The 121,896-nt window shown below is 37.4% G+C and overlaps 10 protein-coding genes and 1 pseudogene across 14 annotated transcripts; 4 read left to right on the top strand and 7 right to left on the bottom strand.

The window, feature by feature from the left end:
• Positions 1 to 204: 204 nt before the first annotated feature.
• LOC119998570 lies at positions 205 to 1,583 on the bottom strand. The gene is made up of 3 exons (XM_038845918.1): positions 902 to 1,583; positions 502 to 784; positions 205 to 436 (listed from the first exon to the last, which is right to left on the bottom strand). The coding sequence occupies exons 1-3, from the start codon at positions 1,581 to 1,583 to the stop codon at positions 205 to 207; spliced, it is 1,197 nt and encodes a 398-aa protein (XP_038701846.1).
• A 710-nt stretch (positions 1,584 to 2,293) lies between these two features.
• LOC119998569 lies at positions 2,294 to 3,207 on the bottom strand. The gene is made up of 2 exons (XM_038845917.1): positions 2,769 to 3,207; positions 2,294 to 2,610 (listed from the first exon to the last, which is right to left on the bottom strand). The coding sequence occupies exons 1-2, from the start codon at positions 3,205 to 3,207 to the stop codon at positions 2,294 to 2,296; spliced, it is 756 nt and encodes a 251-aa protein (XP_038701845.1).
• A 6,444-nt stretch (positions 3,208 to 9,651) lies between these two features.
• Positions 9,652 to 10,765, top strand: LOC119998110. The gene is made up of 2 exons (XM_038845337.1): positions 9,652 to 10,141; positions 10,226 to 10,765. Exons 1-2 carry the CDS (start codon positions 10,124 to 10,126, stop codon positions 10,529 to 10,531), a joined length of 324 nt encoding a protein of 107 aa, XP_038701265.1. The 5' UTR covers positions 9,652 to 10,123; the 3' UTR covers positions 10,532 to 10,765.
• A 134-nt stretch (positions 10,766 to 10,899) lies between these two features.
• LOC119998568 lies at positions 10,900 to 11,778 on the bottom strand. The gene is made up of 2 exons (XM_038845916.1): positions 11,571 to 11,778; positions 10,900 to 11,528 (listed from the first exon to the last, which is right to left on the bottom strand). The coding sequence occupies exons 1-2, from the start codon at positions 11,776 to 11,778 to the stop codon at positions 10,900 to 10,902; spliced, it is 837 nt and encodes a 278-aa protein (XP_038701844.1).
• A 932-nt stretch (positions 11,779 to 12,710) lies between these two features.
• LOC119999058 lies at positions 12,711 to 16,333 on the top strand. Of its 4 annotated transcripts, none has more exons than XM_038846561.1 (6): positions 12,711 to 12,851; positions 13,251 to 13,442; positions 14,140 to 15,396; positions 15,477 to 15,545; positions 15,628 to 15,826; positions 15,971 to 16,333. In XM_038846561.1, the coding sequence occupies exons 2-6, from the start codon at positions 13,440 to 13,442 to the stop codon at positions 16,039 to 16,041; spliced, it is 1,599 nt and encodes a 532-aa protein (XP_038702489.1). In that variant the 5' UTR covers positions 12,711 to 12,851; positions 13,251 to 13,439; the 3' UTR covers positions 16,042 to 16,333. The 4 variants fall into 4 exon arrangements, with proteins under 4 accessions (XP_038702489.1, XP_038702492.1, XP_038702490.1 ...); XM_038846564.1 differs by having other exon boundaries at positions 12,795 to 12,942; positions 14,149 to 15,396; XM_038846562.1 differs by having other exon boundaries at positions 12,795 to 12,942; positions 15,480 to 15,545.
• Positions 16,334 to 17,712: 1,379 nt separating this feature from the next.
• On the bottom strand, positions 17,713 to 22,404 carry LOC119998197 (ras-related protein RABE1c-like). Its single transcript, XM_038845455.1, has 9 exons — positions 22,248 to 22,404; positions 22,079 to 22,162; positions 20,066 to 20,138; positions 19,881 to 19,981; positions 18,872 to 18,937; positions 18,602 to 18,699; positions 18,459 to 18,521; positions 18,281 to 18,373; positions 17,713 to 18,106 (listed from the first exon to the last, which is right to left on the bottom strand). Exons 2-9 carry the CDS (start codon positions 22,143 to 22,145, stop codon positions 18,023 to 18,025), a joined length of 645 nt encoding a protein of 214 aa, XP_038701383.1. The 5' UTR covers positions 22,146 to 22,162; positions 22,248 to 22,404; the 3' UTR covers positions 17,713 to 18,022.
• Positions 22,405 to 39,405: 17,001 nt separating this feature from the next.
• On the top strand, positions 39,406 to 42,330 carry LOC119998937. The gene is made up of 3 exons (XM_038846415.1): positions 39,406 to 39,990; positions 40,448 to 40,832; positions 41,776 to 42,330. Exons 2-3 carry the CDS (start codon positions 40,452 to 40,454, stop codon positions 42,172 to 42,174), a joined length of 780 nt encoding a protein of 259 aa, XP_038702343.1. The 5' UTR covers positions 39,406 to 39,990; positions 40,448 to 40,451; the 3' UTR covers positions 42,175 to 42,330.
• Positions 42,331 to 43,895: 1,565 nt separating this feature from the next.
• On the bottom strand, positions 43,896 to 51,167 carry LOC119998510 (transcription factor TGAL1-like). Of its 2 annotated transcripts, none has more exons than XM_038845864.1 (12): positions 50,996 to 51,167; positions 50,586 to 50,713; positions 49,974 to 50,044; positions 49,460 to 49,536; positions 49,161 to 49,354; positions 48,840 to 48,914; positions 48,697 to 48,756; positions 47,742 to 47,819; positions 47,579 to 47,630; positions 45,942 to 46,213; positions 44,681 to 44,929; positions 43,896 to 44,302 (listed from the first exon to the last, which is right to left on the bottom strand). In XM_038845864.1, exons 5-12 carry the CDS (start codon positions 49,224 to 49,226, stop codon positions 44,156 to 44,158), a joined length of 999 nt encoding a protein of 332 aa, XP_038701792.1. In that variant the 5' UTR covers positions 49,227 to 49,354; positions 49,460 to 49,536; positions 49,974 to 50,044; positions 50,586 to 50,713; positions 50,996 to 51,167; the 3' UTR covers positions 43,896 to 44,155. The 2 variants fall into 2 exon arrangements, with proteins under 2 accessions (XP_038701792.1, XP_038701791.1); XM_038845863.1 differs by having other exon boundaries at positions 49,974 to 50,033.
• A 911-nt stretch (positions 51,168 to 52,078) lies between these two features.
• LOC119998509 (pentatricopeptide repeat-containing protein At3g53700, chloroplastic) lies at positions 52,079 to 55,124 on the top strand. The gene is made up of 2 exons (XM_038845862.1): positions 52,079 to 54,779; positions 54,923 to 55,124. Exon 1 carries the CDS (start codon positions 52,242 to 52,244, stop codon positions 54,510 to 54,512), a length of 2,271 nt encoding a protein of 756 aa, XP_038701790.1. The 5' UTR covers positions 52,079 to 52,241; the 3' UTR covers positions 54,513 to 54,779; positions 54,923 to 55,124.
• Positions 55,125 to 60,052: 4,928 nt separating this feature from the next.
• On the bottom strand, positions 60,053 to 64,766 carry LOC119998567 (annotated as a pseudogene).
• Positions 64,767 to 95,220: 30,454 nt separating this feature from the next.
• On the bottom strand, positions 95,221 to 99,236 carry LOC119998728 (ADP-ribosylation factor GTPase-activating protein AGD7-like). Its single transcript, XM_038846110.1, has 4 exons — positions 98,186 to 99,236; positions 98,006 to 98,083; positions 95,909 to 96,421; positions 95,221 to 95,698 (listed from the first exon to the last, which is right to left on the bottom strand). The coding sequence occupies exons 1-3, from the start codon at positions 98,978 to 98,980 to the stop codon at positions 95,921 to 95,923; spliced, it is 1,374 nt and encodes a 457-aa protein (XP_038702038.1). The 5' UTR covers positions 98,981 to 99,236; the 3' UTR covers positions 95,221 to 95,698; positions 95,909 to 95,920.
• Between the last annotated feature and the right edge of the window lie 22,660 nt (positions 99,237 to 121,896).

The following is a 121,896-nucleotide window of genomic DNA, read 5'->3' as shown; positions in this document are numbered from 1 at the left end:
GTGGCCCGTTATCTGTCACAATTTCTTTGGGCACTCTAAATCTACAAATAATGTTCTTCCAGACAAACTTCTTCATATCAAGATCTTTAATCAATGAATAAGACTCAGCCACTATCCATTTGGTGAAGTAATCTGTCATTGCTAGAAAGTATTGTTGCTGACTTGATGCCTTAGGCAAGGGCCCAACTATATCCATTCCCCATTTCATGAAGGGTCAAGGCGCCATAATAGGAGTGAGTCTTTCTGGAGGTATATGAGGAATCTGAGCAAATCTTTGGCATTTGTCACATCGCCTACATAATCAATCGCGTCTGACCTCATTGTTAGCCAATAGTACCCAGTCGTCAATGCACGATGAGTCAAACTTCTTCCTCTAGAATGGTTACCGCATTCCCCTTCATGCAACTCTGCAAGTACATACTGGGCTGCGTTGAATCTACACACCGTAGTAAAGGACCTGAATAAGACCTTTTGTATAACTGCCCATCACATACTGTGTACCGTGCAGCTTTGGTGAGCAAGCGTCTTGATTCGTTCTTCTCTGTCGGCAAAATACCATCAACCAAGTACTGGATAAATGGAGTCATCCGTGTCTGGTCCACGCTAACCGGGAAGACTTCATTGTTATTCTGATCTTCTGAACCCTTCTGACTTTTGATCGATGGCCACTTCAAATGTACTAGTGGAATCGTCTGTCCTTGGGTTGTTTGGATTGATGACCCAAGGTTGGCTAGTGCGTCTGCATATGAATTCTCCGCACGTGGAATTTGAGTTATAGAAAACTCTATGAATGCCAGTTGCAATTCCTTCACTAACTCCAAAATGGGTGAAAACCTATTTAGGGATATCTTTTTTCAATTTGGAGTGCTCCAAGGGGTACCCTATTTTGGGGTTGGGTGACTTGCATACTCCAAATAGCAAGTCATCGTGGGATCTTTGGCTTGGTAAGATCCTAAAAACTGATTCACTATCAGCTGTGAATCCGAGTGAACCTTCAAACTTGTTACTCTAAGTTCCTTAGCCAACATCATACCAATGATCAGAGCTTCATACTCTGCTTCATTATTGGTTGCATAGAAACCACATCTAACTGCCCGTTGAATCACACTCCCTTCTGGGGAAATCAACACAATCCCCATACCACGGCCTCTGACATTACTAGAGTCATCTACATATAGGGTCCAAACCTTTGGTGCTTGACCTACCATGCAAAGTAGTTCTTTGTCTGCCTCTGGCTGTATTGATGGAGCAAAGTCAGCTATGAAATCTACTGTTCTGGGCTGATACGTGATGTCATACTCACTAAGCTCCACCCCCCACTTGATTATTCTTCCAAAAAACTCAGGTCTATGCAGAATACTTCTTAAGGGAAAGTTGGTCACTACTACGATCGAATGACATTGAAAATATGGCCTCAACTTCCTGGCTACAATCACGAAAGCTAAAGCCAGCTTCTCCAGCAAACTATACTTGGTCTCTGAATCCAGTAAACTCTTACTCACGTAGTACACTGGCAACTGCTTCTTATCTTCTTCCTTGATTAAAACTGCACTGACTGCTACCCTAGAGACAGCCAAGTACATGTACAATTGCTCCCCGATTTTAGGTTTAGACAATAATGGAGGGGACGTAAGGTAGGCTTTCAACTGGTTCAAAGCATCCTCGCACTCAGGCGTCCATTCGTAGTTAATAGATTTCCTCAAAGTAGAGAAAAAATGACAACATTTATCGGATGATCTGGAGATAAAACGACTGAGCGCCGCTACTCTTCCATTAAGTCTCTGAATATCCTTGACACAAGTCGGGGAAAGGATGTTCAAACCGAATCTGATCTGGGTTGGCCTCAATTCCTGGCTTCGTGACCATGTACCCTAGAAACTTCCCAGATGCCACTCCAAAGGAACACTTGGTGGGATTCAACTTCATATTATACTTGATCAGCAAATCAAATGCTTGTTTGAGATGTTCGAGGTGTTGGTCAGCAGCCAATGATTTTACCAACATGACATCGATGTATACCTCCATAGTGTCCCCCAGATATTTCGAGATAATTTTGTTCACCAATCGCTGGTACGTGGCTTCGGTATTCTTCAATCCGAAGGGCATCACCTTATAGCAATAAATTCCCCTTTCAGTTATGAAGGCCGTCTTCTTCTGATTCTCCGGATGCATCAAAATCTGATTGTATCCAGAAAAAGCATCCATAAAACTTAGCAACTCATGATCAGTTGTCATGTCAATATGTGGTAGTGGGAATGAATCTTTCGAGCAAGTTTTGTTCAAATCTATGAAGTCAATACAGACTCTCCACTTGCCATTTTTTTTTCCTCACGACGATGATGTTAGCTAGCCAGTCATGGTACTGTACCTCCACTACAGACCCATTGTCTAACAGCTTCTGAACTTCTTCATTAATCACTAGGTTTTGTTCAGGAGCGAATTTCCTTCTCTTCTGCTTAACAGAAGGATATTCAGGATTAACTTTGAGCTGATGCATCACGACCTCAGGATCTATCCCAGTCATATCTGTATGGCTCCACAGCTCCACGTAAAACAATCGTGATGCTGCTATAAGAATTGGATCAATCTTTCTCGTAGATAAACAGGCAGCTGCGCTCCAATCAAGGCTTTATGATCTGGAAAGTCAAGATGGATATGTACCTCGTCAAGCTTCTCCATTCTTGGCTCATCTAGCTGCAGACCAGGTGCCTGATTCTGTAGCTGCTATGAGGACTCATTCTTGCTCCTCATGGTGGTTTTGTAGCAACTCTTAGAAGAGTGTTGATCCCCCAAGATTTCCCTAACGCCACCATTGGTGGGGTAGCGTAGGACTTGGTGATAAGTGGAGGGTACGACCCTTATGGCATGCAACCAAGGGCGTCCCAGAATGGCATTATAAGCAGAAGGTGAATCCACAATGGAGAACCTGGTCTGCTTGTTCAATCCTAGGGCAGAAATGGGCAACACAACTTCACCCAATGAATGGTTCACCTTGCCATTAAACCCAATGAGTGTCGTCGACTTCCGCAGTATCAAGGTCTCATCCAGACCCATCCCTTTATATGTAGCCAAAAATAATACATTGGCTGAACTTCCGTTGTCAATCAAAATTCGCTTTAGATTAATGTTTGTAACCTGAAACGTACTCACCAAAGCATCATGGTGCGGATGTAGAAGTTGGGTAGCTTCGTCATCAGTAAAGACCATCACTTGGTTAGTGAAAGTCCCTACAGATCATGCCATTTTAGCGGCTGGGTTCGCCGCTTCTTTCCCATGCTTCTTAGCTGAGGTATGGGAAAGCCCACTAATCTCTGAACCTCCAGAGATTACACAGTAAGTTTGCGTGGCTAATGGTAGCGGTGGTTACGCCTCTGGGTCATCAACTTTCCTCTTTTCCCAGATAGCTCTACCTCGTTCGGATAGTAACTCTCAAATGACCTTTTTTCAGCAGGTAATCCACCTCGTACTTGAGGCCTCTACAGTCAGGAGTGGTGTGCCCAATATCTTGATGAAAATCGCACCACTTCTTAGGGTCCTTCCACCCTTCGGTTTCTTTCTTTGATGGTCACTTTACTTCATTGTCCATCTTTTTCAAAACTTGCACAACCTCGACTTGGTGTATCCGAAGGGGATAATCCGGACAGTTTTTTGCATAATCGGATGCTCTAGACTTGCAGGAGCGCCAATTATTGCTAGGCTCGCCAATGGTGGATTGCTCCTTCTTAGGACGTTTATCTTCGCTTTTCTCTTCTCTAGGGGGATGGGATGGTTTTCTCCTTGCATCCTCCTCCCATTGAACAAACACAGTGGCTTTAACAAGAGCTTTTTCGTAGCTCCTTATGTCACACTTTGTGAGTCCTTCACAAAACTCCCCATCAGGGAGAAGACAACTCCGGGGTGCTTGTATAGCAGTCCCCAGATTGCAGTAAGGTATAGATACCTTCTCCGTATTGAACCTAGCCAAGAAATCATGGAGGGATTCTCCCACTCGCTGTGGCAGTCGATATAAGTCATCAGAACATTTATGGATCTTGCGGCTGCTTGAGAACTGTATCATAAAAGTCTCGATTAGCTTCTAGAAAGAAGCGATGCTACCGTTGGATAAGTTAATATACCAACACAGGGCAGAACTAGTAAGAGTTTCTTTGAATCCTTTGCACATGCACGTCTCATGCATCCCATAAGGTATAGCGATCGCACTCATCTTCAATTTGTAATGGGCCACATGATCCTCGGGATCATCATTCCCATTGTACAACTTCATACTCGGCACACTGAACCTGTGCGGCAAATCCGTTTGGTATATACTGTCGACAAACGGTATCCCCATATAGCAATTAGCATTGATTTTTGCCCAGGCGGGAGGTGCTTTTGTTAACTTATCTATATCTCCCCTCAACTCGATAATCTACTTGGCTATAGCTGCCTGAGCAACAGAAGCTATAGTGGGTCCTGTGAAAGGTGTAGCAGGAAAACGTGGTGGTTGTGGAGGCCTACTTCTAGGAGAATTTGTCAGATCTACGGGAGCATCCCTATTGACGTTTTACTGAATCTCTTCTATCGTGGGATCTTTACCTCTTGAGGTAGAAGCATCATATCCGCTAAGGGTGGTTCCAGGAACGAACTGGGCATTTAGAGGGTAAGGCAAAGGGTTTCTAGGTGGTGTTTGTTCAAGGTGGGGGAAAGGTGGAATTTGGATTGAAACAGGATCACGACCTTGGGAAGTGTTTTGATTTCTGAGTTGTAACATCTCTTCGCGGAGCGCTGCATTATCGTTAGCCATTGATTCTAATCACGCATCCATCTGCTCTTTATTTCTACAGATGTCTTCTCTCATAGCTTGCATGAATTTCATCAGTTGCTTGTTAGTGGCTTCAATGGTATCAGCCATAATTGGAAGTTGTTGTGAAATCTTCTTGATTAAATGCTTGCAAAAGTCCCCCTATCTGGCGTGCCAAATTGTAGGGCAAATTGATACAGTCATTGAAAGGTCAACTTTTATCTCTGTGGGGTCCGTCTGTAACTTTGAATCCTGCAAACGTTACAACAAGAACAACCGCAAAAGCTCCTTAACCGGTTTGGGTGGTGCCGGTCGTGGAGGCTCCGACGATTAAATTAGTGTTTATCGGAGATGGAAGACCAGCTATGATTCTGGTGTTTTGTCTGAGTGTATTTTGTGAAGGGTTGGTAAAAACTGTTTTTTGTATTCTCTAGGTTGGAAATTGCTCGATCCCCCGCATATGGATGGAGGGGGGTACTTATAGAAGAATGAAGATCAACCTCGGGAATTGTGTGTTTATTCCACTTGTCTCATTGGACCAACTTGTATATAGGAGATGTATGAAAAATCTATTATCTCGGTTGTGTCAGGGTTGATAGATAGGTAAAATGATAAAGTAACAATATGAAATGAACAAGACAAATGTCGATGAGGATATGGGTTGAATTGTAGGCGATAATTAATGAATAGATATGTATATGAAAGAAAGTCATACATAGGGATATGAGCTTGTCACATCCATAAATGTCGACCGTAAACTAGATTGACAGAAACTGCTTTACAGGAAAAGTAGTCCATGAAGTGGCGCTCGTAAGTGCCAGCGCCCTTACTATATTGGCGCCTCTACACGGCCGCCAATACAGTAAAGATGTCTTGAAACCTAGTTCATGTTTGTTAGGGAAAGGTTACTATGAACATAGTAAAGTAAATAGACTATAAGATAGTAGCAGCAAGTGTCAGACGATATGTCAGATATAGTGTCAGATGACTGTTACATTACTTAGCAGTGATGTAAAGGTTATATATGAGCCTCAAGGTGGGCTTTAGGTCGGGCCTAACTGTAGTGGTTAGGTTTGTGAATCCAGATGGTCCAACTAGATTTGTCGTTACATGACCATGTGAGGCCACACCATTTTTGGCACCTACAGTGATCAATTTAGTATGAAATTGTCAAATACTTTGCTTCATTTAGTCATAAGAATGGTAGGGTAATACATGCAAATTATTAGTAGAGGTTTTATAAAGTTAATGAACGTTTCACTTGATATGTACCAAGAAAGGACATGGTGTCCATGATATGGGGAAAAGTTATATTCACAAATATATATTTGTAGCAAAATTCTTTGCAATATGACACTCATGCAATGACAAGTATTGAGAAACACTTTTCAGTAGCATTTGATATAGCTTAATCTTGATCGATGAATTCGGTCTTAGGAGCTTTGTTTCCCATAACTTCAAAAAAAGATTCAAACAACCAAATAAATGAAGACGTGGTCTCATTTAACAAAAATGCACATCCAAAAAATACATTTTACAATATCTACGATTCACTTGTATGTCGCAGCCACCGTCAATAGCGGAAGACACAGAGTGTTCTCACTATCGTGTTCTCCTCTTTACTATTTACAAATGAATTTAAAAAAATTGAGAAAAAAAATAAACAAAAATAAATTGTAGAAAATAAAGTGTTGAGCAGGAAACAAAAAATGGTTTATCTGGCATTTTGCTGAATGAGATTATTTCCTATATGTGTCGTGCCATCAGTAGAGTATGCGCGTCACATAAGATGATGACGTGATGCTTAACTCTTATTTAATATTTTCTCCCATTGTAGCGGCCTCTCAACATTTTCACCATATAGTGAGATAGATAAAAGATAAATTGTAGTCATAACTAAATCTTCATTGTGGATCAATTTCAATTTAAGAAAAGCTGCAAGCACACAATTATTTTCAAGCATAGAATAGTAAATCCTCAACATAAGATAAATTAAAAAAGAGTAAAATAAGACCAAAAATAAACAGGAGAGAATCAATTAAAATAAAAACCTAAAATCAATTGACAAGGCTCACTTTGGAAGACAAACAACAACACAAAAACTAAAACATGAGGTTGAAAAAGACACAATCGTAATCAATACTCGAAGGAATCGCATCAACATCTGTGAAATCAAATCGCAACAACCAATACCTTAGACAAATTTCCTTGGCCGGCGCTGAGGTGCAGTGACTTGGGCAGTGAGTTGGGGCAAGCTAGTTGAACCAGAGAGAATGGGACGTTGATTAAGATAGAGTACTACAAAGTTGAGAAGGAGACGAAGATGGAGTGGAGAGGAGAAGTTTACAAAGACGGAGTGAAAATTTTAATATATTTCTATTTTAAGTACTAACTTTTTTTACAAGGGAAGTAACGCAAAATGGTATGAATTATACTAATTCACTCTATTAAGAACAAAATATCACATCGTTTAGGTACAACCGATGGGTTTATAACTTTATATGGGCAAAGCCCACCCTTACATGTCAATTAGGTCTTTTCATGAGCTTAAGTGATTTGGGCCAAGGCTCAGTTGCTGGGCTCATGAGGAACAAACCCGTGAGGATAACCCGATGTATTCATGGGAACCAAAATCCCAAAGTGGATAATATAGTTGACATGTATTGAGGTGTGAATTTCTAATATGGTATCAGAGCAATTCGGCCTTATTGGACGTAGCCTTTATTGCATTTGTTGCTTCCGGCATAACCTAACCCACAAGTGTGAGGGAGTGTTAAGAACAAATATACCACATTGGTTGGGTATGTCCTAATCGATGAGTTTTTATAGGCAAAGCCCCCCTTACATGTCAATTAGGTCGTTTCATTGTGGCCACGTGCTGGGCTCGGAAGGTTCTGAGTTCAATTTCCATTGAAAAAAATACCATTGTAGTCACACACTAAGATTTGACACAACTTATCATGTCGTTAAGTATAAAATTTCTATAAATATGAGGTTGGCGACATGAGTTTAGATCTATAATCTAATATGATATTCTTCTTGATTAAAAAAAATTGAAGAAAAAAAAAAGATAGCTCAACTTAAAGGGAAAATTCATTCCAAGCCGGAACCACTTGTGAAACTTTTGGACACTTAGATCCAGTCCAAAAAACTTTATCCCTCTAAGGTATCACTAGTATGCCAATTACTTTCTTACCATTGTCTTCTTCCTCCCATAAAAACTACACTTCTCTTCTCTTTCTCCCTCCTCTCTCTTTATTATTGCCCGTTGGTATCCAACCTAAACTGAAGCTCACATCAACACGTACATACTATGACCTTCCACCACCACCAACGATCATCCATTTGGCCAGAAAATGATTGGAAAGCAGCGACCACCGCAAGACAAAAGCCTCAGATCCGGCCTATATCGACGACGGTTGGCTACATCACCACTACCGTTGGACTCCACTCATTGAGAAGCATAATGCCCAGCCAAATACGACCCAAAACAACCACCGGATATGACTGCTTAAGAATAGTAACATTGGTCAGCCAATGTTACTGTTTCAAAATAGTAACATTTGTCGGCTAATGTTATTATTTGGAAAAAACCTTTAAATTTGGCCGATTTCGATGGCGCTTCACCATACCACCATCACCGTTGGACTCCCCTCAATGAAGCACACAACGTCCAACCATATATGGTCCAAAACGACCACCGGATATGTCCATTTTTAAACAGTAACATTGGTTGGCAAATGTTGCTGTTTTAAAATGGTAACATTGGTTTGCTAATGTAACTGTTTTGAAAAAACTTCAAATCCGGCCTATTTCGACGGCGGTTCACCACACCACCACAATCGTTGGAATCCCTTCATAGAAACGCACAATGCTCAGTCATATTTGAACCAAAACGACCACAAAAAAAAAGATATGAGAGATAAAGAGAAAGATGTAGTAATAAGAGAGAGAGATGCAGTAGGGGGAGAGAAAGATGTAATAGGGGGAGAGAGAGAGAGATGCAGTGATGAGAGAGATGCAGTAGATAGAGGAGATGTAGTGAGATGAGAGAGATGTAGCATAGACAGAAAGTAACACGAGAGATAAATCATATTCGATCTAAATCTCTTTGAAAAAAGAACAAAAAAAAATGAATTAGATAAAATTTAAATGATTTAAATAATTATAAAAATAAAAATGAATTTATGTGTGATAACGTTTTTTGGAGTGAACATAAATATCTAAGAGCACTCCCAATGGCTTCCCCAATCTCCTCTCTATCCCCATATATAGATAATATGCCAAAAAAACCACTTCCCAATGGCTTCCCTATCTTCAATTGAATATCTAAACCATTATATAAATTATTTTTCACTCTTCAAAGAAGAAGCAAAAGACCGGTCCCTAAACATTTTTTTACTCTCAAAATATTGTCTCTTTCCTGCCACATAAGCCGAGCACTAGCAGGGGTCAATTTTCGTCTCTCGTGTTCCTTTCTCTCGCACTCTTCTCTCTCGTGTTCGTGATCTTTCCCCAATTCACTCTCTCTCCTCGATTCGCTCTCTCTCGTGCTCAGCCGTGCTCAATCGTGATTCATGTTTGGTCCCTGCCTCTGTCACGGTTCTCGTGCTCAATCATCCTTAATCCCTCAATCGTGCCTCGCGTTCACTCCCTGCAAACCCTAAGTCGTGTAAGTGTTTTTCTGTATCTGCTATGAGTTTTCTCTTTTTGATGCATGTATTGATCCTGCAGGTTAATCTGCTATGGTTTCTATTCACTCACTGCAACTCAATCGTTATAAGATACCGAGCAATGAAATCCAAATGATATTCTTGACTAATATCAACAATATTAAGATACTTTATTACCTATATGGATCCTGTGAGGTCAATGTTTTATAATGATACTGATTTTTATTAATTTAGGGCTGGTCATTTTTAGTGTTGGTATTGGTTTTGATTTTCTGGCTCTCAATTCTTTGATACAAAAATGTTCTTCATATCTTAAAGGCCTTATTCTATTGATTTCTATTGATTTTAGAATGAGCATGCCTGTTATGGATTCCCCCATGGTTGATGTGAATAATAACAAGGTGAAGCCAAAGAAAACTGAGAATATACGGTTCAAGAAGACCTTATTCTAATTGCGGCTTGGGAGCACACTAGTGAAGATGCAATTACCGGGACGGATCAAGCAAAGGAGCAATATTGGATTCGTGTTTGGCGTGAGTATTATGAGAATGCAAAGTCATATCCTCCTCGTAGTGATAAGTCAATCGTGAATCGCTTTAGTGTTATTCGGACCAAGTGTTTGAAATTTTCTAGTATTGTTCAAAATATTGAGAACGCACATCCTAGTGGCATGGGAGAGAAAGACAAGGTGTTTCCTCTTACCCTGTGATATTGTTTGTTGCATTTTGATAATTCAATTCGACTAATTCATATTTTTACAATTTCATTACAGCTAAATGAAGCTTTGAAAACATGGGCTCTAGAAGAGAAAGAAAAAAGTTTCAAACTACTTCATTGCTACAACGTCTTGAAGAACTCACACAAATGGATGACCGAAGTTGTTCTACCTACAAGTAGAAGAAACATTCCAGCATCAACGGAATGTTATACAATCGGGGATGATGATATACCATCGGGGCATGTGGAGCCGAATAGGCCTATTGGGAGGAAAACGGAGAAAGAGCAAAGGCGGAAGAAAAAGATGAAAGTTGAAGATAGTGAAGAGTCAACAGCTTCCGTCAATTTCCGTCATTCATGAGAAATGCTTCAAAAAAGGCATGACCAAAGGATGGAAGTTGTAGTTGAAGATACAAAGAAGATGGATGAGCTAATGGAGATGAAGAGGGAGAAAATCAAGCTTGATCAAGAATGGGGAGAGGAAAAGCTCTTGACGGTTGATACAACCAACTTGAGTGAAATGCAACACAAGTTCGTGGAAATGAAGCAAAAGAAGATATTCGAAAGATATTTTTCGAAATGAGAATGTGTAACAACATTTTTCTAGACATTAATTTAAGTTGAATCGTGAACTTATATTATCATTGAAATGAGGATTGTTATTGAACTTGAATTAAATTTTCTTTTACTTTTACTCGACATTTCCACGCACTTCCTACAAGTGTTCCACTAGATCCTCTTGAAGACGACGATGAATGCTCTTTTTTGCTTCTGACGCCCTTTGATGAATTGATCAAAATCATAATGATATTCAGCATCGTTACGATCAAGCTCGCTGATATCTACTTCTTCAAGCAGGTAATACTTACCATTCTCAATTGACTTGAACATGTCACGCTCATCTTCCACGATCATGTTATGTAATATCACACATACTTTCATGATATTCTTCAACGTCGCTATTTTGAAATACCGACACCCTTGACGAATGATGTGGAAACGTGCTTGGAGAACACCAAATGTATGTTCAACATCCTTCCTGGCACTTTCTTGAGCTTGAGCAAAATTTTTAGCTTTCATGGTTTGAGGCATCGGAATTGTTTTCACAATTGTTGACCACTGTGGATAGATACCATCTCCAAGATAATAACGCATATCATAATGATGATTGTTTATAACAAAGTTCACTGGTGGAGCACGACCATTGATGATGTCTGTGAACAAAGGGGAACACTCAAGAACGTTTATGTCATTGAGCGATCCTGGAAGTCCAAAGAATGAATGCCATATCCATAGATCGCGAGATGCTACAGCCTCCAAGATTAAAGTTGCTTCTTTATGATGGCCAGAGTAATGACCTTTTCACACACTTGGACAATTCTTTCATGTCCAGTGCATACAATCTAAGCTACCAAGCATTCCAGGGAATCCACGATCCTCATGTAGCTGAAGCAACCTGGCAATATCAGTAGAATTAGGTTGCCTCAGGTAGCGTTCGCCGAAAACGATGATCACTGCTTCAACAAACTTTTTCATCGCCTCATTTGCGGTACTTTCAGCTATCCTTAGATTTTTATCAATCATATCAGCGGATACTCCATAGGCCATCATTCTAAGAGCTGCAGTAACTTTCTACAATGAAGATAACCCACCCTTATTCGCAGCATCTCGAGATTGAACGAAATAGTTGTCATAAGAAACAACACCTTCATGAATGCGATTGAACAAATCACGGCTCATACGATATCGCCTTCGGAAATTTTTTTCATTGTATGTCGGGTTGGCAGAGAAGTAGTCACGCACTAACTTCTCGTGGCCTTCTTTCCTGTTGTGGTCGATAAAGACACGGCCAGGAGTAGAACCTCCTCTTTTCTTCAACTTGCAATTTGAACTTTCAGCTTCAACATGCACCTCGTCCTCTTCTGTAGACTCAAGGAGCAAATTTTTGTGTCTTCTTCGGAGAAAGTTAAACATGGTGATAAAAGAAGAATATGAAAGAGAGCACAAGAGTATTTGAGTGGATATTGGAAATTAAATTATGCAACATCCTTTTTTATAGAGTTTGTAATTCGAATTTCAAACACTAGCCGTTGTAATTCGAATTTCAAAAAAGTGTCCGTTACATCTCGAATTTCAAAAATTAGCAGTTGTGATTCAAATTTCAAAATATTTTATTTTTATTTTTTAAAAAAATATCTTGGTTAAAAACTCTTGGAAAAACTAACGTTGTGATTCAAATAATGTTTAGAAAAAAATTATAATTTTGAAATTTACAAGTTCTGATAATATAGAGACTTAATATAAGGAATCTGCTGGGTGCACAATATTGAAATTGATTCTCTATACTGTAAAATGATACTGTAACACTGACAGGATAGGGATAAGGATAGAGAAACTGTTGCGAGTGCTCTTAGTTTTGAAAATGATATTAATATATCATTTTACACAACTTAAATCCTGAGACAAACCATAAAAAGTGGCGCCAACAAATAAATATACAAGATCTTGCGAAACGATTACACGTGTATGGGCCCAGATACGGTCGGTTAGTAGTGAGCGTGAGGGTCGCCATCTTACCAGTTACCATTACCCAAACCCAATAAAACCTCAACTCAAAACTACTTTCCGCTCTTTAGATCTCCCAGCGATCTCCTGACCGTACCATCTCCGGCATATTACTGGTGAGTCGGCGCCCGATATTCTCTGTCTTGGATCGTGTGGTCTTTATATATCTAATCTATTCGGTTTACACGGTGGTCTCCGGATCAAAAGGTTAGGGTTTCGGTGTTCTCATACGTTCCTAATACTAGCTTATTTCGTTTTCGTTCTGAGGAAGAGAAAACAAAGGAAAATACAATACCAGAAAATGTTGTGCAATTATTTGTTTGGAATAATGTTTGTTTCAGTGAATAGGGTTGGTTGCATGGATCTCGGCTGCCTGGATTATTGATTAAAAAACGGTCTTGAAGATTTGAGATATAATCACCCCTTCGATTTCGAGTAGACCAAATAGTTGTCAAGTTAGAATGAGGTGATTCTTTCAGTCATTTCTGCTGCTGATCTTTATTTTTTTGTGGCAGATTGATGTTGTACATTAAGTGGCGAGCTTAACATCTGTAGGGGCTTGTGGGTTTTACTTGTGGTCATCGTCAGTAACAGTTTCCTTGGACTGAATTTTGAAGAGGGCATATCTTAACAGTCCTATTGGTCAATGTAACAACGTGCAATTACTGAATCAGAGAAGGATCACTGCCAAAACAAGGATAAAAATGGTATTTGTCTATTCAGCTAGCTTTATTTTAGAATGAGTTTCAGGGTATGCATTTTTGCTATTGGCCTTGCGAAGAAATCATTTTGATTGCTTACTGGCTCCTGCTGATTCTTGTGTGCTTTAATGTCAAAATATGAGAGCTTACATGTTGTTGGGAAAACACTGTCCTTTTCTTGATGCTTTAATGACTCTCATAAAATCTAGCATGTATCATGTGCTCTGTAAAGAATTTGACTTGGAGGTTATTTATGAAAAGAAGTTGGGATATAATTTCCAAACTTGCTTTTATAATTTGTTGCTCTATGAAAACCTCAAAAAGGTGTCCAAATTTTGATTTAATCCATTGCTGTCTGATATTTTGTCCACTTTGGAAAATCTGGCAAGCTTAAACTGGTGCCAAACTAAGATAGGTCGTGAATACCTTTTTTGGATTGAACACTTTCCATTGGCTCTAACTAATCAAATTATGAGTTTATTTGTTGAGTTTATGTTAATATGCATTGAAACTGTGAGGTGATACTCTTGTCCGAATTTTATGAGCTCTAAGAGAAATAAGAAGGGAAGCCTTGGAAGACTGAAAGAGAAGGAGAAATTAAATTAACGCAGTGAAAGCTATCTTGATGATCACTTGCTTATTTTTTAATGTTTCTCAACTATGGTGCGGTATCTTTAGAAGTAATTATATCTGATACTGATAGTCTTTCCAGAATCAAAGTTTTTTGATGGCGAAGGGTACCGAGTGTCCAAATGATGGTGAGATGAACTATGATAATTCTTCTAGAATCGACCCAAAGCATTCTCATCTATGGTCCATGGATGGTCCTGAGGCAGAGTTTTTCCCCAATAAGAAACAGGCGGTCGAAGTTCCAAACAACAATTTTTTCACGGGGTTGTTAAATTCTGACGCTTCTCCATGGGGCCATGTTCCCGGTTTTCACACATTCTCTGGGCAATTGACTGAGAGGTTTTTTGATTCAGAGACACCTAGTACTGACAATTTTGAGGATAGAAACATTCCACCTGTTAGCACAGGAAAAATCAGCATGGAGGGAAAGACAATCAATGATCTATTTGTTGGTGATTCTTCATTTGGTTTATCTATTTCACAAAAGGTGGATGATCCTAGATCTGGTTTTAATCATGGTGGGATTAGAAAAGTGAAAGTCAGTCAGGTTAAGGACTCTGAGAATGTAATGCCTGTGGCAATGGGACATGCCTATTGTCGGTTAGATAGTGACACAATATCGGGCACTGATGCTTATGACAAGGGAGATGAAAGCTCTATATCAATGGGTCTTGCTTATGACAAAGGGAATGACAATATGATGCCTACAGGTGACTCCTGTGATAGGGGAAATAACTTTTTCGTAAAGCTCTTTAACAAGGGGAATGAAAACATATCGATAGGGCCCATGTACAAAGAAAATGACAGTAACATTGGTAAGATAGCCATTGGTCAAGCATTCAGCAGGGACGACAGCAATATCATGTCAATAAGACAAACCTATTGCCAGGCAGATGATGACAGTATATCAACGAGGCACATCCACAATAAGGTTGATACGGGTTCCTTATCAATGGACCACACATATAACAAAGGTGATAGCAATAATTTAGTTATCGGTCACACTTATAGTGAGGGAGAGGGCACGATAATATCCTTTGGTGGCTACGATGATAATACAGATAACACTTATGAACTGTTGGTGGGTCAGCCTTCCATTCAGAGATCAGAAACGGTGAATGAGAACGAATCAACTAAATCAAATGCAGAAGCAATGGCATCCGCTGCCCATGTAACTGCTTCTGGGGCGGAAACTTTTTCCAAGAAGAAAGAGGACCTTAAAGCATCTAAGAAGGTACCACCAAACAATTTCCCTTCAAATGTCAGAAGTTTGCTATCCACTGGTATGCTAGACGGGGTTCCTGTAAAGTATATTGTATGGTCACGAGAGGTACATATTATTACTCTTACATTCATCTTTCAGATTAACTTTTTGTTTGTTGACATGTCTGGTTCTTCATATAATGTTAGAAGGAGCTCCGTGGTGTTATAAAAGGTTCCGGTTATTTATGCGGATGTCAGTCTTGTAATTTCTCAAAGGTGAGTTTGTGCATCATAACAGTACATTTAATGCACATTCCATTGATTCCATTCCCAATGGACTGATAAACTCTTCATACAGGTTATCAACGCTTATGAGTTTGAGCGGCATGCTGGTTGCAAAACAAAACACCCAAATAATCACATATACTTCGAAAATGGGAAGACTGTTTATGGGGTTGTACAAGAACTTAGGAGTACACCTCAGGATATGTTGTTTGAAGTTATTCAAACAATAACTGGTTCACCTATCAATCAGAAGTCTTTCCGCCTTTGGAAAGGTGAGGCAAACTAACTAGCTTAATCTTGTTGCCAGAGGCACACTTCCTTTGCTTTTGATTTAAGGAATGGAATATTATTTTTTGTCTTATTATTTTGAAACACTACATTATCTTCTCAAATGTATTTGTATTGCTCCTTTTCAGAGTCCTTTTTAGCTGCTACTCGTGAACTTCAGCGCATATATGGAAAGGATGAAGGGAAGCAATTTTCATAAAAGCATCCCTGTTAAAGTATGGTAGCATAGCATAATCTATATTTTGTGTACAGAAGTTATCTTTTTTGCGAAATCTTTTTTGTACTCATTAATGGTGATGTTAAATGTTTTTCGAAACTGAAGAAAATTGCTTCTTACAACACGTTTTTTTGTATTTTTGCTTTGCCCCTACCATCATCACATGTTCGTCTTAGCTAATCAATGTCTCTGATTTAAACTTCAAGGTTAGTTTTATTCTCAATATTATCTGACCTAGATTAACTTTAGAATTGATCTAAGTATGTTTTCCTGATTTGCGATGTATTTTCTCATTAATACTAGCATTTTCAATGTATGTGCCCAAAATTTAATATGGTGGTGGGATATTTTGTAGTCAATTGGGGGCTTTATAATGGTTCCTTTTTCCATCTCCATTTCCTTGGTGGCCGGTTTACAGGGCCATGATTATCATGCTCCTTTGATTTCTCTCCCTCTGCAAATTAATCTTGCTTGCATGAGACTAATCTAAACGCAAGCTTGCAGAGGATAAGTCTTAGTCGTCATGTCCTTTTTTTTTCTTTCAATGTCACATGGCAGACATCATTACTATCCCTATTCTTTTCAGTTCATTGTTGGCCATTTATTCTCTCATATACATCCTCCATGAAAAGGAGGGCAGAGGTCCTTGTTATTACTAGATATTAGAGGGCATAAAATGTTACTATAGAATGGGCACTTGCTTGTAGGAAGATTGGAAGATCATGTAAAGAATCATTAGGATGGGAGATTAAAAAAACCCAACATATATTGATTCTGTAGTGTTGATTGAAATCTGGCAGATCATTTGATAAAACCCAACGCCACCTTATGGTGATGACATCTTGATTAGAGTTATCCACAGTTGCTTTCTGGATCAATTGTTTCTTTAGTAGGTGCTGGTTGCTCATCACTTGTTTGGGAGGGGGATTTGTAGTCTTTGCTCTTGCCCCGTACAACAAGATACAGGCCTGCAACACTGACAATGGCTCCAATTACCCTGAGTACTGAATTAGTTGGTATCTGTACTACAAGGAGTGGAAATGTGTGATAGGTGGGGTGGTGGTGAGCGCTTACCTTCCTAGATACATTTGCTCAGCAAAAATGCAGGAGCTCACGACAGCAGCAATCACCATGAAGAGAGAACTAAAAGCTGTTACAAAAACAGGGCTTCTCCCTCTATTCAATAACTCCAGGTTTTTTTAGGTTAGGGTTCCGATAAGTAGATCAAACAAAATTTGTGTGTTTAGATTCGGACCCAATTTATCCTATTTTAAACTGGATAAAATTTTTGTATTTGGAGTATATGGCCTTATTATTTAATATAGAAAACGATTACCTTTTCTTCGGATAGAAATGATTACTCAAATGTTCGGATTGGCACGAGACTATTCTTCTTCCAATTTCTTTCGTTGTGTTATGCACTGACGCCCACATATAACATTCACAGCAGTCGTCTTTAGAACAGTTACAACAAGAAAATTCCCGACTCAGAAAACAAACAAGCTGTAGAAACTCCGGAATAGACTTTTCATTCCCACTCCATTTTCGCAAGATCTCATTCCTTCCTAGAAACACTATTTGTACATATAATGGATGTAACAATGATCAAACAGGAATTCAGCCAACACAAGAAACGATGCTCTGCTTCACTGATGGAGCAAAGTATATGAACAAAGTTCGCACACAAGGAAAATGGAGCTTAAAACATAAGCATTGTTAAGGAAAGAAATCAAAGAGTTACAAAGTTTGTCCTGAAAACAGCAAATAAAATAACAGGAAACACCCTGATACTTAATAGCTTTCTCTTAAGATATCGAGATTCTACCATTCACACCCAAATGTCCTGTAGCGTAAATAGTGATAGGAATGTCAATGCAAGGCACCAAACATACAGTAACAAAATTAGTCTTTACCACTACAAAAAGTTAATGAACCTTTCTGCCCCAACTTCAACCTGTTTTATCTAAGAACCACAGCAAGCTGACTTTTGAGCAGCTTGAGAAGCCCCTCCTGCCTGGTCTGGCTGGTTAATTTTGATTGTTTGAGGCTGCAGAAACAATAGAAGTGCTGCTTAGAACATCGTATGTCAAATAAGGATGCTAACTCAGCAATATTTATCTATGAATCCTGACCTTAATTCATGGCAAATCTAGTTTTAGCGAATGAATTGTGTCTTGCCAAAAAGGCAGATGTGAGAAGGGAGGCTCGCAACAAGTCTTACCTCAGCTTTCGAGTCAGTATCTGCAAGTCTCTGTTTGATATCCCGGGCTATTGAAAAGAAAACCTCCTCCACGTTTAGATTTGTCTTTGCACTCTGTGATACAAAGTATATTCCACATATAGAAAGATACTTTCATTTGGAAGAAGTAATATCAACATCAGCAAAAGCTTATACTTACAGTCTCAAAGAACTTAATGCCGTATTCATCAGCAAGAGCTTGGCCCCTTGAGGTAGGAACTGCCTGAAAAGTATCTCAGCCAACTTTATCTTGTGTTAGCTTAACCGCACAGAGACAGAGACAGAGACAGAGAGAGAACTAACCCTTTTGCTTTCGTCCATGTCAGCCTTGTTACCAACCAGTATCTTGTTGACATTGTTGGAAGCATGTTGTTCAATGTTACGAATCCAATTTCTGATGTCTATACATGGAGAATCATGTAATTAAATTTCCAGGATTGATAATAATAGAAAGAAGTCAAAATTTTTCCAAAACTCAGCGCAGGTAGGAGGAAAACATAGATCCAATCAAGAACGATGATCAAAATAACTGTGATCTCGAACACAAGCAATAGCAATGAAAGAAGTAATTACTATTGAAGGATGACTCATCGGTGACATCATACACGAGCAAAATACCCATGGCTCCACGATAGTAAGCTGCAGAAAATAAAAATAGTTGCAAAATAAAAATAGTTATGCAACTGTTGAAGAAAAATAAAATGGAGAAACAAGACTAAAGAAGCAGTGATGAGTAATAAATCAGCTAGAGAAAATGATTTCTTATTTTACTCATTTTTACCAGCCCACATAATTAAAAGGATTACGCCTTGTGGGTTACCTGGGAAAAACTAAAACCAAAGGAATAAAGAAAACCACATGGGAAGTTCATTAAAGCAGAAGATGCTATGGGCAACAGTAAGCTGGACAAGCATTCTACTAAGCTCATTCACCAGGTCTTAATAGCATACTAATACGAGCCTCAAAGAAAAAAAAAAAGATAGTCATATCTTATCAAAAATTCTGGCAATCTTATCTTATACTCCGTCGAAGAATATTAAAATCATATTAATTACTTCCAAGGTAAACTTTCCATAAAAAAATTGAACAATTCTTTTAATGTTGAGAGGGGGAGGGGGAGGGGTGGGGTAAGAAATTTTGGGAAATTTCAAAGTCATGGACTATTAACCGATCATTTACTGATGAATTACTTGCTTGAAGCTTTCGAACAAGACAAAAGATAGAAGAAGTAGAAAGTGTTTTTTTTCCCCTAATCAATGGCAGAAGGAGAAAGAAGATGGTTTGAATAGGAGCAAACTCCCAAAATACTAACAGAAGAATGATGACTTTTGGTCTAGGTGTATAGTAAATGCTAACCAGGGACTACTTTTTAACGTATTAGAATTAAGAAAGAGATCAAAACGTTTTCAAATAATGAACATTCAAATGTGGCCTTTGACAAGAATAGGCTCCACAGAGACATTGCACTAAACAGCATTACCTTACTTTCACTACCTCACTTTGCTTTCAAACAACATAGATGCTTAATGAATTCATTGAAGGACTCTTTAACTTCACATAACAAGATAGGACCAAAACTAACCAGTGGTAATCGTTCGGAACCGCTCTTGACCAGCAGTATCCCAAATTTGCAACTTGATGCGTTTTCCATCAAGCTCAATGGTTCTTATCTTAAAATCAATGCTGCCAACATTAAGTTCACCCCCGGTGAGATCAGAAAAGGTTCGCATAAAAAAACAGATCAAATGTTGTCCAAAATAGACCTACCCAATGGTTGTGATAAAACTAGTAGTAAAGGAACCATCTGAGAAGCGTAGAAGAAGGCAACTCTTACCGACACCTGCCCACTCACATACAACCAAAATATAATTAAATAAAAAAGATTCTCCAAATCCACACAAAAAAAAAAGAGAGTAAATCCACATCCATGCAATGCAAAAAAGACCATTTGAATACAATTCAGTCATCTAAGATAAATTAGCTTGTACAACACACTATGATTAGATAAAGATGTGGCAGGTCTAGATAAGACGAGGGTCTTGAATATCTCTGTTGTCTTTTTCTTTCAAATGCATAGGAAATTTTATTAAGGGGCACCATGAGAGTGCAACCAGAACGCAAAATACAAAGTATAATGAATACAGAGAAAGAAAGAAAAAAGAACAGAAAGAGCACTAGGTTCAAATCTCAGAATTTCTAAAAAAGTTTATGCAATCCCTTCACAACCAAAACCTGGTCATATAGAGCCAATCATCGATAAATTTATCTATATCAATATGATAAAGAAACATACACATCAACAAATGATTTTCCATCAAAATGGGCTTTTGTCTTTGAGCCTGCTCTTTTTTTGGAAGAACTATATCAATATGATAAAGAAACATACAAATCAACATATAATTTTCCATCAAAATGGGTTTTCGTCTTTGAGCCTGCTCTTTATTTGAAAGAATCATTCAACCTCTCCTTGTCCACCATAGTGATCAAGTAATAAAGAATTATATGGATGTGAAATGATTGATTGTTAGTGTAACATTAAACACAATTGAGTGGAGAAAAAGACTGCACATATCAAGTAGCGAGCCACTCATATTTGGTGGCAAGGCTTAGTTGCTAATAGAGGCAACCAACATGTCATGGTCACGAGTTACCATTTCTATTATAATGGATCCTATGATGTGCAACATGCAATATGTAGACTCAAGCAATGCACAAGCAATGAAACTATTTACGTCATATTTCAACAAAAAAAAAATCAAGCCTTAGTATTGCAAATACCCTACTATAGTTGTTAAGGAATCTTATAAAGATGGCCAACTTAATGTTATTTTTAGAATGGGTAATATCTTAACATAAGAGTTTTTTGTGGGACAATATACAAGCGTAGATCAAATAATTTGTTTGAAACGGCAGCCACAAGATAGGCATTCTAGTTCACAAAATCACAGCATTTATTTGTAGTGGGATAATGGCTGGCACTGGCAGGCAGCCTGCATCTTATTAGCTAGCTCAAATGATTTATTCATGCACAGTTTATTGGTATAAATTTGTTATCAATAGGAACTGAATTTAGAATTAGCCTAGTCATTAATGAGTAAAAGGATCCAAAGTCCATGGAATAGCAGGAAGCCAGGAATCAACCACAATCAATCAACGACAATCATTTGTTTCTCTCTTTGTACTTTTCCTTTTAGGCTTGTCCTCTCTGGGTGCCCCTAATAAAATTTTGTTTCCATTCCAAAAAAAGGCGTAAAATTAACACTCGGCAAAATCATATAACACTAGAACTTTTACCCATTTATGAAGATAAAACACCATGCAGCCAGACTATATAAAAAGAAAACGACCTATTTATCCTTTAAACATCAACAATAACCTGGAGCAGTTAAAACTATAGTGCAATGTGATAACATTAGTGTCGCAATCTCAATTCATTCTTCAATATGCATACCAATATTAAAAATATTGAGGTCACAGTAAACATAAATAACAGGATCCACAAATATAGAAAACAAATGCACATCATGTACAAAAACTTGAGAAATCAAATAATGCGGTTATTGCTGGAAATGCACGTCTCAAATCCAGAAAATGTAGATCACACAACCATTAGCTAATTAGAAATGCGTCTATACAGAATCGGCATGCACATCATCAATGATATCAATTACATTATTCAAGGAGCAGAATCAACAATCAGGCAAAAATAATAGGATCACGTTCTTCCTTGAGAGATCATGATACAATACACGTACAGATTGCACCGACGTAAAATCATACCGCTATCACCAATCAGGAGAAGCTTTATGAGGTAATCGTAATCAGCTCGAGCTCTTGGAGCAGCCATTGAAGAGCGAGTAAACCCTAGAGAAAAGCCTCCCTCAGTAAACGAACAAATGAAGAGAAAACGACGAAGATAGTCGAATCAAATTGGTAAAAATTGAAATACCAGATCGGGGAAGAGGACAGCGAGATCTATGGAAGGAGACGAGAGAAATCGTCTCTACTCACTCGTCGGCAGTTGAATAATTAACAGAGAGAGAGGGACAGCGAAATAGATCCAGCAAATAACAAAAAGGTTATGAGCTCAATTTAGAACCGTTGGATTATATATGTATAGAAGGTCTGTGCCGATCGGACGCTCAGTATTTAACTCACTTTGAAGAAGTATAAAGAGGAGGGCAGTCCTGTTTTTGTTAAAAACTAGGGAAATTTTATTGATTAATTACATTTTTCAGCACCAAAAAATATGTTGTTACACTTTAATCCTCCAAATAAATTTTACTCGTCATCCAATATTTTAAAATGAAAAAAATCGATAACTCGCACAGATTTTGAATAGTTTTGATCAAGATTCTTGCTGATGTGGCATTTAGTCAATAAATTTTGGTCAGACTGTGCTTATAGTCTTATATGGCAATTTCACATGTGACATATAAATTTCATTTTTCTCAAAAAAAAAATTATTTATTTCTTCTATTAATTCGATTGATTTGTTTTGGTATGAAACCCCTGGATCTAGAAATCCAGGTTACTCTTCTAGCTATAACGAAGCAGGAACATAATTGGAAATGAGTTTATGAAATTCTTAATTTGAAAGTCAAATTAAGAGAAACAAACTAGTCAATATTTGTGTTTCTTGGATTCAGACAAAGGTAAGGAGGCAATTTCCTCATTTCGATTTGTGATTGGATTTTTTATTCGTGGTGGTGGTAGTAGGAGCAGTAGTGGTGAGGGCGGGGGCGGCGTTGTATGTGCGGCACGGAATGGGGTGAGGGCCATGGCTATACTGAACGGATTCAAGGAAAAGCGTGGGACCCCATCTCGAAGGTGCGACAGGTGGTTTTGTGTCAAGCGAGCATCGGAAGCTTGTTAGATCCGCCTCTGAGAGTGTATCTGTTACTCCATTGTAGATGTCAGTGTCTCCAAAATCTCCAAGATCTTCCTGGCACGTGATCGTTCGGTGACAACGGATGGGAGGGAGAGCCGTCGGAATTCAAAGACGGTGATAATGCTGTGGCGGTACTGCTTAATTGGAGAACGCTGACCACCGGAGGTGGGAGAAATGGCTGCCACTTCAGTTTTTTATTATTTCCACATAAGCATTTTTATTAAAATTTGCTGATTTATTGCCACATCAGTTAAAATTCTGACCAAAACTGGGTAAAATTTGCTCCAATCACTCATTTGTCTCATTTTGAAACATTGGATGACCTTTTAACAAAATTTCTGATTTTTCTCATTTAGAAACATTGGATGACGACCTTGTAACAAAATTTCTTTGGCTGACTAAAATGTAACAATCCCTATCTTTTGGTGTTGTAAAGTATAATTAACCAAAAATTTTATCTATTACCTTTAAACCATTTTTTGAATATGATAATTTACACCAAAAAGTTGTAAGTCTATACACAAAATTATAGTGAAAAGATGATTATACTCCTTGACTATAAAATATTAGAATTTTTATTCTTAAGTTTACATACACATCGTCTATCTAAGCCCCAATTCAACCCCACATTCTCTTACCATATGCACATTGTTAGTGCCACACCTGTAGACTCATTAGAGGTCTTGACCTAGACAACACTCTTTTCCTCTGCAGATGACCTCTTCACATTCATCCTCATCTTTAGTCTTCTCTATTGTCTCATATTTAGTACTGGGTTTTTTCACCTTCCCCTGCAACAAGCATGTGTCATCAAACCTCAATATGTATGCCAGGCTTCATCCCTCATAAAGCCTCTCACCCAACGAGTCAATAACATAGTAAGCATCAATATCAACTTTCAACACAAAGAAATGATCATTCTAGATCACAATATAAATCTTTAGTTCATCGTAATCGTTGTTCGTGTTGCTTATCTTATTCCAAATCTCATCAAAAGACATAGCTTCCTTCAATGACTCAAATTTCTCAGGACTGAAAAACCCAGTGAAGGATTCAGTCTTTTTAGTTTTAATTGGTTAATATGTAAAAATTATTTATTTTAAATTTTTAGTTTAAGGGTTAATATGTTATAGTATACAAGGATATTTATGTAAACTACAAAAAATTAGAAAGTTGTGTAAAGATAATAGATTAGTGGTGTATAAATAAAATTTTCCTAAAAAATATGCATGTTATGTATAAGCCGAGACAATAACAAATATTGCCAATTCCAGTCCAGCTGATTAATTGAGCTTCCCCCAACCACTAAGTATAGGAGAAGTATGTGTATGAATGAACTATGTAATCACTAATTTTAGTTAAGAGATTGACTTTTCTTAAAGAAAGAAGTTTATGTGTGTGAGGGCATATTTTCACAATCAATGATTTGTAATTAGGGTCACTGTCTCATTGACAATCATGCAAAATTCACAAAAGGGCATTAAAGATTTCTTGATCGGAAGGATTCTGGCCAAATAAGACAGTCATGTCAATCATGTATCTTTCTCCATTATTTGATATAATATTTGGTAATTGATGTTAACATATATAGATAATTCAAGTTACTAACCATCAACAACACGTTTTCTTGGAGCACTATTGGGATGAGTGACCTTCTAGGAAGGTAAAGCCGTGCGGGTCCAATGTATCCACAGGAACCGGACAACCCAAAACGGATAATATTGTTGATGTGTATATGGGCTGAAAATTCTATTATGGTATCGAAGCCAGCTCCTCCTGTTTGGATCACCTATTCAACCTTTCGGATGTTCTTATGGACGGACCACCCACATGTGAGGGAAACTTGTAGGGCCTTTCGAATGTCCAATGGATGGACCACCCACAAGTAATCATAACCCGTACATTCCACTTGTTGGGTCTGGTATAAGTTAGCCCACAAGTAAGAGGAGTGTTAATATAAATAGATAATTTCAGTTATTAACCATCAACAATGCGTTTTCTTGGAGGAAAACATCCCGTATTAACTCCGTAGTTAAGCGTGCTTCTATGATAGCACTATTAGGATGAGTGACCTCTTGGGAAGGTAAAACCGTGCAGGCCCGATGTATCTATAGGAATCGGACAACCCAAAGTAGATAATTTGGTTGATGTGTATATGGACTGAAAATTTTAATAATGGATCCTCCTTTTTCCTTTGTTTTGGTATGAGAAGTCCCCTTTTATAATGGGGAGGTCCGATCTTTTCATTAGAAATATGGATCTTAACATTGAGTGATTTTGGAAGATTTATTTTGGGTGTGTCAGAAGTAATCCTTGGGATTTGGCATTTTTCAAAGAGTGGTGCAATCTTTCAAATTTACTGCCATAAACAGGTGTGTCTCCTATGGAATGACTGATATAACGTAATCTGCAAGGAATATGACCAAGGATTAGTATGATGACAGATTGCATTAGATGCAAATGAGGTCGAGTCGAGATAGACATGACTAGGGGGTTACAGTCAAGAAGATATGAATCTCACATCAAAGATGTTGATGGAATGCCATCAACGTAGTTTATCAATGTCGAGGACATGGGGTTTTAGTTGGTCAGTACTGGGGAAAATAACGTCGAAGCGGGAGGGTAATAAGATAATTATGAAAGATATTATCAGAGGTCATAACATAAAGAACAATTAATTCATATTAATACGATCATACATGTCGCTAATTAGTATGTTTTGCTAAGTCAGTTGGATGATAATTTTCTATCATTACAGTTTATCCCCTACTCTCCGAGTTGAGTATAAATCGAGTTGGAGAGTAGTTGTTGATTTCCTTTTGCTACTCGACTACACCTTCTCCTAATTGGAGGTCTTTTGTTCCGTATGACCAAGTTCAATTTTGATGACGACAGTGCATTTACGCGTTTAATATGGTTTTGGTGTCGATAGCGCTTTACACGAAGAATCTAGTTTTGATGTCGGTAGTGTTTTGCACATGTTAACGGATTTTGGTACCAGTAGTGTTTTGCACTTATTAGTTGGTTTTGGTGTCAATGGTATGTTGCACATCTTAGCCGATATTGGTACCAGTAGTGAATCACACTTTTTAGCCGATTTTGGTACTAGTAGCATATTTGCACATTGTAGTCGTATGTATAACATTTGTAAGACGCTTTGATTTGGCGTGAGGAGTCGTGGTTATCATTCATGTCGTCTAAAATTGGTGATATTCTTCGAATTTTGATGAGCTGTTGGATCATTCTTAAATTAATTGCAACCTAAAAAAGATTTTTACCTGTCGACGATTTTTTGGCCTTTTACGAATTGGGCAGTTGAATTCTGGATGTTACCAATCAAATCGTCGGGTCACTTTAAGAATGTTTGAAGATATTATTTTCATTAAACAACAATAACAGGGATTACAAAATATATGCACAAGCCAACTAAGGTTAGACTAAACTAAAGCTAGACATGATAGGACACCAGCTTGAGTTGATAGAACCAGTATGCTACATAGCTAGCTACCGTTGAGGTAACAGCCACAATTCAAAGTAAAATGATAGGTTTGAAATAGTGTACTTATAATGTTATGCGTAATGTACTTAAGTGGGCCGAGTTTTGTTTCTTCTCATTACCCTTCTACAAGAGTGCTGGAGTTATTGTTAAACCAATCTTGTTTCATAGAAGAGATATACGAGTTTTCAAGAGAGTTGTCATAAGTTGATCATCTATGTGGATTTTTTTTTACGTTAATAATGCCTTGATTAACTAAACTTCAAACAAAATATAGATCAATAGCAATGTGTTTCATTTGAGAGTGCCATGCAAGATTAACACTAAGATTGGCAACACCTTGGTTGTCATAGTAGAGAATGGGAGTGTTTTAACACCCAGAAAGTATAAGAGGTCACCAAGTTTCTTGATGGAGTGTATTAGAGAGAGTGCTTGTGGACCCTATGAAGTACAAAATGAGATTGTCTACATAAATTAAAATGTATATTAGTTGATATCACACTTTGAGAATAAATCAAGATGGATCAACACACAAGGTTTGAAATCCCAAACTTAAGAGACATACACTGAGTGCATTGTACGAAGCCCTGAGGGTTTGTTAATTCCATAGATAGATTTATGTAATTGACAAACATAAGAGGGATGGTGTGGATCTTCGAAACCCTTAGGTTGTTGCATGTAGACTGTCTCAGTGAGGGTACCCTTAGGTTGTTACATCAAATGCAGATGAGGTCAATATCGAGGTTGAGATAGACATGTCTAAGGATTACAGTCGAGAAGATATGAATTTGACATCATATGTTGATGGAATGTTGTAAACATATGTGATCGATGATGATGACATGGGGTTTTATTTGGTCAGTATTGAAGAAATTCACGTCGAAGCAATAGGGTGATAAAGTAATTTTGAAGGATATAATCAGAGGTCATGACGCAGAGAACAACTAATTTAGAGTGATACGATCATACATGTCACTGATTCGTATGTTTTGTTGAGTTTGTTGGATGATAATTTTTGGTCATTACAGTTTCTCCCCCACTCTCTAAGTTAAGTGTAACTCAAGTTGGAGAGTAATTGTTGATTTTTTTTCACTACTAGATTATTTCTTCTCCTAATTAGAGGTGTTCTGTATAACTGAATTCGATTTTGATGCTAACAGTGCATTTGCGCGTAACCCAGTTTTGGTGTCGACAATGCTTTACTTGAGGAACCCAGTAGTGTTTTGCACGTGTTAACTAATTTTGGTACCGATAGTTTCATGTTGAATTTGATTTTGGTACCAGTAGTATTTTGCACATATTAGCCATTTTTGGTGTCAGTAGTGTATTACACGTCTGAATTGTTGGTACCGGTAGTGAATCACACGTTTTAGTCGATTTTGATACCAGTAGCACATTTGCACATTATAGTCATGCAACTTTCAGAAATTGCCTGTACAACAATAGTTTCCATTTGAAGAAGCTCACTCGTGTGGATAATCGCATTCCTCCGATGCCATATTTGATGGGCCACATTAGCAAATACCCCTAAATCTTTTAGTGATAGCTTTGAAATGCACATTGCCCATAATTCAGATAAACTTTCTATGTTTGCAAGGAATTTCTAAATGGCCTTGATACTAGCATTCCATACCATTAAGCTAACCAGACATCACCATATTGTGTGCATAAAATCCTCCACCTCACACAGGCACAATGGGCATTGTCGGAAATATACCTTCGTTTATATAAATTAGCGTGCATTGATAGAATATTCTCCAATGCCTTCTAAATGAACATCTTGGTGCAACGATTCATTTTAGAACTCCATAAATGCTTCCAAATAAAGGCATCGCTTTCAGTTCTTGAACAAGATAGACGATCGGAAGCACACCATTGAAAGGGAAAATGATACCCACTCTGCACAGTGTAACTTCCCTTTGTATTGCCCTTCCAATAAAGAGTGTCTTGAATATGGCATCGCTGTACAGGTTGTCCTAGAATCTCATTTGCTTCCTCTTGATCAAACACAACCTCAATAAGGGGCACCTACTCTCTGGGTCAATCAATGTCGAAACATAAGAATCATGCATTAACGCCAATCTCGTTGTAGTCTCTGTATATAACATAGGCACTAGCAACTATTTATCCTGCTGAATCCTCACAATCATCTCATTCCCAACCCTCCAATGAAATCCCCCTTGTAGAAGGTCTTGCCCTTTAAGGATACTCCTCTACACAAACGATGGCTTTGACCCCAAACTTGCATGCAGAAAGCTAGTAGAGAAGAAATACTTTGCTTTTGGTACGTTACCTACCAACAAATTTTGGTCCTTTATAATACACCAACCTCGCTTCACCAATAGATCATCATTGAAGAGACTAAAGTCCCAGAAACCCAAACCCCCTTGAGCTTTGGACATATACATCTTATCCCAATTACATCAGTTCCATTCTTTTGACCCCCTAGAAGTCCATGATAATTGAATTGAAAGCTTGCAAAACGATGCTAGAAATTTAAATAATTGCATGTTATATGTGGGAATGGCTTGTAGGATGGATTTAATAAAGACTTCTTTTTCAACATTAGACAGAAAATTGCATTTTCAATTAGAGACTTTACCTGCCATTCGATCAACCACACTATGAAGTGATACAGACTATGATCGACCAATTTTCATCAGAAGACCAAGGTACTTCTCTACAGAGACAGGTTCTGTCACCCCAATCATTAGCATAATTTCCTCCCTGTCTTGTAAGCTAGTGCACTTGCTAAATAAAATCTCAATCTTACTCGTATTTATCATTTGTCCCGACACCTTCTTATAACCATCCAAAATCTGATAAATAATTTCCCACTATGATCTCAAAGCATGACAAAAAATAACACTATCATCGGTGAAAAAAAAAGAAGATGACATAAATGAAAATATCAACAATCAAAAGGGACCCATTTAATAAGGCCCTCCTCTTCAGCACATCAAATCCTGTTGCTAAAAGCCTCCGTAGCCAATACAAACAAAAGAGGAGATAGGGGATCACCTTGATGAATATCCCTTGTAGGCACCACAGATTCACTTGCCATTTCATTAATGAGAATTGAGTGCCTCATATGCAGCTAGAACATTATCAGTAATAATTCTCCCCTTCACAAAAGTTGATTGATTCCCACCAATTAAATAAGAGAGAACCACACTCAAATGGACAGAGAGGATCTTCGATATAGCTTTATACAACACATGACATAGACTAATAGACCGATAGTCAATAACATAGACTGGTACCTCAATCTTGGAGCAAGACAAATAAGAGTATGATTAAGATCCGGTGCAAAAATCTCAATGAAAAAAAATTCCTTAACAACTGCATAAACCGATTTACCCAGAATGCTCCAGTGTTGAATAAAGAATCATGATGAAAATCCATTTGGACCTGGAGACTTATCCATCAGTTTCATTGCGTACCATATCTCACCATCTTTTATTTCAACAACAAGATTATTATTCATCCCAGGAGTAACCATTCTAGGAAGGCCTTCAAAAAAACATCAATCGCCACTTCCTTTTGACTAGTGAAGAGCTTAGTAAAATAATCATGGAATGCCTCTTCAATCGTCTTTGTCTAATACAATGGTGAAAATGAGAAGAGTTAGAATCACCTTGTGTGAGCCACAACTTCTTCTAGGGCTTTCAAAAAAAGCTGATAAAACCAAACCGATCGACCAAACCGACCAAATGGTCGGTTTAGACATATTATTTTTTTAAAACCGACTGATCAAATAGTAATAGTGGCCGGTATTTTAGCTACGAAGAAGATCGACTGAAAAAAAAAACCGAACCAACCAAAAATATCAAATATTATAATTATATATAATATATATATATATACACATAGTTATTAAGTTATACACTAATAAGTAATACTACTTATACAGTTTTAAACTATAATACGATGATATAGTTATAGAGTTATAATTATATATAACAGTATAATATAGGAATAGATAATTAGATAACACTTAACTCTTTAACAGATACGGGATAGTGCCATAGTGGTATACCTTATAATATTATAATATCATAATATAATTGTTTATAATTTTTTTATAGAGTCAGTCTCGACTCTCGACTCTTGTCTCACTCTCTAAATTCTCTTTGTTAGGTTAGGGCACAAAGTCATATATCCACGATCAAAATAGTGTCGACTCCAGTAGTACCGTTCACCGACTCATCAAAATCGACGATTCTATGTCTTTGTGTCTCACTATCTCACAAGCGACGCTCAGTCAACAGTCACGACTCAGTTTCTCACTCTTCTCTCTGAGACACGAACCCGACCTTCAATTTCATAAGTTTGCTTCGATTTCATCTATTGAGTCTTCGTTTTGTGATATATGAGTAATCTATTCACTCAAATAGTTGAATTAGTTCTATTGAGTATTGAACCTTGTGTTCATTTAATTTTACGATGTTGTGGACCTGTGGTCCTTCGGATTTTGCTATTTTTGACTCTATATATGTGCTATAATACTAATGTTGTGTTATAATACTAATGTTACTATGTTAGGCTACTAAGACAAAAATCGACCATAATAACCGAAGTTATTTGGCCGATTTTCATGGAAACATAATCCAAAACAGTCGGTTGCCAGCCCTAAGGACATACCAACTGATAATTTTGACCCAGGTATTCCAACCAATAATAGCTGACCATACCGATCGATTGACAGCCCTAGTTTCTTCGCATGTTGAGAAAGATCCATATTCTCCTAGGCGAACACCGTGCCTAATTTTTCTATACCTCCCTCAAGGTTACCTGATTAGCCCCCGATTCAATCTCCATTTCATGCTCTAATTGCTTTTGCAATGAATTTTTTTGATACTCCCTCCTCATATCTCGGTTATCAATCTACCACTTAATCAGCATGGAGCTTTTCTTCTAAGCCATGTGAGTTCGATTTTGGCACGAGGAGTTGAGGACTACGAATCACCACCAGGTCACCAACATTGAGTGACGATGTTTCGAACTTCTTGTTCACTCCCCCAACTATTTAAATATTGGAACCCTTTACCCCCATACCTCCACCTCAGATTATTTAAACCTCATTCCATTAAGATACATGAATGGTCTAAATTCATGGTTAGTAAATTATACACAGTGAACACACCCGCCCACTACAGCCATTCCTTATTGCCCAACGCCTTATCCAGTCTGTCAGTGATAAAATCCCCACTCAACCACCTATTGCTCCATGTAAATTTCCTTCCACGATATCCCAGATCCAACAGCTCTACATTAGTAATTAATTTTTGAAAATCCCGCATGGAACTCCCCATCTTCATACTACCCCAACCTGCTCAGTAGAAGAAACAATGGCATTGACATCTCTGGCACATAGCCAAGGCATTGGGGAAACATGTTTTAAGCGGACTACAATCTAAACTTACATACAATATCCAATGGACACTGAAAATGCATCATTGAAACAAACTTTCAATCCTAGAAGCTGATAATAACAACATGAACAGAAGCAACTAAAAAACTAAACCAAGAATAAGGCATTAACTCAACATAATAGATGAAAGATCACAATACAATGCCTCTCCTAAGAACGAAGGAGGAACCAATATCCAGATCAAGTGACAAGGTCTACTTAGAGCTTCCTTAGCCAGTAAGGTTGCACATTGATTAGAAGAACACTTCAGATGAGACGCAATCCACATATCCATAGATTTGAAAAGATTAATGATCTCCTCTAACAAGTTACACTAGCTTTGCAAATAGCTTGAGCCCTTTTGAATAGCATGGACATTTATACTAGAATCCCCTTCCAATTCCAACTTCATATATCCCAATGATATAGAAAATTTCATAGCTTCTAATAGTGTCTCAGCCTCTACGTTTGCTGGGTGGAGATCAATGAGTTGAGAGACAGTAGAGGCCACGAGAAAATGACCACTGAAATCATAGATAATGAATCCAAAACCTATCACTCGATTCAAACCACTAATAGTTGCATCCCAGTTGAGTTTTACTATTGCCCAAGAAAGAGGTTTCCCCTTACAAGAATGAGAAATCATAGGACATGTTGCAGTATGGGAACCATAGTTTTCAAACTTGAACCGGCTCGTCGATTGAACTGTGAGACTGGTGAACCAGGAGTTCTTGCGAGCCATTGCATACAATCAGACCATTTGAACATTGGCCCGTAAAAACTCATGAGTTTCTAATTGACGACTCGTGAACTGCAGTTTGGTGAAAAACCATTAGTTGCAAAATTACGATAAAGACAACTTTTTTTTTAATTGAAGGTTTAGGGCCAAAAATGTAATTATCTTTTCAAAAGCCCTACCCACCCACTTTCGTAGTTTGCACTTCGCACAACATGACTCCACTTACAATCTCCACTCTCCGACAATGACGCTTCAATCAGCAGTCAACTCCGACTAGATGGCTTGGCTCACCTCTATAATCTATGTTCGTCCGAGGTCCGATTAGTCTTCGATTGGGTATGTAACCTCTGTTATTGATAGTCTTCGATTGGGTATATATAATTCGTTAAGTGTATAATTTTGATGGGTAGTGTTCATTAATATAGGCTTTCGATTAACTTATTAAGATTTAAGAGTACTATTCTCATGTTCTGTCACTTCTGTGTTCATGACTTCATGTTGTTGGATTTTCAAAATTGAGCTCAATAAGCTAATGAAGTAGTGGTCATCTACTAGGTATTCGATCAGATGGTAACGAAATATTGCACATTATTTAACAATGGATTTGGTTTGTAAATATATTAATATATACACATTCACCTTTAGGCTTTAACTCTTCTATAACATTATGCTATTTTCTTTTTTATCAATATAAATCTTCTGAGTACTTGGTAATCTGTAGTTCTTTAGAGTTCTTGCTGTTGGATTGAAGTATTTGGTAATCTGTAGTTCTTTAGAGTTTAGTGTTCTTTTTTTTTGTCAAATTAGAATCTGTTTTGATTTAGTGTAGAATATGCATTGTATTTAAGTTTGCATATTAGAAAATTAAATTGTCCAGCAAGGTCTGAATTAAGATGGCATTTATGCATGAAGGTTCTTCCCAAAGTGTTGGTGATAGTAGCAAAAATGTAGGGGGAAGACTATTCCAGCATGGAGGTATTATAATCAAGTGCAGAAAGCCGATTCTACTAGGAAGCCAAAGAGGAAAATAATATGTATGTATTGCCTTTAAGAGATTAAAGGTGATAGAATCAATCATTTTAAAATTCATTTAGCTAAAATTAGTGGTCGAGGAGTTGAGAGATGCAAGAAGCTTCCTGTTGAGGCTTAGAATGAAATGAAGCAAAATGTTGAATCTGACGGGAGTAAAAAAAAGGCAAGCCCAATATCGTTATGATGATCAACATGGAACTGGTCCTTCTGTTGAAAATGAAGAAGTTGATGACGTGGTGTGCGAGAGAGGGAAGAATACAGGTGGTAATAATCCTGTAAACTCTTACTTCATGTCTAAGACAACTACTGGATCTCAACCAACCATCATAAGTGTCATGCAATCTCAAGAGGCAAAAGAAAATGTGGATCTTGCCATTGCCAAGTGGATGATAGATGCTTCAATTCCATTCAATACCACTAGGTTATAAAGATCCTGGTATTCATGTTATTCGAGGTAAATTATTGACTAAAAGTGTTGAAAAGATGAAGATGTTTGTGAATAGTTTTCACAATACTTGGAGATCTACTGGATGCACAATCATGTATGATGGTTGGACAGATCAAAATAATAGAACCTTAATTAATTTTTACGCACAATGTCCTAAGAGAACAATCTTTTTGAAGTACGTTGATGCCTCAGAGGCTTCTAAGACTGGTCATATGCTATTTAAATTGTTCAAGGGAGTTGTGCTTGATGTGAGGGTGGAAAATGTGATGCAAGTGGTTATAAATAATGCCTCAAATTATGTCATGGCTAAAGGCTATTAGAAGGTGAGTTTTTGACATTATCTTGGTCTCTTTGTGCTGCACATTGCCTTAACTTGATGTTCCAGGATATTGTAAAACTTGAAGATGTGAGTAATATTGTGAAACATGCTACCGAGATTACAAAGTACATTTACAATCATTGCTTTATTTTGAACTTGATGAGTTAGCACACATGTGGTAGAGAAATTATTCATCCAACTCCAACTAGGTTTGCTACAGACTTTGTTGCATTACAAAGCATCTTGGCTTAAAAAGATGCATTGCGAGCTATGGTGACATATAGGGAGTGGACACAATCATCATATTCAAAGGATCTGAATGGAAAAAGATTTGCTAATAATGTCTTGGAATCAAGTTTTGGATCAAATGTGCTATTGTTGTACAACTGAATGAACCACTTATACGTGTGCTTCGTTTGGTCTATGGTGATGATAGACCAAATATGGGTTACTTGTATAAGAGTATCCATGTAGCAAGAGATAAGATGATCAGAAGGTTTCATAGAAAGAAGAGAAGGGCCCAACCATTATTGTCAGTTAGATTCTCGATGGGATAGTCAATTGTACAAGAATCTCCATGCCGAATCTCCATGCTACTGGTTTCTGGTTTAATCCTAGTAACCAATACAATATTGAAGAGATGATAAAGCATAGAGACACATGATCTTGTATTTTGGATGTGATTGAGAAATTCTCCTATGGAGTTGTGGCTTTGGGTAGTAAGTTGACATTTGAGATGAAGATTTTTGTAGACGCAGAAGGAGATTTTAGGAGAAAGATTGTCATAAATGACCGAGACAAAATGCTTCATGGTAAAGTTTATTAATCTATTACTATAGGTCAAAACTATGATCTGATTAATTTTGAAGATTTCACCTGTTATGGTTCGTGGATATTAGAAGAGGAACCTCCTCTATTGACCATTGAATAAGTTGAAGCATTACATTTAGAGATTGGATGCATCTTTAAGCATCCAAGGTAATTGTTCTGAACTTTCTAGATTACAACGTGAAGGTAAATTTGGATGAGACTTTTATTGATGAGGATGATGATGATGTGCCATCACAACAATGCCAATTGAATGTTGAAATGAATACCCCATTTTTCACTGAGAATGTTGGTGGAGCAACTCAAGTTAATGAACAAAATGACTAGTGCTTGGAGTTGGTTCATTTATTGTTTTTTTGAAACTTTGTGTTTGGAATTTTGGATTTGGACTTTGGAACTTTGAACTTTGAAGTTTGAATTTGAACTTTGTGTTTGGACTTTGTTTATTTGCAACTTTGTGTTTGGAGTTTGGACTTTGTGTTTGGTTCATGAATTGTTTAATGAAGTTGGGTCTGCTGTAGAATTTAGTTCAGAATTGTAGAAAATATAAAGCTGATATACAAGCATGCATTTTGGAAGTTGGAAGAGCTAACTTGATTTCAGTCTTCAAAATTGTAGAAAATGTAAATGCATGTATGGAGATTCTTGTTATCTAGTATATAGTTATATACTATATAACTATTAAACTATAAATATGTATTATTTTATTATTTATTAAAAACCCGCTATTCGACCTCCATCATAACTGTTGAACCTCAAAACCCTTGAACCTTCAGCCTTGATCGTTCGATATGCAGGTCGGGTTTAAAAATTATGATGGGAACTACCTTGTGAATTAGGGATTTGGGGACTCTAAAATTCATTGAGAATTCTAGAGTCCGCAATTGATGTCGTATGGATGATATGATGCCACGTTTTATCATCCTAAACAAGTAGATCAAAATATTAAAACATTATTTTCAACTATTTTAAAACCCAACTCATATTATTCTCAATAATTGCAATCCATTGTCGGCGATGATGGTTCAATTATAACAGCGATGACCATGGTTCAGACTTAAGATCGTCAATAGCTATATCAAAAAACGGAGGACTCCATCATCCATTTCTTCTGAAACACAGATCCGGTGATGTTCTGGGAGATTCTTACTAACCTCTCACGACACCAAGTGTCACTAACAGATCAAACTCTCCTCAACCTATAATCCTTAACAGAGAATAAAACCCAAATCTAGTATTTCAAATCCAAAAAAATGCCTATACCACGTGATATTTTTAGATCTAAAAAAAATATTTATGAGAGGAAGATTAAATAAAATGGTCGTGTTTTGCCTTTCAACCCTTTCTTAAGATTCAATTTGAGAGGTTGTATATGTTAGGGAGATTTTGAAGTCGCCGGCTCATCGGTGATATGGGCTTGAGACTTGAAAGGATGAGAGAAACAAATGAAAGTCACTTTTCGGAAAGAAATTAAATATTTTAATAAAATATTTGATGAGTTGTATAATTCTTAAATGGTTAGATGTGTTGTACGGTTGAGATGTGTTGTATAACAACAAGAGCATCCTTTTGAAGAATAATTTATTTATAGCTTTAGGATAAGAAAACGTGGCAACATGTCATCCGTATGATATCAATTGCGGACTCTGGAATTCTCAATGAATTTTAGAGCCCCCGAATCCTTGAATTAGTTGGATACGTAGTAGCTTCAAGATAGGATTGAGCCATGATTGACAATTGAATTTGATGAGAAAAATCACCATTATGAATAAGATAATTCCGCCTGAACCAGATACTCTTCAACATAGAAGCAAAGATGGCCAAATCATGAGATGCTAAATATTGAATTATGGACTGCCAAAATATAAGAAAGCTGAAATATGAAGAATTTAATTGCGTAGACAATTAATATGTGCTATAGGCGAAAATAGAGAAAAGCTACGTATTTGGTAATAGGGCTATTGCTGGTACGGTAAATTATCCATTATCGTACTGTTACCAACATATTGGTTACCGAAAATGACAGAATAATGGTATACCCTTACCAATACTTCGGTATAGTAAATTTATAGCTATATTTGGCACCGGTAACGGTAAACAAATTTCAAAATAGATAAATTTCCCGATTATTGACATATATATTAATCTTATTTTTAGTTTTAGTTTTATTTAATTATGACCATTAGATTATTGATCTCCTATAATCTAAACCACCGATTAATTAATTTTAGGGTTATAACTTATTCTTATTCTTACTCACTTCTGCCTCTCTTTCCTTTCGAGTTTCGACCACAACACAACAACACCATTCTTTCCTTTCGATTCTCAATCTTTGCGCAGCACCTCACCTCTGGTTGGCTCTAGTCTCTCCGACTCTCCCTAGTCCCTATCGACTCTCATCTCTGCCTCGCTCAGTAGCTCCACCTTCTCCGATAGGGCTCTCACAGTCTCACCTGATCTCTGTCTAGCTCCACGACGTGAGCCTCTCATCTCTGCCTAGTCTCTGTCTCTCTGATCTCTCATCTTGCCATGCCTCCATATTGTTAAATGGTAAATCAATTCATCTCTGCTTCATTTCTAATTTTGGGTTTCGGGAACAACATAGGCTTCTGAGTTCTGAGCTTCTTGTTTTTAAGAACAACATAGGCTTCTCATTTACTGTATTTCCTAAAAGTGGGACTTGTCTCCTATCTCTTGATTCTATTTTAATCAATTAATCACGCCCAATGTTGTAGGCTTGTAACAGATTCTAATATTCTATTGCAAAAAAAAAAAAAGGGTGCCTTTAGGGAAGACATGCTTGATTGCTTATTTGCATTGTTCACTTGTTTGCATAGGTATAAATACACAAGCTCCACCTTCCAAACTACCTATTTTGGTTTCATATCCACCGAATCCACAAACTAAATAGTAAACACTGAAGAATTTCTTTGTATGTGCCTATTTTGTTATAAAGTCATTTATATTATTTGAAACTTATACTTTAATCATAGCATTTAGAAAGAATCAAATGAAGCTAATGCTTGTTATTTGTTAACAAGGGTTGATGAAGAGTTGGAATTCAAACCTATCAGAAGACTCAGAATTGTCTGGATGAGGGATTTGTTGCTTAAATTGCTTAAATCTCTATTTGTATTAATGAATTGATTGTATTAATGAACTGCAAAATTGTCTGGATGACTCTTTAGTCTTTAGGCAAACTGAACTATAGTGTTAAGTAGAAGCCTAGCAGGTCCCATGTTGATCTTTCTTTTGGCAAGTTCGAAGGTGACTAAGTAGTATCACTGGAATTGCCTATTGGTATTAGTTTTGAAATATATGGAGTGGTGGACCACTAACTCACTAAGTAGTAGCATAAATGCACCATCATATATGTCTGTCATATGTGGATGTGGATTTGGTAGAATTGGTAACCATGTTTTATTGTTTTAAGAATTGATATTTTTTTCCTTTTTTTTAAAACATGTTTTATTCATTGATAAATTTATTAATTACCGTTTTATCATTATCGATCGTCGAGTGTATCGACAATCGATATACTGACACTTTCGATAATGATAACGGTAATATTTTTTTAGTTACAGAAAGGATTTGTATGAATAACAACTTTAGTTGACAATACAAAAAAAATCATATTGTTCTTATAAATTATAAATTATAGATCGGACGAATGGAAGAGTTAATGGGATCATTAGGACAATGTATACAAACAAAATTTCTATTTTAATATATATTTTTTAAAATAATTATCTAATGTTGTCCATTTAAAATGTACTTCCGTGACCAATCGATAAGACGCCACTATCGGCCCAGCCCAGATAAGCCTAATATCTAAGGCCATTAGCCATAGCAATAAAAGTACGACCCCGTGATGAAAACGTGTACGCTCACGATTATCTTTCTCTCCTTGATCCATTGACCCAGGGCATAGAATGTCGTCATATAAATATCCTCTCCCTGCTTCTCTCTCCCTCACCGTCCTGCGCGTCTTCGTTGAATAGACAACTCCGAGTCCCTTTTCTAAATCTAGGGTTTACGTATCATGGATTATCCCTAAACTCGCGATCACATCGGCACGATTCTGTATTAGTCGCGATCTCAGTACGATCTGAAATTTCTAACTCTCCCTGTTTGTGTCGGATTCCTTTTTTGCACTGTTGCCAGGAAAAAGGTTGCCAAAATTAGGGTTTTCGAGGTGATCGTGTAGGGTTTCGAAGAGCATCGACATAATGCCTTCGTTACCCATTGAATTCCTATTGCGTCCATTGGTTCCTTATTTAACGTTGTTTAATGGTGGATTATGCTCTCATCGTCTGAAACATCTCGAAAAAAGTGATCGACGTGGTAATCTTACTTAACGTTAGGTTTGATCGGCTTCTTGTATTGTTTTCCTTTATTGTTCTATTAGGGTTGTTGGTTTTTTGTTTCTTTTTGTCCTCGTCACGAGAGGAGAGGAACTACTGATAAGTTTGGTCTGGGAGTCAGATATAAAGTTACTGTTTTCTGCTGCCTTGACATCAGCGAAGGTATGGTCTTGGTTTACATCCGTTTATGATTTTGTTTATTTAACCATTATTATTTGCTAGAATTCTAGCTATGAATTGGTGGCATTGATTGTTTATGGGATTTGAATTACTTGTCTGTTTATGAAATCAGCTTACCTGTGGTCTGTTGCCAAGGAACTGAGATTCGGAATCATTAAAAAAAACTTGGCATACAAATTTTTTTTCCACGTTTTATTTTAGTATTTTTAAATTTTAATATGAAATACTGCTCCCACTTTCATGTTTTCTTTCTCTGGCATGAAAATAGTTATCTCTCGTTTGTCAAAATCATCTCTGATTTCTTTGTTGTGTGAATTATGCATGATCATGACTATATAGCCTTATAACATCTCTGTTATAATGTTTAATAATGTTTACTGGATAAATTTTCAATGAGCTTAATATTATTGTCTTTTGTTCCCCTGGATTTGGGTTACAGAAAGATGGAGAACAGCTCTCGCCGGCACAAGGAACTCTTAGATTTAGACAGCCCATGTGACAAGTCTCGTGGAAAGCAACCTTTTTGTGAAATTGTTGATGATTTGGTAAATCACTTTGAGAGCAATCTTGATGAGCTCTTGAATACCGAAGAACAGGATGCATCTATGGTGTACGACGACAGCAGTGCAGACGAGGAATATGATGACCTTAGTCCATACCGAAGTGAAGTTGGTCAGAAGGTTTTGAGCAAGAGTGCAACTTTTCCAAGTAATGGTAAGATCCTATCGTCTATCTCATCTTCAAACGAAGAAGATGATGATCCTGAAACAGCTTTACAACAGTTGTTCTCCGAAGAGCCGATACAACGTTCAATTTCACTGCCTGTAAGTTTTCTTTTGTGTTTTTCACTGGATTTGTGATGCAAATTGTTGGCTTCATTTTTTTTCTTGGTTATGTCACCATCAGCAGGAATGAATGTTGACTGTGCCCTAGAATGTGACGATATGCTAATTCTAATCTTGAGCCTAGACCTGTTGATAATCTATTACTCCTAAGTGAGATAACGCCTGTTAAATTAAACAGCCTATTGACTATTGTATTGCGCTATTGGATAGGATGCATCTCAAATACCATAATGACCCTTTTTATGTAGTATGTACTTCCATTTTCTGGGGATATGTACTTGTTTGTTTACTGGTTGAGTTTGCTGTTCCTGTTCTTTGTGTCATCTTTCATTTTTTGTCATTGTATCAATTTTCTCATCTGCCTTCTTCGATTGAGGTGTAATTTTTGAAAGCAACTACTAGATGGTGAATATACATCCATACGTTATCAACTAGATGGTAGATATTTTTCCATATGTCCGCGCTACTCCTGTATCTGACGATGGGAAATATACATAGTTGATTGCTTCTCTTATTTTGTTGTCTGATAGTCAAGGTAGGTTTCCTTCTAGCTGTAAATTAATGATAAGTCACAAGCAGAATCCTTTTTCTCTGAGACTCAATTTCATATCTGTATTAATAGTTACCCCACGTACAGTCGTTCAGACGGTTTGGAAAAGATAGGTTGGCAATGATTCTTGTAGCAGCAATTTACTTGGGAAGCAGTTATAAAGCATTTATACATATATAGTCCCACTTAATTTTGGTGATAAAGGCTTTTGGCCATTGTAGAAAATGCCAATAATTGTGGTTCCCACCGAGCCAGCAAATAATAATTTGTGAAGTGTTAAATGCAACTATGTAGAAGACATTGTTCCTATTGCAAGGATGGATTTTCCACTCTTTTCACACTTACAACTTCTCATCATATTTTCCTCTGCAGCTTGTATCTGCCATGAAAGGAAGCCGGGAGAAACAGGGGCTACCACTCAAGAAGCTCGCTGTGAATTGGGCCCCCAATGTTTATGATCCGCCTCCCACCTCTTTGTCACACTGTATCAGTAGAGGCACAAAACAACAGAAGTGTAGGAAAGGCAAGATTAATGATGAATATAACAAGAAGAAAAATGGAAAGAAAGGGCAGAAAGGTAACTTATCGCGTGGTAAAGAGAAAAAGCAAAAACTGCGCAAAGTAGCTAGAAATGACAAGTCTTATAGATCATTGGATGCTTGTCCTGATGATTCTGATGGTTTGGTTATTGGTAGCCCAGACTACTGTGGGAGCAGCTTCCTCAAGAAATCAGTCTCGAATATGCATTATTCGGTGGCTGAGGCTTTATGAGCTCAAGCCTGAGTTCAGAATAGGATCTCTGGTTTTGTGGATAAATAAGTTTTGCGTTATGTGAGAATTGGTATTATATGATATTTGGTTTAAGTAATTGAACTTTGGATGCTTGCAAAATATTTCTCTGTTTTATGGAATGATTTTTCTATGTTATTCTACAATGCTCGGGTACAATCTGGCGTAGTTTTTGGCGGTAAATACATTACCAGCAGACGATCATTTTGACTCAGAAGGCTTGCATTCATATAGCTGAATGCTCAATCTGTGACTGGTTTTGATGGTTATGTTGGGATGATAGCATGATTTAAGGGGAGGGAAGTGGCTCATTTTTTCTGAAAATGGTGAAACACCTTGAGATGGTCAAGGAGACTTGCAGGAGCATATTAATAGACACCGAATTGAAGTAATAATGTTGTACAAGTCACTGTAATTGAGTTCACAATTAGGAAGCACGGAAGTCACTGTAATTGAGTTCACAATTAGGAAGCACGGACACTGAACATGACACGACACGGACACTTCGACACGAGAATTTTAAAATTTGCATGACACGGACACGGTAAGGATGCGCATACATAAATATATTTATATTAAATAAATCATATATTAGAAATTAACATAAATAAGGCAATACTTGATTTTAATAATATACTTTTGAATCTAATTTTACTATACAGTTTATAATGTGATTTTTTTAAATTATAAAAGGTAAACAAATAAAAAATAAATAGATTTCTCTTTGTTGTGTGTACACGAGCTTACTTAGTACTTTTTTAGTTTTTATATTATAAAGAATTGTATTTTATATCATAAAAGAAATGTGGACAGAAGCACTTTCAAAGTGGGGGGACATGGGCTCCGCATCAGATCAAATCTTAGGAAAGGTGTAAGTCCCATGGTTAGGGCAAATGAAATGGTGAATTGGTATTGATCCAACAAAAATATTGTCTTTTGCTGATGTGGCTGTATTGTAAAATGTGTTTTGCTTATGTGGCTGTATTGGGATAAGTGTTTTGCTGATGTGGATGTATTGATATTTGATGTTTTGATGTAGTTTTGTTGTGGATAATATGGAGGAATGGAATGTTGTTGGGTTGGGTGGAAAGAGAAAGTGTGGGAAGAAAAAATGTATAGAAATTTGTGTTTTGCTGATGTGGCTGTATTAGAATACGTGTTTGACTTGACTTTTTGTGTAATAGAGATGGGACCAGGGCAACAAAAATATTGACCCAGTAAGTTGTTTCTCATTGCATTTGCCCTTAGTGGCAAATAGTACTGCAGCAGCTAGGTGTGTGTCAGACCCAAAAAAAAAAAACTAGGTGTCAGCTCTTGCCCCTTTTGCCCCTGCTTTCCAGCTGAGAAAAAGATAAGCTCACCCCTCCAATAAAACGTGTCAGAGCCGTGTCTCTATGATAAAAATTGGTCAAAAAACAGGACACGGTCCTGACACGTGTCGGAGCCGCGTCCGACACCGGGACGGCACCATTCCTAAAGTGTCCGTGCTTCCTAGGTTCACAAGTATGCTGCGAAAATAATAAATATTAAGTACAGTATATATGCGAGCTCTGCAGATAGCCAAAAGCTTACCAATAGAAATATATATCCCAACCGTACATTGGCAAGAAAAATTCCCACAAAAAATGCAATTTCTGGCATGTTGAATTACAGTAGTACAGTGCAAGTATAGGTGAACCACTGATAAATTTAATTTGAGATTGTTGGACACAAGGAAAATGGTTGCAATCATCATTCAAATATATAAATATTTAACATGAGACATCTGCTGACAAGGTGGCTAATACAAGAACATGTACAAGAATTTTGGTTTACAACACTCCCATATTTTGCAAATAAATTTAAGAAAAAGACTACTTCAATGACTACGCACTAAATATCACAACTGATGAATTAAAAAGCTGAATTTGGCATTTGGGATCTCCTGCATGATCTATGTTGTTAATCAAACTGCATAGCATGTTCACTCTCTTGGGCGGGCAAGCCAGAGAGAACTGAGAGCTCGCAAACGAGAAAAATAGTCATGTATAGCAAGAAGTGCACGAGCTGACTGACGGGTTGTCAATATTCTATGCAGTTGTTGTAAAGTTTGCTGCCGCAGATTGTCAGCCTGGTATTATGAAGTGGCAACAGAGTTCCCATGTTACCAATGAAATGTGGGTACGAGAAGCATAAAATGCCGCCATAGAAACAAGAAAAAGTGATTCCAAAGTAAACAGAGTTCCATGCTAAGTGGCTCAATGATACAAGCAATGAAATAATTTTTGGAATTGTAGTGCAAATCAATGCATTTTATATTGAGCAATTAAGATGAAGGAAAGGTTAAATTTCATGTCAAGCTTTGTAATCTTAACCAATTACAAGTTTTATTTCAATGCTAGCCAAAGTTGAAGCTAAGGTAGAACTTCAAAAACTAAATCACATCAACTTATTTTCCACTTAGCTTTCACGCAATCTCTAAGATTTTAGAGCATTGATAAAGTCTTACCTGGCGAATGAAGCCCTCGAGAGTCCCTAGCTTCCCCATGGCCATGGCCATTTGACCCATGTAGTTTGCCACATTTCCAGATGAGCCGGAGGAGCCAAGAGATCCACTGGACAACGTCTCAGCCAGGGACTGCTGCAGTGCCTCCATCCCTTGAGATAATGCATCTTCTGCCTGTTGGGAGGACTGCTGCAAGTTGGTGACACTCGACAACTGCTGTTCTGTCAAAGGCTCCAGCTGATTCATAAGAAGCTGCAGCGACAGGCACTTAACTGTTATTGTACAGGAGAGAAGTAAAAATATTCGACTAACGCACAGAAGCAGGTCTTTCGTTTATTTTTCCCAGGAGTTGGAGGCAGCAAATGTTGGCAGGGCTTGCAACCATTTATTACATGTGTTCTATGCATGAAAGAGATGCAAAAACAAACACCTAGCATATATCTATCAAAATGATTCCTTTACTCCCTGAATCCTGCACACCCCACCCGAAACAAATTGAAAAAGACAAAGACACGTGGGGGGGGGGGGGGGGGGCAGACAGAAGTAAAGTTTACACAAGTAAACAGGAAAGTTACACTTCATATTAGGGCAAGCCTAATGATACAAAGGAGTCATGGTGATCAGCTGTACGCCTGTACCAGATTCAACACCATTAAATTATTAAAAAATATCAATTGTTCTATGGGGATTCAAACCTCTGCCCTCGGGCCGGAGGGTGAGGAGCTTGACCACTCAAACTGCTAGTGCTCTTCAAAATGAAGCAGACTTAACATGTAATATTATGAAGGAAAAATGATAGGATACTGGGCAGTAACTGATGACAGCAACAATAAGATATAAAAATCCAGCCACAGAACATAGAAGAAAAGCTATTCATCTTTACGCACATTTACAAATTCCAAAACTATAAAAGAGAGTAAAAATTTGTGCCCATAAAGAATTTTGGTCGAAGGTTAGAGCTTATTTCAATATTGATGGAAATAGAAATAATAGTCTGAACATTGTTTTACTAAACAATCAAACAAATGCAAATAATTCAAAGATATGTGCCTTTGTGCTGACTGATACAGGATAAAAAGAGAAGTAAATTGCATTTAAACAATAATCATTTTAGAACTGGTTTTGGCACCTCTGAACAGAGAATTTCTAGCAACTGCTTGTTCTAAACAAAATGGTTAATCTAACTCAATTATATTCCCTTTTTTTGCTCCTCAAGGAGCTAACCTGAGTCAATGCCAAACACTAAATACCAAAATGATCTCACCTTGAGAAGCTCGGATGAACGAAAGCCACCAAGCCATAAGAAACATCTCTCAGCAGGCGTTTTCCACATGCCCGACAACAGATGGAAAACATCAGCTTTGGCAGCATTGTTCTTCAGCTTAAAAATTTCATCATAGTGTGCCAGTACGTTATCGACAATAATACGAAGTTCTGCATCACCCGCATGAGAATTCACTGCTGCTCTCAGTTCATTAATTTGTCGATTATGATCTTCCACCCAACGTGCATATTCTACGTCAAATGCCATGGCCCCTGAAAGAGATGAAAATGAGGCTACAAGCCCACAAGAAATATCTGCTAGTACCCTAAAAAGAGACCCGCGAAGGGGTGCAAAAGTGTATAGTGAATCGTGCATCATTGGTACATGCAATTTAACTTTTGTTCAAATATCACCGAGTATCACAACCCTATTCAGGAGTAGTTAATGAGTACCATATCATTGAAGCATGCAACATACAGGATTCTGGGGGCAAAAGGAGGGGAAGGGTGTAGAAAGATCCATGTCTTGTAAAAATCCAACATATTTTTCAGAAGGTGAGTCCTTTATTTGTAAGGGTTCCATGTAACTACTAACTAGTCTTCTAATATAATTTTCTCAATCAAATTCCAATTATTTTTTTCAGTCTAAACTAACCAGGAACCCAACATTTCCAGAGTATCATGTCAAACACCTTTAAAACAGATGCTTAGATTTCCATCAAAACATTATCTCATAACTCCTCCCTCATGTATTTAGTTCCCCTTCAGTCATTTTTCCAAAACACAATACTGAATTAAAAAGCATTATAACTTTTCTTGCTTCCAGTGCTACAACCAACCGCCAGACCAACCCAACCAACATACTCTCCCCAAACCTAGACACAAGCCGAACCTAAGTTTGGATTGACTCATTAATTGAAAAACACAGGTTGTGTTTGGTATCACTTCCAAAAATTTTGAAAACAAAAATAAAAAACAAAAACATAAAACATAAAATTGAAACTTGTTTGGTTGAACAGTTAAAATTGAAAACAAAAATTAGAAGCATAAAACTGAAAAAAAAAAGTGTGTTTATGCTTCTATTTTCATAATAATGGAATATATCCACACCACTATATTTTTCATAACTGCAGCCTTTGCGGTGTCTATTGCAACGTAATTCACCATTGAAAACATCAGCAGAAAGAAAAAAAGATAAGAAATAAAACAATAACCCAAAGTATATTTGATCATTGTCTTTATATCTCCATGCAATTTGCAATTTGAAATCTTAAAGAAAGTGCAATCTATAATAAGTGTAACTAGTTTTGTTTCCAAAACTTTTAAAAACCTTTTTTTTCTTGTTTTCAAAAATTTTGAAAACCTGTTTTTGGTTTTCATAAAAACCAAAATAGAAAATACAAACAAACAATATTTTTTGTTTTTATTTTCTATTTTTTGAAAACTAAAACAAAAAACAAGAAACAAAAGTGATACCAAACAGATCCTCAAGTTTCAGTAACCTAGGTATTGTTAGACGGGAAATTTCGAACAGCTTTGCACTTAAAAGCTTCAATCCTACAAATGCCAACAGGTAAACCACACAAAGAAAGTCGAAATTCTAACAATTTTCATGAGAAATACTTTGGGTAAAAATACCATTTCCACTCATTGAATGGGCTTGGTCTCCTGAGCTTGAAATGAAGATTCCCTGAAGAAATGACAAGGAAAAGGTAAAACGGCAAGCTATGCACAACTAAATATGACTAGCTTCTATGAATAAAAGATTCAATAAGCTAATACAATGACTTAGGAACCTAACCTGCTGCCGTGCACGTTGGAGTTCCTGCTCCAGTTGAGTCAGCTTCAAACGGCTGCTCTCAAGTTGTTGCACATATGCCTAGGAGGAGAACAAAGAAGGTGAAATAAGAGTGCAATATGAATCCATGAAAAGGTTAACAAGAAATGTCAAAACACATCAGTTTTCCTAATGACGCAAAAAGGTAAAAGCATGAGCTGGTGCACTGAAACACATGGATACAGAGATGACGAGAAAGAAAACAATACTACAACAATTCCTTCAAGTTACTACACCAAATTAACCTTCTGTGTGAAGAGAATAACAATAGCTCCAATACATCCGGTTAGAGTAACCATAAACTCCATCTTTTATACAAATGGTCGAAGTTTCTAGGTCAATTCCTTCAAGTCATTACACCCAAGGAGGTTCTTCATATTGCTTCCAAAAGAATCACCAGCATGAATGGAAATTGGACCTGTCCCGGTGGAGAACTCATACAAAAGATGTCGTTACCTTTAACCCTGAGATATGCAATGGTTACCAAATGCATGAACCAACCTATGACCCACTTAACCCATTTTTTCTCCATAGCCAATCAAAGTCCTAATACTAATCTAATACCACCATGGCCACATATCAACATGCATACAAACATATCACTCTCTCTAATTCAATCAAGCATTAAAGGTCTCACTGTAACTTGGCCACCTAAATGGCACTGCCAAACCACCCAGCTCATTATCAGTTTTTGTCGTAGTCCTTATTTTTAGATTCTGGATAACTAAATCTAAGATAACAACTGTTTTGGGGCAGAGTAGCACATTCAAGTTCCTCTATTCAAGCACAACGAGAAGATTTGTTTGCTCTGTGAATGGAAATCAATACACCAGCAGGTTATGGGGCAGGGCACAGGAATGGGTGAAAACAGGTAAAAATATGGTTTTAAACAAAATGCACAAAACAGAGAAGCAAGTACCTTCTTCCGCAATCGACTTTTCCGAGCAGCCTCGCGATTCTGAGCTAGCCTACGAAGAGTCTGCAAAGTGCAACCAAATAAATGAACATCAAACACAAGCAGATATCACTAACTTTATATGCAATTTAAATAGACAATATGACCTTCTGATCCAATTTATCCTTTGATCTGTCACTAGAATCATACGCCACAAGAGCACTAGATTGACCTCTATCAAACTGCAAACACAGAATTTTTGACTTGTTAGGATGGCCACAATAACATAAGTCATTCTTGTAATAGTATAATGAAGAAGCCTCAATTCATCTTGCAAAAAGAAGATGCTAATGAAAATGAAATGCCAAAAAAAAGGATCAAGAGTTGCATCCTTCAGTCCTTGTTAACCTTTCCCTCATAAATAATACCTCAAACAAGCAAGGTTTAAAATAAAGAAAGAAGTATTGTAAGAACATTCGAGACATCACCCTTTCATTTTTCTCGTCTGTGTCTCCATCAGTAGAGATGTCAGTTCTTGGACTTACATCAGCCATACGGACTCAACCTGGTTCTCTGAATTACCACAGGATATGAAAACCAGACTGCAACTTTTAACCTTTTCTGAAGGTACTCTCCGAGACTCCACTTGAGTAGCAGACAAGTATGTATTTAATAAAGGAGGCTGTTTAAAACCAGGAAAGAAAAAAGATACATGAATAAAATAAGTAGAAATAACTAGTACTAGTGAACAAGAAGGTTACTACTTGCACTAATCATAAATATCCACCTGGATGATATTGCCGGTATGGAGAGGATTGGAAGCTACTGCAGTGAAAATTACTTTAGCTGAACCAAATATGGTGTCTGCATAGTCATGCAGCACGTAAATTCCATCTCATATATAGAGAGACAATAGCTATTTATCTAATATTTTTTCTTATTATTCAACAGGAATGAGGGGATTAGAACCTTTGATTAGGAGCCAAGCACTGAACCCGTAATTGAATATCTATTGAGAAATCCGCCATTGTTTTTTTTTTTTTTGTAATTATACCCTTTTAGTAATCCAAGCCAGAATTTTTTGAAAAGTAATACGAAAAATTTAAGTTTACTCGTCAAGGTTACCAATTTGATGGAAACATCTCCCCAGAACAAAATTTCTCATCCTAAACGCAACACTTTACAAAATAAAAACTTGCGGGCAAGGAGACAATTGGCCAAGTCGGTTATGTGATGTGAACTGCATAGATATAAAGCTCACAATGAAGAAATACAAAAATGAGGTAGCCTCTGATGCAAACCTTCGATTCACCATTGATTGAACAAGATGCCGTATTGGCAAGGCCCACTTCATTATATTCCTGAGATATGGCTGAAGGAGATCATCTTTTATCAAGTCAACTGATTCAGTTTTCTAAAATATAAATATCATGGGCCGCATTGTCATAGTTTTTCACCAGATTTACTAAGGTGACAGATAAAATAAATGACTAACACGATACCTAAGCACGTTTATTGCAAACACTTCTGACCTAGTCGCTAAACATCCATGCAATTTACCTGCAGCTGAGTGTCATATTATACAGTATTCATTTTCTCATTGATGCTATATTAACTTTCTGTCACTGAAAGTAGTAAACCTTTTTCCTATTTTCTAAGGCCAAATTCAATATCATGAAACACTGGAAATGCATGCCCAATTCCAAAACATTGTCGCATTTGATGGTGTTGGGAATTTAACTCTGAATTAGATTATTTTCACAAAAAACAAAATCCTACTATTCAATATCCACTTTATATTCCTTCATAGAAAAACCCTTCTTATAATCTGCATTTGAAATGCATACAAGATAAAAATAACTACACTCAGCTCGTAATTCGAACTTATACAAATCAGATAGAGGAACACTTACTCGCAGCCAGCACCACAACATCATCCGCATGAATTCCAAGATATTGCTCCTGTGCCCCCAAATCTGAAACGCAAACATGGACAGTGTTCCCCTCACTCTCTCTGCAACTGGAAATCCATCTTTGATTGCTGTGAGCAATAAAGAACCGCAATTAACCAAAGACAAGCTAATTACTGAAATTAGGGCATACTATGTTCCCTCCAAAAATCTCTGAGAACCACACATCCATCCAAACCCCTCTGATCCAGTAAAAAATTCTCCTTATTCACAAATAACAGAAATGCTATCCCGATTCACATTTACAGCTTTAAATTTAATCCCCTATGATAGTTCAATATTGTTGGGCGACAGGGGATTCAACTCAAAATCTGATATAAAATGAAAAAGTACGAAGAAGAAGTAATTCTAACCTTGAATAGAGAACTGAGGAAGCAAGTGAGAGAGTGAGTAGAGATCTTCTTCCGAACTTGATCGGGTTTTGTCTTAAGCCCTTGGACTAATTTTCGAGCTGTTAAAACTGCTCGGTCTTCTGCTCGAGTCTTCGTCTCTCTGCCTCTTTTTCTCTGTTTTTTCTCGTAGCAATCAACGTTTTTCCATTTTCTTTTTCTTTTTTTCTCTTAAAATGGAAAATTGTTTTGCTCAAGGTTTGTTTGGACGTGTCATTTTATAAATAATCCACTCTCTCTTTTGTTTTATTTTCCTAATTCTCTTATTCCATGTAATTAAGATTTAGAAACGTATGCGATGTATAAAAATTTAAATTGTTTAAGTAATAAAAGCATTATAAAGAAAATCAAATGATATTAATAATATGTGATTGAGTATTTTAATGTTTACAATCTTAGAATATAATAGATTTTGAAAAAAATCTAAATCGAACATTATTTGCATCCCATTTTAATGTGTTTTAAAGGGTTAATGAGGTGTACTTAGTAAAAAATGGGGTGCAAATAATATTCATCATCTTAAATTTTAAACCCTAAATGTAAACCTTAAACTCTAAAAATTCTAAATTCTAAATTCTAAATCCTAAACTCTAAATACTAATTTCTAACTCCTAAACTCTAATATTGCATTTTCAAAAGACAAAGCATAATTTAACATGATTTTTAAGAGGGAATTGTAACTAAAATTAGAGCAAATAATTATATCCCTATCCCGATAAAAGAGAAGGAAAGATACTTTTTTATGAATTTGTTTTCCCAGTCTTGTTTTGCAAGTGTCAAACAAAATTTGTGGTATGTATCCTATTAATTTCTTTACAATTTTCCACTTCATTTTTCACAAATTGAAAGTAGGGTCACTCCATTATCATTCTACTTCAGAAAGGAGGATTTTTTTTTTTTTGTGCCCAAACACTGCCTTATAAAACATCAATATTTTCTTGGAACAATATTTATTGGATATGTTAAAATATATTTGTCATAAATTATTTATATAAGAAATGAAATTATAAATTATAGGCACATTTTAGGGTTGTAGATAAGGAAGGATATTGGATGCAATTTTCCCTTCGCTCCAGTAAAGCAGTTTTGGCTAAACAGACTGCATTTCTTGCTCTCTCCAATGCAGCACTCGCAAGAAAAGCTCGATAAGAGGTTTCTCCTCTAAATTCCATGTCTCTCTTGCTCTCTTGAATTGCCTCCACACCCACACATGGCCTTCTCTTCTTCTTCATGTCTCAAATGCCATCCTTGGTGTCATCCTCACTCTCCTCTCTCTTCTCCTCACAAACCCACTTCCATTTCCATCATCTCTTTTGCTTCCACACATCACCACCATGACCCAATAACGTCACAATCGCTCCCTGCAAATTTCTCGGCTGCTCAGCTCCTGGACAACCTCCGTCGCCAGCGCGACGAATCCTCTGCGCTTCGCTTATTCAATTGGGCTTCAAAGCAGCCAAATTTTGCACCCAGTTTATTGGTTTACGAGGAAATTCTTCGTAAACTTGGACATGTGGGTTCATTTGCTTCAATGAGAGACATCTTGCAAGAGATGAAGATTGCGGGTTGCGTGCCCAATAGAGGTACTTTCTTGATTTTTATCGAAACTTATGGGAAGTTCGATTTGTATGATGAAGTTATTGGTGTTATTGAATTGATGGAGACAGAGTTTGATCTAAAACCTGATACCCATTTTTATAATTATTTGTTAAATGTTCTTGTTGATGGGGATAAGCTGAAATTAGTTGAAGCTGCAAACTCAGATATGGTTAGCAAAGGAATTAAGCCTGATTGTTCGACGTTTAACATATTGATTAAGGCTTTGTGTAAAGCCCATCAAATTAGACCAGCAATATTGCTGATGGAAGAGATGCCAAGTTATGGTTTTTTACCTGATGAGAATACATATACCACAATCATGCAGGGGTACATAGAGGAAGGGAATTTGAAAGGTGCATTGAGAGTTAGAGAGCAAATGGTGGAAGCTGGGTGTCCCGTGACATTGGTCACGGTTAATGTCCTGGTTCATGGGTTTTGCAAAGAGGGCAGGATTGAGGAGGCGCTGAGTTTTATAGAGAAGATGACGAATGAGGGATTTTTCCCAGATAAGTTAACATTTAACACATTGGTGAATGGTTTATGCAAGGCAGAACATGTTAAGCATGCTTTGGAGGTCATGGATGTCATGCTTCAGGAGGGATTTGATCCAGATGTATATACATATAACTCTTTGATTTCTGGCTTGTGTAAATTGGGTGAAGTTGAAGAGGCCGTGGAAATTCTTAACCAAATGGTTTCGAGGGATTGTTCCCCCAATACTGTTACTTACAACACTATAATTAGCAAATTGTGTAAGGAAAACCAAGTTGAAGAGGCCACTGAGCTTGCTCGCGTTCTTACAAGCAACGGGATTCTACCAGATGCTTGTACTTTTAATTCTCTGATTCAGGGTTTGTGCTTGACCAGTAATCATGCTGCTGCAATGGAACTATTTCAGGAAATGAAGAATAAAGGGTGCAAACCTGATGAATTCACGTACAATATGTTGATTGACAGCTTCTGTATTAAAGGTAAACTAGATGAAGCTCTAAGACTGCTGAAAGAAATGGAAACCAGTGGTTGTGCGCGGAATGTTATAACCTATAATACTTTGATTAATGGTCTCTGCAAAAACAAGAAGATTGTAGAAGCAGAGGAGATTTTTGATCAGATGGAAATTCAGGGGGTTTCAAGAAATGCAGTGACCTACAACAGCCTTATTGATGGCCTCTGTAAGAGCCGGAAGGTTGAGGAGGCTGCCCAACTTATGGACCAGATGATAATGGAAGGATTAAAGCCTGATAAATTTACCTACAATTCCCTGCTTACATACTTCTGCCGTGCAGGGGATATCACAAAGGCAGCAGATATTGTACAAACCATGACCTCAAACGGTTGTGAACCTGACACAGTTACATATGGGACCCTTATCGGAGGGCTGTGTAGGGCAGGTAGAATAGATGTAGCAAGTAGGCTCCTCAGGTCCATTCAGATGAAAGGAATGGTCCTGACTCCTCACACCTATAATCCTGTAATTCAAGCGTTATTTAGACGAAAGAGAACAAAAGAAGCTATGAGGCTGTATAGAGAAATGATGGAAAAAGGTGATCCTCCAGATGCTGTCACGTATAAGATTATTTTCCGTGGTCTTTGTAATGGTGGAGGACCAATTGGGGAAGCTGTTGATTTTATGATTGAGATGACAGAGAAAGGATTTCTACCCGAATTCTCATCATTCTATATGCTCGCTGAAGGGTTGTGTGCCTTGTCTATGGAGGAAACCTTAGTTAAGCTTGTTGAAATGGTGACGAAGGCGGAAAATTTATCTGATGAAGAAGTTTCCATGATAAGGGGTTTTCTCAAAATTCGCAAATACCAAGATGCCTTGGCCACTCTTGGAGGCATCTTGGATAGGCAAAAGCAAAATAAATATTACCGATGAATTCAATGCTGCTGCAGTTAAATGGTGAAAGAGAGTTTTTTGTTGCTGCTTGTATGAAAGCTCAAACCTGAAATGGTTTCAATACTACCTTTGGTTTAATTAGGCTATGCAGCATTAACATATGGAGGTAATGCATAGGAGAGGATGATTTATTGCATAACACAATCTCTGAAGAGGATTTTTCAGCTTGCTTGTTCTATCCTGATAGTGTCCAAAATGCCATGGATCTCATAATGGAATGATGTTATCATGTATTCATGTGCCAGTGTAAGAGTTGTTTCGTAATGGCATAGCTTCGATCGTTTCAAGCATGATTTTGGTTTCTCTTGTGTCTGTTAACATCATGGATATGCTGCGAATAGCTTTCGGTATTTTGATGGGTTTATATGTAAGTTGCTTTTTTTTTGCAGGAGGTGATAGTGCCTTTTATCTTCGTCTTTTCTTTTTCAAGAACATACAGCTGAGATTCTGTCTCTTATGTCTGTTCAAGATGCAATCTCACTTTGTCAACTGGTTGAATTCTCTTAAGAATCTGTTTCCAATTTGTTTGTTGAAGGTTGTTTCATCTGATGAATGCTTCAAAATCAATGGACTTGTAGCCATTTCATCCTAGCTGACCTGTACTTTTTATTCAGCCATTGACATACTGGAAATTAGGTGTGCAGGCAACGGATTACGTCTCAGTGAAGTAAAATTGTATGTACATGCACATTTACGTTTTGTCAAAACTCTTTTCATCTCAATAGTAGAAGAAACAAAGCATAACATTAAACGAGAGAGAAAAGATCGAATAGGAGAATGGGATGCAAAACTCTTTCCTTGCATGTCTGTATCTGATCTCTCTCTTCCTCTTTTGCATCCTCTTTGGCTCAGAGACAACATTTTTCTTTTCCGTAAGAGGGATTTCATTCCTTCACCTTCCATTAGAGGTCCGATTTGATCCTGTGTTTGTGTTTTTTTGTTTTGTTTGGTGTAGCTTCAATTGTTTGGTGGTTGATATGAAATTTGGAAAGCTTCATGCATCTATTCTGTCTCTCTTTTCGTCTTTACTCCATCATTCTCTATTCTTTCCTTCTCTCAATTCGCTCTCTGTTTCTATTACTGGACCGAGGATCCTGGAGAGACGATTGAGCTCCCCATTGTTGCTAAGACTGAGCTCAGTAAATGGGATCTCAGTCATTCCAGTAATCAATATTGATCATTGATTGATGTAAGTGTAGGGACTCGCAAAATCTAATGTACATCAATCAAGCGATATGATTGTTTACTGGGATGACTGGGATCCCTCACTTCTATTTGAGGTCCAATCTACCAACAAAATAAATTACAGATTTAGGTGTTTGGTTAATTAGGACTCCAGGGAATGATTGTGAAATATGTGATTTGGGTTCTCTCTAGGTTCCTATACTTTATGTTGTCAAAATATTAGTTTTGGAAACCTTATTTGATTTATTTTTCCCTTTCCATTTTTCTTTTGATGGGTTTAGGAATAAGATCTCATATGTTGGATACTGATCATTAATTAATGGCTATGCATGACATATTGACAATTTTTGCCAATCAATTGGTATGATATTTCTTGGTTTTTTAAATTGAAAATCTTTAACCTTGCGTATGGTTAGAGTTAAGGAAAGTCATCTTCTTCTAAAAGCTGGGTGGGCCAAATGACCCAATAGTTTTGGCCCTTTGGCTCCTGTGGGCCTAGTCTAGGAGTGTTTCAGGGCTCATTTTTAAATTGGTATGGGCTTTAGTAATAAGGTGCAGTGACTGGGCCACTCGCTATTCGTTCAGTTCACCACTTCACCCATATCTTCTCATAGTGAAGCTTCACAAAAAGTTATAAATATTAAAGTATGGGCTCTATATCCACACAAAAAAAAAAGTTATGGACTCTATAAAATGGTTCTTGGGCTGGGCTGGGTTGTCCTTGCTAGGTTCATTGACGAAAGTGTATTGCACCAAATTTGAACAAGACATGACAAGAGGGCTTCAACAACTTTTTTTTTTTTTCGAACGGAGCAAGAGGGAGATTCGAACTCTGATTATCAGGGTGATATACACACCATCCTTACCACTCAACCAGTGGTTCAACAACTATTTTAGAATCATCATAGTGCATATATGCAATAAGGTTGATATCTTGTAGTTGCAAAGTTGCATTCATATTGTTTACAGAAATGAAATCGTCAACCCCCAAATCTATGAGGGCTAATCAAGCTCAGACAGGTGTGCCAAAGATATATTATGCACTTTTCAATACAACTTTCTTCTTCCTGAATCGTCTCACTTTATGGTACTTAATCCCAAGAAAAGACCTACCTGAGTGGTATGGACTTAGGCTTTCTTATAAACCCACATCACTTGGGTTATCCAAGCGATGTGGGATATCTAACATCTTGGGGCAAAACTAAGAAGACGAAAAAGAAGAATACTCTAAAAATGGCAATATCATGGAGCCTGAGACAACCCTATAAGAAATCCCTACCTACTCAAATCAACAAATATTGCATGCTTTGGTTTTACTGATTGACTATGGACACATCGGGTTTGCACGACTTTGTTTATAAAAAATCACTCAAATCAACAAATATTGTTCACTTTGGATTTATCGGTTCACTGTAGATATATCGGGCAGACACGATTTTGTTTTTATGCTCGTCTCACTTAACGATACTCAGTTACATAAAAGACTGCCATTGATTGAGAGAAGCTATGCTTTTCTTATAAATCACATCGCTCAACAATATGGGATTATAAGTCTAACACTCCCCGCACTTGTGAATTGACAAATTATGTCAAACCCAACAAGTATACTGGCTGACACTTGTCCAACAGGATCGAGACTTTGCTGCGATACAATATTAGAAATCACATCCCAATTCTCACACTCCCACACTTGTGAACTAGCGAATTATGTCAAACCCAACAAATATACAAGTAGAGGATGTTGGAAACGTGCAACGCAGCGGAAGCGTATAAGGAACTCATAGACATAAACGATAGCTAGACAAGTTTCAAAAATTTCTTATCAAATACTAATCACCATAGCACAAACTATAGATCAATTAATTGCAAGAAGATTATATACTTTGAGATCTCTCTGATTTGATCTCTAATAATCAGGAACGAAGGATGGAGTCAGCGAGTTTGATACTAAGCTCAAACCTGCAGATCTTCCACCGTATGCACCAATTCTCAAACTTGGATTGAGAGGGTGGTCTCTTTTCTCCAAGAACCTGAAGAACACAAACCAAAACTAGTGGAAACGATTAGAGAGTAGAGAGGCCAACTGGTGTCCCAAAACTTGTGTTAACAAAACACACTATGTGTGTATTTATAGGGTTTGGCCACACCTAGGGTTTTCTCCCTAGGTGGGCCGGCCCCTAAGCCTCTCCCTCTCCTAATTCCGGTCCGTTTTGGTTTTCCTGTATCTTCTAGTATTGGGCTTCTGGGCTACAATGGGGACCAACTAGGAAAAATAAAACATGGGTTTCCTATGAATTTAATTATTAGCCCAAACCCATGGACATAATTATAATTCATAAATTATAATATATTCCACTAAAATATTATAATTGCACTCCCCGTTTTATCTCAAATTAAATCTGAGTCTTTCGTTATACTTGTTCATAAATTCCTCACGTTAAGTTACAGATACCCGTCAATTACATATGCCACTGACATATAATATTTAATTGACATCTTTAAATATTTCCTTGATCTCACCGCTTAACTTATTTGAATGTGTCGGATTAATTAAAATCCACCTGTAGGGTTTTGACACAATCTCAAATCCTATAAGCATTCTCAAGAGGGTGTCATCAATCCATAATTGGACGTGAATTTTATTAACAGATTATTTTCCATCGTACAATTAATGCGGTGGCCCAACTCACTTGGTGTTTGTTGGCCTGTACAAAAAGACCTCACCCTTTAGTAAATCAAAGTCCCGTACATTAAATGCACATGTACCAATAATCTTTAATAAATTAAGAATATGAACAATTCTATAACATCTGTGTGAGTGTACAATTTTCCATATAGTCAGACTGGGAAAATTGACTCACACGTAGTCCTGATCAATACACTCCAAGTGTACTGGTATAGTAAGTTCAAGCTTTGCCGCTCTCCGTAACCAAGATAGGTATACTGAAATACTATACCACAGCCAAGCCGACGGTTTGTCCAATTCCGTCTTAGCTGTGATCGCTTACTTATATTCGATAGGAACTTATGAATTGATCTTCCGTGTGCAAGCTTAGACTCTACACACCAATTCATATACCATACAGAATAAAAGACACCGATGCCAATATGTCTTTTCTCATTTCAAATGCTAAATATATTTTATTCAAATAAGTAAATCGAGTTTGAATATTACATAAAATAATGGCCTTTAGCATACTATTCCTATCAGAGGATAGGATCGAGACTTTGCTCCGATACAATATTAGAAATCACAGCCCACTCAAATCAACAAATATTATCCACTTTAGTTCTTTGTGGGAATCACTTTAATGATTTTGTGTTTCCCATTTTGACAATGATGTTATTAGCTAGTGATATAATAAAAAAATGTTAACTATTGATGTAATACGGAAGAGGGCTTAAACTTTTTCTAGCTTTTGTAGATTAGTAATGTTTAATCAAATGTGTTTCTGATGTGTGGGGTTGCAATTGGAATATCCTTTTTTTCCAATCTGTTTGTCATTTTCGTTAAAGTCGTGTACTTTGCCTGAAAGAACTGAAGTTTAGATTAATCCCTCTAGATTTGGCAGATACTCATTGGATGTTTTATAACTTTAAGAAAGTGAAAGTGCGTAGTCATAATAGAGAAAGCCTATGTGCCTAGGCCCTAGGGTGGACCAATTTTGGGCCAAGTATTTCAATAGGGGTCGGACTTGACGAGTGTTATAAGAATCGTGCTAGACATCGATCTGGGCGAGGGACTGGTTCACTAGTCCATCTAGTGGTTATCGATCGAATTGCATATTTAATTAAAATATATATTAAATAATATTAAAAATAAATGTCATAATAATATCATATGATCTTCCATTAAAAAATCTCAGTTTACATCGCATATTTAATACAGAACAATGCACTCAATATTTATAAATCAAGTTTCATATCGTAAATTAATTATATAATAAATAATTCAAAATTCCTAAAATATTTTGAAAAATATTTTGTTTTATCAACATGGTTCAACGGTTTTATGAAAAACCATCCGGTGTGATTGATTTTTTTGGGGTCACTTGCATAATTGATATCTTAACAATACTGTGCCGACTAGGTGACCGGTTCATCCATTTTACAATCCGATCGGCCAGCATGGTCCGATTTAAATAAAACTGGTTTCAACAAACACAAAATAGTTAGCACAGGGTGTGGACTCAAGCCTAATTCTCGTCAAGACAAAGTAGTTAGGTTTGGGACTTTGGGGTCTCTATATGAATTGTAAATATCAAATCATTAAGCAAAATCATTTATTGATATCATCGTAAAACATGGTGATTAAGACAGACTATTCAAAATTTTCAAGAGGTGGGATCTATGAACAATGATTTCATACGATCCGTGGTCTCCTTGTCTTGGCTAGCATGACCATCTCCATACAAGTACATGGCCCGGGCTGTCCTTGCTAGGTTTATTGCGATGTCAATAAAAAGTTGAGAGAAACTAGATTCTACAAGCTTTTCTGCATTGATTTTCTTCCATGTTTCGTGAATCAAATGTCGTATGTGTAGCCCTGTTTCTTCTTCTGATGCGCCTGTTTCATGCATGTAACACTGGATTGATTTAGGATTATCTCCTCTCTTCATCTCATCCTGATCAGATGGAGTAACACAATTAGTTGATCATTATAACCTAATTAATTAAGCTCACCTGCACTAAACATCCCTACATTCCATACCGGGGAAGTTCCCAGATCATTTGTCAATCGTACAATCATGGATGACTAACGAAGTATATCTAGATCTTTTTGCTAAACTTTCCAAGATGTCATTGGACAAGGGACTTGTAATCAAACAAGTATGGACAAACATTGCTGGTGCTGTTATTGAAATCCATGATTCCTTTATGTACTCTTGTAGAGTCAGCATATATCCATTGTAAAACACTTAGCCTCTGATAAATAACATCTGAATAAATCTGCCAATTGAAATACATAGTCATAGGAAAGATTCTTCCATCAAAAAATAATTATATAAAATAATAGTATAAGGAGACAAGTTTGTGGTTTTTACAACTTTCTTCAAGTAAGGAACAACGTAGAATCCATTTTCCTTTAGAACATTGAAGGCTACTTCATTCATGGCATTGTACAAAGTGAAGAAAGGTATCTTCATATAATCTGGAAGTTCTTCCATTGCATTCACATCCCATCTAAAAATTCTTCAAAAACTTAAAACGGTTAGGAAATTGTGAAGTTTAGAGATTTGAATTTATAATCTAACGTTTGTGAGAGGCTCTAGTACCATGACCGACCTTTGAATAGCATCTGTAAAGAGTTGGAGCTCGTCCAAGCTACCATAGACAACGTAAACATCATCAAGTGCGGTGAGGAGTGCGTGGACCCTGGTTTCCATCCTCCTATAGTATCCAAATTGAGGCTCAAATGCCATCTCAACATACCAGAGAAAGTTCTTCATCAATCTGTGTAATGCCCTGCTCTGCGTCATATGAGGCGAGGTGTGGGGGTTACTATTCTGGATGAAATACCACATCGGCCAGGGACGAGTCTTGGGTGCAGAATATAACACGCTGCAGACCTTAAACTATTGTCCAATCTTTTCTGGTATGGGCCAGGAGAGGTTGGGAACTGCCAGGCTGGGCTTGGTATGGGCCAAGTTCAGTGGTTGGTGGGGAGATTGGGCTTTAGTGGGTCGGGCTGTTACAGTTGGTATCGAAGCCGACCTGGTGGGTATGTGGGTTTCGTCCCTCACGTCTAACCGGGGCGCGGTGCCCGTGTCTGGCGTGACCCACGGGGACGTGGGCTCCTAAGGGGGGTGGACTGTAATGCCCTGCTCTGCGTCATATGAGGCGAGGTGTGGGGGTTACTATTCTGGATGAAATACCACATCGGCCAGGGACGAGTCTTGGGTGTAGAATATAACACACTGCAGACCTTAAACTATTGTCCAATCTTTTCTGGTATGGGCCAGGAGAGGTTGGGAACTGCCAGGCTGGGCTTGGTATGAGCCAAGTTCAGTGGTTGGTGGGGAGATTGGGCTTTAGTGGGTCGGGCTGTTACAATCTGTCCCTTGCAAAGCTCAATGTTTTAGCTACCCCGGTAGACCTCCACCACCTTTACTAAGAAAAAAGGAAAGCATGATTAAGTCTACTCTTACTACTTGTTTTTGTGCATATCTATATATTTATATTTATATTTAGTAGATAATCGCACCTGAAAGCTAATCGAAGATCTTTTTGGTGTTCAACTTGAACAATATTGAAATCCAACTTAGCAAACTCAAGTATAGTTGGATTCATGCCTTGTGTACTTGTTGGGGAATTACCCCCCAGGATTCTTCCTACAAAACTATCAACAAATCAAAGAGAAATTGAACTTGAGATAACACAATCAACAACACACAAGATTTACGTGGAAAATTTCAAACCAAAGAAAACACCACAGGTGTTGTCAGAGACAACCTGAGAAAATTTCACTATATGAAATTGTTACAATCATATTCTCAGTGACCTTTCTCTACCCAAGAAAACCCAAGAAACCAAGAACCCCAGAGATTGTCCATAAACCCCGATTCAGTCTATCCCTTCTAAGATTCTACATCTTGAACTTTTTACGGTCTCACACCCTTGAACCCATATTTGAACCCCCAAGAGATACGCCGAGAGATAAACCACAAGGATTTCCCCACCCTTGCTCACTCTCTCCCTCTCAGCCACCTCTCTAAACTCAGAGAAATAAACAATAAGAATTAAGGTTAAGTAAACCTAGAAACAAGCCTACTATTTATAAGCTTGTACAAAACCTAATCCTAGTCAAACTCGAATTACTAATTCTAATCTAACTAGAGTCCAATTTTATTGATCAATTCCAAAAATCTCCACCTTGATCAAAAAAATTTCATAGCTTTCGCTATACCACTGTCTTCACAGATAGTTAACTCTCTACACCGAGAAGGCTATTCACAGACAATTAACTCTCTACACCGAGAATTCATAGCCTTCGTTATCATTGTCTTGACCAACAATCATACTCCACCATATAAAGTATACCACTTAGAACTTTATCGCTCCAAGATTTTCCTTTTTCAGCCACATGTCGAAAAACCTGTTGAATTTTATGGTGCAACCCCCATGTTTGGCTTTTCCAAGAGTTCCTCAACCCTTCGACATCCTTTCCACCACACACCCTGTATTAATGCCAAACCAATGCCCGAATGCAAACTTGTGGACTTGCTATGAGTAACCCATCCTCTTCCATGGCAACCTAGAAATCAATCAACATGCCGAAAGAATAACCAACCTCTTATGGAGAAAAGAGACTTACCATTAGCGATAATTTCAGCATCTCCATCTACTGATTTGGAGCTTTTAACCGAACCGCTCCTCCTTGAAAATTTTCGTTCTTTAGGTGATTGTCCATACCTTATGCCCTGGTGACCACTCCAGCCATCCTTCAAGAGCTTCTTCAGGTGATAACTCCACCACCAAAAAAAATCTACCCCAGTAACATCAGCATCACCTCCGACCAACTTCTCCTCTTTGAGTTTTACCATTCATGCATGAACTTCACCTCCTTGCCATACTCGGCACACCTGCACACTTTTTGGTACATCACAACATCGACGCATCTCCCAATTCCCTGTACATACATGATTTACGTGGAAAACTCCAAACAAAAGAAAAAACCACGGGTGTTGTCAGAGACAATTTGAGAAACTTTCACCATATGAAATTGTTACAATCATATTCTCAGTGACCTTTCTCTACCCAAGAAAACCCAAGAACCCTAGAGATTATCCATAAACCCCTATTTAGCCTATCCCCTCTAAGATTCTACATGTTGAACTTCTTACAATCTCACACCCTTGAACCCATATTCGAACCCCCAAGAGATACAGCGAGAGATAAACGACAAGGATTTCCCCAGCTCTTTCTCACTCTCTCCCTCTCCGCCACCTCTCTAAACCTAGAGAAATAAACAATAAAAATTATGGTTAAGTAAACCTAGAAACAAGCCTACTATTTATAAGCTTGTACAAAATCTAATCCTAATCAAACTCGAATTACTAATTCTAATCTAACTAGAGTCCAATTTTATTGATCAATTCCAACAGTTCTCTCATAAACATCAATAAACCACCTAGCTTCCAATCTTGACATCCTCCAATGCAGTGGAAGCTCCAAGGCATGACTCACTAGCTCGTACAGAACTCAATGTTGGTCTTGCCTTTTGTTTTTAACATACTCTTTCAAATGTTTTGAAGCAAAATCTCTTGCATCCTCGAAGGTAGTGTCGCCTCTAACCATCAGAAATGAAGCTTCATATAGATGTAGCATTCCTTTGAAATCATCGCGAAGACATTCCTTGAAGTTCCCTTTCTCATCTTGAAAGCTTGGAAAAACCTCTGTGGAAACAAGCAAAAACATATTTAAATGGCAAACTCACTTTTACTTTGCTAAATAAAGGATTGAATCTTTAAGGACTTCACCTTGATTTACATTATACCCGTGTTGGCGTAGTATTCTAAATTCTAGAGAAGTTGCATATAAATTCATCTATCTTTTACTCTGTTTATTGTACTTAATATTGTTGTAGATGGTGTCGATTACTCGTATAATGTCTTGTTCAAAGTGATAGGACAATCCGAGCCTCTGTATGGTATCGATTAGCTCAAGTTGTTCAACATGATCCACCACTTTATTCAGCATCATCTTCACTTCCCTATTCAGCTTGTTAGCCTCTTCAACATGTGATCCTCCCTGTATATGTACACACAAACTACTTATAATGCTTAGAGAAACAACTAACTGAACAAATAGGCCTGCCCTCTTTGGGCCTAGTCTGCTCCCTACACAAATCAAACATTTTGTACTTAGAAATAACATATACAACACTGATTGAGAAGAGAGTTATACCGTATAATCACTTTTCGGTGACTGAATGTAACAGTCATCCCAAATCGACGGTTGAAAGTTCGTGGATCACCTGATTATTGTTTCATCCTCTGCAATGGTACATTTGATTGGACAAGGAACGAAGCTTTTGCATGATGACATTAACGAAATGTGATTTCTCGGTTGGTTTAGGCCGGAGAATTTGCATATAGATAGTGAAGATGCAGATGATTAAGAGCCAATAGTGGTATAAGATTTGTATATAATGTATATGGTTTTATGAACTTCTTTTGTGCTATATGTAAGTAATTACATTCATCCATATATACACACATTCTGCTACTGTTAGTGATTTACCATTAATATATATATATATTAAAGCATGCACTCACTATCTCCTTCTGCCGTCCTCCCTATATAAAATATTTCAATGGTATATCTGCTTGAGCTTGATTAGCTCTCATAGCATGAATGCAACTTTGCAGTAATTTATGCTATTTTTGAGCCAACCAGTAAGCATAAGACGAGAGATCAAAATTATTGCAAATGTGCACACTATTCATGATTCTAAAATAGTTACCATGTGTTTGGAGTTTTCTTCATTTCTTGTTCAAAGCCAAGCCCAATTGAAAAATGAGCCCTAGAATACACCTAGACTAGGCCCAACTTTTCGTCAACACTACCAGAGGGCCAGGCCTATTGGGTCACTTGGCCCATGATCACATCTTCCGGGCTCAAACCAAACGTGTTGGTTTTCTCATTTGACCGGTAAATGACATATAGCCCATCTCTTGAAAGTTGGACATTTGCGTCAACGAAAAAAACACTTTGTCATATAAGTACCTGTTTTATTTACTTAATAATGTCATATCTCCATTTTGCCCTTCTTCTCAAATACTCCATGATTTATGCAACATTTCCATTTTGAGGAAGTTTAAGAAAATTTTGTCTGTGATTTGATTTTGTAATTGATTTCATTCTTTTGTAATAGAATCATCTCTTCGTATCATCTATCAACTCGAATTTCCTAACATCATTGATATGGAGAGATTGATTTTGTTTCCTTCTTCTTCTTCTTATCATTCTTCTTCTTCATCTTGTTAGATATGATATGTAATATGAGATCTAAGATCGTAATATGAGATATGAGATGTAATTTTAGTTCAGATATAAGATTGTACAATTATATGTTACTGTTTGAAACAATAACATCATAATGTTTCTGTTTTACAAAAATTAATATTAAACTAATATTTACCTACATTATAATGTTAATGTATTGGCATTGTGTTTTTCTAAGTTCATTTGCTACAATAAGAAATATTACAAGGGTTTTGTTTATTATGTTACTGTTTGAAACAATAACATGAACATGTCTCAATGATTTGGCAGAACTTTGCAGATTAGTTCCATATTCAACACTCATAAGACTCAAGAAGATCCTGAATGAAAATCATGTACCCAACGTTCATACCTAAATGAAAGTAAGGAAGAATGAAAACAACATATCTAAAAAATTTTAAGAATTAAATTGTGAAAAAACAGATCGAGAGAGAGAGAGAGAGAGAGAGGAGAAGAAATCACTGCATATATTTTTCAGATCCAATAGAGATGAATAAGAAAGGAGGAGGAAGAAGAAGACGAAGAAGAAAGGAGGAGATGAAAGAGATTGGAGGAAGAAGAAAGACAAGAAAGAGGTTTGTGGAAGAAAGAACGACATGGTAGAGAAGTAAATGATCATTCCAGGAGTACTTACACACTTAATTGACTAAACTTACACGCTTGGTCCATGATCACATCAGTGTATGTTGTTGGAAAGAACTAATCTCGTTAATATAAGATAAACGATCATCAACATAAGATTTCATACCTTTGTTAAACTACTTTCATGTATATCAAATACTTGGTCGTTATAATAATTCAACCTTTTGTGTATCAAATGATCATTCCACTATATAATGTACATGGTTAATATAAAAATTATAATTATTGATTAAACACACTCATACAAGAGAAAAAAAATATATTGATTGATATACACAACTAAAATTATTGTTTCTTGTCATCTTAAATATTTATGTTTTAAATTTAGATATTTACTTAATTTAATGGTTATACATACATATATATAATTATTTTCGATCACTTTTCAATAAATAGCTGGTCATAAAAAAAATCGGGATGTTGCCCCCAAACCCAGTCAACCTTTGGTCCCCACCAATATATTCCAGGCTCTACCACTAATCGAGCCCCCCTCCCCAATCCATTTTCTATTTCACCATTGTTTGAGTGATAGTGTAGTGATGAATCTTTGTGTGGTCAAACTGTGTGGACTCAGAAGGTCATAAGTTCGATTTCAATTGGGACCAATACTCTTATGTTCACACACTGCGTTTTGACCTAGCTTACAATGTCATCAAGTGAGAAACTTTTTTAATTTGTATGATATTGTTTTTGGTAAAAAAAAAGAGTTAGTATAACCTTAAGTTTTGATGCTTGTTTTAATCTTCTTATGGCCATGATACCAATACCAAATACATATATAAAAGCGGGAAAAAAAGAAAGGTAAATGTGTGTAGAAGAAGAGATACTTTGTAGGCAAATGAAATGTGTGTGTGTGTATATATATATATATACACACACATATATATAGAGAGAAATTCTCATGTAAGGTTCTAAAATGAGGTCTTAATTTTTAAGGTTCAAAATTTTTTAAAAACAATTGAAAAAAATATATTTGTATCTTGATCGGTCTTATAAACTCAACGATATATTTTTAATCAAAACAAAAATCAAATTCAATATGAAAAGTGTATGATAATTCTGGATCGTTAGATATAAAACAAAAAATACTTCATACGCTTTTCAGGTTGAATTTGATTTTTTGTTTGGAACAAAAAATATATTGTTGGATTTGTAAGACCAATCAAGATACAAATTTTTTTTTCTAAATTTTTTTAAAAAAATGTTTTGAATCATAAAAATGAATCCTAAAAGTTAGGACATCATTTCATGTCCATCTTAATGTGTCAACACAAATTAATTAAAAAAATAACCAAACTCATGTTTAGTCAAATTATAGTTTAAACTAAACTCCTATCTAATTAACTAATCGAGTTTATCATGTTAGTTTCAGTCTCTAGATATATTAGTGATACACATGATTGGCCAAATCAACTATGTAATTAACAAATCGAGTTGACCACTACTTAATTTGATTATATGTTTCCATATATAGCAACTTAAAACTAAATTTGGCTTTCATCATGGGTTTATAAGAACAGGAGAAATGTATAAATATATGTGGGTGTCTCTGCATTCTGGTCATGTAATATGCACGACAAGTGTTCAATAAAATTCCATAACTACACCAAGGCCTTAATTTCTCCTCAATGGCTCTAAACCACATACCTTGTCCGCTACCCATATCAACACTCTCCAGCCAGCTTGCAAGATAATCACATGACTACCTTCACATCAATCATCAGCAAATCTGTGTTCCTTGTACAATCAAATGTGGTGTTGTAGATCATGAAAAAACCGTAATTACACAATCTGCGAACTAACAACCTCCTGTTTGTGATCACAACTATATTCAGTCCCTCAATAGTGAATATTCGATAATTAACTACTAGAATTTGAAGTTAATTTGTCAATTAGTTATTTCTCTAATGGGGCATTTGGTTCATAATTGTGTAAGGTAAGCATGAGATGAGGAGGAGACGAGTATGGAGTGAGTATGGTCATGTTTGGTTTAAAATAAAGAGTGAGCATGAGTATGAGAATATTAATAGTACAATTTCCATATTATCTTTTTTTTTTAGAAAATAAAACAATATTTTATAATAAGTGTAACGGAGTCTTTTACACATCAAAACTCAACCAAACAAGAGAATATCTAATCCCACCCTCAATTACCCCCTCAAAACACCAACCAAGTACCCTGCAAGCGTTATAAGTAGTTGGTGTATACATACATATACAGGGAGGATCACTGACCGATACAAAAATGTGAGTGTGTGTACTTACCCCAAGTGTAGGGTAGTCGACAAGTAATAAATTCTGGGAGTCCGGAGTCGAATCCACAAGGAAGCAAAAATGTAATTTTTGGTGGATGAATGCAAACAACTAATAAGTAAAACTAAACGCAAAAAAATAATGAAAGATGCAAGAAAAGTAAAAGGAACCGAATGACTCGATAGCATAGGCAATTTGTAACCAACTAAAGCAATATTAACGAAAACACTCAAGTTAAAACATCTAGCCCCTAATCCCTCCCGGTGGATGCTCATTTCTCATGCTTAAGGTACAAATACAAACATGCACAATGATACACAATGCATTGTGCAATACTATCAACTATGCATATGCAAAGAAAATTGAGCATGAAGACTTCGATTCCTACATGGAGGTCATCGGGCCTCTTGGTCTACGATGAACGCAAAGGGCCTATTCTTATGGATTAATGTTCCCCCTTGGGGCTCAGCTTTGCTAGCACCCTAGTTTCACACTCAAAGACTAATTACCCATAACTCTACCATGCATATTTAATAAATTCCACAAAATCCCATCATTAATACATACAACTAATAGTTATGCAATAAAAACTCAATTAATTGGGGAAATCATGGATTGGGCATTAATAATTCCTAATCAAGCATATTAAATTGAATCCCTAGACTAGACAATCCAAAAACACAATAAACATGCTATTCTTATGCACCCAAATACACAACTATCACAAAATCAAAAGAGAGAGATCGAAACTAGGACTCTTTAGACGTACCTTAAGCAATCGAAACTTGTATCCACCCTTCGGAATTAGAAACTAGAGAAGAGAACTACCCACTCATCATTTTTGTGATAAACAACAAATTTATTGTCATCTAAACAAGTGTTTACACAAAATCAAAGAGAGGAATCAAAAACAACAAAGAAAACTTAGAGAGAGAAACTAAATCTACACTACTCCTATGGTGGCTTAATGAGAGAATAATGAGAACAATTAGGGTTTTTGCCCTCTTTTGTGTAGGGATGGAAATTCGTGCCCGACCTGTCCCGATCCACACGGATTTTCTCCGATCCGAGACTTGTGCAGGGCGGGGATGGGGGCAAAAATTTGCAACCCGAGCGGGGGCGGGGCGGGGGGGGGGGGGGTATGCCTCCCGCCCCGACCCAACCCGCCCGCACCCTGCCCCGCAATACATGTTTATGTACATAATATATATATATTTATATTAGATTTCTTTTATAATATAGATAAATATTTATTTATCTAAACATATATTAATTTGATATTATTATTAAAATCAAAGTAACCCCTAAACTTCTTTAATAAGTCTTAAATCTAAGTACTTAAACATTAAAACCCTATACATAATATTTGCAATACTCCTGTACTCTTAATTAGATTGATTATTGAATAAATATTGATAAAAACATAAAACCCTAAATCTTAAATTAAATATAGTCCACTCCTAATTCAATTGAAGTGATGTTGATAAAAAATAATTTAAGATCCCTAAACCCTAACTTAAATTAACTTGATTTGAACACATTGATTCTAATATAGTAATAAACTAGTAATGTCAAAATAGAGATTTGAATGCTTAGTTTTAATCCAATATAAATAATCCCTAAACCCTAAGCACTAAATAATCCATGAACCCTAAACCCCTAAACCTAAGTACTAAATAATTCATAAACCCTAACCCCTAAACCTGAGCGCTAAACCCTAAACCATATAATTAATCCAATATAAATAATCCCTAGACCTAAGTCAATTGAATTGATATTGATAAAAATATAGGACCCTAAATCTTAAGTTAAATATGACCCTATACTCCTAAATCCTAATCTCCAAAACCCTAAAGGTCCTAAACCCTAAACCCCAAATCCCTAAAGACCCTAAACCTCTAAATCCTAAAGGCCTTAAACCCTAAACCCCAAAACCCTAAAGACCCTAAACCCCTAAACCCTAAAGGCCTTGAACTCTAAACCTAAGCACTAAACCCTAAAGCCATAATATGACCATCTACTCATTAATGTTGATAAAATCTTTAAGACCCTAAGATTTTATAAAATAAAGTATAAAATTAAACAATTTAAAACTATAGATGTGTATACTATAAAATTTAAAATCAATACCATAAGTAAAACTAAAATTATTTAATGAAGTTAAAAATATAATAGGTGGTATGTAAAGATAATAATTTAATTAGTTGACAAATGTAACATGAAAATAGCTTTGGTTAGTTCATTACTTTCTCACCTAGAAGTCCTAGGTTCAAATCCTAGAATGTGCAATTTAATTTTGTAATTTTCAAAGATGTTGAATAGGGGCTGGGCGGGGCGCGAGGATCTGCGGGGTAGGGTAGGGATGGGGCGACCATGATCCGCCCCCGTCCCCACCCCGACATGCTGGGTGGGGCAGGGTGCGGGGCACCACCTGGAGGTGCGGGGAGGGGGCTGGGCGACCATGATCCGCCCTTGCCCCGCCCCACCCCGCCCCGTTGCCATCCCTACTTTTGTGCCTAAAAATACTTATCAACCCTTACAAAACTGTCCCTCATTGGTTACAATTGAGATTTACCCAAAAACTCTCTCAAAATTCTGTCTTGAAAGTACAGGTTCGCAATAAGGTGTTCGGACAGCTTCATTAGGTGTTTAGACACCTGGTCTTCATCAAGTTCTCTTTGAAGGCTCTGTTTCATTTGTCGCATACTTTTTCATACCCCAAACTTGTTTGGTTACACTTTTACCAAGCATTACTCAATCCCTCAAAGAGTCCTTGTGCTTGTCAACTTAGTTCGATTACAAGTATTCGTAATGTTGTCATATTAGACATCATTGCCTGGCGCCAGTGAATAGAAGCAACTAGTATAATCCACAATAGTTTTTCCTCGAGCCCTCATATCAATTAGATGTGAAAAACAAGTCGCTTTCCAAACTATGATCTATTAGGTCGCATCATTACATGACCATTAGATACATGTTAAAGTAGTGATCACTGTATCACTGCTTCATGACATAGTCTGAAGTCAAGTAAGGGTACATTTATAGATTTCTTTTAGAATAAGAAATCTTGGAACTCACATGATGAGGAAGCAGAGATTAGTTCACTTATCTTCCAATTGGTCACTAGCACATGTAATATGAAATGCATGCTATGACAGAGTTTCTCTTGTTCGTTCATGAACCGAGAGTGTATGTCTACTCTCAAATTACACCATACAAGTATGAGTTTAGTCGCCTACTCTCTTTGGCGCCCAAATTGAAATTTCAAATTTCGCTCGCTATTACCAAGACCAAAATAATTTCATACTTGGCTATATTCATAGGCTCATGATATATTGTGAATTTATCAAGTCGACTCTTTTTTTTAAAAAACGTATCTTAGCATCTACTAAGGCAATCTATATTTGAATCTTGACCACTCTATAGCGCACTAATCGCTTCCAGTGTCAAGGTTCAAATTTATCACTTTTTTACTCGCTTCTACTATGACAAAGGTGATTGTTCATGTGAGTGAGCCAATCTTGCCTATTGACATACTGACAATATTGTACTTACCTTTTCACAAATCCTTAAAGTGATAAATTGAATAACATTCTAAAAAAAAGATAATCATACACACGAGTCTATGAAAATAATGGACCATCATAACAAACAATCACATCCTACTTAATCTTAGGGACTTAACATGTGAAAGAAAATAGTCCCTAGATATAGTTTAGTCAATGGATCGGCCACCATCTGACTGGTAGAGATGTGTTTCAGGGCCACCTTATTCTGTGCAATCATTTATCTGACATAGTGATATTCTTTGAATGTGTTTAGACTTTCCATGGTACTTAGGATCCTTAACATATGTCAGTGCAGCCATACTGTCACACCAAATTTTGACATGTTTTGATGCAGACTTAACAACTGACAAATGTTGTAGAAACCTTTTAGCCAAACAACCTCTTGGACTACTGAGCAACATCCAATGTACTCAGCTTCCATTGTCGATAAGGCATTAGAAGTTTGCTTCTTACTACTCCATGAGATAGCTCTTCCATTAAGTATAAAAGCATATCCGGATGTGGATTTGTGCTCATCTACATCGCCTCTCTAGTCAGCATCACAATATCCAAACAACCGCAAATCCTTTCCTCGATAAACTAGCATATAGTTCATCGTTTCTTTTAAGTTCCTTAATCCTTTTGACTGCTTTTCAGTGCTAAAGCCCTGGGTTTGATTGAAATCGACTTACTAACCCAACAACATAACTGATATCTGGTATAGTACAAATACATTGCATAGATCATACTACCAATAGTACTTGCATATGGTACCCTAGACATTCTTTCCTTTTCTTCCGGAGTCTTGGGCTCCATATTTCGACTAAGGCTCACATTCTTCTCACAAGGAGTGTCAATGGGTTTGCTGTTATGCATATTGAATCGCTCTAACACCCTTTTGATGTAAGTCTCTTGGGATAAACCCAAAAACCTTGTCAAACGATCCTTAACGTTTTTCACGCCGAACATATAACTGGCTTTACCCATATCTTTCATCTCAAAGTTTGATGTCAATCAAGCTTTGGTAGTTGCTATTAACTCTTTGTCATTCCCAACCAATAAAATATCATCCACATACAAGGATAGAATGACCATACTATTCTTGGATGTCTTAACATATACACAATGATGATCTTCCATCATGGTGAATCCATCTTTTAAGATGGCTTGATGAAACTCGAGATTCCATTGCCTAGATGCTTGTTTTAGGGCATAAATGGACCTTTTGAGCTTGCATACCTTGCGCTCTTGGCCCTTGACCTCAAAAGTATAGGGTTGATCCATATAGATCTCATCATCTAGTTCTCTATTTAAAAATGTAATTTTTACATCCATTTAGACCAAGTCCAAATCCATATGTACGACAATTGTTAGGATGAGGGGAATTAAGGCAATCCTCACAATTGGTGAAAATGTCTCTTCATAGTCAATTCCTTCCTTTTGATAGTAACCCTTGGCTACTAATCTAGCATTATATCGATCTATTATCCCATCAGCCTTACTCTTGATTTTGAGAACCTATTTATTCCCAATAGCTTTTTGGTTCGGTGGAAGATTAACCAAGTCCCAAACACGGTTTTATTCTATTGACTCCATCTCCTCTTTCATTGCATCCATCCATTCCTTAGATCTAGCACTGGATAGAGCGTTTTTAATCGACTTTGGTTCATCCTCAGTATCTAGTGGAGATATCATGAATGCCTCCCCTTCAATCTCAAACCGACGACAAGGGACAGGTTCACACATAGTCCTACGAGATTGTGAGTTAACTTGATTATGCTCCTCTTGAACATCTTCGGGTACAAAGTCGCTCCCACTATCCCCAATAGGTTGAGGTATTTCTCCTTCTCAGCCTCCCGTTGAGTAGGAAATTCATTTTCTAAGAATGTGACATCTCGTGACTCAATTTCTATCACCTTACCATTATTGTCTTCACGAATGAAAACATAACCCTTGGAATTTTCACAGTACCTTATAGAGATACATTTGTTTCCTCGGGCTCCCAATTTTCCAAATTTTGAAATGAGCGTATGAATGTAGGCAACAACACCCCAAGGACACAAATGCCCCAATTTGGGCTTTTCACCAGTCCATAGTTCATAAGGTGTTGATGTGATAGACTTCGATGGCACACAGTTAGTACATAGGTCGTAGTTCACCATGTCCAAAAGGGCTCTGTTTCTCCTTTAAGCAATACTATTTTGTTGCGGTGTATAGGAAGCAATTATATGTCTAGCTATATTCTTTTCATCACACAATTCCTTGAATTGTTTTGATAGATACTCACCTCCATGATCGGTCCTTAGAGCCTTCATTCTTTTGCTTAATTAATTCTTAACCATTTCCATATATTTAGTGAAGCATTCCAATGCCTTGGATTTATGAAAGATCAAATAGACATAACCATATCGAGTCTAGTCATCTATAAAGGTGATGAACTATGAGGCACCATGTCTTGCCCTCACATTCATTGGGCCACTGATATCAGAATGAATTAATTGTAAAGGAAAATTGGCTCTTTTTGCCTTTTCAAATGGCAATCTTGTTGCTTTTCTAGATAAACAATTTTCACATCGGCATATCACATTTGGCTAATATGCCTAATAGCCCTTCTTTAGCTAGAAGATTAAGTCTATCTTGCCCAATGTGACCTAATCTAGCATGCCATAACATAATATTATTAGAAATATTAGTAGATGTAGCAACAAAAGATGCTGAATTATTATTCGCATTATTAACAGTGTCCAAAATCATTACACCACTAAGCAAAAAACCATAACCATAAAATACTTTGTCTCGAAAATACTTAACACAACCAACTTCAAATTCAAAATGAAAACCCAAATAGTAGATTTCGTCTGACTTCAGGGGCATATAAGAAATCATGGATATAGAGGGTGTGTCCTTGCAAATCCAATTTGCAAATACCGATCCCCAACACTTCAACATAAGTGTCATTTCCCATGTAAATCTTACGGCTCCCCTTCGGAATGCAATGATAATTTACAAAAGCTGATCTATCCCGAGCTATGTGGTCTGTTGGTGCTCAGTCTACAGTCCAATAATGAACAATTTCAGTCAACATCAAAATACTAATCACAAATAATTGAGAAAAGATAGAATGGTCATTAATCGCCTTCGCCTCGGGATATTCAAGAGCGAAGTAGCCCAACTTGTCACATTTAAAACAAGTCATTTCTGCCTTATCTTTCTTCATTCCACCACGCTTGCCACGTTTGTGGTTTGGGTACTTCGGACATTTGGTATCATATTTAGCTTTCTTTAGGCCCTTACCCTTATAGCCTCTTTGAGTTTATTAGACTAGGCCACATTTGCCTCAGAATTTGACTTATCACCTATAAGACGGTCCTCTTCCAACTCCACATGTCAAGAAACATCATCAAAGGTGACAATGCTTTCCTTGTTGGTAAGATTTACCCTCATATGTTCCCACAAGGGTGGCAAGGATCGAATCACAGCTTGCACTTGTTGCTTATTTGTCAACATGTGCCCAGCCACCGCCAACTTGCTAATCATGTTAGACATTAAGGTCAGATGTTGTCTTATAGTTGTACGTGGGCACTTCACAAACCTTTGAAAGTTGAGGGGGAGATGGTGCAATTTGGTGGTAGTTGTATCGCCAAACTACAGCTTCACAGCATCCTAAACTGCCTTAGTCGTCCTATACTTCTAAAAAACGTACCATTAGGTAATTTCGCATGCTACTTAGCATCAAAATACGAGAAATGCGGTCCTTGCGCTTGAAAGCTACATAACCTTCCTGATCCCGTCTATGCAGCGCGGTGGTACCTTGTCGAGGTTTTACCATTGGTTGAGTCACAGTTTCAAGATTATCTTGCTCCTTCAGCAGATATTCAATCTTATGACGTCGATGTCGTAATTCTTGTCAGTCAGCTTATCACCCTTGTTCAGGTTAGCGGCAATACTTTTTGCAGCAGCCATAACTGTTGTCAAAAGAGTCAAGTACAATATTTATTGTCACACATTATTGTTTCATATTTCAAGCCAGACGCACCATACAGTGTAACATATGGCAAGAAAAATAATATATATACTTGTATATAATCAATTTTAAATAGTATAGTTCTACCATATTACTCCAACTTAAATAGAACAATATAGGAATATTATACAATAATATCCAACATAAATAATTATGGAAACTCTAAAATGAATTAAATGCCTAAAAAGAAAATTGCTTTTCTTATAATCCTACTTGCACCCTAAAATGACAAGAATCACCACTAAAATAATAAATCCTTCTGATTATCTTGAGGTTCAGATTCCAACATTGGCTCATCCATGTTGGCCGCCTCAGGCCCATCATGCATGCGCTCGGCCGCAATGTCCTCATCCAAGGGGAGATCAATGATCTCGGGAGCCGCTCCAATCCCGTCATGCATGCCCTCGGCCGTGATGTCCTCATTTGATATTAGATCAATGTTTATGACTGATCTAACTGAGTCATCACTATTAGACTCACTGTTCATATCTATCTCTTCATCAAGTTCATCATCTGAATCAGATGGTGAAGAGGGGTTTGCACCAAAATATCCTCCCCATGCCAAAGGCTTGACATCGAGTGGCTCATCATAATCTGGTTATCCATATTCTAAAAACAAGCATAGAATTAGGCAGTAATCCAACAATTTACTTGAGCAAAAACTCACTTTCCAATTTTACAAAAAAATTCAATTTTAGTACTCTTTATGTGCCTTGCAAAAAAAATTTTCAATTTAGGAGTATCAAATCTCAACCAAATATCATCCCCTACCTTATACAGTCCTAATAAAAAAATTTTGAAACATAAGAATTTATGAAAAATGTGCAATAGCTTATACAAATCTAAAAACATACATTTAATGGCCAAATCACTACATAAAATATACACAGTGCAAAAATTGTAGAAAAATTATAAACATTAATTTATATTTTCTAACAAATATTTCACTCTAAAATCATATTTTTCTGGGTCCACAATGCTCTTACGCGTGGACCGGTCGAATGATAAAAATCAATTTTATCATTGAAAATGAATTCTCGGGGCTTATTTCTTATAATATTAGGCCGAATTCTACAAATTATGGCCCAACCCAGGTGCGAGCCTATCGCTTGTCTGAGCTGAGTTACATGCGAGTCAGCCACAGACACGTGAGACAGCCTAGATTAAATACCAAGAAAACCTGCGGCCCGATTGCTTCACGCAATCCATCCAAAGTTATGTGGGCCCAGCACCCAGACGCGGGTCAAACCCAGATCCGGTTTGGAACTGTGGGTCACCACATAGGTTAGTGCATATCTACGTGTGTGACGACGATAATACGTGCTAGGCATGCGCCGCCTTCCTTGGCCATTTTTTTGTTCCAATAACTTTATGATCCAGTGTATCTAGACATTCTGATCAAAGTCGTGGCCTTATATCGGCTAAATCACGGTTGGGAGTGGCATGTGTAGCAGTGGGGTGGTGCGCTACACCCGCCACTCTCAAGAGTGAGTTTTCCTACTCTGTACAATTTTTACGCCAAAGACAGTTTGACAAAAAAAATTTCAATCAAGTCTAGAAAACTTTGAAGCAGCACAACTTTTAAACCACACATCCAAATTAGGCAAATAATATATCAATGGAAAGATAATTAAACAAGCTCTCTATATTTACCAAAATAAAAGCCTAATTTTATTCGTGTAAAAAATTATGTTAAAAACAAGTTTCGGGACACTTGCCTAGGGTCTGCCGTTTTCAAGGCATATATCAATATGAAATTTACAGGGATAATTCTAAACATATATAATAGCTCACACATGAAATTTCATGTAAATCAGATATCGTTTGAATAAAAAGCAATAAATCATACCATAATATGCATATCTAAGGTACTTAAATGAACAAAAAGATATGCATACATACTAATTGCATTTTTAGCTAGTATTTAGCATGGGAAAACGATAACTGGCTCCTATACCAATGTAGAATTCAAAGCATATAAACGCGATGGAAATTGCATACCTCTTGTAGCGTGAATCACCAGAAACTTTTAAGTCGTGGTGTTTCAATACTAGATCAATCATCGAATTCACAGCACAAATACCCTTAAACAATAAAACATGTTAGCTCAAAGCACTCTCCTCACAAGTGTTTATGCTCTCTTTTTCAAGAATTTGAAGTCACCAATTCATATGCTAACATGCTTAAAAAGCATACATCAAAAGTCGTTCAACAGTCTTTATATAGAGACCTTTTAGGATAGATTTTATTTTGTATTCCTTTCAATATTTGGAACAGGATTGGATTATTATTTATTGATAAGCTTAATTCAATACCAACTAGGAGATTTGAGCCTTATCACTAATAACTTTTTTTCAGGTTGTATCAAACTATAAACCCATATTGGGTGCTCCAATATTGAGCCATTAATTGGGCCTAGCCCATTAATGATTCTCATATTTTCAACAAGAAAAAGAGTGTAGTTCACCAAGGATACTAGAGAGGCAAGATAGTTCAACTTTATTTGACGCAATGGCTCGATATTCAGTTCCTGTTGAAGACCAAGCAATGGTCTGCTACTTCTTTGAACACCAAGACATAGGGTTGGTTCCTAAGAATATCACATAGGCTGATATGGAAGAGTAGTTATTTCTATTGGCATCCCAATCCGCATCGAAGTAAGCATTTAGATGTAAAGTCTTGGAACGTTGCAAATGAATACCATGAGATATAGTGCTTTTTTAAGTAACGTAGCACTCTTTTTGCAGCTATCCAGTGGAGTGTAGTTGGAGCATGCATAAACTATGCTTGTTTGTTAACAGAGAAAGCTATGTCAGGTGTTGTCATGGATAGGTACTGTAGGACTCTAATGTGGCTATGGAATGTGGTGGAAGTAGTTGGAAGGAACCATTAGAAAGTTGTAGATGAGATGAGACACTTGCTGGTGTGGCAACGTCTTTCGCACCAAACATACCAAATTGATGTAATAGGTCATAGATGTAGCTTTGCTAAGATAGAAACAAACCAGTACTTTAGACAAAGCTTCAACACCCTCAGAAAATAATGCAGCTAACCATGATCTTTAATAGAGAATTTTCTTGAGATAGCATTGATGACTCGCCGAACCAGTGAGGTAGAGTTTCCTGTGATAAGAATGTCATTGACATACACAAGGAGATAAACTAACAAGGAACCAATTATTAGTATAAAGAGAGAATAATCGGACTTGGAATTCACAAAACCAAGAGTAAGATGGCCATATAATGATTAACGAAGTCGACAAACATGTTTAGGTCAATTTGGATCAACAAACCCATGTGGTTGGCTAATATAGACTTCTTTCGTAAGATGGCCAGGCAAGAAGGCATTGTGAACATCAAGTTGATGTACATACCAACAATAATTAATAGCAAGTGTGAGCACAACACGAATGGTAGTTGGTTTAATCACAGGGTTGAATGTTTCATGATAATCAACACCAGGTCATTAATGAAACCCCTTTCCTACTAGACAAGCTTTGAATCGATTGACACTTCCATCTAAATGTCTTTTGATTTTGAAAACCCACTTGTAACCAACAACATTTAACGTAGGATCTCAAGGAATGAGTTCCCAAGTGTTATTTCATATAAGGGCAGGAAGTTCAATACACATAGCTTCCTTCCATCCTGTTTCACTAAGGCCCTGAGAGACAAATGTGGATTCCATAGTGGTTGGGAGGGGATGTTTGGTTATAGTATGGGCAAAATGAGTGTTGGGTTTGTGTATATGATTCTTGGATCGGGTAAGCATGGGGTGGTTATTCACAGATGCTGGTGGGAGGGTAAGGGATGGTGTGGTATTCTGTGTTGGATTGAATGTATTCTCGTTGGAGGAGAGATCATAACTAATGTCTGATAGAGGTGTCGTAGGAGAGTTTGTTGTCGTTGGTATAGTTGCACTTGTTGGAGTTGAAATTGAACTGAATTGGGAGGAGAAATGGGAGGGACATGAATGTTAGGAGGTGGGGATAGATTGTTGGACAGGATGAGTTCATGAGATTCATCTAGAAAACTAGGAAAAAGATCGGCCTATTTGGACAAAGTGTTGTTGTTATAGTGAGAGGATGGATTGATGTTGCAAGAGAAAGGTAGTGATGTTCGACAAAGGTGACATGACCAGAGAAATAAGTTCTATTGCTGGCTTGACGAAAGCATATATATGAATAGTGAATGTTAGAGTAACTAAGGAATAGACATGGCTTAGATCGCTATTCGAGTTTGTGGTGGGTATAAGGATGAAGCCAAGGGTAGCAGACAGATCAAAAAGCTCTCAAGGTAGAGTAATTTGGGGTTGTACCAAAAAGACATTCAAAAGGAGATCGATGATCAGTAATGGGAGTGGGTAAACGGTTTATGAGGTAAGCCGCGATGGTGAAGGCTCATTGAAGTAATATGAGACCAGTTTCTAGAACATGACGATGACAATGTTCAGCTATGAAATTATGTTGGGGTGTGTATGGGGGAGAGATAAGGTGTTGGATGTTATGCTTGTCAAAACATATTTGAGGCGAAGATATTCGGTACCACCATCAGAGTACTTGGTATTGATTGTTTTTTGAAATTGATTTTCAATCATTGTTTTGAATTTTGGTAACATAGAGAACACATCATATTTGTAAGACATTGGAAATAGCCAGATAAATTTGGTCAAATGACGTAACAGGATAGATCATTAATAGAATGAATTGGAGTAGAACCCTAGACATTAGTGTACATTAATTCAAGAGGATTTTTACTGACAAGACTAGAGTGTCCAAATTGAAGTCTATGACTTTTATTACATTGACAAACAAAAAGAAATAGATGACTACCTTGAACAGACAATTTGTTTGAAGAAATGACATAATGAAGAATGCACGATGATAAGTGTCCAAGATGATCATGCCACAGTTGAATAGTGTTTTTAAGAGATGATGAGAGAGCTTGCTTTTGTACCAGCGACTTGGCATGCTTAGTTGGCCACTCATAGACATTATTCTTGCTCTGCTTTTGAGCGAGAGGTGCCCTCGTGATGAGATCCTTTACACAAAAAGAAGTTGGAGAAAATTCAATAGATGTATGATTTGTCTTGCAAATTTAAGAGACAAAGATTAAATTCTAATGCATATAAGGAACACAAAGGACATTAGATAAATTAAAGAAAGAAAGTATAGTGGAACCTTTATACAAAATATGTAATCCGGTACCATGACCAATGATAACATCGTCTAGACCTTGACTTGGGTTATCTAAGCTATGTGGGATATTAACATCATGGGGCAAAACCAAGGATGAAGAAGAAGGATACTAAGTGGCTCAAAATGGTAACATCATAGAGCCTGAGACAACCCTATCAGAAATTCTAACCCACTTAAATCAGCAAATATTGCATGCTTTGGGTTTATTAGTTCATTGTGGATATATCAAGCTCGCACGAATTTGTTTCTCTTGGTCGTCTCACTTAACAATACTTGATTCCATAAAAATCCTTTATTGATTGAGTGAAGCTTGGATATTTCTTATAAATCATATTGCTTAGCAATGTGGGATTATAAGTCTAACACTTTCCCACACTTGTGAATTGGCGGGTTATATCAAACCTAACAAGAATACACATAGAGGCTCATCCAACAAGACTGAGACTTTGCTCCGATACCATATCAAAAATTATAGCCTACTCAAAACAACAAATATTATTCGCTTTATATTTATCGGCTCACTATGAGAATCACTTTAATGCATGATTTCATGTTTCCCATTGACAATAATCCTATTTTCTTCTCGCACGACAAACAGGTTGAAAAAAAAGAATTATTAAACAGGATATTCCAATTGCCACCCCACACATAACAAACACATTTGATTTCAGACCTCATGCTTTTGTTTTGTACCAAATCAGCCCTCGACTTCAACAGACGGTTCACGTTTGCCCTTCCATCAATAGCTGATGTGGAATCCAAGATCATGAATGATTTATCTCACAAGGGAATGTAGGAAACCAACAGGAGAATCACTCTCAAATTTGAAGTCAAAAATCACTCTTTCATTTAGTTTTCAATACTTCATAATACAAAACAAAACTGACTGACAACTTAAACAATACTAGTTTAAATAGAAGCCTAAAGACTTATGCTAATAGTAATGGTTGTAAACAATTGCTAGAATTAAATAAACTGCTTCGACATACATTAAGGGAAGTTGCTGAAACCAAGCCATTAACGTCTCTCACGTTAACACTAAATTCCATGCTAACTGTCTTGATAAGGTGAAGGAGCTTTTACTCTGCTTGGGCCCATGCCTCAATAGAACATATGTCTGAAATTTCTATACTTGACCAATTACACCAATTCCCTTCTGCAACAAAAAATTCGACTCTGTTGAATGGGACTGGCAGTAATGTTCAAGCAAGGCAGGAGCCAATCTCACCACTTCATCAACATTCAACCAGGAGTCTTCAGAAGAAGGCTTACCGGCCCAACGAACCAAGAACTTATGGTAGCCACCAACCCTTCTTGTTGACATGAATTGATGGTCCAAAATCATAGCGATGTGCTGTCATTGTCTACTGGAGGAGGGGGAAAATGTGGAGTTGACTGGCTTGTAGCAGTAATACCATCTGCCAATCGCCCATGGTATTTAACCAAGTTAGACACATTAAAGGCAGGATGTAGTTTCATACCGGGAGGAAGTTGTAGTTGATAGGCATTGGGACAAATCTATTTCAGCACACGGAATAGACGGATTCGTCGATCATGAAGCTTGTAATATATTCTAAATGGGAACCTGTCAGCTCGAAGACGAACCAATACTTCATCTCCAACACAAAAATTTTCCTCGCAACGATGTTGGTTTGCATTGGTTCAATAGGTATCATTCTGTAGGGCTATTTGTTGCCGCACTTCTTGATGAACAAACTTGATGTGGTCAGACAAGTCAGCAGCTTTAACTGGCACGGAGTGAAGGGAGAGAGGCAATAGGTTCAATGGTGTTCTGGGTTGCTTGCCATAGACATGCTCAAAGGGATTTTGCCCAGTAGTGCGATACATGGAGGAATTGAAAGCAAATTTAGCTTGGGGAAGAAGTTCATCCCAGGTAGTAGAATGATCTTTGGCAAGACATCACAGAAGGTTTCCAAGGCTTCAGTTAGTAACTTCTGTAACTCCATCAGTTTGTGGATGAAAAGCGATGGAATATTGAAGCTTTGCACCCATTCGTGCCCAGAGAGATAGCCAAAAATGACTGAAAAACTTGGAATCTCTGTCGGAAGTGAGAGACTTAGGAACACCATGTAGACGGACAATCTCATAAAGGAAAATATTAGCAACCTTGGATGCATCATTGGTTTTGCTACAGGGAATGAAATGTGCCATGCGAGAGAAGCGATCCACCATGAAAATGACAGAATTATGCTGGCGAGCTGTGCGAGGTAACCTAACCATAAAATCAAGAGTCAACTCTTCCCACGGGTGATTGGGAATTGCTAGTGGTGTGCACAAACCGATATTTCATCTTGTGCCTTTACTAAGTTGACAAACCTAACAATGATCAACAATGCGATATACATCCTGGCGCATTCGCGGCCAATAAAAGCGGCTAGTGACTAGCTACCATGTTTTGTCTCTGCCAAAATGGCCTCCAAGCCCACCAGATTGCATCTCTTGGATAACTAATTCTTGTAATGAACTGCGTGGTAAAAACAGTGACAAATCCGTGAACAAATAACCATCAAACAAATTAAATTGAGAATTTGGTGGCATACCTCCCGTGGTTAGCAACTTCCATATACTACCAAAATCTTCATCCGTGGCACATTGACTTCGGATATGTTTGAAACCCACAATATCAATAGCCAGGTTGGCTAACAAATCTACAAGATGGCTGAGTGAATATGCTACTTTGTTCTCCACCTCATTTCGATGCCCACAACAAACGTAAATTGTCGTAGTTCACCCATCCACCGAGCATGCTGAAAATTTAATTTGTGTTGAGAGTTCAAGTGCCTCAAGGAATCATGGTCACTGATCAACACAAATTCACGGTGCAATAGATAGGGATGCTAGTGCTTAAGCATCTAAACAACTATATAGAGCTCCTAATCGTACGCTTAATACCGTCATCAGGCTTCGTTTAATTTTTCACTATGGAAGGCCACGAGCCTCCCTTCTTGGCTCAAGACTCTACCAATATTGACTTGAGAAACATCACAAAAGACCTTAAAGGCTTTATCAAAATCAGGAAGTCGGAGGATTGGGGCCGTAGTTAAGATCTCCTTCATCAATCGAAATGTTGTTTCTTCTTCATCAGTCAAGAGGAAGGACTTAGCCTTTAAACAATCAGTGATATGTGCCATTTTGGTACTAAAACCACGGATAAAACGTCTGTAGAAGGAAGCCAACCCATGGGCTTCTGAAATATTCAGTGGTGTGGGCCATTCTAAAATAGTCGCGATCTTGCTTAGGTCCACTCCCAAACCTTGATCTGAAATAATAAATCCGTGCACACTCATTTAGGGCAATTCATCAGGGAAAATATCCTTGAATTCATTGAGAAGGGCAGTCACCTCAACATTGCCATGTGTATTATGTACTGTAGTGGCTTCTTTAGAAGAACCATGCACATAATGTTTGACTCCTTGCTTGAGGCTTGGAACTGCCGTAAAGATAAAATAATGGCTAGTGTAGTAACCTCCTGTTTGGTGGTGGATGGTGCAAGGGGCCGCAAAGTGATTTTCTTGCCATCATAAACGAATGAATATGTATTCGACCGAGCATGGTGCACCACATCTTTGTCATATAAACAGGGCCTCCCTAATAAGACATGGAAAGCTTTCATTGGAATCAAGTCATACCAAACTGCGTCCTTGTATTTAGGCCCCAAGGAGAAAGAAACCAAGCAATTGTGCTGCACTGGAATTGTGGTTTCATCAATCCACCCCACTTGGTATGGTTTGGGATGCTTCTCCTGTATTCGACCAAGCCTATCAACCACCAATTTGGACACCACATTTATAGTGCTCGCACCATCTATTATCACATCCATGGCCTTGCCTTCCTTCTCAAAACTGGCACGAAATATATTGGTACGCTGCCAGTCCTCTACAAGAGGTTCAATCATTTGCCTAGTCAATATTCGTCGGATTACACACATTGGTAGTGTAAAGCGTTCCAACTCCTCTTTATTCAATTCCTCCAGTGCCTCTGACTGTGTAAACCCGTCATTAATTTCAATTTCAAAGTCATCAACCTCCTGGACAACCTTCTTACCGCTTTGTTGGGTTGGGCTTGCTGGTCTCGCTAACTGGGTCACTTGTTCAGCCAACTGATTGACTTGTTGGGTCAATTCGGGCAATTGCTGAAGTGCTTGTGATATAGCTGGAAGTTGTTGCGTGAGAATTGCTATGAATTCACTTTGCTGAGTAGGATCAGTGGGATCAAACTCAGAGGTGGTGTATTCTTTGCCCGTGCGAGTTGGCATGATGTGTCTTCAATACCAAGGAGATGTAAAATAAACCAAGATCATGAATGATTTATCTCACAAGAGAATGTAGGAAACCAACAAGAGAATCACTCTCAAATTTGAAGTCAAGAATCACTCTTTCATTCAGTTTTCAATACTTCAGAATACAAAACAAAGCTAACTGACAACTTAAACAAGACTAATTTAAATAGAAGTCTAAAGACTTATGCTAATAGTAATGGTTGTAGACAACTGCTAGAATAGATAACTGTTAAAGAACTGCTAGAATTAAATAAACTACTTCGACATGCTTCAAGGGAAGTTGCTAAAACCAAGCCATTAACGTCTCTCACATTAACACCAAATTCCATGCCAACTATCTTGATCAGGTGATGGAGCTTTCACTCCTCTTAGGCTCAGGCCTCAATAGAACATATGTCCGGAACTGCTATACTTGGCCCAATTGCACCAAGCAACCTAAAAAATATAGCAAAAGCAATTATGACTTTTCTAGAGGAGTTGATGAAGGATGCTATGAAGAGAATTGAGAAATTAAAAAGGGAGATGGAGAATACTAATTTCAATGGTCCATTGGTGGCAATTGTTCATGATAGGATTAAGAAATTGAAAGATATTTGCATAATATGAGGAGTTATATGGAGTGGTGATGCATCACATTCTCTATTTGAGGTGACTTGTATACCAGAGAAGTATATAGTGCATATAAGGGATAGAACATGTAGTTGCAAACTTTGGGACCTTATGGGGATCCCTTGTTGCCATGCTATTGTAGCTCTAAGGTATATTAGAGTTCATGTTGAAGACCATGAAGGATACATACCTAAGAGGGTACACCAACATAGTGTATCTTCTAAATGGTATGAACATGTATCCTACGACTCATGCTGAGGCTTTACTTCCACCACCGCCAAGGGAAAAAATGGGGAGGCCACAAGTAAAAAGAAGAAGAGAAGATGGTGAGAGACTAAACACATTGAGGTTGAGGAGGGCTTACCTTTTGATCAAATGTGATAAATGTGGATAACAGTATAAGGAGATGAGTATATGTATTTTACAGCTTTCTTCAAGCAAGGAACAACGTAGAATTCTTTTTCCTTTAGAATATTGAAAGCTACTTCATTCATGGCATTACACAAAGTGAAGAAAGGTATCCTCATATACTCTAGAAGTTCTTCTGCTGCATCCACATCCCATCTGAAAATTCACCAAAAACTTAAAACAATTAGGAAACTGTGGAGTTAAGGATTTGAACTCAAGACCTAACTAATGTTTGTAAGTGGCTCTGATACCATATTGAACAAAACTGACCTTTGAATAGCGTCTGTAAAGAGTTTGAGCTTATCCACACTACCGTAGACATCTTAAATATCATCAAGTACGGTGACTATTTCATTCACCCCGGTTTCCATTCTCTTTTAGTATCCAAATTGAGGTTCAAATGTCATCCCAACAGACCAAAGAAAGTTCACCATCATTTTGTCCCTTGCAAAGTGCAATGTTTTAGCTACTCTGGTAAACCTCCACCACCTTTATTAAATAAAAAAGAAAGCATGACTAAGTCTCTACACACTTAGTACTTATTGTTATGCATATTTAGTAGATGATTGCACATAGAAGCTAATCGAAGATCTTCCTAGTCTTCAGCTTGAACAAATTGAAATCCAACTTGACAAACCCGAGCAGAGTTGGATTCACGCCTTGTGTTCTCTCATAAACATCAATAAACCACCTAGCTTCCAATCTTAGCATCCTCCAATGCAGTGGAAGCTCCAAGGAATGACTCACTAGCTCGTACAATACTCGATCTTGATAATAGTTTTTGTTGTTAACGTACTCCTTGAGATGTTTTGAAGTAAAATATCTTCCATTCTCCAAGATAGTTTCAACTCCAACCATCAGAAATAAAGCTTTATATAGATGTAGCAGTCCTTCGATATTGTTACGAAGACATGCTATTACCTCTAGAATCCTTCCTTCAAAACTATCAACAAACCAAAGAGAAATTGAACTTGAGATAACGCAGTCAACAAACACAAGATTTATGTGAAAAACTCCAAACTAGAGAAAAACCACGGGTTTTATCATAGAAAACTAGAGAAATTTTCACTCTATGAAATTGTTACTATCATATTGTTAGTGACCTCTCTCTACCCAAGAACTCTAGAGATTTTCCATAAGCCCCACTTCAGCTTATCCCTTATAAGATTCTACATCTTGAATTTCTTACAGTCTCACACCCTTGATCCCATATTTGAACCCCCAAGAGATACATCAAGAGATAACCCACAAGGTTTTTCCCACCTTGCTCTTCCTCTCTCTCTCTCACACACAGCTGCCTCTCTAAACCTAGAGGAACAAACAATAAGAATTATGGTATGGGCATGTGCATGGGCTCTCTAGCATCCATGAAACACTGGCTTGGGAGGGGTCCTTATCAATGGTATCGAAGTTATTCGGTCTCTGCGCGTGTGGTTGTTCCTATCTCCCTTTGTCCAGGTGATCATGGACTGGGAGGGGTAGCCAAGGAGGGTGGGCCCTAGCCCAGTTGCCATAGAGTGTGCAAACGACAACGTGGGCATTGACTCAGTAAAGCAAGGGGTATGATAGGAACTTCACATCGAAGAGATGAGGGAGTTAAATGTAATTTATAAGGACGACAAATGACACTCCTTAAAATGTCCAATAAGTTTTCACATGTGAAGGCCAGTTGGACTACAATCGATCCATGGGTGCATGCGGCCATGGATGTGAGTTGGGCCTATTGAACTGTTACGGGGTATGGGCCACGCTCTCCAACATCCATGAAACATTGACTTGGGAGGGGGGTCTTTATCAGAATTTTATCAAACACTTGTTGTGCATATGACATGTCCAAAATGCAGAGACACCCCACATATATTTATACACTTCTTATGTTCTTATGATCCCATGATGAAAGCCAATTTTAGTTTTAAGTTTCTATATACGGAAACATATAATTAAACTTGTTTGGGTTATGACACGACATGCATTAAGTTACAATATAATCATTTTGTAATAATTGTTTTCCAATGGTTTTGTCCTAACACATTAATTTCATGTGTATAATACTCGAGTCACATGATTATCCATCTTTTACAACTCTCCTCATCAGCTTGAACAAAGGTCAAAGAGAATATATTATGTTATGTGGTGTAAAGAGCCACTGACAAATTAAGAACTAGGTCTCGTTATGAACTTATATATCAAGCCCTTCTTGGGCATATGAAATGACAAAAATGAACCCCTCTGTACACACATATTCATGTACCAATTGTCGGAGGAGGACGAAGTTCGTCTTTTTTTTTTTTTAGAAAAGAATGTAAGATATCATTAAACGAAGTTTAGTACAGAGCATTGAGCTACATAAGCTGACATAACAGGAATTTTTGTTAGTTTTAGCATCCGTACGTTTTTTTATTGGGTATTTGTCTCCCGTTTGTAATTTATTAAGAAACTAGCACCTAGCCGCTGTTTGTAACAGCGGCGCCTATTTGTCTTTAGTGGTGCCGCTGTTACAAACAGCGACAGCTATTTGCTTTTAGTGGTCTTGTTGTTATAAACGGCGGCACCTTTTTGTTTTAATAGCAGCCGCTTCAATTACAAAGGACTCGCTTTTATCAACAACAACACACTAATGCCGCTATTGCAAACCGGAGCACACTTTTAAAACAAAATCGTGCAGCCAGCGACATTAGGGCTTCATTTTTAAACAACATCGTGCAGCGGCCACGTCGCACACTCACCTCCGTCGTCGACCACTGGTTCCGACCTCCCCACCTCCGTCATCGACCTCTACTCTAGCTCCACACTTACAACTCTACCCCGGTAATATGATGAAAATTTTCATCAAATGTATGGCAATTTAAAGTTGTATGCATGCTCCATAGAGCTATGACTTTCCTGCTTTGTGCAATTTGGTTCTAAGTAGTACTAATGATCCCTACCCCTGCCCTTGTAGCATGCACTTTATGGTTCATCTTATGATATTTGAAAATTACTGTCAATTTTATGACATGGTATGTCCTGTGAGAATTTTCAAGAGACGAGCTTCCTTCGCAAGGATGGTTTGGTGTTTGACGTTTTCTAATTTAATGCGGATTGAAAGGTGTAGAGTGTGGACCTTCGTTTGACAAGGCCCTCCCAATAGACGCACTGAATGAAGCCATCAAAAACCACCTAAGAGTGGAGGTTGCAAATTTGTATTCACGATTATTGTTGACCATGAAACCACCATGGTGAACAATAACTGTGAAAGCGGTCGAAAATTCCATCCTACACAATACACAGTATAGAAATACACAATTTAAAAACATAACTACTTCAAATTACATTATCAAATTATAAACATATTTTACACGTACATAGTCAAATAGCTATCAAATTAAAAACATAACTACTTCAACATCTGGATTCGTGTGATTTCCTGTTATGTCATCTTTGACCACAGATGTTACATTTGTAGTGTGAACTTCCTTCACTCATATCCATCTCATTAGTCAATCGTGTTGATCTTGGCCGACCCTTTGCTGATCGTCATAGTTCCATGTTTGGTGTTAGCAATGACCCATTATATATGGGCCACCCCGTTTCATCTGGTATTGGATGGAAAGTCAATGCATAGGAAGCCAGGTACAAAGCGGCAGTGAAGTATGACTCCACATATTTGCTCATATTCTACGTGGTTTGCGAAACAAGAAGCAAAAACATACGAACATGGACGATGATACAACATCCACATGTTGCATGAACTCTGTTCTTCAGCTTGATCCTCAATTGGGACTGTATGGCTTCGTGTGCCTTGTAGATTAACTTCAATTCGGCGAACACGCATGGAAACTTGAAATGTCGGCGGAGCATGATTGAACTATCGTACCTAATGTCGCTTGGATATGTGAACTTCTCGCGATAGAGCTCTCGTCACTTTCTCTAGCCATTCTTTACCTTCACTCAAATTTTGATCTGTTGTGATCCTCCTTGTCACAAAGTAGTTATTTGATCGGTAAAAAGTGAATTGCACAAGAGCGGTGACAGGCAAAAACCGACCTTCTTTTAGGACACTGTTAAAAATTTATGACATGCTGCTGGTAGTCATGTTACCATATCGATGTCCATCATCATATGATAATGCCCGTCTTTCTTTCTCTTCTTTGTCAAGATAATGTCATGCTTCGACATTTAGTTCTTTCAAGTTTGTCATCCAAAAATCAAACTTCTCTTGAAATTTTTCTCTACCCATAATATTAACTGTGGATTTCAATTCAGAATCTTTGAACTTCGTCATGACATTGCTAGCTAAACGTCGGATACAATATTTGTGGAATGCGAATGACTCAGGCCATTGCTCTCGCATTGCGCGTTTGATGCTGGGATGTCGATCGGACAACACGCATATACCTTGACGATGAGTAACATATGCACGGATACAGTTTATGAACCACGCCCAGTTCCGATTATTTTATGCATCAACTAAAGCATAACATAATGGGAACAACCTATTATCTGCATCAAATGTAACTGCTATGAGCAACTTCCCTTTATACTTTCCATACAGGTGCGTGCCATCAATGCTTATCAATGGACGATAATATTGAAACCCTTCAATACATGGTCTAAACGCCCAAAACATACGTTCAAATGTAGCTACTGAGTTGTTAGAATTCTTATGCTCAAACAGAACAACTGTGCTTGAATTCGATTTCTTTAAAGCTACAAAGAACTTAGGCAGTACAACATAGGATGCCTCAAACGATCCAAATAACTTCTACATTACTTTTTGTTTTGCCATCCAAGCCTTGAAATAAGATACTTCATCATTCGGTTGTGTGGTGGCAAAGGCTTGGATAGCAGCAACACTAATCTTCAAATCAGCTCGAACAATAGACTAAACTGCACTTCCCAAGTACTCAGAATTCAACTGTCGGTGCCCTTGTGTTAAAGAGGCATTTGTGCATATACGTGGCCCTTTTAACACAGTTATCATCCACATTTTTATTGACTCCTTCGCCCTCGCCCGAAGATACCAACTACAAGTCTTGTCCTTCACGCATTTTAATTGAATAATTTATGTGTTAGAACGTTTAGTCTTGTATTGATAGTTGTTCTGTATGTGCCACGCTTTCACCGCATTAAGCGACTCTGCCTTATTCTTGAACACTTGCTTGACTTCTAAGTCACCTTCAATCCCCTAATTAACATAATCCCAATCCATGCATACTTCATCATCAAAATTAACATCTCCAAATTCAGGTATTTGTGGCACCAGGAGAGCTTGGAGCCCAACATTTTCTTTAGTGTCACCAACAATATCATCATCCTCATCCTCAACGTCACTAGCATAAGATTCTATGTAATGTTCCTCATCTTCAACCTCAATATTGTTGTTCGCAACCGCCTCCTCAAAATGATCGGTGTTTTCACTACCACACATTTATGGGATCAACGTTACATTAACATCTGATAATTGATGTTGTGAAGAAGAGCTTCCACCAATTGTCTGGGTATAATCAACCCAACGAGCAGATTGGCTGTAATCGTACTCATATTCATATGAAAAATCTTGATTTCTTCGTGAAGTCATTATCACCTTCAAATTACAATATTTTATACAAATTAAAATAATCAAGTTAATATTGCAATTAAAATAATCAAGAGAACATTAACAATTCATAAATAATATTCATAAACAAACTATACTAATCAATACAACATTAACAAATCTAAACTATTTTACATACAAAATAAAACAATGAAATCAACATTGACAAATTTAAATAATTTTAATATGCCAATTAAAATAATGACCACAACATTAACAATTATAAACAGTATTCATAAACAAACTACACTAATCAAGACAACATGAACAAATGAAAACAAATTTTACATATAAAATAAAATAATAAAGTCAACATTAACAAATTTAAACAATTTTATATTCCAATTAAAATAATGACGACAACATTAACAATTATAAACAATATTCATAAACAAACTACACTAATCAAGACAACATTAACAAATTTAAACAATTTTAATATTTCAATTAAAATAATGACGACAACATTAACAATTATAAACAATATTCATAAACAAACTACATTAATCAAGACAACATTAACAAATTTAAACAATTTTAATATTTCAATTAAAATAATGATGACAACATTAACAATTATAAACAATATTCATAAACAAACTACAATAATCAATACAAAATAAAATAATCAAGTTAACATTAACAAATCTTGTAATATTTTTAATTAACAAATTTAAACATAATACAAGATAAGATACGTACCCAAAAACGAATGTAAGTAGAAATCGACAAAAAATTATTACGGTTTAGTTGTTCGCCAGTTATTGGAAACCACTGAATTCAAACACTCTCTCCCTCTTTGTATTGTTTCTTTTGTTTGTGCGTATGGGAGAGTGTCTCTGGTTTAGTTTATAGACAAAAGAAGTCGTTGTTCACAATTGCAACATTGCTTGGGATTCCTTGATGCTGCCATGGTGAATAGCGGCATCACCTTGCATTCTAGAAAGCTGCTACTGCCAAGAGCGACACCTTTATGCCGCTGTTGGGATATGGGATGCCACTGTTGGGATCTCACTGTGCCGCTGTTCGAAACAGCAGCACCTATCCTGTCCACTAAGCCGCTATTTGTAACAGCGGCACCACTAAAGACAAATAGGTGTCGCTATTACAAACAGAGGCTAGGTGCTAGTTCCTTAATAAATTACAAACGTGAGACAAATACCCAATAAAAAAACGTACGGATGCTAAAACCAAAAAAACCTCACATAACAACAGAAGGAACATAATTATCATTAATCACAATGGAATCGAAGTTGGTTTTCATCATTAAGAGAGAAATCACATTTATAAACTGCTAGCCTAAGTTAATTAAGTGTGTTTAGTAAGAGCGTGTTTGTATTGAGAGTTTTGAGGGAAGGGAAGAGAAGTGAAAGAGAGTTTCTTTCTACTTTTTTTTTTGGATAGTTTATAAAAATTAAGGAGAGAGATTTGCAGAGAATTGAGGGAATATTTCATTAAATTTTGGTCGAGGTGATAGCAGAAATGCTAGACAATTTGAGTATCAAATATGCTGTATGAATGGTTGATATTGTTTGGTTCAACTTTTACCGATAACATTTATGTTGTATAACATTTTGTGATAAATTACGTGTAGGGATATTATGCATTATAATTGCAATAGACGCATATAAATGTAAAAATAATTAAATTTAATTTATAAAATAATGATAATTAACTAAAATAAAATAAAGATAATTTATTAATTTATTAAATAAGGATTATTAATGAATTTATAAAATAAGATTATTAATGAATTTATAAAATAGAGATTATAATTAATTAATTTGTAAATAAAGATAAAGATAATTTATAAATTAATGGGGTGGAGAGTAGAATCGGAATGACAATGAAATACTAAGGATATAAAAGAAATATAAATGGAAATATTGCAAAAATTGTTCAAATTGATAGCATTTTGAAAGTAGCATAAAATACTACAAAAAATGACTCGGATTTTGTGTCTCATAATTATCGTTTGGCCATGTCTTAGTAGAATAAATACGAACTAAAAGTGTTAGCCAAACACACTCATTGCCTTTACCAACATATATTGCCTCAGAAATGGTCTACCAAACGGTGCCTAATTAAGTTGCTTATGAATTAAAAACCTATTTTACCCTTCTAAATAATACTTAACATAAAAATAAGTATAATTTAATAAATTAAACTAATTTTCTTCTCATTTTATCTATCCAAACATGAAAAATAAAAAAATATTTTTCCTCCTCCCCAAATCACTCAATCCAAGCACAAATCACTCAATCCAAGCACAATATCGAGTTTGGGGCAAAATGACAGAACAGCACAAGTGTCCTGTGACCCTAGTAAGATTTTTTTGAATGAATGTATTGGACTAATGAATGTCGAGAAGGGAAAACTCTCTCTATACTCTTCTGAGTTCCAAAATAACACTCGTAGTGTTGGGAACTTTGTCAAGAGATGGACGTGGATGCAGGGGCAGAGTTCAAGAGAAGATTCAACAGAACAACTTTATTATATGCAGAGGTGGTAATAGAAAAACTCAGAAGATGTACTCAACATAGGTCAGAACAGGGAATACAGCCTGCCATAGCAGGGCGACTGGCAGATCATGAGGCTGAGAATTCTGAACTGGGACCTCTGGGGGACATTCTAGATTCATCAGACAATGTCATTCTCTTCTATCTGCTGGTAGTAAAACATAACAATTTTATAAGCCATGCATAAGAGGCTACCACATCAAAGATATCTAGGCATCTATTTAAAATACCAATAGAGCAGTAAACCAAATGCCAACTCTGCAACCCGGCGACTGTATCATAAAACCAGTATTCAAACCTAGACCAAAAAATGCGGTTCTAATCTGTAACTCAAACCTGAAAGTGTAAATCAGTTAAAGGTCACTTGGGTGAGAAAAGAAAGTAGTGATGAGTTTTCAAAAATAAGAAGTCATTTTAGCAATTTGACAATACACAAAATAACAACATTGATCACACAAATCAGACAATCAAGAAAAAGGTCACTAGTCCTTACAAATTCAAAGAAATTTCAGTTCTTTGTAACAAATAATGCTTTTCACGCTCACAAATATAAATATAAGTAGTTTGATTGAGCAAATCGCCCTCCCATTTCAAAGTCTAACATATATAAACTACCCTAAATAAGCAGAGACCTCCACAAGAAAACTCCTTCAGAAGTCTGCATGTGAATGGTTAGAAGTACGGACTGCCAAAAAGGTACCAACCTCAATAAAAGCATCTGTTCCCTCCATATGATTTTCAGTAAGGAACGAACAAAATCTTTGTAAGCTGTCTGACAGAAGTTCAGTTCCATCATCTTTGGCATCATCCTAGCCGGCAAGACATCAATTTGAATATTAACTGCCATTTTTGGGTACACAAGTGCTTCCAGAAGAGTATAAGTTGTTATTCTACCTGGCCATTCATATGATCACAATTTTAATAAATGTTAAAATTGAAAAATGATTTAAGTTCACTGAAAACTCAATGAAAACAGAAAAAAAAAATGAAAGCATTGAGGTGTCAACATTGAACAGATACAATAGGCACTTCCCAAAAATCCCATAAAGCTTTTAAGAATGAAAATAAAGGAGCTAATCATAAATCATAATATACTGAACTTACAAAAATGTTCAACTAAAGGAAGCCCCCTCCTGTCCATGTGTCATCAGATTTTCCATTCTGGCCAACAGCCTTCTTGTCGGAGGCGCTCTGGTAGAAGTTATCAAACCCATCATCTTTCGCATCATCCCAGCCAGCCCAACTATCACTATTTTGTGAAGCCACCCCTTTTCCAGCAGTACTTTCCTTCTTATCTTTAGTGTCCCAATCATCCCAAGAGCTTGAGCTATGAGAGATATCATGCCCACTCAATGAGGACTGTCCACCGACAGGAGAATTCCGGCTTTTGTTTTCCTGTTTAAATTCCTGATAGTATCCATTTCTCTCACCATCATTCTGTTGCCACTTATCAGCCTTCCAGTTCATGCCTTCTTTAGTGTACTCCTCAACCTTTTGAGAGGCCATTGCCATGACCCCTTTCATAATGCCCCATGTCCTTTGTCCAATCTCTGTTGTTTTTGCAGTGACGACGTTAACAGTTTCATTCATCTTGTGATCATAGCCACCTTCCTTCACCTACAAAAAGAAAAAAAAAATTATTAATGCTCATTAATTACTGAGTTTCAAATTTGGCAATCTCATGATTGCTGCTACAACAAGAACAAGTTAAGGAACAATCTTTTACAAGATGTTCAAAGTGAAAATACAAGAAGAAAAATAGAAGAAAAAAGAAAGTAGACAAAAAAACACTAAATGAATTGATCTCTTTGTTTGAATAGTAAAACAAAAACAAAAGTTACTAAATGTTACCAAAGACACTAAAGGAATTCTGAAAATGAACCAAAGACATGATTAAACTTTCTAGGAATAAAGACAGCAAGATCAAAAAAATTGTCTAGCACAAAATGCAGGATATGAGTAAATTTTTTTACCAAGTCCATCAGTTAGGATGCGGAGTGAGTAGGAACAAAGATTTAATCAATAATTGGTCACGTTCATATGGTGTGGTCACATATAATATATGTGATAAGATGGACGCAGCAGAAGTAAGATCTGGCTGTGTAATAGGGTTTAAGAAGAAGACAAGAGCATGACATGGCATGAGTAGTCACTTAGACAACCGAAAAGATTTCAAATACTAACAATGCTATGGAGAATAAAGCTTTCAAACCAAGTTGTAGTGGAAGGGTATTACTATAACTCTAAATTCATGGCATCACTATTAAAAAGAAAGTCCCAGAAACCATACTCAATTGTAATTAGCATATTCACTTCCAACTTGGTACCATTATACCTAGCCAAGAAAAAATGAAAAATCTATTTAGCTGCTTCTCTCGTGGTAGCTGAGGGGTACTGAATATCCCTCCAAAAACAATCTATTTAGTTTTGTCAAATGTCAACCCAAAAAGTGATATTACATGCTCACTCATCAAAAAGAGATCTAATCTTTCTCTACACTCCCACTCCATAATCCAACCGTCATCCTAATCCTATTTTAGCTTCTAAAGTTGCTTTCTAACTCAGGTCAAGATGATATGGGATGCACAAGGGAATAGATTCCTTGTATACTCAATGCTCTGTCTAAGCAAACAGAAACATGACACTCTTCTTTCAATACTCAACCATAATCAGCCGCTATCATTAAACTCATCCTAAGGTCAACAATACCTTGACAAAATTTCCAATCCAAGCAACACTACACTGAGGACACTATTCTAAATAGATTACTAATGAGGACAAAAATATTGATTGTGGTGAAATTGCAGAAAGACCAATATCAGGTATCTGAAGCCGGAGTACATATGTAACCAGTAAAGTTAATAAATAATCCAATAGTTCAACGGCCTACTTGCAAGTCAGTATAATAAATTCCTTATAGCACCAAGCCAAGTAAATTACATTCAGCATATCTGATTAAATTCTAGGCAGCCACTGCAGAAAAATCACTAGCTCATAACAAAACTATTTCCTCAACGCAGTGACTTCATACATACTGCTTAATGCAGAGCATTCGAGAGAATCTAATAATATAATTATCAAAACAGAGCCCAAAATTGCATAAAAAGACGGTATGGTAATTAAAGCAAATTTATAAACTCGTGTAGTTAACTGGTATTCAACATACCTTTGAAAAGGCAATTAAAATTGGAATCGGAATACCTTGGAGGTGAGCTCCATTGTTCCTGCGTGGACAACATTGGCTGCCTGCTGGGCAACCACAGATAACCTACCAAATCCCTGCAGAAGTAACAGAAGATATACAGAAGACTTTTATACAGGGAAAAGAAACAGGGCATATCAAAACTGGTTATGTCATGCAATTCCGGATGCACGAGTCACCTGTGAAACAGCAGAGAGCATATCCCCAGACGAATCATTCCTCGGCTGAGGCGCTGGGCTCGATCCGAATCCGACATATTTGCCACCTTGAGAGGGTGGGATCCCGTCGGGGCGGCTTTCATTCTCGACAATCTTCCTAGCGAAAAAGCTATCCTTATTCGCTGCAGATGCCTCCAATTGTGAACGAGTGTATATATCCTCGGTGGACTTTGACCTTACAGGCACGCCTCCCGCTGCACCGCCGCCTTTCCCGTCTCTAAAATCACTCGCCGATTGGTTCCTTCTCATGTCACTGGAAGATCTAAACCCGTCGTCATTGTCCCAGCTGTCCCATCCGGCGTTATTCCCTTGATAACCACCCTTGGCGCCACTCTGTGCCAACGGTGGCTTCTTTTTGCTGCCACCAATTACCTCCTTGACGACGGGTGGATCCCTCCAAGATCGACCTTCGGCTAGGGCAAGGATACGGTCGCGATATATACTTGCAGCGTTTGTATTGTACTTGGCGACGATATCGGTTTCCTTGGGGATGCCATACTGTGCCAAAAACGCGTTCAGCCGCTCGTTGCCACCGGCCTCCATTTTCTTTATCTGGATCTCGGACCAGGAGTCCATGGTGACAGATCGGACAAAAGAGATGTGAACCCCTAGGCCCCGATGCTTGCCGGAGCATTCAAGGCACATGAACACCCCGTAAGATACTGAAGCCCATTGCGGATTCTTCTGGGAGCAATCCACGCAGATCTTGTTGGTAGGCTGTGACTGGAGCATCCGAAGCCTATTCGCTGCCGCCATTGGGAATGGATCCGATTCGATCTATCTCAACCGGATTCTCTAAACAAAACGCTTGGATCGTATGATAATAAAGAAAGTAGAGTAAGAATTGGTCGGAAAGAGAGAATAAAAAGAAAATCAGATTTCAAAGATTTAAAAGGATATCTCTATGCCTATATCGGATGTCGCGGGGAAGACAGAGACCTGCACGATCCGAAGTCGGCCTTCGAGATTCGTGGGCCGTGCCGAGCCGCTTAGTTAGATTCACGGGCTGACCCGGCATGGCACATGAATATCAAAATATATAGTCGGCCCGCTAAGTGCCCAAGGCTCCGGCTTTGCGCGACAGGGTGGCGCTTTTTCTTTTTTTCTTTTCAGATTGAAGATTTTTATTTACACCACAAAATTCGTTTTCACTATTTTTTTATTTACATATTTATATATATCATTGTTTAGAATGACGAATATATATTTACATATTTATTATGTTTCTAGCTGAAACACGTCTCTATGAAGTGCAAGCCATGTTCGTCCTATACCACTCAAAAGTATCCATTTTCACATGATCTTTCGTGCAGAAGAAGCAACAAAATGATAGTCATGGACCATGTTCCCATGTTTTCGTCCATGAAACCTGAAAACTCGCGAAGCATAAGCTGCCACACAACTTTCAAGAGAGTCTATTTCCTCCATAAAGAAGCAACACGACCAGAAGTACATTGCCATTATTCCCACATTCAGGAGAAAGTTCCAGTTATAGAGCCCACTAACCTAGTCACTCCAGCAAGCAGTAAGAGAGTGGTCTTACCACGATTCCCCTGATGTCCCACGAGATATCCTTGAAGAAGAACAGAAGAAGTGCTCATCTCTTAGCACTATAAAAGAAGAGGAAGAAACAGCAAACCACCCCGCGTCAAACATAGACTCAGCGTCTTCAATTCTTTATTTGCTTTCTTAGACATGGCTCCGGCCACTTATCTTTTTATTTAGCATGCCTCTGTGCCAACTAGTACTTAGATTTACTTTTCCAAAAGCCCCCGCGTCTATATTTTATTTTAAGCTTGTAAAGCACGCCTATATCCCAGGATGTATCCATTTTCAATGAAGATCCTGATGCATTCCCGCAATGCGTTGTTTTTCATTTCATTCCAATATGCACTCTTTTCATTCCGGTGATTAGTCTTCTGTTTTTTTCCAAATTGACACTCCAAGCATTTTAAGTCCTTTTCCCAACAAGGCAAACCTCGAGCCAACAACTTGTGTTCTCTAACTGCGCACAGTCCGTTTGGTACAAAGGTTAGATTCGATGCAGAATCGTACAAACCATCCTATCAGATCCTTTGGGCTGATAGCAAGCCCTATCACACCTACAAATCCAACATCCATATCCACAAAACTCTTGTTCTCGAGAGCTAGAATTGTGAGGTCTCCTGTCCAAAGTAGAAGACAACAAACACATAAGATAAAAACATAAATTTAACTGGACAATCAAAGCAACTTTGAATATTTGATTTCAAAATGTTGGGAATTCGAGAATTAAAACAATGTAAGTATTGAAAATATTAGAGAATATTGAGAGAATTGGTGAGTATTGAAAGGATTAGAGATAAATTATAGTAATGAGGGATGTGAGAAATGGTGGAGTGTAATGTTGTATTTATAGAGGTAATGATGTATTAATTGTATGGACCAAAATATCCTAAAACTAGTCGTGTTTTTAATGTTGGTTAGGAATATTTCAGTCTTTTATTGTGATTTTAATTTAGTGTAGTTGATGAATATACTGTTGGACCTATGGTTCTACATGTATAATTTTGATGATATTAAATCATTTGTAAATGACATTAAAACATTAAAGCAATATTTGATTTATGTAAATTTAATTTAAATGAACATATTTTATTGATTATCTTACATGTTCACATGCTTGAAGTGAGGTTTTTACCTAATTCTACATGAATTTGACATATATACATGCTTGAATATATGCCCAAAATTCAATTTTATAAATGAACTAGAATGGACATCAATTATCCAATTATCATATTTTAACCAACTTAGGTCCAAAGGACTTGAAACTTGAACCACATGCATATGAGGGTCTAATATATGTTCTAGAACTATAATCATGAGAAAATAAGTGCATCACATATATATATATGGTCATATGCTTAATTTCCGCCAAAACTAAGTTTAACTTAATTTTGTGCATATGTGTTCTTTGTAAACGTGGTGAACCAAATGAACTCCGATTTAAATGAAAATTTGTGTGCATCTTAGTTTCATCATTATGAACATATTTGATTAAGGAAATTTCAAGAGAAAATGTCATTTACACTGAGTTTGTAAAATGGCAGTAAGGTTACACTTAGAATTTATTGGTTTTTACTATTAGTGACCTATTTGCTTGGTTGAGTGACCAAATGATTTCCGATTGTTATGAAATTCTATATGGGAATTCTAATATGTATAAAATAATTTATCATGCAGTAATCTGAATTGCTGGGTTGCTTTTTTAATATAATTAACGTATGTGCTTCATATGAAGCTGTTTGAGTTTACATGCAATTGGGGATTTCTACCTCCTATTTCTTTGTAGGTTAATCATTATTGTAGTCTCATATAACTCAGAATTCAGTATGTTCAAGAGAATTGAAATCTAATTTCAAAGAATGAGCTTGAAACTCTAGGAAACTATGAAAAATCTTATATTCGTCAACTTTGATAGAGTTAACTGAGTTGAAGTTATCAAGTTGGTAAGTTATCCCGATTGTGTAGTTGTATGTCATCAAGTTGTTGTACATGTAGTTGTAACTAGAGATAAGTTTAATCATTATTTGTAATCATAACAACCATAGGAAGTGATTTCACGAACATGTACTTATATACAACCCTGATGAATGAAAAAGGGAATGATTTGAATTGTTCAAATTATTATGGTATCGGAGCAGGTGTGATCTCCAGCTAAAATCCTCTACTCTTCTCTCTCCTTTTCTCTTGATATTCCTACATAGAAATCATATCCACGGACATCTCAAACACCTCCTCCACAACCGGAGCTACAACCATAGCTACCATCCACAACACCAATGAATCCCACAATACTCTTATCAATATTAATAATGCTGCCCAAACCCCTCTCAAACTCACTTCCAGCAATTATGTTTCTTGGAAATTGCAGTTCCAAACTTTATTCATTGGCTATGACCTCCGTGGTTATGTTGATGGATCCAAACCTTGCCCACCAGCAACCATCACTCAAAATAACACCACTCAAACCAATCTCAATCACACCATCTGGACCAGACAAGATCAACTGATCCTCAATGGCATTATTGGCTCCTTCTCTCCCACCATCATACCATTTATCGCTCAAGCCAAAACCTCCTGTGCTGCATGGGACACCCTAGCCAACACATATGACAAGCCTTCCCATGACCGAATCAAGCAAGTGAAAACCCAACTCAAAAAGCTCACCAAAGATTCACTCAGTGTGATAGAATTTATGCAATAAGTCAAAGCGCGGGCTGATGAACTTGCTCTCCTTGGTGCTCCCTGTTGATGATGATGATTTAACTGAGAAAAGACTTGATGGCCCCGGTGATGAATATAAGGAGTTGGTCCGTGTGATCCAAGCTTGTGACTTCTCTATCACATTTGAAGAGCTTCATGAGAAGTTACTTAATTTTGAGGCTTCCTTGGAAGCAATTATAGCAATCTCCTCTTTCCCAGCCTCGGCCAATCCCACAACCCTACCACCAACAATTGGAATCCCTCACCACCACCATATTCTGGTCGAAAACCAAAAACTGGCAGCCCAAACACCACTCGTGGTGATCGTCCCTCACGCCCTTAACTGGGCTTTTGTCAAGTCTGTCGAGTTCAGGGCCATACTGCCAAACGTTGCCCTTCATTTTGCCTTGTGCCAATATAATCCTCCATTAGTGCTACTACCCCATGGTAATTGAGAGCCCATTATGCAGCTACTGACCCCAACTCCACTTCCTGGCTCATGGACAGTGGTGTCTCCCATCATGTGACGATAGACTTAAACAATCTCTCCCTGCATGCCCTGTATGCAGGCTCAGATGACATTCTAATTGGAGATGGATCTGGACTCCCCATTACACATATTGGTTCTACAAAACTACATACTCCTCTCTCTAATTTTCCCCTAGATAATGTCCTTTGTGTACCTAGCATGAAAAAAAATTTAATTTCCATTTCTCAATTTTGCACCACTAATAATGTTTCCGTTGAATTCTTACCCTCTACTTTTCTTGTGAAGGATTTTCGCACAGGGACAACAATGCTTCAGGGACCCACTAAAGACAAAGTGTATGAGTGGCCGGCCTCACCACCACTACTAGCCTTCTCTAGCATAAGGACATCTCTCTCTACATGGCACAACAGATTAGGGCACCCAGCCTTTCCGATTCTTAAGCATATTGCTTTGCAACATTCCCTAGGATTTTCATTTGCTTTGTCTCAGATATGTGGACATCACCTTTACTGTCTTATGATGGCTTCAAATACTATGTCATTTTCATTGACCACTTCACTAAATACATTTGGTTTTATCCTCTTAAACACAAGTCTGACGTGAAGGATGTTTTGATTAGATTTAAGGCCATCACAGAAAAATTCTTTAACAAAACCATCAAGACTCTTTACTCAAACAATGGTGGTGAGTATGTAGCTTTCACAAATTTTTTTGCCACCAATGACATCTCCCATCCCACTACTCCACCCCCACACACTTGAACACAACTATTCTTCCGACCGTCGTCATCTTCATATAGTTGAGACGGGTTTATCACTCTTAACTCATGCCCCCATTCCTCTCCTATATTGGTCACATGCATTTGCCACAGCCATTTATCTCATTAATCGGATGCCCACTCCCACACTCAACTTCTCTTCACCGTTTGCTTCTATCTTTGGCACCCTTCCAAACTACTCCAAATTAAAGGTCTTTGGCTGTTATGTTACCCCTGGCTCCGCCCTTACACCGCTCACAAACTAGACCCACGTTCCAAACCCTATGTCTTCATGGGTTACTCTCTCATGCAAAGTGTGTAGTATTGCTTTGATCCCACCACCTCCAAAATATATATCTCCCATCATGTGAAATTCATTGAAACCATCTTTCCTTTTGCCTCACTCCCGAGTACTATTCTCTCACCACAATCTAGCACCATTACCACTTGGATCCCACCACCACTCAAAGTTACAACTCCCACTCCGACGCCGTCTCTCACTCCTCCAACCGAAGTGGAATCTCTCCAACGTGACCCAGTTGAGGATCATTCACACTTCATACCACCTGAACCTTACATACTACCAACCTCTACAGCCCATGCAAACCAATCAACAACTTCCCCAACTTCCATAACAATCGAACCCTCCCTATTACCCAACACTACAACTCAAACAACCAACCCAACTACCCCCACCCAATCACCTTCCAACCAACCTAAGTCATCACATATATCTTCCCTTGAACCACCTCCTCATTCACCCCCTCTACCACTCTCAAACAACACTCACCCAATGGTCACCAAAGCCAAAAGCAACATTCACAAACCAAGCCAGAAAATGTCCCTACATGCTCATCTCCCCATTGACCTGGAACCTACCACAGTGAGTCAAGCCATCAAAATTCCACAGTGGCGACAAGCCATGTCCGCTGAATTTCATGCCTTAGTTTGTAATGTGATAGGTATGATAATACTTATTTTTTTGGTCTAAATCTCCCCCTCTTACGCTTCCTTTTGATAAATAATTAGTGTGGTTATGTGTTGATTTGTATTTTGATAGGTTGATTGTGGATTGGAATGAAAAGCGACAGAAAAGGGGCTGAATTGGAGAAAATGTCTACCGATCTTTGTGTGTTCAAATGGTCATAACTTTCTCAAAAGTTATCATAATTGAGTGAAACAAAAGGAATTAGAAACTAGACATCTCAAGCTTTCCGTAGACTCAAAAATAACTCAAATCAGAGATTATATGAAGAAGTTATGATCATTTGAAGTTTCCTAGGGCAGATCCAAAGATTTTGGTGAAGAAGTGTGCCTAGGCTCATGCCTAGGCGGGTGCAAATAGGCGCACCATTTATGCACGCCCAGAACAATTTCATCCGCCCAGTCCAGGGAGCATTGATTTGAAGGGGAACCGAAAATATGAGCTTGCACCTAGGCACACGCCTAGGCGCACAAAACAGCTTTTGGGCCAGCTTTAATTCGCGATTTGCCCTAGCCGCCAGACACTTTTGACACTTGGAATAGACTTTCTGGAGAGCAAAAACAGGGGGAAAAGGGATTCTTGGAGCTTGGAGGAGGAATTCTTCAACCCAACTTGGATTATCTCAATATTTGGGGTTTATTCATGCCACTCTCTTCTCTCTCTTTGTTTTTCTCTCTCTATGTGTAACTAAACCACTTTTGTCAAGGCTAGGATGAAGCCTTGGGTTTGATGACTTTGTGTATGACTTGATTTACATATATATGAGTTGATTTGGGTATAAATCTTGTGTTTCTATGCTTGATTGCAATTTCTTCATGCTTGTTGTGTTTGGTCAACACTTTAGGTTGTTGGATGAAATTGTTTGAAGAATTTGCTTAGACGGTAATATGTCAAGTAGATTATGCTTCTTGAAACTCTTGATTATGAATGTGTCTCCCTTTAATTAGGTGACAATTTATATGAATCATAATCTCCATGGAACTTCATGAATTCCTTTGCATGTTTAGACCAATAAGATGGCTAGATTGTATTTAGGAATATCCGGCCTAGACCAATAAGATGGCTAGTAATCGATTTTAGGGAGATTTGGCTTAAGTGCGTTAAAACTGACTTAGGTACGGATTTGTTATGCCCGAATTAGCAAATATGTGTGTGAATTGGTCTCTTTGCAAGTCATTTCCCAAGGGGGAATCCGAAGCCTTGGTGTTCATCTCATATTCATTAACTCATCTCATTCATATTAGTTGCATTAGTGATAGTTGCATTAGTGTAATTTGCAACCTTATTCCAAGAAAATCCCAAAAACACTTTACTATTTGCTTGTCTTTAGTTCAATTGCTAAACAAAACAAACTTGAGTGAAACTTTACTCTTTTGCATTGTCCATACATACATACAAGTATACATTTGGATTAGACATAACTCCGTCCCTGTGGATTCGACCCTTGCTTATCATTATGCTGTAGTCGCCGACTAGTGCACTTGCTAGTAAGGTTAATTTAGACCCAACATAATGGCACATGGGTTCTAGTACCACCGGATCCAAGTCAAAATATCATTGGATGTAAGTGTATTTTTGGACTAAATGCAAATATGATGGCTCTATTGATAGGTACAAAGCACGTTTGGTGGCTAAAGGATTTCATCAACGTCCGGGAGTAGACTACCATGACACATTCAGTTCGGTTGTCAAACCAACCACTATCCGTGTTGTTCTCACTATAGCCCTGACTCGTGGTTAGTCTCTTCGACAACTAGAAGTCAACAACACATTCCTACAAGGCACCTTATCAGAGCATGTTTTTATGACTCAACCCCCAGGATTTATTGATAAAGATAATCCATCTCATGTGTGCAAACTTGAAAAGCAATATATGGCCTCAAACAAGCCCCCCGAGCCTGGTATCATAAACTTCGTACCTTCCTCATATGCTCTGGTTTCAAGAACTCACATGCTGATACCTCTCTCTCTGTTCTCAATACTAACGGTCATATTGTCTATCTCGTCGTGTATGTTGATGATTTGATTGTCACTGGTGATGACACTACAATGGTTGATAAGTTTGTTGCTTACTGTTGTCACAGAGACGATATATTTTGGACATTCTCACTCACACTCACATGATGGATGCCAAACCAGTTCTCACTCCCATGCCTACAAGTCCTACACTCCACTTGAACTCAGGTACTTCACTCACTGATCCCACTGAATATCGAGCAATTGTTGGCAGTTTACAATATCGTCTTATTACGCGACTAGACACCGCTTTTGTGGTAAACAAACTCTCACAATTCATGCATTGCCCCACTACTGAACATTGGTCATTTGTCAAACGGCTATTACGTTATCTACAAGGCACATATAATGACGGAATCCAGCTCTACCGAAATTTTTTCTTACAATTGTATCCTTACAAGGCACACATTATGTTATCTACTAGTGCCCATGTTGGAGTTCAAAGAAACAACGTGCAGTGGCCCACTCTTCAACAAAAGTTGAGTATAGATCAATGGCTTACACAGTCGTGGAAGTTAATTGGATTTGCTATCTTTTAACTGATCTTGGAGTTAATTTGCCTAAATGTCTAGTGATTTATTGCGATAATGTTGGGGCAACTCAACTAAGCTCTAATCCAGTCTTTCATTCACGTATGAAACATGTTGCCATTAATTTTCATTTTATTAGAGACCATGTTCAAAGAGGTTCTCTAGGGGTTGCTCATGTCTTGTCTTCAGACCAACTGACTGATGCACTCTCTAAGCCGCTACCTCGCATAAGTCTTGAGGGGGCATAATAGAGTTAACTAAGTTGAAGTTATCAAGTTGGTGAGCTATCTCTATAGTGTATTTGTATGTTATCAATTTGTTGTACATGTAGTTGTAACTAGAGATAAGTTTAATCATTATCTGTAATCACAACAACCATAGGAAGTGGTTTCACAAACATGTACTTATATACAACCTTGATGAATGAGAAAGGGAACGATTTGAATTGTTCAAATTATTAAACTTTCCACTAAGACATTTGATCAAGTTGAATGAATCCAGCCTTGAGGCTATTGGTTATGAACTTCATGGAGATACAATTGATATTTATCAAGTGAAGAGTGCAACTGTGCTAAGTGTGTGACAAATTGGACCATGTAATGTCATTTGAGTAGCTGGAACTTCGACCATGCAAGACCTTTAGAAGGCTAATAAATGGTGTCAGAGTTGAATTTGTTATTAGTGCAAAGGGCTGATACAATTACTTGGATCCATGTGAAGCATTGGACTAAGTCTGTTCAAGAAAGATGCATACCAGCTAGGGCAAGTCTTGGCTCACGTTTATTGGGTGAAAATATAAGAAATAGAGATTGCTCACCCGAGTCAAATGTCGATCAATCGTCCCTACACTGCGATCGATCAGATAGTGGTGAATCAAAGTTGTAGTTCCATGGCCGAGAAGAATTGCGATTGATATCAATCAGACATTGTGTAGCGACACATTTTCGTGACTTTGAAGAGAAATAAGAGAGGGAAAATGCTTGTAGGAGAAGATGCCACATCACCTATATTTCTTGTTTGGCATTCTCTTATTTAAGACTTGAGCATTATTGCGGATTTCTTTGATGCAACCAAACAAGACTTAGTAAAAGAAGATCTTACTTGATTCTTGGAGCCAAAATGAAGGGACAAGATGACATAGTACAATTTGCATCCATGGCTGAGAATTAAAGAGAGTATGAATGGTCAAGATTTGCAAGTACATGTAGATCTAATGGTTGATATCAAAATGTGTCAAACTCTCACCTTTGGAGAAGTGGGCAACAGCTAGAAATCCTATGGCTAGGATTTGTTGATTCAAATATGTCAAGGGCAAAGATTGAGTCATGAATGGAAGGCCAAGGTTGAGAGATTGAAGATTGATCCAAGGGCTAAGAATGTGTAGAGACAAGTGAAGTAGGTGTTCGAAATTCATGTCTTTGACCATGAGTTTACTTAAGATCCTAATTAATGGATAAGTTGGAACTAAACATGAATATATAGAGTTTTCATGTGGAGAATAATTATGTGTATTCACTTGTTCAAAGCCATGAGTAAAGTGAATGAAATGTTGCTTCAAAGTGAGCATTTGGGCATGACCAAGCTTAAGAAATAAAGAGTGTCTTTCTTGTTGGACCATAGACCAATGGGCTTCAAGCCCAGTCCAAGTCTTCCTTTTTGGCCCACAGGCCAGCGAGCTTCAAGCCCAGCCCAACCCCTTGCAAATAGATAATTGAGAATTAAACAGATTTTATCTGTTTAAGAATTGTTGCAACAAATGGATAATTATTATCTTTTTTATTATTTTAAATAGATATTAATTTATCTATTTATGATTATTCTCAATCCATTTCGTGTAGATTACTTTCCAATCCATTTTGTTCCAATCCTTTCTTCCTCCCAAACACTATAAATAGAGGCCTCTATACCATTCACAAATCACACCGAAAAAGCACAAAGCATTTGCATACATTGAGAGAGTTGAGAGGTGCCGTTGTTGTTTCCGCAAGTTGTCCGGTGTGAAGCTTCCATTCCGTGCAGAGCTAAGGCCATTCTATCCTGGGAGGCAGTCGTTGATATTTCTCGAAGCAAACCGGTGAGGATGCGATTTTGTAATACCCCGTCCGAAAATAAAAAAATTTGAATGAATGGTACTTAGTTATGAAAAGAATAAAAGTTGTGGGGTGAAATTAGAATGTCATAAGGGCTTAAAGAAAAAAATGAATGATTTTAAAAAAATAACAGCAAAAAAAAAAACATAAATGGCTGAGGGCGCATCACAGCCCTCACCCGAGTGTTGTTGTTTCAAATGAAAAGTTAAAGACTTTCTTTTCTTCTGCAACAATCACACCACGACAACCACTTCCAGCGAGTTTTCCAGCCGGCAAGGGTCATTTTTAGGTGGAGTCACACACATACTTTAATTTTCTAAAAGAAAAGAGAAGGATTAAGGTAATTTTTGAACCTAGGGTTTGTGGGTTTAATGGGTTTTGGGGATTTAGATTCAGTAAGAGTTTTTCTTTGTTCAATAACTCAAAATTAGGTTCTAATCTTCTTACATTACTAGATTCAAGTGTGGTTCTTGAACCAATTCAAGAGGAGGCTTGGAATTCTTGAGTTGGTAAAACTAACAAGTTTCAAGGTAAGGTTTCTTGACTCAAATTGTTCTAATTAAGATTGGGTCGGGATGAAAACACTATTGTGATAGAATTTCAATTGTTTAACCATTGAATTAAGGTAGAATGTGGATTTCTAAGAAATGGGTTGGAGTTTAGTGTATGGAATATAAGACTTGAGTGATTGGTCAACATTGAAATATTGATGGAGTTTATTTCATTGAATAGGTTAGTGAATTTACACGGGGTATACGTTGTTTTTGTGGTAAGGGCTTACAATTCGCTTTGAGATAGGGATTTTCCCCATTTTTGTTGGATTCTTCAAATCCTGTAAAAGTACCTTGAATTTCCTCTTCTTGGATATCATATTATTGTTTGGTTTAGTAAGTTCATTTGGATTGCTCTTTGTTTGTTCCAAAGAGGGCCGAGCCCCTATTTTATTCCTATTATTTGCTATCTCTATAATTGATTATTCATTGTACATTAAACCTTGGAAATGTCAAACTTGATTGACATTTTTGAAAATACTGTTCATGAAATGTTGATGTATGTGGACATTGCATTTATTTTTGTACATTATTAGTGGCATGGTGAATCACCGGGTATGGACTCGGGTGTTTCACATTAGGTGTTGGTGGATTGGGGGTTACTATGGTATTCGGGCCAAGACGATTCTCCGTGTGATCAGGTTTAAGGTGCTCCGTGTGATCAGGACTCTTGTGCCGGAATTATGTATATGTGATTTTGGGTTAAGAATATGTGATTTTTGGGTTAAGAGGGTGCTCCATATGATCGGGACTCTTGTGCCTAATATTTGACATTCTCAAGTATTTATCGGTGTTCTGAATATTCTGGAGCTTGTAAATGCTTCAGAATGATGAGCTACAACTGGTTGATTATTGGAGGTGAGTTTGGAGGTTCGGTTGGATGGTTCGGGTGCATAAAGGGCTTCAAGTATCTAATCTTAATATCGGGGTGTGCAGCAACTAAGTCATTAAACTTAGACACCAAAAACTTAGTGGTTAACCTCTTCAAACCCTTTTTAGGCTCACAAGTGTGTTCAACAACATAAGTCTTAATTTGGAAACCATCAATGTCTTTGTTATAGGATGCAAAAATATGCCATGGATAGTCAACCCCGCCCCCCCAAAAAAAACAATTAGCTCTACACCTACTAGGTTCATTCTTGGTAAAACGTATGTCATGCCTAGTCTTTATTGCATAGGTCGTAACAGATTCTTTGAATTCTTCATTGCTATCAAACAACATACTGAGTTCAAAGTTAGGGATACCTATATGCTGTTTGAATCTTGGGAATCTGCTCTTCTTTCAGACTACATCATCTCTTCAGTCCATGTCTTCATTAGTGTTATCTCTATAGCTACCAGGATCAAATGAATTGAAATAATCACTGCATAGACCATCTGACTCTCCGCCAGTATCCAATTCAGCATCGGCTGCATCAACATCTAATTCAACATTACTATCATCCTTTTCAACATCACCTGGTTCAGTATCCCATGTATCCACAATAAAATGCTCAGTAGCAGCAGCTCCAACGATATTATCATCTTCTTTGTCACTTTCATTTAGTAAAGCCATTGATTTCCACCATCTATAGCAATTTTTCACATTCTCTCTCGCTTCCAGAACTTCTTCATCATCCTTCGAAGAATTATCTTCAAGGAGGAATTCTTCATCTTCTAAATCACTGTTACCATCACTGCTAGCGTCAGGGAAAAATTCTTCATGCGTTGAAATTGGCTTTGCCCTTCTACTAGCTCTAGATTTTTTCACCATTTCAATCTCTATACAACAAAATCAATTGAAAATCAAAACCTCGGAATCAACAAAAAAATGAAATCCCTAAAATTAGGGTTCATATTTTTCGATTTTGAATGGGTCTCCAAAATCGAAACTCATTAAGTGAAAAAGATAGAGTAATGGAAGATATCATTCAAACCCATCATCGTATTTCGAAGCAAGATCGAAATTCGAAACACAAAAAAATATAGCCTTATTTGAAACCTACAATTGATTGACTGAAGTGAGAGATGAGAGAAGAATCGTACTTGAAAAAGTGGGAGTTAAGAAGACCTTTGCAACTAATTGACCGAAGAAGAACAAAGAAGGAGAATGGCGTAGTATGTTTCTAGGGTTCTCAAACCAAGTTTCCCTACATAAGTGTTTATTTCTATTTTTGTAAAAAAGTTTAATTTTACACCAATTTTTTATTTTTACTTGAACTAAAGCTATGTCAGCAAATTATATCCATGTCAGCATGTTTTAATGAAAAATGGGACAGAAAGGCTAACGTGGTCCATTGTCCAAAGTAGGAGGGCATCTTTGACACGAAAATAAGTTGCGGTGCTTAGTTAACCCATTTTTGAAAGTACTAGGGCCAAATCGTTACTTCTCCCTTCGATTTATCTACTTTTCTGCATTAGTTATTTACTAATCATATTGAATGTGGACTTTTTTTTGCTAGTTCCGCACGACACCAACTGCATTGAGTCGAGCAAAATTTAAAGGTGTTTGTGCTTGATTCATTAAGTTTTTAACTAGTTGCAAAATAGTTGTTTGACTATTTTAATTCCCCAATTGTTGGAGCTTGAGTTTTTTTAACAAATAAATTCACGAGTTTTATTTGATAAGAATGAAAGCAACTTGTTCGTGGGTTATGGTGCAGTTAACATGGGTCAGTTGCATATCACAAAGGATCATACTGAAGAAGCAAAAAAGATACAAGATTACAAAGATCTCCTAGCCATTTTGGAAACAGTTAACAAAGTCAACACATTGATGGAAGGAATCCCAGCTGACGCGACTATGTCGCTTGATTTATGAAAGAAGAATGGCATGGATTTGACAGCTGCATCATAGGCTGGAATCAAGCAGTAAAAGAGGAAGAATAGTCACTATTTAATCTAGTCTTTTTCTTTGTCATGGTACCTTACTTTGATTTCAGAATTATCTTTATAACTTGGAGAGATTCCATTAGAGTGATTTCATTATCTGAGAGTGGTTCTCATATTGTCACAGTTTCATTTTTATCATTCAATAAACTTCCTTTGTCTGATACACTCAATTCACATCAACTTGGTATCAGAGGAAAGCGATTCGCTAGACATGCCTATATGGAACGAAAAGGAGTATTCACTAACTGAGTTTGATCCTAGTGATCCAGCACAGCAGAGTGATTTCATTATGTCAATAGCCCAGCAACTCCCTGAGATTTCACAAGTGGTGTAGCAGTTGCCAACTATTGCGCAACAACTGGGGTATGTTACTGAGTAACTGAATCTGATGAGAGAGAGGATGGAGTCTGCATTCCCTACAAAGACTGAGAAGAGTGGAGCAAAAACTCCAAATACTGGTGAGGGTCCCGTGGACAACAGTAATTGTAGTCAATATTCTGGAACCCATCAACAGAAGGATGTCACGCGTGGAGATCGAAACCGCGCTTACGTGCATGAATATGACTAGAAGCCACGCCCTCATTTACAGGCTGAGTGGCAATTTCGACCAGATTGATCAAATGTTATGACATATTAATGCTTATGGCCCAGTTTGGATGACAATTTTTGGCAGCATTTATACTACTTGCTAGTATAAATGCTGCAAGTCATCCAAACAGCAATTTCATGGCACCAAATCCAAGAGCCTTTTTCGTAGCATTTCTACTAGTTACAAAATGCTCCAACTTTTTACAATTTCACAAATTTTAACCAGCTTTTTCCTATTTTGTCCCCAATCAATTATTGATATGCCAAGAATACCCTAAATAAATAAATTGTTATTAAAATCATTGTCATTAAATAAATAAATTCAATTTATTTAAATTGATAATTGATTAATTAATTTATAATCTATTATCATCTTGAATTTAATTAAATTCATTATATTAATTTTATAAATTAATTTGTATGTTTGGATACATCATATACAACTAATATATAAATACCCCTGCATGTAATTTGTCACAACATGCTACAAAGCCCAAATGTTAACAGTAAAAGTTCAACCAAACACCTACCCAGCATTCAGGCAGCATATCTGCTATTAAAATTGTCTAGCATTTCTACTACCATCATTTCTGCTAGTATATCTACTACTTTCAAAAAGCTTTACCAAACTAGGCCTATGTACCAAAGTTTGATGGCAACTTAGAGTTTCATGAGGTGATGGATTGGTTACTCAAAGTGGAGAATTTTTTCGAGTGGGTTGGTATATCCCAAGAATAGAAGGTTCATTATATCAAAATGAAGTTCACAGGACAAACGTGTCTGTGGTGGCAGAGTTTCGAAGAACAACGGTATCAATCTCGACTTCCTAGTATTACGGATTGGCGAGATATGAAGGACTATATAAAAAGAAGAGTATCTCTCTTAGAATTGGTTTGTAGGGAGTTGCTCACTTTGGAACAAGGGAGCAACACAGTGAGGGAGCTGAATACGAAATTCCATGAACTCAATGTCCATTCCAGGATAATTGAAGATCCATAGTAGTCATTGGCTAGGTATAAAAAGTGTTTGAGGGATGAGATCTCCAAAGAACTAGAGACCGTTAAATTGGATACTGTGCAGGAGGCTTATCAACTTGCCCTTAAGGTGGAGGCACGGCTGAAGTCACAACCTTTTTGAAGTAACACTGGCTATAGCAATAGCTCGAGTTACCGGAACGTGCATCCCAATGGCACTAATTCAGTCAATCTGGAAAATTTTCACAGGCTTGAATCTGGCAGCAGTATGCCAATTGGAGTATTGCAGAAAGGATGAGACGCCAATAAGCCTAAGTGTTATAAGTTTGGGAATCTAGGGCATTATGCATATGTTTGCTCATGAAAGGGGCTACGTATTGCTCTTATTTGTGAAGGAGATGAACTGGAGATATCTGGAGGATCAAACAACGCAAGTGGTGATGATGCAACACTTGAAGATGGCGATGAAGACTTGGAAGCCTCTGAACTACCCATATGTGTTATTCGACACATTTTAACGGGGCAAATCGTGGAACCCATTACTAAAGATTGGAGGCATACAAATATCTTCCGAACACGATTTGAGAGGAATGGCAAGAGTATGGATGTAATCATTGATGGTGGCAATAGCATGAATGTTGTTTCGCAAGATGCAATAACCTGAATGGGCTTAATTGTGGAGAAACATCCTAATTCCTACCAAGTGGGCTGGATTGATGATTCTACAATTCCAGTGCGACAAATAACCTAATCTCTTTTTCTCTGGGAAAGAAGTACAAGGATGTCGTTTGGTGTGATGTGATACCAATGAAAGCATGTCACATTCCATTGGGCCGGTCATGGCTCTACGATCGGGATGATTCACATCAAGCACGACCTAATACATACACCTTCTTTTACAATAGTCATAATATCACGCTCAAGCCACTTGGACCCGAGTCCATTCCCTAGGTTAAGTCTTCCTCTCTTGAACATGTGCTCTCTTTGCGTCAATTTCAGTCTTATAGCATGGAATCTTGAGTGGTCTTTGTATTGGTTACTCAGGAGGCCAATCTAGAGCAATAAGCCGACATGGACCTGAGGGTTACTGCTTTTATCCCATAATTCCACCAATTATTCCCGGATGAACTTCCACAGGAACTTCCCTCCTCATGGGGCATTGAGCATGTTATTGATCATGTACCAGGTGTGGCATTACCTAATCTACCTCATTATAGAATGAGCCCTCAAGGGCACTAGGATCTTCAACTACAAGTAAAAAATTTGTTAACAAAGGGGTTTATTCAAGAAAGCTTAAGTCCATGTTCGGTTCCAGCTCTCCTGACTCCAAAGAAAGATGGTACATGGTGCATGTTCGTTGATAGTAGAGCGATCAACAAGATCACTATCAAATACCATTTTCTAATCCCGCGATTGGACTATTTGCTCGATTGATTACGGGGTGCTACATTATTTTCCAAACTTGATCTACGGAGTGGATACCATCAAGTACGAATTCGATAAGAAGATGAATGACAAACAACATTTAAAACACGTGATGGTTTGTGTGAATGGCAGGTCATGCCTTTTGGCCTATCAAATGCCCCAAGCACCTTCATGAATGAACCATGAGTTGTGGAGATTAATAGGCAAGTCTGTGGTGGTATACTTTGATGACATCCTCATCTTCAGTAAAGGAGTTTATCAACATCTCTGGCATCTTCGAGAAGTGTTGCAAGCCCTCCACCTTGAACAACTTTATGTTAACATAAAAAATGAGTTTCTTTCTACTAAAGTCAAGTTCTTGGGTTTCATTGTTTCAAACCATGGTTTGAGTGTTGATCCAGCGAAGGTAGATGTCGTTGATTGGCCAAGTCCACGAAATCTGTTTGAGGCTCGAGGTTTCCATGGCCTAGCTTCTTTCTACCGTAGATTTGTCCATGGTTTTAGTACATTGATGGCCCCTATCACTGACTGCCTATAACAATCCTTTACCTGGACTACCTAAGCAGAAGTGGCTTTTCAAGCCATGAAGAAAACATTGACGGAAGCACCCATTCTCCACCTACCCGATTTTGAGAAGGTATTTGAATTAACATGCGATGCTTCACGGGTGGGCATTGGTGGGGTTTTGAGCCAAGAGGGCAGACCTGTGGCCTTCTACAGTGAAAAACTTAATGAAGCCCGACAGCGCTATTCAGTCCATGATCTTGAGCTCTACGGTTTGGTGCAAATGGTGAAACATTGGCGACCATACCTTTTACATAATGAATTTGTTCTCATAACTGACCATGATTCTCTTAGGCATTTGAATTCCCAGCAAAAGTTAAATTTCCATCATGCACGATGGATGGATGTCCTTCGACAATTCATGTTCGTGATACGTTACAAGAAGGGAATTGAAAACAATGTAGCCGATGCTTTGAGTAGGCGAGCACATTTACTGTCTACTATGTCTATAGATGTCGTGGGGTTTGACAATATCAAAGATTTGTATCCCGGAGATAGTGATTTTGGAGAAATCTGGAAGCAACTACTTAATGACGAAGCCCCACGTATAACACTGTTCAGCATATTTGATGGGTACCTTTTTCATGAGACACAACGATGTTTGCCTCAAGGTTCTCTATAAGATTTTGTCATACACGAAATCTATGCTGGGGGACTTGGAGGTCACTTTAGGTATGAGAAGACACTGTAGCTGGTTCAAACATGATTTCATTGGCCAAAGCTACGAAAGGATGTGTATTGAGCCGTAGACCATTGTCAAAACTGCCAATTCAGCAAGGGAAACAAACGCAACACGGGACTCTACACACCTTTGCCAGTTCCACAGTACCATTGGGAGGAACTAACTCTTGATTTCGTTCAGGTTTACCATGGACAGTCCGAAAGCATGATTCAATTCTTGTCGTGGTTGATCGGTTTTCTCGAATGGCACATTTTATCCCATGCAACAAAACCAACGATGCCTCTAACATCGCTGTTCTTTTCCTTCGTGAAGTGGTGCGCATTCATGGCATCCCGAAGTCCCTGACATCTGATCGAGACCCTTAGTTCAGTCATTTTTGGCGATCATTATGGAATCGGTTAGGCATAAAAATTACAGTATTCAACGGCTTTGCACCCCCAAACTGACAGGCTTAGTGAAGTGACAAATCGAAGTCTGGGAAATTTATTGCGATGCTTAGTGAAGGAGCATATACTGACATGGGATCAACTTTTACCAAGTGCGGAGTTTGCATTCAACTCCTTCGTTAATCGCACTTCCGACAGAGCTTCTTTTGAAGTTGTGTTTGGGCATCAACCTAAAGTTCCCATCGATTTACTACCACGGCCTAACCCAAATCATTTTAGTGTTGATGCAACAAACATGGTTGAACACTTACAAACACTTCACACAAAAATTCAGAAACGAATAGCTACAGCCAACGATTTATATTGCTCCAATGCCAAACATAGGCGTGAGGAACATTTTTAGGTGGGAGATTTAGTATTGGTAAGGATGCGGTTTGAACGTTGTCCACCTGGCACATTTCACAAGCTTCACGATAGACGCATTGGACCATTCTGTGTGCTTGAGAAGATTGGCAGTGATGCATATCGTGTATTACTCCCTCTGAGTATTAAACTCAATCCAGTATTTATTGTGGTAGACCTTGTTAAGTATCATGGCAGTTTGGATGATGAAGATGAGCCCCAGAAAGTATCACCACGCATTCCTCCAACTCGAGCAATTCCTGAAAACATTGTCGACATTTTGGACCACCAGTTTGTTTATACACGTCGGGGTGGTTATCACAAGTTCCTTGTTCAGTGGGCAGGTAAGCCCAGCTAGGGGAATACATGGGAAAATGTTGATGAAGTGGCCCGCTTGAATCCTAGCCTTCTTGAGAACTATTGCTAGGACCATTCGATTCAGTTGAATTTTCTATTGCGAGAGGGAATTGGTGCGGTTAACATGGTTCAGTTGCATATCACAAAGGATCATCCTGAAGAAGCCAAGAAGATACAAGATTACAAAGACCTCCTAGCCATTTTGGAAATAATTAACAAAGTCAACACATTGACGGAAGGAATCCCAGCTGACGTGACTGTGTCCCTTTAATTCAGTCATCACATTTAAGTCGCTTGATTTATGGAAGAAGAATGGCATGGAATTGACAGCTGCATCATAGGCCGGAATCAAGTAGTAAAAGTGGAAGAATAGTCACTATTAATCTAGTCTTTTTCTTTGTCATGGTACCTTACTTTGATTTCAGAATTATCTTTGTAACTTGGAGTGATTCCATTATCTGAGAATGATTCTCACATTGTCACAGTTCCATTTTTATCATTCAATAAACTCCCTTTGTCTCATACACTCAATTCACATCAGGTTAGGTAACAGGCAACTTCGTGAACAATACAACAAATATTTACGGGGCAATTGGCTAGTGTTTTGAGGGGGGAATGAGAGCGAGAAGAGGGTGAGGTTATATATTCTTTTGTTTGGTTGAGTTTTGAAGGGTGAAATCGCAAATTCATTCTACCATCTATTCCCTTTTTACGGATAAAATATTATTTTATTTTCTAAAAATAAAAAAAGATAATATGAAAATTATACTATTAATATTCTCACACTCATGCTTACTCTTTATTGGCAAAGTCTAAATGCACTCCTTTTTTTACTCTATACACCTTTCACTTTTTATTTTTTTCTTTTTACACCCCCGATCCCACCATTGACCCCATCACTTTTATATTTTTATAATTTTTAATTTATTTGGTTCAAAAAACAATATTATTAAAAAATAATATTGTTATCAATACAAAGCACATTAATCAAAGGTTATGTCTACAATGAGTTGAGATACATTTATTGAATGAACAAGCTTCTTATAATGACAGAGTTGTTTCTTATATGGTGTCGCCCATTCTCTTGCACAATCATACTTGTATGAAAATCACTGGATCATAATAGGGGGCCTCAGATAATTCTCATTCATGAATACCTGAACAAAATGGTTACCATTCACATATCCAATAGTGATGACACTACGTTCTGCATGTGGAGGTGGGATGGATCACAACGGTAAAAAGTCAAAGATTGTACATCGCTTATGAGATGCAAGACGATGTTGTACTTTGATGATATAAGGTGTCTCATATCAGGCATATTCATCTAACAATTGATTGGTTTTGATTTATTTGTCTCGAAAAATGCAAGCGCATTGTGAATATAGCATGCTCGCTCATAACTGCCAAACAAAGATACATATTCTTCCCAAAATGCCCTTAGCTCTTCAATTTAATCACGCCTAACAGAAGACTAAGCAATTTCACCTCATTCAAGACCTAACAACCCAACAATAGCTCTGAATCCACAATTACCATCGGCTGCTACATCAGTGACATTCACGACGTATCTTCTCAGTATTAGGGGAAATTGATTGACATAACTTGGTGATGGAACTTGTCGTCCTCGTCTTGATGTTGATGAAGCAATGTTAATTGATGAACAACTATGACGAAGAGGTACATATGAAATCTTCAAAGAAGCTTCCACATACTCAAATGCAGAGGGATCTCTACGAGTCGATTTGTCATTCTTTCTCAATGAGGGTCGACCAGGTGTATTATAAAATAATTAAAAAAATTTATATAGTGTTTGTAATTATACCATTTACATATAAACATATCATATTTGTTGTAAATTCATTAGTAAAATCTTGCTCGAACATTGATCCAACTTGCTCGGATATTGATCCAACTTCTTCTCGGCATGGATCATCATGTTTAGAAATGAATTACTATTAAGATTACAAATAATGTATGAAAATATCTCACTCGATCCTCCACTAGATATCTTAAATCTTCGGCCCATAACCTTATATAACTATCCATAATGTTAGAAAAATATTTATAGATAAGTTACTTAAATTGTAGTGGATGAGTAACTTAATCTGCAAAAAAATATAGAGTAGAATATACGAGAAAAAGGATGTAGAGAAAATGATACTAAAGACATGTATTTATAATACTTGAAAAGGGTATTACAGCAATTTAACAATAGTATAGTAATAAATAACATACAATAAATACACATAATAAAAATTCAAACTAAAATAATTTCAAACATATAAACATTATAAAAATTGAAACTAAAGTAATTACAAATATACAAAAAAATTCACATCAAAAAAATTCAAACTAAAATAATTACAAGCATACAAAAGAATTCACATCATAAAAATTCTAATTCAAACTGAAATGATTACAAACATACAAAAAAAATTCACATCATAAAAATTCAAACTAAAATAATTACAAATATACAAAAGAATTCACATCATAAAAATTCTAATCCAAACTGAAATAATTACAAACATACAAAAAACTCACATCATAAAAATTAAAACTAAAATAATTACAAAAATGCAAAAAAAATTAACACCATTAAATTTATAATTGATATAGTTAGAAACATACAACAAAATATTAGTACAAAGTATTAAAATAAAAATTCTAATATTATTTTTTAATAGTATTATTTTTAATAATATTGTTTTTTAACTAAATAAATTAAAAATTATAAAAATATAAAAGAAGTGTGGTCAATGGTGGGACCGGGGGTGTATAGAGGAAAAAAAGGGAGGGGTGCATAGAGTAAAAAATGGGGCGTATGACCATGTTCACCCCATACTCATCTCGCAAATTATGAACTAAATGTCCCGTTACTTCTTCATGAACTATAAATGAACTAGCTCTAGCTCTTGTGATATCTATGGTGAGTCATCTCGTACAATTATGAACTAAATGCCTCATAGTAAACATGATCATGCTCATCCCATACTCGTCTAGCACAATTATGAACTAAATGTCCCGTTACTTCTTCGTGAATTATAAATGAACTAGCTCTTGTGCTATCTATGGTGATTGATGTTACTGATTGATAGCACATAATTTCATCTAGCACAATTATGAACTAAATGTCCCGTTACTTCTTCGTGAATTATAAATGAACTAGCTCTTGTGCTATCTATGGTGATTGATGGCACTGATTGATGAGTCATCTCGTACAATTATGAACTAAATGCCTCATAGTAAACATGATCATGCTCATCCCATACTCATCTAGCACAATTATGAACTAAATGTCCCGTTACTTCTTCGTGAATTATAAATGAACTAGCTCTTGTGCTATCTATGGTGATTGATGGCACTGATTGATAGCACATAATTTCATCTAGCACAATTATGAACTAAATGTCCCGGCACTGATTGATAGCACATAATTTCATCTAGCACAATTATGAACTAAATGTATGAACTAAATGCCTCATAGTAAACATGATCATGCTCATCCCATACTCATCTAGCACAATTATGAACTAAATGTCCCGTTACTTCTTCGTGAATTATAAATGAACTAGCTCTTGTGCTATCTATGGTGATTGATGGCACTGATTGATAGCACATAATTTCATCTAGCACAATTATGAACTAAATGTCCCGGCACTGATTGATAGCACATAATTTCATCTAGCACAATTATGAACTAAATGTCCCGGCACTGATTGATAGCACATAATTTCAAAGAGTGTAATTTTT

This window comes from Tripterygium wilfordii, chromosome 5 (genome assembly GCF_013401445.1).
Source record: "Tripterygium wilfordii isolate XIE 37 chromosome 5, ASM1340144v1, whole genome shotgun sequence".
In the NCBI taxonomy this organism is placed as follows: Eukaryota; Viridiplantae; Streptophyta; class Magnoliopsida; order Celastrales; family Celastraceae; genus Tripterygium; species Tripterygium wilfordii.
Note: the sequence above shows the minus strand (reverse complement) of the source record. Positions and strands in the feature narration are given on the sequence as shown.

Coding starts and splice junctions, on each gene's coding strand:
- LOC119998570 (XM_038845918.1), bottom strand. CDS start 1,583: ATGTACTTGGCTGTCTCTAGGGTAGCAGTCAGTGCAGTTTTAATCAAG. Junction 785..901: donor TTGCTATTTGGAGTATGCAA/GTCACCCAACCC, acceptor TGGCATTCATAG/AGTTTTCTATAACTCAAATT. Junction 437..501: donor TTGCTCACCAAAGCTGCACG/GTACACAGTATG, acceptor TACGGTGTGTAG/ATTCAACGCAGCCCAGTATG.
- LOC119998569 (XM_038845917.1), bottom strand. CDS start 3,207: ATGGTCTTTACTGATGACGAAGCTACCCAACTTCTACATCCGCACCAT. Junction 2,611..2,768: donor GGATCAACACTCTTCTAAGA/GTTGCTACAAAA, acceptor ATTGGAGCGCAG/CTGCCTGTTTATCTACGAGA.
- LOC119998568 (XM_038845916.1), bottom strand. CDS start 11,778: ATGGCCTATGGAGTATCCGCTGATATGATTGATAAAAATCTAAGGATA. Junction 11,529..11,570: donor AATGCTTGGTAGCTTAGATT/GTATGCACTGGA, acceptor GTGTGTGAAAAG/GTCATTACTCTGGCCATCAT.
- LOC119999058 (XM_038846561.1), top strand. Junction 15,546..15,627: donor AGTCTTGTAATTTCTCAAAG/GTGAGTTTGTGC, acceptor CTCTTCATACAG/GTTATCAACGCTTATGAGTT. Junction 15,827..15,970: donor GTCTTTCCGCCTTTGGAAAG/GTGAGGCAAACT, acceptor GCTCCTTTTCAG/AGTCCTTTTTAGCTGCTACT.
- LOC119998197 (XM_038845455.1), bottom strand. CDS start 22,145: ATGGCTGCTCCAAGAGCTCGAGCTGATTACGATTACCTCATAAAGCTT. Junction 18,700..18,871: donor CGATGAGTCATCCTTCAATA/GTAATTACTTCT, acceptor CTCCATGTATAG/ACATCAGAAATTGGATTCGT. Junction 18,107..18,280: donor ATACTGACTCGAAAGCTGAG/GTAAGACTTGTT, acceptor TTGTTTCTGCAG/CCTCAAACAATCAAAATTAA.
- LOC119998937 (XM_038846415.1), top strand. CDS start 40,452: ATGGAGAACAGCTCTCGCCGGCACAAGGAACTCTTAGATTTAGACAGC. Junction 40,833..41,775: donor AACGTTCAATTTCACTGCCT/GTAAGTTTTCTT, acceptor TTTCCTCTGCAG/CTTGTATCTGCCATGAAAGG.
- LOC119998510 (XM_038845864.1), bottom strand. CDS start 49,226: ATGGCTGATGTAAGTCCAAGAACTGACATCTCTACTGATGGAGACACA. Junction 47,631..47,741: donor TCCAACGTGCACGGCAGCAG/GTTAGGTTCCTA, acceptor TCATTTCTTCAG/GGAATCTTCATTTCAAGCTC. Junction 44,303..44,680: donor TCGAGGGCTTCATTCGCCAG/GTAAGACTTTAT, acceptor TCATAATACCAG/GCTGACAATCTGCGGCAGCA.
- LOC119998509 (XM_038845862.1), top strand. CDS start 52,242: ATGGCCTTCTCTTCTTCTTCATGTCTCAAATGCCATCCTTGGTGTCAT.
- LOC119998728 (XM_038846110.1), bottom strand. CDS start 98,980: ATGGCGGCAGCGAATAGGCTTCGGATGCTCCAGTCACAGCCTACCAAC. Junction 98,084..98,185: donor TGCTCTCTGCTGTTTCACAG/GTGACTCGTGCA, acceptor TTACTTCTGCAG/GGATTTGGTAGGTTATCTGT. Junction 96,422..98,005: donor CAATGGAGCTCACCTCCAAG/GTATTCCGATTC, acceptor TTCTTTTTGTAG/GTGAAGGAAGGTGGCTATGA.